Raw genomic sequence first — 121,896 nt, 5'->3', positions numbered from 1 at the left:
TCTCCCCTGTACATTTAACACTTCTTACCATAATAACTTTGTTGTTTGATAGTTTACATGTGTGTGTCCCCCACTAGACACGCTGGGAATTGTGGCCAGGACCAGTTCATTTTAGAATAACTGACACCAAGCAATATGCCAGACACCAGACACTAAGTTCATATTTAATTAATAAATGAGTGGAGGTATTTAGGTTTTGGTACATTTTGCCCAAGGTCTCCTTTTTCAAACAATTATGCTTAGGAAGGGGACAGAAATGAACCCATGCAGCACCTCCTCTTTGTGCTGTAAAAAGCACGATTTCCCAATGACTGTAAATACAGAAAAGGCTTTATGCACAAAAATATCCTTGACATTATAGCACAATCTGTGGCATAGCCTCGATGCGGACGCCGGTCCCGGGCAGCTTTCGCAACAATCGGGACGGGACCCCGACCCTCCAGAGCCCGACTGCGCAAACCGAGTCCGCGGAGCGCCGCCCAGCCCGCGGAGCCCGTGCGCACGCGCGCACGCGGGGCGCGCCTCGCCTCCATCTGCACCTCCGCCCGGCAGGTGGCGCTGCCGGCCCGCCGCCGGCGCCGCCGCCGCCTCTCGCCGGGTCAGACCCTGGCGGCGCCCGCCGCCTCGCGGGCCGCGGGTCCGCCTCCGCGCGCCGAGGGCGTGGGCTCCGGGCTCCCGGAAGCGGCGGCCGCGGCGCGGAGCCCAGCGGGCGTGGGGCCCCGGAGCGGCAATGCGCGGCAGCGGGAGGCCGTGAGCTGAGCGCGGCGGCCCGGCGGGGACCGCTGAATGGCGGCTCGTTGAGGCGCCGGGTCTGGCTCCTCCGGGCGTGGCGTGGCGTGGCGTGGCGGCGGCCGGGGTGATGCTGCTCAAGCTCCTCCAGAGACAGACCTATACCTGCCTGTCCCACAGGTATGGGCTCTACGTCTGTTTCGTGGGCGTGGTGGTCACCATCGTCTCCGCCTTCCAGTTCGGAGAGGTGAGTAGCCGCGCCGACCCCGGCCGGGGCGCCCTTCCCGGGACCCGACGACCCCCCGGCGCCGCGGCCCCTGCCCTCGCCGTGTCACGTCGCGCCCCCGGGCCGGCGCGCCTGCTCTTCGCCCCCGCGTCCTCCCGGCAGCCCCCGGGACACCTGTCCTTCACCCGGAGGCGCCAAGAACTCGAATCTCCTCCCAGGGCTCCGGTTTCGCCATCTGGGGGCGAGATCCCGTCCTCCCGACGGTTTGGGGAGATAGGCGCTGCTTCTCTCGCTTCCCCTGCAGTCCAGGTGCCTACTGCAAGGTCTCCCTGTCTTTTGAGTTTCCCCTAAGGCCTGTCCTTCCCCCACGAAGACCCCTCCCGGGACCTCGAGTTTGAGTCATTTCGTATTCTTCCTAAGCTCTCCTGAATTCTTATTTATTCTCTGCCCTTTCTGCAGTCTCTCTCTCTCCTGTCACCCTTTCAATTATCAAAGGCACCTTATCTCCTTAATCCCGTTTCGTCCCGGATCTCAAAACTTTCCTCCCAGGGGCCTGTGTGTTGTGCCTTTAAATTCGCGGTGGGGAGAGTTTACCGACTCCAAATTCAAAGGACTGAAAGTATGAAAGAGGATTTTTGCACTTTCGTTCTGTTTTGGGCACCGTACACCACTTAGTCCGGAGAGGGTCTACTGACAGCCAAGCACACACTCGTGGAAGATCTCCTCACAGCTCCAAACCCTTTCCCCATCCCGAGATCAGCTGAGGCCAAGCTGTGCACAAGGTAAATTGTCTTGAACTTGAGCACCGGACCTCCTGGGAGCCAGCTCAAGCCCTTGCCTTGGGTCATGGACTATGCTAATAATTTTGATTCCAGATCCCACAAGCCCCGCCTTTCTTGATGTTCTCTTAGTTAATGTGCAGTAAAGTAAACTCTTCTCGGCTCAGGCCACAGGTTTGGGAGGTGGAAATTCCCTGGATTAGTAGATTGCATGTTAATCTGGATATACACTGTTAAGCATTTTCTAGAATGAAACAACCCATTGGTTTAGGTTTAGCTACATTATAAATGTGTGTATAGAGAATACAACCAAATCAGAACTGAAGGACTAAATATATGTGACTTTAGGAGAAAACCACCTAAAAAAATGTGTCTGCAGCAATTAGGAGAAAAGCTGTGATACCAAGAGAAAAAAAAAAGAAGCTTAATTTTCAAGATGCTTGAAATTAGTCTGTTTTGTTTTATTTTATTTGGTAGGAGGTAACAAAGATTTTTAAATGAACAGAATGTTTATAGAAATTACGTAGTATACATTTGTCTGAAGGTTGTACCCATGCTGGATTGTAACCTCTATAAGGGAAGGTTGCTCTCTTGTTTAACTACTGCAACCCTGGCCCAAGCACAGTGCTGTGTGTAGAGTAGGCAGTCTTAAATTGTTGTTGTTTTTAAATGAATAAATGAATTATATGCTACGATTTTCAAGTATGCACTTTTAGAAACTCCTGGTTCTAGGGCTAGGGAAAAATGTCTTGTAGGTAAGGATGGGAAAGGGCCCCAAACATGGAAGTGTGCAGTATGTGCTTAATAGTATGTATACCACTTGCTGTTGTCTCTGTTTCATGAGTTGCAACTTGATACAATGAATGTATCTATGCATAGGTAAGTGCCTTATTACTGTTAGATTTTTTGACCCTGATTAATTTTAAGTTAACTGGTTGTTAACTCCCACACAATGTGAAGGTGACTTAAAGGCATCAGTTGTTAAAAGTTTTTCATTCTGTATCAGGGGTTCTTAACAGGGGGTCTGTGAGCTTGAATTGAAATTCAAAAGAACGTTCTTGTGGGGATGTGCTGGTCTGGGTGTGATATATTTATTAAATAATACACAGTATAGTGTGAACTTAGTAAGAGTTCCATGGTTTTCATGTGACTGGCAAACGGGTCTGTGGAACAAAAAAGGTTAAGAACCCCTCATCTATGTCATTTTTCCTTTCGTTGAATGCTTGGTTATTTATTTGCTGTAAGAAAAACATTTGTCACTATCTTGAAGTGGGCCACAGATCTTAAAGTTTGGGGCAAAAAATGCCAACAAGGCAGCATGAGAAATGGAGGCAGCTGGCTCAGTACTTGGTTGATTTGTATAGCAGATTGGAAAAGAGCAGGGGTGGAGGAGATGAGGGGATGCAGCATTAGGCAGATCTGGGTTTGAATGTTGGCTCTGGCCCCGGAAATAAGGATCATGACAATAGCTTACACTTACCTAGTGCTTACCATATGCTAGGCACGCCATTAATTAAGTGCTTTACATTTATTGACTCACTTAATCCTCACAACATTACCGCTGTGAGGTGAGTAATATTATACCCATTTTATTGGTGATGAAACTGAAGTACAGATGTTAGGTCACTTGCACAAGTTAATCCAGCTAGTTCACGGCAAATCTGACTCCAGAGCTGTGCACTCGAGCACACCTATTTATTAATATGTTCTCTCAGAGAGCCCAGGCTGTCGTGAGTTGGGTAAGGGAAGTTAGTTAACCTCTCTGAACCTCAGCTTCCTCATGTTTCAAATGGAGGCAAGAATACCTTCCTTGCAGAGTTGAATGAGGATTGAATGATACTGCTGTGTATAGCACCTAACAGTTCCTGGCACAAAATAGGCCTTTAGTAAATGATAGTGGCTACTGCTACTATTATTATCACCATCAACTAATTTATGTCCTTAATTTTTATTTTGTAATATCCCCTCAAAACAGAATACTCCCCCCATACAGTTAATATTACCAATTTAATAAGTTTATTAATTGCAATGGATAAGAAAGACTAAGAAGATCACTGTTACTGTGAATTATTAATGTCTTTTTTAAACAAATCAACTTTATTGACACATTAATAAAGTGTATAGTTCATCCAAAGTGTAAAATCAGTGGTATTTGGTATAATCACATTGTTGTAAATTTATTCTCTTTCTGTCTAGGAGATATTGGTTACTGCCTTTTCATAAGCCATTTGTACTGTCATCCAAACTTTGAGGAAGAAAAGTGGAATTGAGGGAGGGAAATATTAAAAATATGTATATATATTCTCTCAAGTTGATGGAAGTGCTTTTTGGAGAGCTTTGGGAATTCTGGCCACGCAAAAGCAGAGGTGGATCTAAACATGACACTCCCACAGGGCACTCAGGATGGAGATTAAAGGCCACAAAAGTGAATTGCCTCAGGGTGAAAGGATCTCAGTTTGTAGTAGTCTCTCATCTGATAACTTTTTCTATGTTTCTGCCTTTCCTCTATGTGGTTCCTACTTGTAATTCTGAGAATCTCTCCAATACCATGTTAAACGAAAAGGCTGAGTGTCTAAAACACCGTTGTGAACTGTGTTTGGCAATGATTTTATGTGGTGCCACATAATGAAACTTTTTTCCTGTATTTATATTTGGCTTTTATAAATAGGAGGTGATTATTTAATTTTTGTTAGACTTAGCATAGGACTTTCTTTCTAATAAAACATTTTTGGCTACTTTAAGTTTATTTAAAGATAACTTGCGAAACCAGAATAAATGGAAAATATCTTATTCTTTGTTCAGTTAACAATAGAATTAGGACATTATGTTGACTGAAGCAACCCAGACACAAAAGGACAAATACTATATGATTGCGTTACTATGAACCAAATATATTGTATAACATATTGTATGATTAAAAAAAAATTTATATGTATAAAGGAAAGCAGATTTGGCCCAATGGATAGGGCGTCCTCCTACCACATGGGAGGTCCAAGGTTCAAACCCAGGGCTTCCTGACCCATGTGATGAGCTGGCCCATGTGCTGTGCTGATGTGTGCAGGGAGTGCCATGCCACGCGGGGGTGTCCCCCACGTAGGAGAGCCCCACTTGCAAGGAGTGCGCCTCATAAGGAGAGCTGCCCAGCACAAAAAAGTGCAGCCTGCCCAGGAATGGTGCTATACACATGGAGAGCTGATGCAACAAAACGAGACACAGATTCAGGATGCCGCTGACAAGAATACAGGCAGACACAGAAGAACACACAGTGAATGGACACAGCAGACAACTCGTGGGGGGAGGGAAGAGAAAAAAAATTTATATGTATCCAGTACATTTAAATGAGAAATGTATGTTTTTATTCAACTATGTTTTCTTTTTAGTTTTTGTTTGTTTTAATTATTAAATGTGCAAAATAAAGTTAGAAAAAAAAATAGAATTGCATAATACAAGATAAGCATAGATTTTAAAAACATCTATGCACTACTTTTTAGTAAAATATGCCTACATATACATGCCTATAGTTAGCTTTTCTATATATGTATGTATGCTTCTGGTAAACTGCATTTGGGGGAAATTCTCAGAAATTAATTCTAATATAAAAGTAGACTTGATTTCCAGATTGCTTTAACAGGTTGTGAAGAGAGTGACTTTTTAGAGATTATCTACCAATTTTCAAGTATATTAAAGTAAATCTCAGATTTTGCTAGAGTTGTGGGAAAGGAGGGTGATTCTTAAGCTTTCCCCTTTTCTTTCTTCTTTAATTTAGCAAGTATTTGTTGAATGCCTATGGAATGCCAGGTACTGGGGTCATGATACAAAGATGAAAAGACATGGACTCTGCCCTCAAGAAGCTTATAGTTTAGAGAATCAGATGACCACTTTCAGGTTAATAAGATAAAAACGCAGTGGAGGCAGAGATGACAGGAAATGGTGTTAAGTGTTGGTAATTGGGTTAGATCTAGAGCCCTAGGTTTAAAACAGAGGTCTTGAGTCCCTGATCTTTATTATGGTATTGTCCCCATGATAGTCTATGGATCTCTTCTTAGAATAATATTTTTAAATGCATAAAGTACGCAAGATTACCAAGGACAGCATTTATATTGAAATACAAGTATCAAAATACTGAAAGACAAAGTTGGCAGTATGGTATGGCACTTCATTATTAATACAAGATATGATCAATAACTGTCTTAGTTTTGAAGTAGTAATAAATGCGATATTTCAAGAGATCTGCAATGGCAGTATTTGTCATAAAAATATCTGTGATTTCTATCGGTAACATAGTATCCACAGACATATATTTTTTTCCTATCTAAGTCCACAAACCTCCTGAATTCTATCAGGGACCTTATGGGGGGGGAAGCTGTGGACTCCAGGTTAAGAATGCTTGGGTATGCTATTGCAGAGTGGTGAGTTTTAGATTCCTCATCTTTAAAATAAGGTTTGGGTTTAGGTCTTTTGTAGTCCTCTCCTAGTGTTCCACTGTATCTCAGATTTTGGGGCTATATTTGTTGCACTGTGGTAACAGTTGCTACGTTTCTTAGCTTAAGAGTAACTGTTGTCTTTGAGGATTTTAAGAATAATATTAAGATTGGAATGTCCATGTAGAGCTCTGTTTTTCAGGCTCTGGCCAACCACATTGCCCCCTGGGGATTCTAGGAGCTTGGGAATGAGTTAGCAGCCACCTATGGGGCACAGTAACCTGATGACCCATAATTCCACTGGCTGTGAAGCTATGACCTTGCCTTGCTGCAGTGTTCCCCGTCTCAGAGTGATTTTATTGGTGTTAGACCTGGACTGTGTAACATTATTTACAAATAGATGTGTTATGCTTACAAGCCTACCTCAGCGATATTGCAGGTTTGGTTCCAGACCATCACAATGAAGTACATATTGCAATAAAATGAGTCCATGTGAATTTTTCGGTTTCTCAGTGCAAGTAAAAGTTATGTTTACACTATATTGTAGTCTTTTAAGTGTCTTTAAAGACAAAATGTGTACATACCTTAATTAAAATGTAAAGTGACCCCTCTATGGGAGAAAATATTTGGAAGCTACATATTTGATAAGGGTTTGATTTCCATGTTATATAAAGAGAGCATACAATTCATCAATAGAAGAGCAAACAATTCAGTTTAAAAATGGGCAAAAGACTTGCCACAAAATAGCTCTCAATAAATTTAAGAAGATAGAAATTACACCATGAACCTTCTCTGATTATAATAGAATGAAGCTGGAAATAGACATGTCTCCAAAGAGGAAATACAAATGGTCAAAGAGCACATGAAAAAATGTTCAATATCACTAGCTATTAGGGAAATGCCAATCAAAATGACAAGGAGTTATCATCTCACACTACAAAGAATGACCATTATTAAAAAAGAAACAAAATAATGAGTTCTAGAGAGAATGTGGAGAAATAGGAACTCCTTCACTGTTGGTTGGATTGTAAAATGGTGCATCCTCTGTGGAAGATAGTTTGGCAGTTCCACAGGAAGTTAAATGTAGAATTGCCATATGATCCAATAATTCCTCTACTAGGAATATATGCAAAAGAACTGAAAACTGTAACACAAACTGACATTTGCACACTCATATTCATAGTAGCATTATTCACAATTGCCAGAAGATGGAAACAACCCAAATATCCATCAACCAATTAATGGATAAACAAAATGTGGTATATACATACAATAGAATACTGTGCTGCTAGTAAGAAGAAATGAAATTGGCATACATAAGATAACATGGGTGAATCTTGAAGATACTATGCTAAGTGAAATAAGCCAGACACAAAAGGACAAATATTGCATGGTCTCACTAATATGAACTAATATGAAGGATAAACGCCTGGAGTTTAAACCTAGGGTATAGGTGTTTAGGAGATAAGAGGAAGGCTATGAAGGAGTACTGATTCTTAATGTATGTGGAAGTTTTAATTAACTCGACTGTAAAAAATGGAAATGGATAAAGTTGATGGTAACACCTTATAGTGAGTAGCAGCTGGTTTATAAATGGGATTGTGGCTGAAAAGGGTAGTCTAGGGGTGTAAATATCAATTGAAAGAAAGCTAGAGAATAATCTAGGAACTGAATAATACAGTAAACCCAAAGGTGATTGAGAATTGTGGTTAATAGTACAAATGCAAGAATGTCCTTCTGTGAACTAGATTGTATATACATCACTATTGCATGGTGATTGTATATATATCACTATTGCATGGTGGTGGAAATGTTGAGAAACATGGGGAAAATATAATTAATGTACTCTATGGACTGTAGTTAACAATACTGTGTCAGTGCCACAGATGTACTATGTTAACAGACGGTATGGAAAAAATATGCCAAATGTATGCTTTGGACCATAGTTAGTGGTAACAGTCTGATGATATTATCTAATAATCTCTAACAAATGTTCCAAAATGATGTGGTGTATTGGTGAAGGGGGGTTGTATGGGAATTCCACACATGTGCACGACTGTTTTGTAAGTTCACAACTTCTGTAATAATTTTTAAAAATGTAGTAGAGGCACAAAGTGAGCATATGCTATTGGAAACAGACAGGAAATGAGCACGTGTTGTTAGAAACAAGGTGCCAGTATACTTGCTGGGTTGCCACAGACCTTCAGTTTGCAAAGGATTGCAATATCTGCCAAGCCTAATAGAGCGAAGTGCAATAAAATGAGATATGCCTATATTAATTTCTCTTTGTAAGTTTCCGTTTGTTTCACATTAAAGAAGTGAACTGATTAAGACCACTGATGCTTTTTGTTTATTCCATTGTAATATTAAGCTTTATTTTTAAAGAAGTTTTAGATTTACATTTACAGAAAAATTATACCAAAAATATAGGGAATTCCCATTTTCATATCCCACCCCTATCCCCCACACGTTTCTTCTACTCCATAATTATTTGGGCTTGCCCTGAACAACTAACAAAATGATGATGATGGATAAGTCCCATACCATAATATAAGGAGTATCTCCAACTGCAGGCAAAATCATTCCTCCCATCTGCCCTATAATATCTAAGTCCACTCTCACCCCAAAGCAGCCAGAATGGACATTATCCCAAATCCCTCAAGACTGAGGAATGAACAGTCATAAGGGGCAAATGTAATTAACCACAGACTAAAGTAGATTTATTGTTATCATAGTTATTATCTTGTGTTAATAGAAGAATTTGGAACATTGATCATTTTTTTCCAATCAAATTTTTAATAATAAAGATCTATTTTTTAACGTGGCCGAATATTCTTGGCTACGTCCAGATTTAGGAAAAAATTCATCTAGCCCAACAGTACAACCATTCAGCTTTGTATAGACATTCCTTAGATAACAGAAAATACATTTGAGCACAAATTTAAAAAATATTTAGAGAAAATCTCTAAACATCATTTTATTTCTGCAAAACAGACACATCTTATACTGATTAAGTGAAGCTTTTTACAGAAATACTTTTCTAGGAAAATATTCACAACTTATACTTCCATCAGCATTGTATCGAAATGTTTGCTTACTATTCGTCTGCTGATAAAAGAGCTCTATGTATTAACAGTCTATCCTGATTATGTAGAAAATGGTATGTTATTTTGATAATTTGCATTTTTAAAATAATTGGTGAGGATTTTTTTTATTAACCAATTTGCCTTGTGTCTTAGAACATTTTTCTGTTTAGATATGATTGTTTTTCTCTTTATGTTAAGCTTTATGTATTAAATTATTTATGGAAGTGCTACTGTTTGTTTTCTTTAAATTTTTTTTAAATTTTTTAATGTATAGGAGTAAGCTGTTAAAATATTCCTACTCTGTAAAGTTTACATGGATAATTTAATAAACTCTACATTTATGTTTTATGAATTTTCTATATGCTATTTTTCAAAATTTAAAAATAGGCTAAAAAAAGGTAAATTAAGGGAAGTGGACTTGGCTTGGCTCAATAGATAGAGCGTCCGCCTGCCACATGGGAGGTTCATGATTCAAACCCAGGGCCTCCTTAACCTGTGTGGAGCTGGCCCATGCGCAGCGCTGATTGCACAAGGAGTGCTGTGCCATGCAGGAGTGTCCCCCATATAGGGGAGCCCCACGTTCAAGGAGTGTGCCCCTTAAGGAGAGCCGCACACCAGGCTGCCCAGGAGTGGAGCCGCACACATGGAGAGCTGACGCAGCAAGATGGCGCAACAAAAAGAGACACATATTCCCAGTGCTGCTGACAAGAATAGAAGCGGACACAGGAAAACACACAGCCCATGGACACAGAGACCAGACAACTAGGGTGGGGCGGGGGGGAGGGGAAGGGGAGAGAAATTAAAAAAGTAAATTAGGTTTGAATATTGCTCTTTCTAGTTCTTATAACTAAGCTTAAATTGTCACACGGAACTCACTTTCAACTCTTGGTCTCCATTCTCTATCTCAGCTCTTTTTCACATGGCCCTTATACCTGTTTTTTTTTAAAGTGTTTTTTGTTTTTTTTTTAAGTGGAGGAGGGTTGTAGGAAAGAAATGTTTCTACACTTTTATGTTTCTACTTACAGGCATTGACCTTGAGAAAATAAGTATTCACAGAAAGCACCCAATGGCCACTGTTCAAGGATGTTCATGGAGACAGTTATAGGGACGAAATAGAAATATGCATATATTTTTCACAGATTGGGATCAGATGGAGAGTTTTGATGCTTTTTTTTTTTACAGGTCATTAATTTTGTTAGAGTTTATTTCTTTCAGGCAATAGCCTACTTTTTTTTTTTTTAAGAAGCTTTAGATTACATAAATGTTACATCAGATTGATGTATTTTTAATTTTTTTCCCCACTTAATGTTTTATTAAGTACTTTATCCTTTGACTAGTTTGTATACTCCACAAAGAAAAAACTTTGACTTTGTCTGTTTGGCCAGTGCTGGGTCTTGACTATTTTTAATTTTTATTTTTTACTTATTTTTTTAATTTTTACTTTTAAAATTTCTCTCCCCTTTCCCCCTTCTCCCCCTCCCCCAGTTATCTGCTCTCTGTGCCCATTTGCTGTATGTTCTTCTGTGTCTACTTGCATCTCAGTGACACCGGTAAATCTGGTCTCTTTGTTGCGTCATCTTGCTGCATCAGCTGTCCGTGTGTGTGATGCCACTCATGGGCAGGCTGAGCATTTTTCTCACAGGGCGGCTCTCCTTGTGGGGCACACTCCTTGCATGTGGGGCTCCCCTGTGCAGGGGTACCCCTGCATGACACGGCGCTCCTTGCATGTGGCAGCATTGCACATGGGCCAGCTCACCACATGGGCCAGGAGACTCTGGGTTCGAACCCTGGACCTCGTATATGGTAGGTGGATGCTCTATCAGTTGAGACACGTCCACTTCCCAGATTCATTTTTTTAAAAAGCAGTTTTATTCATACACCATTTAGTCCATTCAAAGTATACAATCATTTGCTCTCAAGATAATCAGAGTTTTGCTTTCACCACCACAGTCAATTTTAGAACATTTAAATAGTATTAAAAAACATGACTTTTAATAGCTTCATAATGTTTCCTTCTATGAATGTACATATAATTGATTTACTCAATACCCTATTTTTAAAAATTTAAATCATTTCAGCTGTTATTTTCATAAATGGGCATTTCTGTAAGTCATATTATACAGAAGTCTTTGGATACTTCTTGATTGATTTTCTTGGTATATAGTTCTGGAAGTAGAATTACCTGGAGCACAGGACATGGACAGATTTTTAGCCCTTGATGCATATTGCTAATTGCCCCTCATGAAAGTTGTACTTTGTGGTAATTTTTAAAAAGATAATATTCTTTTCACCTAACTTAGGGCTTTACAGCATTTCAAACTCACATAAAAGAGGATGAGTCTTGGTGCATTTCAAGACTATGTAGGTAAATGTGCATAATAAAAGTCACTTTTTTGTTGAAGTAAGTGCAGTAAGGGTCGCCAGCAGACATTGTGTGCAACATTTAATTCTATTACACTCAACTTTTTATGGCAGTTGGGTTTTGTCAAAACAAAATAAAAGTAACCTTAATTTGAGTAGTTTTAGCTTCTGGTTTGCTAATTATAATAGAAATATATACCAGATTCATCCACCTTTTTGTCCTGTTTTAAAATATATATATTTTAAAGATTTATTTTTTATTTCCCTCTGCCCCCCCCGCCCCCAATTGTTTTGCACTGGCTATCTACTCTCTGTGTCCATTTGCTGTGTGTTCTTCTATGTCTGCTTGTCTTCTTTAGCCAGCACTGGGTGTACCACCTCAGCTCCCTGGTCTGCTGTGACTCTTATTGTTGCTTCTCTATGTCTCTTTTTGTTGCATCATCTTGCTGTGGCAGCTCTTTGCATGGGCCAGCACTCCTGCGTGGGCCAGCAGTCCACACAGGTCAGCTCTCTGCTTGGGCCAGCTCACGGTGCAGGCCAGCTCGCCACGCGGGCTAGCTTCCCTTCACCAGCAGGCCCCAGGAATCAAACCCTGGGTCTCCTATATGGTAGATGGGAGCCCAATCACTTGAGCCACATACACTTCCCCTACATGTTATATTTTAATTGTTATTTGTTTCATATCTGTAGCCCCAGTAGAAGAGACCCTGGAGGGACTGAATAAGTCCAATTTTATTTTATAATATTAGTACCTTATACTTCCTCTAGTACTTTGTCATAGAGTATTTGGATAAATACCAGCTCACTTGATTTTTTTTTGTAGCAACCCTATAGAATAAGGGTATTATTTTTATTTCAATTTTACAGTTGAAGCTGAGAGTTTTGTCATTTGCCTAAAATCACAGAACTAGGGTTTAGCTCTGGGTCTTTTGACTCATACTCAGTGTCTTTTGAATATTTACTTAATCATTGAGGTTTGAATGGCCCCAGCACTGTCCAATGGGATTTTCTGTAATGATGGAAATGTTGTATAATTCCATGCTGACCAATATGGTAGTCACTTACTAGATGTGACTTTTGAGTGTTTGAGCTAATGAGGTACTTAATTTTTTTTTCTTTTATTTGGTTTTAGCATGTCTAGTGGCTGCCATATTGGACAGTGCAGCTGTAAACTCACAGATAGCGTAACTGGCCAGGTATTATAGGAAGGACTCAAACAGTGGTTGCAGAGAAGGATGCTGATTTAAGAGTCTTCCTCTAGAATTCTGTGATTATAAACTCTGGACAGTAAAACAAGCAAGCCCAGGTATACCCAGAATGTCAGTTTGAATATATATATTTAAAATTCATTAATAATAGTTTACCAATATGAATATCTAAAATAATATTGAATTATTTAATACATACTATTACAATAGTTATACAGTTAATAGAGAAGGAGAAGTATGAATGCTGTGGAAAAACATTCTTTTGTTATACATTAACACCAATAGTAAATCTTTCTCAAATTATTTTTAAGAGAAAATACCAGACAAGTTAAAAGCTAAAACTTTTGCTTAAAAAACTTGCACGTACTGGACATTGTGTGTCCTGTCGTGACCCATCGGCTGGACTAGGGGAGAGTGGGACACTGTGGACCACTGTCCATGTGCTGCAGCAGTTCTCCAGAATGTATTCGCCGGGTGCAGTGGATGTGCCGCAATGATGGAAGAGTTTGTTGATGTGGGAGGGGTGGCGTGGGTGGGGTGGGGGTTATATGGGGACCTCATATTTTTTGAATGTAACATTTAAAAGAAAATAAAGAAAAAAATGAAAAAAAAACCCAACAACAAACCTGCATGTACAGGTTAAGCTTAGAATGTCACAAACCAAGTAAAAATCAGCAAAGTAAAATGAGGACAGGTTTTAAGCTTCTCAGGCTCAGGCATACTAATTATATAAAATAAACTATACCAAGGCATTTTATCAGAATAAAGCATTAAATTGTACTTAGTAGACATATTCATTAGCATTTATTTTAATTACTTCATTATAGGTTGATTGACTTTAATCTATTTGGATAATGAATAATCTGAATGTAATGCCAACTAAATGGAAAGTAAAGAAAGCAAACATTCCTAGCCATTTTTTGTATAAATATGGATTATACCATTTAATATATACCCAAGGCCGTACTTTTTTTTTTGGTAGGCTTCTATTACAGATTCTCTTCATGTAAGATCATAAAACACAATACATTGTGATGAACCAAATTTAAAAATTACATGCAGCAGCCCATGTAATCACAAACAGTTCCCAGTGAAGAAAAAAATAGCCAAATATGGTTTCTAGGGCTCACTATGTGAGTAGAATAATTGGGTACAAGCGACTCAAACAGATTGAAAATAGGAAAAAGTCATGCTCAGCAATCACTCAAGGTCATTTTGATAGTTTAGGCTGCCTAGTAACCCGGCAAAAATTCAAAGTGATTATGGAAGATTTCATTATCCAGTACTCACATGCAGTTCTGGAACTTTAATAATATCAAGTGTTTCTATAAGTTATAGAAAATACTGTTTTGAAAAGAACTACAGGAAAAATTGTATGCTTTATTCATATGTATCAGTAAAATTGATCTGTTATTTAAAAAGTACAGGTGAAAATCTCAACACCAAATACTTTTGTTGCAATGAAAATTTTATAGAAATTATGCATTTGAAAAAGTTAAAGTCAATTTATAATTGTTCACAGTGCTAAAATTATAGGTGGTTTTCCTCACATTTTATGCCATGTTTTCGTGTATATCAAAAGATGCATTCATATTATGAGACAGATCCTTTAACTTCAAAAATATTTGATACAAATGCCTCCGAATTTTTTTGTTGAATGTAAGACATATGGAAAGAATCTTGTTTTGCAATTCCTTTTATCCCTCTAAACACACTGCTTTACTAACAGGACATGTGCAGTAAGTATGTCCTGCATAGGGTAAGGAATTTCTAGTCAACTGAATGTTCCACATGCCCATTTGTTTCCATGCCAGGCAAAGCAGAGGAAAGAACAGTGAAGCCTTTTGCCCCTAATGGATTACTTATTTTTCCCCATAAAGTATGTATTCACTCACCCAATAGTGAAAAATAGATATATTAGGTGCTAGATCTTTGTACAAAGCAAAACTTCAGTCTGAAAACTAGAACTGCAAATAATTTAAAAATTTTCTAGTTTTAATTGTGTTACTCATAAAAACTCATGACTTTGGAGTATCTTCCTCATTTGAAACAGTTTTTCTTATCAAGTGAGTGGTTACTCCTAACATAAAGAACTAGTTATTTAAAATTGGATTTTGTCATTTTTATATCGTTCTTTGTTATTGCTCTTAGGGTTGAAAGCTAATTACATCTGATTTCAGTATTCTGTTGCAGAGTTTTGGAAGTAGCTCCTCAGAATGCTCTAACAGCTTGATGGCCTTGTCAGGATTTTTAGTATTTCTAAGTAGAGTTTCTAGTCTTAATTTCTTCTTATCTTCAAGAGGACTGCCAATTACGGTGAATTTAAATTTCTGATCAGCTGGCGCAGGTAGTACCTAATATGAACAGGCACTGTACAGCAACATTAAATGACTCTTGGCATTTCCCAGATCATCCAGAAACTTACTGACTACCTTATTGATAATCCTGGTGGCATGCTTCAGAGATTCTTGCTGCTGAGGGTTTGTTTCTATGGAAACTTCAACATGAGAGTCCTGGCAAATGATTTGCAGTTAGATTTAATTCTTCTCTCTCTGTGGCTCATCTGTCTGATGTCCTGGCCATTTTGGATACTGTGTATCATCTCCAAGAGGATTTCTTTCTCTTGCTCAGCAGCAGTTGCTGCTTTTCTCAAAGCTTCAGCCATGAGCTCCAGTTTGTCCAGGCTCTCTAGCAAGCGGCTGGAGCAGTAGTTCTCGGAGGAGGAGCTGCAGAAGCACCCTTGTAGGCTTTGCCTTGATCTGAGCCATCTGAGCCTCCAAGGGGGTATGGCCAAGGGGTCACTGGCCCCTGGCAGCTGTTGTTGCTGTTGTTGTTGCAGTCACCCAACAGAAACTTTTAAAGGAGGTGTTAACATTTACTTTGCAAGAGGGAAATTAAAAACTAAATGGTATAACCTGCTGAAAGATACACCTAAAATGAATGATAACCTTAACTTCCCATTGGTATTAAGACTGTTTTAATTTAAAAGTTCTTCAAGAAATTAAAAGCACCTTGAAGTTATGATACAAAAAAGCAATCCAAAAACTACTGTGGCCAAAAGGAGAACACTTATGATGTGGGAAGAACTCACTGCCCTGTGACCCTGACTTCCCCTTTGGCCCAACTGTCCAATGTCAATATTTTTTGAAGGTATCTTTGATGGTTCTTTCCCCCTCCCCCCTTCCCTTTTAGCTAAGTGTGATTTCTGGAAGGTTCTTTCCCCCCCCTTAGATATAATTTTCATATTGTAAAGGGTACTGTAAGGTTTAACATTTTAAATTCTGTCTTCTAGTACCATTTCTTTCTTTTTTGAGGATTGAACCCAGTACGTCACATGCGGGAGGCTGGTGCTCAACCCCTGAGCCACATTGGCTGCCCTGAGTTGGCTCCCTTGTCTGTTTTGCCAGTTGTTTGCTCATTGTCTGCTTGTTGTTTTTGCTTGTTTCCTCATTGTTTTTCACTCGTTGTCTGTTTTTGTGGTTTTTTTAAGGAGGCACCGGGAACCAAACCCGGGGCCTCCCACATGGGAGGCAGGTGCTCAACTGCTCGAGCAACATTCGTTCTCTATTTCATTATTGTATCCTCTATACCCCAAGTAGCAAACACATCCTTCCTTTCTCTACTCTTATTTCCTTAAAAATCTCATCTTCATAATCATTCTTTTTCCCTGGCAGTGTTTAATCTTTTTTTTTGACTGAGAGAATCCCTAATTATAAAAATAATCAGCAGAAGATGTCAACAGACATGTCACAAAAAAATATATAGCCAGTTAGTTCTTCTTTTTCTTAATTTTAAAAAATTTCCCCCCTCCCCGCCCCATTGTCTGCCCTCTGTGTCCATTTGCTATGTGTTCTTCTGTGTCTGCTTTGCATTCTTGTCAGCACCACTGGGTATCTGTGTCTTTTTTGTTATGTCATCTTGCTGCGTCAGCTCTCTGTGTGTATGGCCCCACTCCTGGGCAGGCTGTGCTTTTTTTGCGTGGGGTGGCTCTCCTTGCAGGGGCACTTCTTGCATGTGGGGCTCCCCTACGTGGGGGACACCTCTGCGTGGCACGGCATCCTTGCGCACATCAGCACTGCACGTGGGCCAGCTCACCACACGGGTCAGGAGGCCCTGGGTTTGAAGCCTGGACCCTCCATATGGTAGGTGGGCGCTCTATCCGTTGATGTAAAACCTCTTCCCTAGCCAGCAAGTTCTTGAAAACATTCACAACATGAACAGTCACCTGGGAAATGCAAATCAGAGTGCTGTGAGAAATTGCTATATATAGACTAAAATAGTTAAACTTTAAAATATAGTCCCAAGTATTGGCAAGGATATGGAACAAATAGAATGCTTCATCTATTTTAATCTGCACTCATTTAAAAGCTAGACAATAAGTATTCTTAAGTCATTACATAAAAAGAAATGATTAGTTCTTCACAGGGATGTCAGCTCCTTGAGGACAAAGCCCTGGTTTCCATTTTTTCTCCTTAGAAATATATTAAACAAATATAATGCCATGAAAGATTCAAAGAGGTTAGACACAGTAAAAAGAATACTTTTAGTTTAATTAGTGTTTGACCCAGTAATGGTAATGCTGGTTTGGATTGTTATCTTTATTTTATTTATTTATGTATTTATTTTTAATCCCCCACCTTGTGGCTTTTTGCTTGCTGTCTGCTTTCTGTATCCATTCGTTATGCGTTCTTCTGTGTCTGTATTTATTTTTATTTATCCCCCTCCCCCTTGCGGCCTGCTTGCTGTCTGGTCTCTGCGTCCATTCGCTGTGTATTCTGCGTTTTTGTTTTGTTTTTTTTCTCTTGTCTCCCTTTTTTTTGTTGTGTCACCTTGCTGAGTCAGCACTCCGTGGCACTTGCAGGCTGGGCGGCAATCCCCCAGTGCTTGCAGGCTGGGTACAGGTGAGCCTGCCTTCACAAGGTGGCAGATGGGAGCCCAACTGATTGAGCCATAGCTGCTTCCCCCATATTATCTTTAATTTATGTGAAGAGGGGGATTCAACCCAGTTTTAATATAATTTTTTGTTGGAGAAGTTGTAGGTTTACAGAAAGATCATGCAGAAAATACAGAGTTTCCTTATTATTAACATTTTGCATTGTGCGGTACAGTTATTGGAACTGATGGAAGACTTATAATTGTACTATTAACTATAGTTCATAATTTACATTAGGGTTCACTGTTTGTGTTGTATAGTCCTTTGCTGTATTTTTATTCTAGTAACATGTATACAACCTAGAATTACCCCCTTTGGGAAGCGGATGTGACTCAACAGATAGCGCTTCCGCCTACCATATAGGAAGGAGGTCTACGGGTTCGATACCCAGGGCCTCCTGGCTCGTGTGGTGAGCTGGGCCCACACACAGTGCTGCTGCGCCCAAGGAATGCCGGCCCACGCAGGGATGCCCCTGCGTAAGGGTGCCCCCCACGCAAGGAGTGGCCCCTGCACAAGGAGAGCCACCCTGCCCAAACCGCAGCCTGCCCAGGAGTGGTGCCACACACACACAGAGCTGACGCAGCAAGATAACGCAACAAAAAGAGACACAGATCTCCAGTGCTACCTGATGAGAATACAAGCAGATACAGAAGAACACAAAGCGAATGGACACAGCAGACAAGGGAGGGGGGGAGAAATAAATAAATCTTTAAAAAAAAATAAAATTACCCCCTTTAACCACATTCAAATATATAATTCAGTGCTGTTTATTACGTTCACAATGTTGACCATCTCCAAAATCCATTACGAAAAATTTTCCATCACCCCAAGTGGAGACCGTACAATTTAAGCCTTAGCTCCCCATTCCCTGCCCCAATCCTGGCCCCTGATAACCTGTATACTAGTTTCTGACTATGAATTTGCTTATCCTAAGTATTTCATAATGGTGAGATCATACTATTTTTTGTCCTTTGTGTCTGGCTTATTTCACACAACATGATGCCTTCAAGGTTCATGTTGTTAAATGGATCAGAACTTCATTTTTATAGCTGAATAGTATTCCATTGTATGTGTATACCACATTTTGTTTATCCACTCATTGGTTAATGGAACCTTTTCCACCTTTTGGCTATTGTGAGTAATGTCACTGTGAACATCAGTGTGCAAGTATCTGTTCTACTCCTGCTTTCACTTCTTTTGGGTATATGTAATACCTAGACGTGGGATTGCCAGATTGTCTGGTGAGTCTAGACTTAACATTTTGAGGAAGTATCTTCCATAGTGGCTGCATCATTTTATATTCTAACTACCAATGAACGAGTGTCCCTATTTCTCTACATCCTCTCCAACACTTGTTATTTTTCATTTTTTTAAGTAGTATCCATTCTAGTGGGTACGAAATGGTTTCTCATTGTGGTTTTGATTTGCATTTCCCTGATGGCTAATGATGTTGAGCATCTTTTCATGTGCTTTTGGGCCATTTGTATATCTTCTTTGGAGAAATGTCTATTCCTCAAGTCTTTGGCCCATTTTTAAAATTAGGTTATTTGTCTTTTTGTTGTTGAGTTAGGATTTCTTTTTCTTTTCTTTTTTTAATTTATTTAAAAGAAATAATTTGGTTGTACCTAAGATTGGCATTTATTCCCCCTTTGTCCCGCCACCAAATGGCTCCCGTGTCTGTTTGTCCTTTGTCTGCTCATTTTTCTGCTCGTCTGTCTGTATCTTCTTTAGGAGGCACTGGGAACTAAACCCGTGCATGTGGGAGGTGGGTGCCCAACTGCCTGAGCCACATCCACTCCCTAGGATTTCTTTTTGTATGTTCTAGATATTAAACCCTTATCAGATGTGTGGTTTTTTTTAAACAAATCAATTTTATTGATACATATCGATAAAACAAATTTATAACTCTAGATGGATTTATGGATATATGTTTTCCAAAGATTTTCTCCCATTCTGTAACATTTTTTTCTACTTTCATGATAATCTCTGATGCACATAATTTTAAAATTTTGATCAGGTCCCATTTATCAACCCAGTCTTAATAACCATTCACCTTCTAACGTGAAATGGGTTAATATTTTAATTTTTAAAACTCTGCTTTATTGCACTCATAAACCACTTTGTTTTGGGAAAACCAGCATCTTTAATCTGATATGATTAGAAAATGCTGCTAGTGATGAGCAGATTTGACATCCTGATTGTTATCAAAGGAAGAGTAGGGTTAGTAGAAAAGATAAAGCTTAGAATATCTTTTTATTAGCAAATTTTCACTGCTTGAAGATAGAATGTCTTGATAGCTTAAATTTTATAGGGCACTGTGCCACATTTCTGCTACACTGGAAAAACTGACAAGATCCAAGGGGACTTGTGCTTTTTATTGAGAGAGTGTTTTGTATGCTTATATGCCCAGGTCTGCTCTTGTCTTTTTATAACTCCATCCGTTAGACTTTCACTTGACCATCTGGGAATGAATCTGACAGCAGAAAGTTCTAGAGAGAAACTGTGGAGAGGCAAGCTGTTCCAAGGTGTTTACGTTGTAAAACTTGTAGCCTTATTTATTTACTCTGAAAAAGTTTATTGATTTTGTGGAAGGTACTATGCAAGGTTCTGGGAATGCAAATAAGAAAGTGAACAAATCCCTGGCCTTGACTGGCTCAAGAGGCGTATACAGACAGTTAAACAGGCAAATAATATTGCAGCCTTGTAAGTCTTATCTTTAGGAGACATATAAACAATTTGCAGGTAAGTATTCTTGTACAGCTGTATATGATTTGCATATCTCATTTACTCATCAAAAACAATCTTGTGGAACAGTGGTAATATCCTCATTCTGCAGAAGAAGAAATTGAGAATAGAGAAGTACCTTAGATTTATATTACTGTTAAGTGCCAGATTAAACGTATGTCTTCTGATTTTTAATCTTATGATCTTTCCACTGTATACCAGCTTTCTTTTTAATAATAATCTTCCCATCTTTCCTTAACTGGGAATTCCTCTGATATAAAGGATTATGGAGCTGCATCTCATTCACTGCCATTTTACCAAAGGCACACATTTGATCCTGTACTAGGATCTTAAAAAAATCTTAAAAGATTAAAAAAATATATATATCATCTGAAAATTTTACCATTTGTGTATACAAGCCATTTAAAGGATTACTAGACATTCTAAAAAATGCTGAGGAAAAATATATACAAAATAGGTGACCTGTCATCATTTATAAAACAGTTCTGAGGCATTGAATTAAGGGCATACACAAGATTCAGACTTGGCTGAATGACCGTATTCATAAATGTGTGCTTAACAAAGCTAGCTCTGTATAAATGTCAGCAGAGGCAGCCTAGTGAAACTGAGAACCTGGGCAAAGTTAAACAGGAACATAGGCTCTGGAGTCAGGCTGATTTCAAATCTCACCATGCCAATACTTGCATGTCCTGGGTTTTCTCTGTGTGAAATGAGCCATTGTATCATCTGCCTCACAGTTTGTACCTTGTCATGGGAATTCAATGTGATAAAGCTTGTCCATGCTAGGTGGAGCACCTTGTATGGCGGTGCTCAGTGATGTGTGTATGTCCCTTCTCCTTTGGGATCAACAATTTAAGACTGCCTTGGCTGCCATTTTGTAAAAATTGACCAACAATTGATCTCAATAATTAAAATGGATTCTTAGAAATGATAAACGTTTTAAAATAGAATAAACTTTCTTCAGATGATATTTATATTTGTTTATTAATAATACATTGTTTATGTGGTATTTCATACCTTGTTTAGTATTTTAGTAGTAATTTCATTGTATCTCACACTTTCCCACCAAGTACCCTTAATAACAGAAATTAGTAAATACTCTGAGAAGAATAGTGTAGAGAGGGGCACCTGGGGGGAATAGCTCAAAATGGCAAGTAGAAAATTCTTCTGAAGGCCAACATTGTATCAGTAAAAATCATGAATTCTGCATTTTTCTCTATAAGAATTTACATTTATATTTCTATCCATATGTTTTAAATGCCTTACTGTTATAAAAATGATAGTTCAGAGAGATATGCTTTGTTTATGTATGATTTCTAGTATCCCCAGCATGCTCTGTATACCCTTGATTCATCTACTTCATGTGAGAATCTCTGTCCTACTTTAGCAACATGACAAAGCAATGAGATACATATTTTACCCAATTTACAGATGAGGAAATTGAGGCCTGAATATTTGTAATCTGCCCAAAACTACACAGCTGTTACTTAGGAAAAATGGGAATTTCTCCCAGGAGGTGTCCCAAATTCCCAAATCCAGTCTTCCCTGATTTCACTCTTGCACCCAAATAATATTTATTAAAAAGATGGTGTTATAAGAAACCATGCTGGGTATGACTTAGATGATAAATAGAATTGTAATTAGTTATCTGCTGTCAGTCAGCTAAACTGGCTAACTTGGAGAGAAAGGAAATAAAAAGAAAGTTAAATGATGCAAGGCAAGAAGTGTCATGAGATGGGTAACTGATTTCCACGTAAGTGATAGAGATAAAAGTTACCCAGATTTCCGAGAAGAGAGCAGTTGCCTTGGACTGAAGAATGTGAAAGGCTTTGGAAAGGAGATTTGATTTTACAGTAATTAGTGTTTCTCTAATCTGTACCAGGGGTCTTTTGTTTATTGCTAATAATGGTTGTAAACAATATCTAATAGCAAGTGTATTACTTACCCAGGTTTGCTGGAACAAATGACTACAAACCTGGTAGCTTAAAACGAGAGAAGTTTATTTTTACCCTCTCGAGTCTGAAGTCAAGGTGATAGCAAGGCTAAGCTCTGGAAGCTCCAAGGGAAGACCTTTCCTTGCCTCTTCCTGATTTCTGGTGGCTCCTGGCAGTCCTTGGTGTTCTTGGCTGATAGCTGCCGTCATTCCAATCTTTGCCCCCATCTTCATATGGCCTTCTTCCCTCTCAGTCTGTGTGTCCTCTCCTGTTCTTTTAAGGATACCATTTAGGGCCCACCCTAATCCAATATAACTCCAGCTTAACTAATTACAACTGCAAAGACCTTATTTCCAAATAATGACCAAATAATGGACCCATTTTGGGGTTCCAGGTGGACATAAATTTTGGGGAACACTATTTTAACCCAACACAGCAAATCTCAATTTTTTTGTTTTTGACTTTTTTGATTTTTGAAAGGTATTTATATTTTTTATGGCTTACTTGTAATAAAAATTTTGATAATTGCTCATTCAGATTCTGTTCTTTATCATTTGCTAGTATTAAAAACATGATCTGACACTAACCCTTAGATGACTTTTGTTTTCACCAGGCTAAATTATATACTGATGTGATGGTCTAATTTTTTTCTTCCTATCAGTATACTCTCTCTGCTCCATTTTAATTGTTCATTCATTTTAAAAGAGTTTGGCAAGATTTTCATAGTGGGGTCTAGTTGGTGGTTGGATTAAGCAGAAAAGGATATGGTTATTACAGAAGAAACTCGAGTTCAAATGGTGATGGGATCAAAACAAGGGAGAAAATACCCGGAGGAAGGCTGGGAACAGGAAGATGCAGTTATCTTTGTGGTGTTGGCGTGTAGGCTTGGAGAGGAACTCCTCTAGTTGTGTAATTTTAGGAGGGGAAGGGATTTCAGAGGCCATTTGTTCAGACCCCTTCATTTTACAGATGATGAAATAGCCCAAACAGACTAAGTGACAGGGCTGGGATGAAAAATGTGTCCCCTGAAAAACGTGTCCAGCACTCTTAACCACCCCCTCAAGATCTAAGTGCGCATAATGTTAGACTAGTTAAAATGTTTCTAAGTATGCAGGAGAGGGATCCTTTGCTGTTGTTTTTGTTGTTTTGACTAATAGCATCTATTTTGGAAATGGTGAGATTAATTTGATGAAGAAAGGCACATTGTGTCAACATATAGCATGCCAGCATTTCTCAACCATTTATGAAGTGTGTTGCTTTCTCCCCATCTTTGGAATACTTCACCAGCCAGGAAGAATTTTATTGAGCTTTATTTTCTGTGGTTGGTTTTACAAAAATTATAGATGTGCTAATTGTCTTTTTTTGTCCTTTTGCAAACTACACAGGGTGTTGATGGCAAGTCACTTCTATACAGGCATCCCTTGTTTTATTGTGCTTTGTTTCATTGCACTTCACAGTTACTGCATTTTTTAAATAAACTGAAGGTCAAGCAAGTGTGTGGCGCCATGCTTCCAACAGCATGTGCTCAATTTGTGTCTCTGTCACATTTTGGTAATTCTTGGAATATTTCATCCTTTTTCATTATTGTATCACTGATCTGTGATCCGTGATCATTTTTTTTAAATCCCCCCCCCTCTCCCTGAGATGGCTCCCTTGTCTGTTTGCTCATTGTCTGCTTTTGGTCTGCTCTTGTTTTTTGCACATTGTCTGCTCATTGTTAGTTTTTTCTTTTAGGAGGCACCAAAACCTGAACCAGGGACCTCCCATGTGGTAGGCAGGTACCCAAGGGGTTGAGTCACATCTGCTTACCAATCAGTGATCTTTGATGTTACTATTGTAGTTGTTTTGGGGTGCCTCAATGCATCCAAATATGACAGTGAACTTAATTGATAAGTGTTGTGTGTGTTCTGACTGCTCTACCGACCAGCCGTTCCCCTGTCTCTCTCTCCTCGGGCTTCACTATTCCCTGAAACACAATAATATTGAAATTAAACCAATTAATAACCCTACAGTGGTCACTAAGTTTTCAAGTGACAGGAAAGTTCACACATTTCTCACTTTAAACCAAAAGCTAGAAATGATTCGGCTTAGTGAAGAAGTCATGTTGAAAGCTGAGATAGGCTGAAAACTAGGCGTCTTGCTCCAAAGTTAGTCAAGTTGTGAATGCAAATGCAATTAGAAGTGCTACTCCAGTGAACTCATGAATGATAGAAAAGTGAGGCAGCCTTATTTCTAATATGGAAAAAGTTTCATTGGTCTATATAGAAAATCAAACCAGCCATAATATTCCCTAAGCCAAAGCCTAATCCAGAGCAAGGCTCTGACATTCTTCAATTCTGTGAAGGCTGGGAGGTGAGGAAGCTGCAGAAGAAAAGTTTGAAGATAGCAGAGATTGTTGGTTCATGAGGTTTAAGGAAAGAATCTGTCTCCATTACATAAAAGTTCAAGAAGCAGCAGCAAGTGCTGATTTAGAAGCTGCAGCAGGCTATCCAGAAGATCTAACTAAGATCATTGATGAAGGTGGCTACATTAAACGACAAATTTTCAATGTAGATGAAACAGTCTTCTTTTGGAAGAAGATGCCATCTAGACTTTGATAGCTAGAAAGGAGAAGTGAATGCCTAGCTTCAAATCTTCAAAGGACAGACTGACGCTCTTATTAGGGGCTGATGTAACTGATGCCTTTCATTTACAGCCAAAACTTATTTACCATTCCAAAAATCCTAGAACCCTTAAAAATTGTGGTAAATCTACTCTACCCATTCTCTATAAATGGAACAGCAAAGCCTGGATAACAGCACACACTCTTGAGACCTGCTCAGGAAAAAGATTCCTTTCAAAATACTGCTGCTCATTGACAATACAACTGAGCACCTAAGAACTCTGATGGAGATGTATGATGAGATTTATGTTGTTTTCATGTCTGTTAAATAACATCCATTCTGCAGTCCATGGATCAAGGAGTCATTTCAATTTTCAAGTCTTATTATTTAAGAAATATATTTTATAAGGCTGTAACTGCCATAGATATTGATTCCTCTGATGTATCTGGGCAAAGTAGATTGAAAATCTTCTGGAAAGGTTTCACCACTCTAGATGCCATTAAGAACATTTGTGATTCATGGGAGGAGGTCAAAATATCAACGTGAACAGAACCTTGAAAGATTTGGAATCTAGCCATCATGGATGACTTTGAGGGGTTCAAGACTTCCATGGAGGAGGCAACATCAGATGTGTTGAAAATAGCAAGAGAACTGGAATTAGAAGTGGAGCCTGAAGGTGTGACTGAATTGCTATAATTTCACAATGAAACTCTAATGGAAGAGGAGTTGCTTGTTACAGATGAGGAAAGAAAGAGGTTTCTTGAGACAGAAGAAGATGATGATGATGATGATGTGCACATTGTTGAAATGACAAAGGATTTAGAGTATTATACTACCTTAGTCGTAAAAGCAGTGGCAGGGATTGAGAGGATTGATTCCAATTTTGAAAGACGTTCTATGGTAAAATGCTACCAAACAGCATCTTTTGCTACAGAGAAATCTTTCATGAAAATACAAGTCAATAGATGTGGCAAACTTAATTGTTTTCTTATTTTAAGAAATTGCCACAGTTGCCCCAGCTTTCAATAACTATCACCCTGATTATTTAGCAGCCACCAACATCAAGTCAAGACCCTTCACCAGAAAAAGATTATAACTCTATGGCTCAGATTATGGCTAGCATTTTCTTTTTTTAGCATTAAAGTATTTTTTTTAACAAATCAGTTTTATTGGTACATATTAATTCAGCATACAATTCATCCAGAGTGTACAGTCATTGGTATTTGGTATAATAACATAGTTGTGCATTTATCACTTCAATCATTATTAGAGCATTTTCATTATTTCAATAATAATAAAAAACAGGCAGACAAGTAAAGAAGAAAATTATTCATCTCTCAATCTCTGTTTCCCCTGAAGTATTTTTTAATTAAGGTATGCATGTCATTTTTTAAAGACCTAATGTGATTGTACACTTACTAGCCTACAGTATAGTGTAAACATAACTTTTATATGCATTGGGAAACCAAAATCTTTGTGTGACTCTCTTTATCTGGAACCACACTTGCAGTATCTCTGAGGTATGCCTGCATGTGTTCAGTAAATTGATACAATTACCCACTGATTTAAAGTTATTGAAAATAGGTATATATTCTACATATATCAGAGTTAATGGCATTTGATATATATGTACCTGCTATTGGTTTTGGTGCTATGGGTAATACTAAAGGTAGATGGAACTTGTTCCCTCTCCTCCAGGAATTTGTAGTCTCCTTGGAGAGGCCAGTTGAATTTAACTTTGAATTTACCATATCTAAAACAGAGCTCTTTAATCCCACCAGCTTTTACTCCTACTACTACTGTTCCTCCTGTGTCATTAAATGACTCCCACCATTCATTTAGTCACTTATTCTAAAACTGCTGAAAACCTAGCGATCACCCTTGATTTTCTTCTCCTTTACTTCCCTATCCAGTCCAGTAGCAAGTTCTTCTAATGCACCCCTTGCTATTTAGCTGCTCTGCTGACAGACACCTGTTTATCCTTTAAGACTCTGTTCAAACATTGCTTCTTCAAGGAAGTCTTTCCTGGTGCCTTACTGGAAAGGTTAGGTACTCTTCCTTCAGTGTGGCTGTAGCAGGCAGTAAACTTCTATTAAAATAATTGGTTATATAGTTCCTTGAAGTTAAAGAATTTAGCTTATTCCTATTTGTAAAGCTAGTACCAGCCAGGTACATTAATCTGTCAGTAAATGTTTTTTAAATAAATACATTGATTGAGAGAATTATATAATTTGTGATGTTTATGAAGCTTCCCAGTGAAATGAAGTTGTAAAGGTAGGCAGAGGCTGGATCATGAAGAACCTGATGTGATGAAAAGAAATGAGCAATAATAGAGCACAGGGTCCTCATGGCCTTCCTTGTATTTAGTCTTGTGACTACCTTCTGACCAATGAAAATAGCAGTGGTAGGTGCAACTTCCAACAAGTCTCCTTAAAGGAGGGGCACACCTTCTCCCTCTCTCCCCTTTCCCCTGGCCAGAATACACACCAAGTGACTGGAATCACTTGTACAGAATACAAACCAAGTAACATGCAGCCACCTGTGTGTAGAAGGGCCACTTCCTAGGGGTGGTAAAATAGAATGCTGGAAGAAGCCTAGGTATTGACCAGGGAGAGGGACATTCCAGGAAGAGGGATAGAATAAAGGAAAACACTTAGGGTCAGGTCAAAGTGGTAGAGCTGACAAAGGAGACTGAAAAGGAACCACCAGAGTCGTAGGAGGAAAACTGAGTGTTTCAAGAAGGAAACCAGAAATTCTTTCAAGAGGGAGAGATTGAGCAACTGCTGTGAATTGAGTAAGATGGATTTGACAACATGAGGGCCTTGATAAGGCCATTGAAGTGGTCAGGGTAGGAGTGATATTGGAGTGGGCTGAAGGGTGAATAGGAGAGTAGGAAATAGTTCCTTAAAGATATTTGGTCTTGAAAGGGACAACGAGTTAGGAGGAGAGGCACTGACTGGAAGGGCTGTGGAGTAAAGGGAAGGTTTACTGGAATGCATTTGTATACTGGGGAAAGAAAGGTGGCAAGGACTTGAGAAGATGACATTGATGAGATGAGATCCAGAGCAGATGGTCAGAGATTGGATGTTTGCAAGGAAGATTGATACTTCCTTTGTGGTAAATGGAGTAAAGAAGGTGGGGCAGATGGGTGTGCAGCTTTTTAGATTTAGGATGTGGGCATGAGCGTACTCCTTTCTAAAGCCTTCCATTTTCTCGTAAAATATTTAGCAAAGCATCAGCTGAAACCTCATACGTAGTAAGGTCGTCAACCCCCATATCTTGCCAGTATCTTCTGTTCACACTCCTATATGTTATGAGAAGAGTCCTTCCCAAACTTTAGACAGATTGTATAGCTGCCTTTTGAAAATCCTTCCATATATCTGTTTCCCTTGGCATGCAAGGCACCTCACAGTCAGGGCCCAGTTTCCTTTCCCGGCCTTACTTCTCCCCAGTTATCTACCTGTTTTCTAGTCAGAGCCATTTGCCCAGTTGCATTCAAACATCTTGTCCTTGCTGCTTCTCTGCCTTTGAATATGCTCTTCCTACTGGCTGGCATTGTCCCTGTCTCTCTGCCTGGTGGACTGCTGCTCATTCTTCAAGATCTAATTCCAATATCTCATCCTTTTAAACCTCTTTGATCTCCCTACCCTATCCCTAGCACAGTGAGATACTAGGTCTTTTCATTCTGTCAAGATCAGGAACTAGAGCTTATTCATCTGGATCTAGCACTGTATCTGGTTTATGGTAGGCACTAAGTGAATGAATGAAGTTTGATTAACTTACCTGTTCCTTTATCAATTCCTGATGAAATTAAAATGAAATGAAAGTTATATACCCCTAGTTTTTTATGCAAACTAAACATTTTGTTTCTTTGTTTTTCATTTTCTTTTCTTTTTTTTTTTTGTAGGTGGTTCTGGAATGGAGCCGGGATCAATACCACGTTTTATTTGATTCCTATAGAGACAATGTTGCTGGAAAGTCTTTTCAGAATCGGTGAGAAGAGATCTATTTTGGAGAGTATCTGTTATTTGGACCTAAATAATGAGTTATGAAATCACCTATGTTTCAGATATAATGGTTGAAGGTGTCTTTCCTGGTCATAGATATAATTTAACTTAGGATTATATGCATCTGAAGAAACCGTGTAGTTCTATCCCACATTCATTTTATGTATGAAAAAAAAAGGAGTGCCAGAGAATCATCTGCCTTGCAATAGATTGAGCATTTTGTTATATGGTCACATTTTATCCTCACCCCAGTTCTGTGAGGTAAAAATGTGATTTCATGCCCCTGTAGGGTGAGAAAACTTTTGTTGATTTTGTTGATCTTCTCAAAGAACCAACTTTTAGTTTTGTTGATTTAATTGTTTTTTTTGTTCTTAGTTCATTTATTTCTGCTCTGATCTTTACTATTTCTTTCCTTTGGCTGGGTTTAGGATTAGTTTACTGTTATTTTGTAGTTCCTCCAGGTGTGCAGTTATATCTACAATTTTAACTCTTTCTTCTTTTTTCTTATTTTTTTTTTAAGATTTTTTTCCTTTTAATTCTCTCCCCTTCCCCCCATTGTCTTCTCTTTGTGTCTATTTGCTGTGTGTTCTGTGTCCGCTTGCATTGTCAGGTAGCACTGGGAAACTGCATCTCTTTTTTGTTGCGTCTTGCTGCATCAGCTCTCCGTGATTGCGGCGCCACTCCTGGGTGGGCTGCACTTCTTTCATGTAGGGTGGCTCTCCTGGGGTGCACGCCTTGTGTGTGGGGCATGCCTATGGGGGTGCCCCTGCATGTCATGGCACTCCTTGCATGCATCACCACTGCGCGTGGGCCAGCTCACCACACAGGTTGGGAGGCCCTGAGTATCGAACCATGGACACTCCATATGGTAGGCAGATGCTCTGTCAGTTGAGTCAAGTCTGCGTCCCTCTTCTTTTTTAATGTATGCATTGAGTGCTATACATTTACCTCTCAGCACTGCCTTTGCAGTGTCCCATAGGTTTTGGTATGTTGTGTTCTCATTTTCATTCATCTCAAGATATTTACTGATTTCTCTTGTAATTTCTTCGACCCACTGATTATTTAAGAGTGTATTGTTTGATCTGTAGATTAAACAATAAATTAATCTATGAATTTTCCCTTTTTCTGTCCATTATTTATTTTCAGCTTTATTTTGTTATGATCAGAGAAAGTATATTATGTAATTTCAATCTTTTAAAATTTATTGAGACCTGTCTTATGCCTCAACATATTGTCTATGCTGGAGAAGGATTGATGAGTGCTTGAAAAGAATGTATATCCTGCTGTTTTGGGCTGCAATGCTGTATAGATATCTGTTAGGTCTACTTCATTTACCATATTATTCAAACTTTCTGTTTCCTTATTTATCTTCTGTCTAGATGTTCTATCCAATACTGAGAGTGGTGTACTGAAGTCTCCAACTATTATTGTAGAGACATCTATTTTCTCCCTTTAGTTTTTCCAGTGTGTGCCTCATGTATCTTGGGGCACCAGGTTAATGTATATCTATTATAGTTATTTCTTCTTGGTGAATTGCCCCTTTTATTAATACAATGACCTCCTCCATCTCTTATAACAGGTTTGCATTTAAATTCTATTTTGTCTGATATTAGTTATTGCTACTCCACATCTTTTTTGGTTACTATTTGTATGGAATATCTTTTCTAACCTTTTACTTTCAGCCTGGTTGTATCCTTATATCTGAGGTGAGTTTCTTATAGATAACATGTATTTGGCTTATATTTTTTTAATCCATCTCTTAGTGTATGTCTTCTGACTGGAGAGTTCAAGCTGTTAACATTCAGTGTTATTACTGTAAAGGCATTACTTCATCCATTTTATTCTTTGGCTTTCTGTTGTTATATCTTCCTGTCTTTTTACCCTTAAATTTACTCTTTCGAATATACTTCATTTCTACATTCTTCTCCAAGTCTCTTGCCTTGTTTTTTTCTTTCAGGCTTCAACACTCCCTTCAGTATCTCTTGTGATAACATACTCTCTCCTCTTTTTCTTTAATTTTTTATTGAAGTATATCATGTATACATGAACACACATAAACAATAAGTATATAGTAAAGATTGTGAACTTACAAAATAAACATACATAACATCACACAGGCGTCTCATACATCACCCCTCCACCAACTCTGTATTGTTGTGAAACATTTGTTTCACAACTATGCAAGAGCATTGACAAAATATTACTACCAACTATAGTCTTTATCTTACATTTGATGTATTTTTCCCCCAACCCATACTATTTTTTTAAAATGTATTTTTGTTACAGATACTGTGAACTTGCAAAACAATCATGCAGATGTTTAGATTTCCCATACAACTCCACACCCTGGTGGAACATTTGTTACAGATCATGAGATAGTTTCATCATCACTATTACTACCAATCATGGTCCATAGCATACATTTGGCACACTTCACCCTTTTTTTTTTTTGAGGTATGGGGGCCAGGGATTGAACCCTGAACCTCACATATGAGAAGCCAGCGCTGACCACATTGGCTCCCCTGAGTTGGTTCTTTTTCATTTGTGTGCTTGCTCATTGTTTGTTTTTTTAGGAGACACCAGGGACTGAACCAGGGACCTCCCATGTGGGAAGAGGTGCTCAGCAACTTGAGCCACATCCACTCCCCATACCCTCGTTTTTAAAGGACAGTTTTGCTGAGTATAGAATAGACAGCTGGCAGTTTTTCTCTTTTATTTTATTTTTTTTATTTTTTGTTTTTTATTTTTTTTTTAAAGATTTATTTATTTATTTAATTTCTCCCCCTCCCCTGGTTGTCTGTTCTCTGTGTCTGTTTGTTGCGTCGTGTTTCTTTGTCCGCTTCTGTTGTCGTCAGCGGCACGGGAAGTGTGGGCGGCGCCATTCCTGGGCAGGCTGCACTTTCTTTTCACGCTGGGCGGCTTTCCTCACGGGCGCACTCCTTGCGCGTGGGGCTCCTCTACACGGGGGACACCCTTGCGTGGCACGGCACTCCTTGCGCACATCAGCACTGCGCATGGCCAGCTCCACACGGGTCAAGGAGGCCCGGGGTTTGAACCGCGGACCTCCCATATGGTAGACGGACGCCCTAACCACTGGGCCAAAGTCCGTTTCCCAGTTTTTCTCTTTTAGTTCCATAAATACATCACACTACTTTCTCGCCTCTGTGGTTTCTTTTTATTTATTTATTTTACTTATTTTTTAAATTTTTTACCATGGTTTCTGAGGAGAGGTCAGCACTTATCACATACACCCTTGTATGTGATATATTGCTTTTCTCCTGCTGCTTTCAGAATCCTTTTTTTTTCCCTCTTTATTTTTTTAAAATGTTACATTCAAAAAAGATAAGAGTGAAGTGGCCTTGGCCCAGTGGCTAGGGCATCTATCACATGGGAGGTCCACGGTTCAAAACCCCGGGCCTCCTTGACCCGTGTGGAGCTGGCCCACGTGCAGTGCTGATACGCGCAAGGAGTGCCGTGCCACATAGGGGTGTCGCCGCATAGGGGAGCCCCACACACAAGGACTGCGCCCCATAAGGAGAGCCACCCAGCACGAAAGAAAGTTCAGCTTGCCCAGGAATGGCGCCACACACACGGAGAGCTGACACAACAAGATGATGCAACAAAAAGAAACACAGATTCCTGTGCTGCTGACAACAACAGAAGCAGACAAAGAAGAATATGCAGCAAATAAACACAGAGAACAGACAACTGGGGTGGGGGGGAAGGGGAGAGAGAAAAAAAAAGATAAGAGATCCCCATATACCCCCCACCCCCTCACCTCACTCCTCCCACATCAACCACCTCTTTCATCATCATGGGACATTGATTGTATTTGGTAAATACATTTTGGAGCACTGCTGCACAATATGGATAGTGGTTTACATAGTAGTTTACACTCTCCCCCAGTCCACCCAGTGGGCCATGGCAGGACATACAATGTCCAGCATCTGTCCCTGCAGTACCACCCAGGACAACTACTGAAATCCTGAAAATGCCCCCACATCATATCTCTTCTTTCCTGTCCCTACTCTCAGTAGCTACATGGCTACTTTCTGTACATCAATGTTACAATTTCTTCCATTACTAATCACAATAGTTCCATAGTAGAATATCAGTAAGCCCACTCTAGTCCATACTGTATTCCTCCATCCTGAGGACCCTGGGATGGTTATGTCCACTCCTTCTCTTTATTGAGAGGGGACTTAGATTCCACATGGATGATGGATGCAATTCTCCTTCTTGCATTTGTAGGCACTCTTGGCTCCGTGGTGTGGTGGTTGACCTTCTTCACCTCCCTGTTAGCTGGCTGGAGTAAGTCTGATTAACCAGAGGGTAGGAGTTGCAAGTATGCTGAGGCTCCAGAATCCTTTCTTTATCTCTGACATTTGTCATTCTGAATAGTAGGTGTCTATTCAGATTTATTCTAGGTCTGTTCAGATTTATTCTGTTTAGGGTGCATTGTCCTTGGATATTGATGTTTATGTCTTTCGAAAGGGTTTGGAAATTTTGGATCATTATTTTCTCGAAAATTCTTTCTGCCCCTTTTCCATTCTCTTCTCTTTCTGGGATGCTGATAATGCGTATGTTTGTCTGTTTAGCATTGCAATTCAATTTCCTGAGACCCTGTTCCATTTTTTTTCATCTTTTCTTCTTCTGTTCTCCAGTCTTCCAGTTCAGATGTTCTGTCCTCAGAATCACTAATTCTGTCTTTGAGCTATTCAAATCATCTGTTTTTTGTTTTTTCTTTTTTTTAGGAGGCACTAGGGATTGAACTTGAGACCTCATACATGGGAAGCAGGTGCTTGACTACTGAGCTACACCTCTTCCCTCTAATGTATTTTTAATCTCATCTGTCATGTCTTTCGTTCCCTTAAGCTCTATTACGTTTCTTTGCAGGGTTTCAAATTGTTCTTTATGCTCACCTTGTGTCTTCTTAATATCTTTTGTCTCTTTAGTTATATTTTCCTTCAACTCTTTGAATTGATTTAGTAGATTTGTCTGATTATCATTGATTAGTTGTCTTAAATCCTGTATCTTATCAGGATATTTGGTTAATTCCTTTGGTTGGACTGTCTCTTCCTGTTTCCTAGTATGACTTGTAATGTTTTCCTGATGTCTAGGCAAATGAATATGTTGATGGTTAATTTCTCTCTCTTGCTAGTGTTTCCCCCCTCCCTCCCCCCCCCCCCCCCCCCGCCCCGCCAGCTTTTCTTTGATTTTTGGTTCAACTAATTCTAAGTCTTTAAAGTTGCCCAGCTTAAGTTATCAAAATCAGGCCAGGGACACACTAATGGGGTACAGATTTTCTCCCAGGACTGGAGCTAAAGAGTGACCCAAAAGCAGTTTTTCTCTTTGCAATTTCCTAGCTGGCCAGCAGATGTCCAGAGGTGTTTCTTTGAATTTCTGCTTTCCATTTTTTTCTGGTCTGGCCAGAGCCAATATGAGATTCAAAGTAGGCTCTGCTGGGAGAATTCACTAAAGAGAAGCCCTCCAACTCACCTTCCCTCTTCCCTTGTACAGCTGACGGGGGAAGACATCTCTTCCCCTCTCAGTCAGCTGCAGTGAGCCAGGATTTTTATCCAGGCTTAATGTCTTGAGGGTGGGGCATGGGAGCCCTTCCTGGCCACTGTAGGGCTTTAGTAACTCATGTTTGTTGTTTCAGGTTCTTTGTTTCTCTGTCCCTTGCTCTCCTGAGAGTTGCACATGACTGTCCTGGTCTGTTAACCCCCAAAGCAGGGCCCTTCTCCATTGTTTTTGTGAGAAAGTTAAGCCCTGCCTGCCCACTCCAGCGCCATCTTCCTAGAATTCTCCTCACCCCCCTTTTTTGACTTTTTGTTAAACACTTCGCCTCCTAATTTTAGATTACACTAAAATATAGTTTTATTTTTCTTTAGGGATATTAAATATTACCTGATTTTCATGATGACAAATAAATGGATCATATATAATAGGATTTAATATATTTTAAGTACCATAATGATTATAGGAAGCTTTGCTAATATCACTACAAATTGTCAGGTTATTTGTGCTCCCCCCCCAAAAAAAAATCTCATTCTTTATGTCAGTAGCAGGTGAATATGGAAGTTATCTACTGCTACTTATTGTGAGGCATTGTCTTGGAGGTTCAGTTTTGTCATCTGTGAAATGTGGAAATTAGATTAAGTGTAAAATCTCTTCCATTTCTGTTCTGAGATACAACTATTTTGGTTATAAATTTTGTTACCTACTTTATAGAATGTAAAACTAAGGGATTATTAAGTGACTTTATTATTTACTTAAACTAAACAGCGATTAAAATAAAAGTTGTGTCAGAGTCACCACTACTTTAGATCTGAGTCATGGGTGACATATTTAGTCTTCAGCCCTGAGATAAAGGTTTCCTTTTCATCTGCTTGCCAAGATAGTGGTCTTGTGGTAAGAACGAAAAACTCAGATCGGTGTGACCATGTCTAATACTAGAAAAACAACTGACTCACTGACCTTGAGAGATCACATGATCACTTATTTATTTATTTTACACACTCTCTTTAGGATTGTTAGTTTGTACCAGAATATTAAATCGATCATGTTACATAGCCTTTTTAGGAAAGCTAGTACAAAGATGAATTAAATGCTTATGTTGTTTTCTTCAATTAAACATGTGTGGCTCTCTCTTGGTTTGATTAAAAAAAACCTAATAGCAGATAACTACATTTACAGGAAAGCTTTGAATTGTGCAAATCTTTTTTTCTTTTTTTTTAAACTTTTTTTTTTTTTTAAATAGATCACCTAAGCAGTTTTTAAAATTAGTTTTTAATCTGAGCATAGACCACCTGGGAAGTTGGAGGTGAGATTACCTTGGATAGTTTGTGTAGATATTGTAAGGCAGATAGATTTTTCTTAATGGGAAAGACTGATATATATGCTACTGGAATGAACTAATAGTTATTTACCCAGAAAATATTTATTAAACCCTATCCATGTACCAGGCACTATTCTAGATCTTAGGAAAATAGTGGTAAACAAGAACAACTTACTGAATTGACATTTTAGTGGGGGAAGCTTTTTTTTATTTCTTAAGACTTTTTACAAGCCCTCTAGGTAATCCTGATGCCTAATAAAGTTTGTGAACCATTCATGTAGAGAAAGTCCGAAAAACCTAGATGGGGAAACTTTTACAAAATATAAGAGAGAGAGAGAAAGCCTGGCATTATAGAAAAGAGAGCAAATGATTAATGAAGCAGAGCGCAGAAGGCTTGGTACCATTCTTTCCCAAGAGATTCTCCATCTAGCTGAAGATATATGTGCATTAAAAATAGTGCAACACAATGTGCTAAAGCTCCCTGAGAGTAGAAAGTAGTATGGAAGCTGTATGTTAGGCAATAAATTATCTTGGGTGGGTGGGGGAGGGGTTAGGAGGAAAGGAGGTTTAGGGAAGGAAAAGGTGGTTAAAGGAGGCATGAAAGAAACATTCTAGACAGGTGTATCAGAGTTATCTGTTAGAAAGGTGATAAGTACTATGGAAAAAAAAAGTAGCAGGCCAAGGCAGATTGGGGACAGCAGGGCATGAGAAGGCTACAGTATTATATGGGGCAAGGTCTTCATTGTGGGCTGTTCTGATAACTTCTTTCTTTTGATAACTTTATTCTTTAAACTTCTATATTTCTTTTCTTTCTTTTTTTTTTTTTTTTAAGATTTATTTATTATTTATTTAATTCCCCCCCTCCCCCGGTTGTCTGTTCTCTGTACCTTTTTGCTGCGTCTTGTTTCTTTGTCTGCTTCTGTTGTCGTCAGCGGCACAGGAAGTGTGGGCGGCGCCATTCCTGGGCAGGCTGTACTTTCTTTCGGCGCTGGGCGGCTCTCCTTATGGGGCACACTCCTTGCACGTGGGGCTCCCCTACGCAGGGGACAGCCCTGCATGGCAGGGCACTCCTTGGGCGCATCAGCACTGCACATGGGCCAGCTCCATACGGGTCAAGGAGGCCCGGGGTTTGAACCGTGGACCTCCCATGTGGTAGACGGACGCCCTAACCACTGGGCCAAGTCCCGTTTCCCTGTATTTCTTTTCAATGTTGGTCTATAAAGTATGAGACCACATAGTTTATTTAATCTAACCGAGCTTCTAACACCATACCTCCACCCCCACCCCACCAATCTTTAAGTAGGGGGTGACATCAACCTCCTTACAGAGGCATAGATACATAGCACAGAGAAGATACTCAATGAATATTAGCTGCCCTTCAACCTCACTGCCCCCTTCCTGGTTCCAGTTTGAAAACAGTTCTGAGATATACACCATGGTTGGATTACCTTTTCATTGATTTTTTATAACTTCTAAATTTATGCACTGTGGGATATCCTTATTCCCAAATGAATTGGAAAAATGCATTTAAGCTGGAGGACTTGTGGGTTTATCCTAGGCTCTGTCTTCCCATGCCCATCGATGTGGTCTACACCTGGGTGAACGGCACAGACCTTGAACTACTCAAGGAACTGCAGCAGGTCAGAGACCAAATGGAGGAGGAACAGAAAGCCATGAGGTAAAACTGACTTTTTTTTTTTTAAAGATTTATTTATTTATTTCTCTCCCCTTCCCCCCCCACCCTGGTTGTCTGTTCTCTGTGTCTATTTGCTGCGTCGTCTTTGTCTGCTGCTGTTGTTGTCAGTGGCAGGAGAATCTGTGTTTCTTTTTGTTGCGTCATCTTGTTGTGTCAGTTCTCCATGTGTGTGGCACCATTCCTGAGCAGGCTGCACTTTCTTTTGTGCTGGGTGGCTCTCCTTATGGGGTGCATTCCTTGCGCATGGGGCTCCCCTATGCGGGGGACACCCCTGCGTGGCAAGGGACTCCTTGCGCGCATCAGCACTGCGCATGGGCCAGCTTCCACACGGGTCAAGTAGACCCGGAGTTTGAACCATGGACCTCCCATATGGTAGACGGACGCCCTAACCACTGGGCCAAGTCCGCCACCAAAACTGACTTTTAAAAAACAAAATGCAAAAAGTCCTACCTGTACGAGGAACAGTACATTTGAGAAGGATGAGATGATGATCAAACAAAATTCTATCTCAAATTCATGCCATTCTGAGATTTTGGCCATCATCCAATGCTGGTTTCTTGGAGCCTCAGGAGTTCTTGGCCTCTTTTGCCATGTTCACCTTTGTTTGAGAGCTGTCTTATGAATCTGGTGCTTGAGTGATGGTCTCCGAGGGGCCTAAAGGTAGGGAGGGGGTCCTCCTGGAGGAGTCCTGTGCATCCTGCTCACTGAGTCTCAGTCCGAGGTAATATCTTCATGAAATAAATTCTCATTCAAAATAGTTTCCCAGTAAGACAAAGTTATTCACTTGAAAAATAAACCTACACTTAAATTTTTTTTCTCATTTGAAAGGGCAGTGGAAAAGTATATTCTCTTTTCTCCTTTTAGTATCAAATAGTATAGCATGAAATTAGAAATTTGAGTATTTTTTTAAACTATGTCATCTTGTTCATTTAATTTACTTTATCTAGGGAAGACAGAATGGGGCCTGTGGAGACCCATTAGAGCTAGTGGCCTGGCTGATGAACTTCCCCTCTTGATTCTTCAGAAGTATTTGCTGAGAATGTCCCCATCTAACCCTTTATAAATGTTATGGGTACACCCCAGTTGTAGGTCATTGGCCACAATATTCTGCCACAAATTATCTCCACTTCTTTGTTAGAGGCTATACGAGCTTCCCAGTGTATGAAAATGACTTTGACAGCTTGGTAACACGTTTTCCTAGGAAAATGTAAAAATTCCTTATCTTTATTTTTTATTTTTATTTTTGGAGTAAAAAGGGCATTTGCTGTTTACAAGTTTATTTCTGAGTTACAAAGATTATTTCCCTTTCCTCATGGTTTTTGAATTTCCTATATTCCCCCATTCAATCTTCGCTGCCACAACCAGACAGACAGAAACTGCGAGGACCTTCTTTTTCTTGAATCTGTAGTGGAAACCTTAGCAAAAGACATTAACTGCTCCAGATCTGTCAGAGATGCATAAAAGCCTTTATTTTAGGTAAACTGCCTTGGTTACTGTGGGAACTACAATGTGGTTGGTAATATTTCATCAAAATATGCATTTTAAAAATGATCTGCATTATAGTACCTCCTACCAATATGTTAGTTTGAGTGGAGTAACCAAGAAAATCAATATTGTAAGCCACCTCTTATTCATATTTAAGGCAAGCACTTGCCTACACATAGTAAATGAACTATTTTTGCTTTTCATTAGAGAAATCCTTGGGAAGAACACAACGGAACCAACTAAGAAAAGGTATGCATTTTGATTTTCCTCTTATGAATACAAATTGAAGGGTTGAAATGGAATTTCCAAATTATTACTTGTTTTTGTTAGGTACAGAGTATTTTGTATTTACTCTGTTGCTCATATTTGACCCTTCTGCCAGTTTTTGACTCCCAAATTAAATGCAAGCATTACAGATAGAATTTTGCATTAGGGGAGGCATGGCTGATTGAAGACTCTAGTTATTCAGGTTCTAGCTAAAAAGAGTTTTAGCATTTTTGGAAGGGTTTGGGTATCAAGGTTTTTCTTCTCTAAAGAGCTCCTATTAATCTTTCTTGGTGCTCTGTTCTTTTACTCCACTTAAACTCTACCTTATACCCAGTGTTTTGATATACAGAATTTATATCCACACTTAATTATGTGTTCAATATATAGCTCTTTATCTTTAAAAGCTGTCACAGTTTAATATCTTACATTTAAGGACCCAGGAAGGGGATTTAGTTCAATGACAAGAATTATATATATATATATCTTGATTTGAGTCATATTCAACCCTGGTAGGTTCTTAAAACCAGACTGTCTCACTGCCAAGTAGAAATCTCTATTAATTGCTACTTCCTCATTTAACCATTAGACTTTAAAAAAAGGAGAAACCAAACCAAACCACAGTTCTTTATAGAGATGATCCTGAGGAATTTCAAAATTCAAAATTGCCTTCTGAATCATCCCTTTATATTAACTGAGTAGCTTTATTTATAAAACAATACCATTATTTTTAAATGATTTAATTAAAATTAATAATGCAACATTACAGAAAGATTGAGGGGAAAGTGAAAAGAAAACACTTCACATAACTCTACTACCTTAATATAATAACTATTGTCATTTTTATTCCCTTTTCATGCATTTTTTTAGTGATATACACAATTCTGGATCCTACTTTTCACTTTACATTACCGTATATATTTCCATGTTGGGTTATACTTTCCATATTCCATATTTTTCTTTTCTCATTTTTAATAGATGCATAATATTCCATAAGGTGACTATATTACAATTTATTAAATATTTGACATTTACATATTTTTATTATTGGAAATAATATATTTATATTTGGGTCTGTGGCATTTTCTGTTTGTGGGTGCTTCTTTGTTTTCTTGTTTTGTTTTATTCCTTCCACTTGGACTAGATACCTGGAAGTAAGATTATAGAGTCAGAGCTATGTCTTTGTGGGCCTGGGTATTACCAGATTGCTTTCCCAAATGGTTTTACTAACTTGGAATGATACCAGCAGTATTTGGGAGCAATAGGTTTATTGTACCTACAATAACATTTTTTTGAGCGTGCTGATTTAGTAAATAAAAGGTAATACCTCATTGTTTTAATCTGCATTTCTTTGTTTATTACTAAAGTTGAATGATTTTATGTATGTTTATTTGTAGTTCTTGTTTTGTGAGTTATCTAGCCATGTTCTTTGTCAGTTTGTTTATTGCTATTTCTTATATTTATATAGAAGTATCTCATGTAAATTTGTATGGCACATTGTCACATTTGCTTTATGTTTGCTTTTGTTTGTTTCTGTGTAATTTCAAGTCCAATGTATTTAATTGTATTTTAAATGAAATTAGTAAATTATCTTGTAAATGACACTGTTAACCTGAATTTTTATACTCCATAATCTGCATGATAATGGGATTCACTGGAATTAGGAACAATATTAAAAGTGATGGTAATGAAGAACTTAATTGTGTACCTTTGAGTTAGTATGTTTTGTTGGCAATTTTATTTTATTAATAGAGACATAGATGACTGGAAGCTCCATCTTTAGAAATGCCATTGCTTATTAATTTTTTATCATACTTTCTAACTTAAGCTTTTATGTTCTTGGGATGCAATTCCCTGTTTATTATAACTTTTTAGGTATAGGATACAGGAAAAACTCTGGAAAGTTTGGAAGCACCAACAGCTTTTCAGTGTTGATTGAATTGTCGAGAATGTGGTTGTAAGCCTGTTGACATTTCTTTCTAGTGAGAAGCAGCTAGAATGTTTGCTGACACACTGCATTAAGGTGCCAATGCTTGTCCTGGACCCAGCCCTATCGACCAACATCACACTAAAGGACCTGCCATCTCTTTATCCTTCTTTTCATTCTGCCAGTGACATATTCAATGTTGCAAAACCAAAAAACCCTTCTACTAATGTCTCAGTTGTCGTTTTCGACAGTGCTAAGGATGGTAAGATCGTTTTTATTGATATTTTGAAATCACATTATCATTGGATGTTTGAATTACAAAATTCTGAATGGAACAGAAATTATTTAACTTTAAAGAACTGCCAGTGAAGCTAATAAACTAAAAATGTATAGAGAGAAGCAAAAGAGCTGCCCTCTTCTCATAAAGAGAATGCATATATTTGACTCTGTAATACACAAATCTTTCTGTGCTCGGGAGAGAACCTTAAATCTGGCTCTGAGTTATTCTGGAGACTTATTTTTTCTGCCATTTATCTCCTCTGAAATGTTGTTTTCTGCACTTTAAATGGCAGTTACCTAAAGCTTTACACTTTATATCCAAGTGTACAGTTGATTTGGCTAGATAATGGAATTAATATTGTAATTCTTTTTTTTCCCCTTCCCCTTCTCTGCCCCCCCAGTTGCCTGCTCTCTGTCCATTTGCTGTGTGTTCTTCTGTGTCTGCTTGTATTCTTTTTTTTTTTTTATTGACTTTGTAATAATATTACATTAAAAATATATATATATGTGAGGTCCCATTCAACCCCACCCCCCCACTCCCCCTCTCCCCCCCCAACAACACTCGTTCCCATCATCATGACACATCCATTGGATTTGGTAATTACATCTTTGGGCACCTCTGCACCTCATAGACAATGGTCCACATCATGGCCCATACTCTCCTCCATTCCATCCAGTGGGCCCTGTGAGGATTTACAATGTCCGGTGATTACCTCTGAGGCACCATCCAGGGCAGCTCCATGTCCCAAAGATGCCTCCACCTCTCATCTCTTCCTGCCTTTCCCCATACCCATCGTCCACCATGTCCACTTTTCCCAATCCAATGCCACCTCTTCTATGTGGACATTGGATTGGTTGTATTCTTGTCAGCGGCACCTGGAGTCTGTGTCTCGTTTCATTGCGCCATCTTGCTGCGTCAGCTCTCCGTGTGAATGGCACCATTCCTAGACAAGCTGCACTTTTTTTCGCACTGGGCGGCTCTCCTTATGGGGTGCTCCTTGTGCGTGGGGCTCCCCTATATGGGGGACACCCCTGCGTTGGCACAGCACTCCTTACGCGCATCAGCACTGCGCATGGGCCAGCTCAACACACAGGTCAGGAGGCCCTGAGTTTGAACCTTGGACTTCTCATGTGGTAGGCGGAAGCCCTATCTGTTGGGCCAAATCCACTTCCCTAATATTGTAATTCTTGGCAGAACTGCACCCACCCCATTAGAGATTTCATCTTCTCTCTTGGCTGCTCAGCTGCCCATACCTGCTGCTTCTGCTGCTCTAGCTTCTGAGTCTCATTCATTCATCTCTATGTTGAATGTCTCTACACCTGGGGCCTCTAAGTCTTTTAGTTGTATAAAATGAAAATAGTTGTGTTCCTTTTACAACACTAAGTCCTTTTCTCAGTTTCACAGTTTGTCAATACCTTAACTTCTCCCCCGGCTTAAATCATTAGACCTGTCTTTGTTCCATTCTAATTTTTCAATTGTAGAACTAAAAATAATCTAATCCTATCATCACTTGCTTTTGTTTTTGCAAACGATTCTTAGCTTCTTGTCTCTCTTACTCATTTCCTCTTCACCAGTTGAATTCCCTCATACAAGTTCCAATAATAAGCTCCTCACTGCTCCTTCTGCCTATAAAGTTCTTCTCCAGTCTAACATAAATCTGAAAACTCTGATTTTATCGGTATTCTCCCTTTCTAAAGAGAATAATATACTAGTATATTAGATAGATACTCTTTCCCGTTTTCGGAATTCAGCTTTAATGGCCTTGGTTTTGCTGGTTGATCTTTACATCCCCGCCCACCCTCCCATCTCCTCAAAGCTACTGGTGTCTTCACATGTAGACAGTGCTGGGCCTTCACTTATGCTTTTGTCTCTCACTGGATCTCCCATTCCTCCCCCTTTCCCCACTGACTCCTAGTCTTCCCAGGCTCATCTCAATTTCTGTCTTCTTCATGAAGACTGAAGACTGAACTAGCACATCCACAGTGATCTTAATTTTATTTTTACTTTTCTATATTCCTATACTATTTGTAACCTAACTCATAACTTAGTTTTTGATAGTACAACAATTTATGGTGTCCTCATGTAATTTCTTTATTGAGCAGAAACCTTATTCTCCATTTAATGTCCTGAAAATGTCTTAACATAGTCTTTACTCCCTGGTACTTGAGAAGGTCATTTAAAAGGAAATTGTAACCTTTCCACGTACAGTTATTTCCCCCTTCATACTATAGATCTGTTCCTGAACTATTTTGTGTGTGTGTGTATATATATATATACACACATATACATATAAAACGCTTATGTTTTTCTAACATAATTTGTATTTTTAATATATTAGGGAAATTGTTCCATAAAGGAGTAATCTTTGACAAACTATCGAATTTATTTGACTAAATATAGTTGTTTTTTTTAAATTAGGGGTTCCTTAAAATAAGGTACCATGATGACATTTCTCCAGGAAAAAAAAAAGGAATGGCCTTATGTAACAATTATAGTTTAGTTATAACTTTGATAGAGAGAATCTTAGGTTTTCCTCTACTACTTTCATAGCATAGTAAAGGCTTAAAAGATTGTCAGTTTTGTGTGATCTATATATATCTTTTTTAAAAAAAGATAATAAAAGATAAAAAAAATTTTAAGGGGAGACTGAGAAGCAGAAAAAAAGTTTGTCAATTTTGACATAAAATCTGCATTAAACTACAGTTTTCTAAAACACTCTTTTTGGATTCCACTGGGGTTTCTCTTTGACTTTCCTTAATTTATTAAATTCATTCATTCAACTGTTGAGCCATTGCTCTGAGGTGGTTGTTGTTCCCAGGACAAGAGAAACAGTAGAGAACAAAAAAGAAAAAAGCCTCATAAGGTTTAAATTTCTTGTGGGTTACAAATTCACTCTATCATCCTTAATTGTCTAGATCAGGAACTGGGAGACTCTTTCTTAAATGACCATATAGTGTATACATTTTAGGTTTGTGGGCCAAGAGGCAAAATGGTGGACATTACTTAAGTGCTTATATAACCACTTAAAATTAAACCATTTAAAACTGTAAACACTGTTCTTTGCTTGGGGCCAAATAAAAACAGGCAGTAGCAGAAAAACATGTAATCATATTTCACGCTTCATTTATCTCATTTAACCTCTATCCAGGTAATTGTTGCAATCTGTTGTTTTGTTTTGTTTTTTCTTTTGAAATGTGTCCTTTCTACCTCATTTAATTGTACTGCCACTTTTCTTACATCATAAATTTTAATGACTGGATGGTGCTTCAGCAATTAGCAGTCCAACCCTGCAGCCCAGCATAGTTCTTCTCAGGAACATCCCCACAAAGTAGTTTTTCTGTTGAAGCGTATCCCTTTGATTTATAGAAAATGAGTTTTCTCCTGAGGAAATTCATTTTGACTACACTGACTTTTAGAAGGAACTAAAGCTACTTCCTTATAACTTTCTCACGGTAGTTCAAGTTGTACCTCCTGGGGTCTCCCCCATGTGCTGTTTCTTTTTATTCTTGTCCACTTAGCTCACCAGCATCCTGGTTTATTGTTCTCAGAATGAGAACTTTAGTTTCTGTTACTTTTAAAGTGTTTCACCTGGAAGTGAACATTCCATTTCAGCGTGGTTCAGTCTGCAGGTAGAGCAGGACTGTCATTTAACAAGTGTTTGTTAAGTACCTACTATGTGCCAGGTTTCAGTACTGAAGATACAGCAGTGAATAGATAGACAAAAACCTCTGACTTATGGAATTTACATCTTTGTCAAGGGACACAGACAACAAACACCAGAGACAAGTAAATTACATAGTTTGTAGATAAGTGCTGTGGAGAGAAATTGAGCAAGGGAAACAGAAGAGGAAATGTCAGTGAGATGGAGGTGCAATTCTAGATAGAATGGTAAGGGCAGGCTTCACTGAGCAGGTGATTTTTGAGGAGAAAATTTGAAGAAGATGAGGGAGCTATGGAAATGAATATCTGAAGAAAGTGATCCCTATAGGTGGAGCAGTCAGTGCAAAGACTCTGAGGCAGGTACAAATGTGGGCAAGGAGGCCAGAATGACTAGAAGAGAGTAAGCAAGAAAGAGGGTGGCAGAGATGAGCCCAGAAGAGTAACCATGGTAGCCATGACCAGGACTTTGGCTTTACGTTGGAGCAAGATGAGGAGTCATTGGAGGATTTTGAGTAGAGACCTGATTTAGTTCTAAAAGGATTGGGATAACTATGAAGGTACAAGTTGTCATGATTCAGGTAAGAGGAAAGGTGGCTTAGACCAGGGTGATGCCGTGAAGGTGCTGAGAAGTGGTTGGATTTTGAATGTAGGGGAAGATCACAACTTTTAGCATTTTTGTTCTTAGTACTTTGATTCTGCTCAAAAACACAAGAATACCATGCACATACAGTATGGCCACAGCATGTGGTTAACTCATACTGAATTCAGTGTCAACTAAAACTCTGTCATTTTTTAAAATTTATATGTGCTAAACCTCTTTTTTAAATTTCTTTTTTAAAAAATAATTTATTTAATCCAAAGTGTATAATATTTGGCTTTTAGAATAATCACAATGTTGTGTTTTCATCACCACTAAAAATTTTAGAACAATTTCATTACTCCAAAAAGAAAAACTCCACACCTTTTAGCAGTCCTTCCCCAGCCCTACATAACTATTAATCTAATTTTATCTTTATAAATTGATTTATATTTACATTTTATATAAATGGAATCATATACAATGTAGTACTTTGTGTCTGATTTCTTTCAGACACCTCTTTTAATTTTTATGCTTATGTAATTGGTTTTGGTGACAAGTTAAAGATCTTACCTTTAAGATTTTTTTTTTTCTTCTAGATTTTATATTGCTAGATTTGACTCATCCAAATAGTCAAAAATTGAGGGAATTCTTAGTCTGTTATACAGGGTAATAGCTTCTCTGTTCAGCTTTGTGTAAATCTAAAAATTTCATCAGCATGCCTTCTGTAGGTTCCAAATCTTTGATTAGGAGGTTTCAACAAGACAGAACCTATGGCAGACCTCAAAAATCTCCCTCTAGGTTGATTTTGTCTTCATAATTCAACACTCTCCAGGCTGAATTGGTTAAATTATAATTTACCTATCTGAACTTCCAGCCCATGTGTCTCTGTTATATCCATAACATGGTATATGATGACATGAGAGTTTGTTAGCTTCCTTGCTGAGATCACATATAAATACATATACCATATCTATTACATTTTCTCTGATCTACTAGTCTAGACCTACCATAGCAAAAGAAAAAAGAGAGAGAGGTGTATCTAATAAATTATTTGCAATGAACTCATAGTCTGAATGCTTAGTGCTTTTACTTAAATTAAACACTATATTGCAAAGACTTTCTTTTCTACGATGCTTACCAACTATAATTTTATGAAACATTTGAGACTTGTGCCCAGGATTGACGTCCATGTTGCCAGACTGTAATTTGCAGAATCTGTCCTCTTTGCCCATTTTGAAGATCAAACCTGCAACCTTCTGACCTGTCTTCTATTTCCCACAATTCCTGAATGTCAGCAAGTTTGGTGATCTCGCTTGTCCCCATCACTTTAGAACTCTCTCCAAAATGGGCTGCATGTCCCCACTCTTCCCTCATCTCATCTGCTGTATTCCACATTACCTTATGAATCCTAGGACACCATTGTCATTGTGACTTTGAAGGAACTATACAATCTACAGTGGCACCCTGCTAACTTAAGTCCTCTGCCTGGCTTTCCAGGGTCCCTTTGCCGGGCTACCTTTTTTTAATCACTACTCGCAAATGTTTCGCCCTAGTTAAATCATTCTTTTAAAATTTTCTCATCTCAGACTTGTCCATGTTTGAGCCTTTACCTTAAATTTCCATCATTGATGGAAACTGTGATCCGGCTCATTTAATTTAATTAATTAATTTATCTTTTTAAGATTTATTTTATTTCTTTCTCTCCCCCACCCTTACCACTCATTTCCGCTCACTGGCTGCTAGTCTTCTTTTTAGGAGGCACCAGGAACTGAACCTGGGGCCTGGCATGTGGGAGGGAGATGCTTAATAGCTTAAGCCACCTCTGCTCCCTGTGATCCAGCTGAAATGCTTCTGCTTCCGTGAAGCATTCCACATTTCTGCTGCCTACATTCTCTTCTCTCCTTTGGTATTATAAAATTTAACATTTAATTATACACTGATTTACATAATTTCCCTTTTTTTGAATGTGTTAATTTTGTCTTCTCCCACTACCTGTTTTTGAGATCATGCATTATATTACTTTAATATCTCAAAATGCTTTGCCCAATGTCCTGCCAGACATCATAGTTAAGTATTCATTAAACATGTGTATTATTTATTTTATTGTTATTGTAGTTGAAGATGCCCATGCTGGAATATTTAAAGGATACAACAAACAGACAGTTTGGAGAGGCTATTTGGTATGTTATTTTAAATTTAATTGTATTTTTTTTCAAGAGATTAAAATAAAAATGTTGGTAGTAAAGCTCGTTTACTTTGAGAGGCTTTTTAATGTTTTTTTTTTTTACGGTTAGCTTAGTGATATTAATGAGTACTGAGTAACATTCTTACTTTAAAGCTTATAATAATGCAATAGCTCTTTATTTCTTTACTTGTTTTATCGGCCATATGATGCAAATAGTGAATTGTGTTTTCTTTCCCTTCTTTTATTTTAGACAACAGATAAAGAAGTACCTGGGTTAGTGCTAATGCAAGATCTAGCTTTTCTGAGTGGATTTCCACCAACATTCAAGGAAACAAATCAACTGAAAGCAAAATTACCAGAAAATCTTTCTTCTAAAATAAAATTGGTAAGAGCATAGAAAATAAAGCAATCATTATGACATGTCTCATTTAATGTCTCTCATTTTGTTCAAAGTATAGCCAACACTCATAATCAAAGAGAGTTTCTATTCTGCTATAATATGTTGTTGTATAGGCAGTTCTTTATTTATGGAGGTCCTCACTCGAACTTATTTACTCTTATTTTGGGCAAAATTCTGAGAGGTGGTTTTCTGGTTTCTCCAATAGAAGCAGGATTTATTTGTTTAACAAATGAGCTCATACTATGTGTCAGGTGCTGTTATAGCTGCTGGACATACAGAAGTGAAAAAAACAAAAACCCTTTTAGGACTTACAGTGTAAGGACGTAAAAGCATGGAAGAAGGAGGTGAGGGAAATCATATACGTAGTAAGGATAGCATATTCCAACATGCCTATTTACTTCAAAAGGGACTATGCTGCAGATATTTGGAAAGTTTGATGTGACACCCTTATTCATTAATAGCTAGTTGAGGCTTTAAACGTATTCAAAATGCATGCTGTTAAACTCTCCAAGCAAGGGAAACGGACTTGGCCCAGTGGTTAGGGTGTCCGTCTACCACATGAGAGGTCCGCGGTTCAAACCCTGGGCCTCCTTGACCCGTGTGGAGCTGGCCCATGTGCAGTGCTGATGCGCGCAAGGAGTGCCCTACCATGCAGGGCTGTCCCCTGCGTAGGAGAGCCCCACGCGCTAGGAGTGACCCGGTAAGGAGAGCCGCCCAGTGCGAAAGAAAATGCAGCCTGCCCAGGAATGGCGCCGCCCACACTTCCCGTGCCGCTGACAACAACAGAAGCGGACAAAGAAACAAGACGCAGCAAATAGACACAGAGAACAGACAACGGGGGAGGGGGGAGGGAATTAAATAAACAAATCTTTAAAAAAATAAATAAATTCTCCAAGCTTGACCATCAATGCCATTTGTCACTGTTGACCTTGGAGACTGACCTGTGACCTGCTTTTTCCTTAACATTTATTGTTTTCAGAGCCATTTGCCTGATTGACTTATGGCCCAATTCATGTGAATGTGCTTTCTATTTGACATTATGTCAAGATGGCTTTTTTTTTTTGTCAGAAATTTCCAGGTCATAAGATATGACTCTCTTTTCTCTTAGAGTAGAAGGCATAAAGTTCTTGGTTCAGAATCTCTTAGGCTCTGGTATTGATTCTACAAAGAAATGCACTTTAAGTCTACCACTTAACTTATTTGAAACCCAACCAATTGTGTTTATTTTTAAGCCTTACCTGATTCTTCCTTCTTCTGTTGTATATTATTTAATAATTAGAGGTATGAAAGAGTGGGATGGAGAGCAGTGATTGGGGAGTTCTTATTTAGTTTATATCTTGATCATATTTTTTATATACCTCTCTGCCCCAAGTTATCCTTTTTTTTTTTTTAAGATTTATTTATTAATTTCTCTCTTCCTTAGTCGTCCCCCCTTCCCCCCCAGTTGTCTGCTCTCTGTGGCCATTCGCTGTGTGTTCTTCTGTGACCACTTCTATCCTTATCAGCGGCACCAGGAATCTGCGCTTCTTTTCGTTGTGTCATCCTGTTGTGTCAGCTCTCCGTCCGTGTGGCGCCATTCTTGGGCAGGCTGCACTTTCTTTCATGCTGGGCGGCTCTCCTTATGGGGCACACTCCTTGAGCATGGGGCTCCCCTACGCAGCGGACACCCCTGGGTGGCATGTCACTCCTTGAGTGCATCAGCGCTGCGCACGGGCCAGCTGCACACAGGTCAAGGAGGCCCGGGGTTTGAACCACGAACCTCCCATATGGTAGGCGGATGCCCCATCTATTGGGCCAAGTCCGCTTCCCTCAAATTATCTTTAACTTGTGTTTTTTCCCATAGGTGTTTCAGTATTTTAAGATGCATTGTACAGTAATATAATGGTAATATGAGTGATACTTATTCTTTTAAAAGAATTTTTTTTTCATACTTATTCTCTTTTTTTCATGTTTTCCCCCATAGCTTTTGTTATGGTACCTGAAAATTGACCGTGCTTATATAGATTAGGGTTGAATTTGTTATCCTGTTGTTGTTTTTTTAAGAGAAGTAGGTTTACAGAAAAATCATGCAGAAAATACAGAGTTCCCATATACCACTCTATTATTAATACCTTGTGTTGGTGTAATATATTTGTTAAAATTGATGAAAGAACATTTAAAAAATTGTATTATTGACTATGAATTTGTTCTTAACCTACAGTTATTTTAAAAATAGATATCATATCCCTCCTTCCCCTTAGTTATTTTCAGTACTGATTTGGACAGATAAAATCATTTGCATTTTATTTGCATTCATTTCAGCCTGCATTTATTTGGCTTCTTGGCTTCCAGGCTTTTAGTTCCAGAATTATTATTATTTTTTAAGACTTATTTTTATTTATTTCACTCCCCTTCCCTCCCCCCCAGTTGTCTGTTCTCTGTGTCCATTTGCTGCATGTTCTTTTTTGTCTGCTTCTATTGTTATCAGCAGCATGGGAATCTGTGTCTTTTTGTTGCATCATCTTGTTGTGTTAGCTCTCCGTGTGTGTGGCACCATTCCTGGGCAGGCTGCACTTTCTTTCACGCTGGGCGGCTCTCCTTACGGGGTGCACTCCTTGCGTGTGGGGCTCCCCTACGCAGGGACACCCCTGCGTGGCAGGGCACTCCTTGCGCGCATCAGCACTGCGCATGGGCCAGCTCCACACGGGTCAAGGAGGCCCGGGGTTTGAACCTTGGACCTCCCATGTGGCAGGCAGTCACCCTAACCACTGGCCAAGTCCGCCACCATAGTTCCAGAATTAAAAACACATGTGTATCTATACTTTTTGACTAGCAGCTCAAATTCTTTATCCAGAAAGAATGACATTCTTGATTCTATTTATATAATTCCAACTATAATAAATTTTTAAATGAAAGAAAGTTTATTATACTTCTCCATTCTCCACTCAATTTTGACTATCCCAGATCTCTTTGCCTGCTGCAGTCCCTCACCAGTGCTGATGGCTTTCAGTGTATCTACTGGTACATGGGTACATGCTGCCAAAGAATACCAATCCCAAGTAGTGGTTGACCATTCAGCAAACTATTTTTGGGTAGCATGGTAGGAGCACAGACAGGTTCTGCATGTGATAATCCCCCCTGCACTATCCAACCAGTTGGAGATCTATTTGGATTCCCAGGCATGTCTTTATGAAGGCCATCATCTCTTCCGAGGAAGGGTCAAGCTCATTATCCATAACATTTATTGTCATTTGTTTTCATGATTTCAATACCTATAATTGACTTGGGGGCTGGGGCTTCTAATTTTTTGAGGCCAAAGAGAAAATGAGAATGAGGAGTACATCAGCATTTGAGTCAAGTTCATTAAGTGGCTTTCTTTTCTTGGCTCTACTTTCTGGTTTGCTATGAGTACTCTGAGAAGAAAGTTTCATGTAATTGGGTTCCCAATCCATTTAGATCGTAAGCATTTATTATTTTTTTAAAAAGATTTATTTATTTGTTTATTTCTCTCCCCTTCCCCTCTCCACCCCAGTTGTCTGTTCTCTGTGTTTATTTGCTGTGTCTTCTTTGTTCGCTTCTGTTGTTGTCAGCAGCATGGGAATCTGTGTTTCTTTTTGTTGCATCATCTTGTGTCAGTTCTCAGTGTGTGCGGCACCATTCCTGGGCAGGCTGCACTTTCTTTCACGCTGGGCGGCTCTCCTTACGGGGCGCACTCCCTGCGTGCCCTACGCGGGGAACCCCCTGCATGGCACGGCACTCCTTGCACACATCAGCGCTGCGCAAGGGCCAGCTCCACACGGGTCAAGGAGGCCTGGGGTTTGAACCGCGGACCTCCCATGTGGTAGACAGACGCCCTAACCACTGGGCCAAGTCTACCGCCCCCAGTAAGCAAAGCATTTATTAAATGCCTACTGTGTGCTGGGGTTGTTCTAGGGACAGCCCAGTGAATGAAAGTACTTAAATAATGTGTGTTTTCCAAAGGAATTTTTCAGAGTGCCATGAGAGCCCTTGGGCTTTCAGTGTATTGTATACAAGGAAGACCTTGCTGAGAACTGAGTGGGAAGTCAGAGGGAATATCCTGAGCAAAGGACTGGAGGCTTGAAAGTAAATGGTCTTTTCAGGGAATCAAGGGACCTGTTCCTGGAAGTCAGAGAATAGGCTTGGATTTTGCTGATAAAGAAATTGGGAAAATAGGCTGAAATCAGATTGAGAAAGGTCTTTATCTGGGAGGCAGGGAGAGTCCTGAGGTGGAGGAGGGCAAGATCTGATCTCTTTCTAAAGCTCATGGTAGGGGAAGGTGTGTTAGGTAGACCAAGGTTAGATAAGGAGGCTGGAGGCAGGAAAACCAGTTTAGCAGCTGCTACCTTAGCCCAGCCAGACATTAGGATTTCGACAGATGCTTGGCAGTGGGATGCAAATGATGGAAATGGTTCCAGAAACAAGAGAGACATTCAGCCCAACTCTGACTTACTAGCTGTTGGACGAAGGAGAAGGAAGAGTGAAAGGGGAGGTAGACATTTTCACTAGAGTGAAGATGGGTAGTGATGGCATTAACCATGTGCAGAGCTTCAGTGGGAGAAGCAAGTGTTGTGGGAAGGAAACCCAGAGCTTGGTTTGGGTTGTGTTTGTTTGAGATGCTTGGTGACATGTAGGAGGAAAGGGTCGTTGAGTTCAGGAACTGAACAGCTATGTCACTGCCTGCCCTTTTCCACTTCCTCCTCCTTTTCTAAGACCTGTGACCCCAGAGCCACCAGGGCCCACTTGAGAGTGACACTTGACACACCCTGTTCCCCTTTGTGCCTTTCATGAGTACCTTGCTGCCTGGCACTTATGGGGTGAAAATGCTTGTTGAAGGAATGAGGAAGAAGAAAGGCAGTAACTATAATAAGCACGTTCCCCCTATACATTGTCTTGGAATATAAAAGGAAACTTTTTCTTGAGTCCAATTATTTATGTTAGTGTCTGATTGCTTCGCTTTAGTTCTTTGGCACCTGCCTTTATACAAAGTTGTATACATTCAATAAATTTGTCTTTATTCTGTTTAGAGCAAAACTGATCCCCACCCCTGCCCCAGGTGAAGTGAGATTTGAAAAAGATTTCATTTGCAATAGCTGTGAAGTCATAAAGTGTTTTCTGGGTTGTTGTTTTTTTAATAGTCTTATAAATTAATGTTTCCTGTTAGAGGCTGTATAATTTTGAGATACCTTGAGGTGATTCCTTATATAACCTGATTAATCATGCTCTAATTATATCTGTTTTATAAAGTAGAAATTTTATATATGGTAGACACAGAATTTTCACCTTTGGAGAAATCAGATTATTCTTTAGTCTGTTTTCAACTCATTATAAATCAGTCTTTGGTTTTAGACATTTTCATTCATAATTTATTTTTTTGTGATTTAACTTTTTTATTGTTAATTTTTTCAGTATGTTTTAGAGCATATAGTAGTTGCAGAGAAGGCATGGAGAAGAAATAGAGGACATGAACCCTGACCTAAATCTTTTTATAATCGCATATTGGAGGCAGAATATATACATAATAAAGTGTTCTGTTAGCAAAACAAGATAGTGTAAAATGAGATGTTGAAAGTAGTACAAAGTTGTTGGATTGGCATAAAGAGACAAGAAAGGTTTGTGTGAGTTAGAGGAGAGGGGAAAAGTTCCAAAGACAGCTGCTGCAGATAAGTGTTGTTTAGACAACTTGGCATAGCCTTTCTTCTTGGCTTTTAAAAATTACCAGTTTGATATTGTGCTTTTTAATTAAGGTTTACCTTAAAATGAGACTATTTGTCTGCCTAGAGAGGGTCACTTCTCTTCTGAGTTCTGTAAACTCCTTACTTTTATTTGACTTAATAATATGCATTCATTCTTACTTGTATTCTCTTGACTACCAAACCATTTTTTAAAAATTTAAGATACTATAATGCAAACAGTAGAATTTTTAAAATTAGAATAGTCTGGTGATAAGCAGCATTTTCTCCCCCAGGAAGTCTCCCTTGTCTGTTTGCATGTTGTTTTTTTTGCTCATGAGTTTGTTTCTTCCTTTAAGAGGCACTGGGGGGAAACGGACTTTGGCCCAGTGGTTAGGGCGTCCGTCTACCATATGGGAGGTCCGCGGTTCAAACCCCGGGCCTCCTTGACCCGTGTGGAGCTGGCCATGCGCAGTGCTGATGCGCGCAACGAGTGCCGTGCCATGCAAGGGTGTCCCCTGCGTGGGGGAGCCCCACGCACAAGGAGTGCGCCTGTGAGGAAAGTCGCCCAGCGTGAAAAGAAAGTGCAGCCTGCCCAGGAATGGTGCTGCCCACACTTCCCGTGCTGCTGACAACAACAGAAGCGGACAAAGAAACAAGACGCAGCAAATAGACACCAAGAACAGACAACCAGGGGAGGGGGGGAAATTAAATAAATTAATTAATTAAAAAAAAGAGGCACTGGGAACTGAACTCAGGACCTCTCATGTACGAGGTGGGCATCCAACTGTCTGAGCTACATCCACTCCTCCAATGAGCAGTATTTTTAGCTTTAGGTGTTCCTATGAATTTTATATTTATATACTCTTAATTTTGCCCTGATAGTTAATGATCACTTTTAGACTTGAAAAATGAAAATTATTTATACTGCTTTTTAAATCCTTATATGTTATGACTTCATCAGTATAATTCTGAGTTTACATTCATGAAAGAGTACAATACAACTGACTTATTTCGTACAGCATACAAAATGTAGAGTATTATTTTGGTTCCAATTTATACATGCAGTATCTAGAAGTTTAGCTGTTAAATGTGAAGAATAAAGGCCTTGGGGAGCCAATGTGAATCAGTAGTTGAGCACTGGCTTCCCATGTGTAAGGTACAGGGTTTAATCCCTGGCCCCTAGTACCAAAAAAAAAAGAAGAAGAAGAAGAAGAAAGAGCTTGAAATCTGATTTCCATTTCACTGAAATAGCTCTCACTAAGGTCTGTAGTGATGAAACCACAGTGGTTTCTTGTCCCTTAACTTTTTTTTTACAGATAGATTTATTTTTTAGTTTACACTTGAGAAGTTGTACGTTTACAGAACAATTTGTCCCTTAATTTTAATGCCTGCTATTTTTAGTATTTCACAGAATTAGTATTTTTCTTCTTAAAACTCTTTTTCCCTTGGTTTCTGCAAGATTGCCACTCCTGATCTATCACCTATATTGTTTTCCACTGACTCAGATGTAGTCATCTGTTGCTCAGTTATTACTTACCCAAGTCCTGTCCATGACCACCATTTTTTCTTTCTCTCTGTCTTCCCTGGCCTCCTACTACTGGTCAGGCTATTCTAGATAATGCCGCAGTAACATTATCTAAGTCTCAGTGGATTAAACTTACCAAAGGTTTATTTCTACAGCTCTGAGTAATAAAGAAACCAAGAAAGAAAAAAGAAATGTGGGTTTGTAGGAGATGAGTTCAGAGGTTGTTCTCTCTTTGAGAGAATTATAATTTAAACAAACTTATTTGAAGTAGAAGCTATATATAGAGGCAGTTGCCCACAGTTGCCCAAGCTAAGAACTCTAGCCTTGAGTATGTACTGTAGTCCCTCTTCCTCACCACCTCTGGTCTCTCTTCTGGCAAAAATAATTGAGTAATTGTTTGGCGTTGTTTTAAAAGTGACATATCCTGTATTGGTGGTGCCACCTAGTGGTTAGCATGGGGCTACTTCCCTATCTTTTTTACTACTAACAGTTTGCTTGATTATGGCAGCATAAAATTTCTTGTACACACAAGTATTCCCTCAAACTTCTTACTTTTCATCTCTCTTCCAATTATTGTATAGTTATCTTAGGAAAACTCTCCCTGATCTTTATTCCATTCATAATTAGAAACCACACCTAGAAAGGGCTGTTTGTGTAAGAATAGTTTCAGTGACACCTCTTCGTAAAATAAAAGGCCAATATAAGTTATGAAATGACAAAAGATACAATTTTTAAAATAATACTAAGAATATCCACTTCTTTTGTTAGGACTCTGAAATACCCTTCACAATTTCTAAAACCTTTTCATCTACTTCCTCCTTCGTAAATTAAACTTTGTTTTCCTTAAGAATCAGGAGGTAAAAGGTTATATATATATTTTTTGTAATTTATACCTTATTTAGGTTGATGTAAAAATATATAATTTCAATTTAATTATCCTTTTGTAATCTTATGTATTTTTTTTTTTTTGGCTATTAAAAACATGATTCTGAGAAGGAGTTATGACCCAAAAAAAGTTAATCCTTGTTACAAGTGTATGTTGCAGCTTTGTCTGTCCTCTTTTTTTAAAAAATAAGATTCATTTTATTTATTTCTCCCCCCACCCCCACCCCTGTTTCCCCCGTTGTCTGCTCTCTGTGTCCATTTGCTGTGTGGTCTTATGTGTCTGCTTGTATTCTCATTAGATGGCTCCAGGAACCGATCCTGGGATCTTCCAGAATGGGAGCGGGCGATCACTCTCTTGCACCACCTCAACTCCCTGTTCTGCTGTGTCTTCTTATTTTCTCTCCTCTGTATCTCTTGTTGTGTCATCTTGCTGCACCAGCTCTCCACGTCAGCTGGCACTCACACAAGGCGACATTCCTGTGTGGGCCGGCGCTCCGTGTGGGCCAGCTTGCCCTCACCAGGAGGCTCTGGGCATCGAACCCTGGACCTTCTATATGATTGACAGGAGACCAATTAGTTGGGCCACATCCAGTTCCCTCTTTGTCTTTTAATATCAACGTCTCTTACCTTCTCATATTTTCCACATCCGTTTCCCTCTTTGTCTTTTAATGTCAACGTCTCTTACCATCTCATATTTTCCATCTCTCTATAATGCATTCTTTTTTTTCTCTCTCTCTCCCCTTCCCCCTCCACCACCCCAGTTGTCTGCTCTCTGTGTCCATTTCCTGTGTGTTCTTCTGTGCCTGCTTGTATTCTTGTCAGTGGCACCGGGAATCTGTGTCTCTCTTGGTTGTGTCATCTTGCTGCATCATCTTTCTATGTGTGCAGTGCCACCCTGGGCAGGCTGCACTTTTTTCACAGTGGGCGGCTCTCTGTACAGGCACACTCCTTGTGCATGGGGCTCCCCTACACGGGGGACACCCCTGCATAGCACGGCACTCCTTGTACGCATCAGTGCTGCCCTGGGCCAGCTCATCACATGGTTCAGGAGGCCCTGGGTTTGAACCCTGTGGTAGGCTGATGCTCTATCCATTGAGCCAAATCCACTTCCTGCATTCTTCATTATAGAGAGAAGAGGGATACTTTCCTCACATTTATCCTCTAGTTCACTGAACTGTCTCTTCAGCTATTTCTTTCTTTCTTAAACAGTTTTATTGAGATATATTCATAAACCATACAATTCATCACAGTGTACACTCAGTGACTTTTAGTATAATCACAGTTATATACATTCATCATGAAAGGTTATATTTAAATTTTTTTCCTTAATATCCTCATTACTTTATTGGAACAGAATTGGGTGTTTTGTTTTGCTTCATTTTAAAATGGAAATCCATAATATTTCACTTGTAATTTAATAGACTTTTATGTGATAGACTGGGAACCTGTCACTAAAAAGTAGCACCCAAGACCCATTGAAGGTCAGGCCTCTGCTTTGCTCTCCAACCAATTTTTGTAATTTCTTTGGTTAAATCCTGTTTTTAGATATCCTCAGCTATTTACTGTTCCAAAAATGCTGGGGCCTCTCTTGCCTTTATCTTTGCAAATATCATGCAGCTGCTGAAGTCATTTCCCTCAGTGTTAGCATAGCTAGGTTCTTACTCTAGAGCTCAGCTCAGCTGGCCCTTCTTCCAGCAAGTCCTCCCAGATCACCCTCCCAGCTAGTGCACTGCCTGCCTCTGTCATAGCACCCAGCAAGCTGCATTGGTAATTGTCTCTTTACTTGTCTGCCAACTGGGGGTAGGTACAGAGTAGTTATCATCCATCTCACCACTTGTGACAAACTAGCCCTCTGTTATCAACAAATAAATAAATGAATGAGCATGCCCAGGTTTGGGGGTCATATAAATCTGCATTTGAATCTCTAGTTCTTGTACTTACTAACTACTTAGGGCAGTGCCTGGTGCATAGTATGTACCCAGTAAGTGGTAGAAATTGAAGTGAATATGTCACTCAATTTAAAACATGAAGTTAAAACGTAAGTGTGTTAAGGCAGCTCAGCTTTGCTGATTTCAACTGTAATATGTTGTATCTTTAGCATTTTTTAAACTCATATAGCATGTATGAAATTGGTTCTCCTTAATGAACAGGGCCTAGGGAACAAAACAAAACAAGCAAATACTCTATCATAAATCAATTTCCAACCATAAATGATGTAGCAATTTGATATGGTTATGAATTCCAAAAATAGATATTGCTTTTTGTTTCTAATCTGATCTATACCTGGGCGTAACTAAGTTATGATTAGGGCTTTGGGCACATCATTAGGGTGTTACCAAGGGGTGGGGACTCACAGGTAAAAGGCGTGGCAAAGGACAGAGTTGAGGGTTTTTGATGTTGGAGTTTGATGCTGAAGCCTTAAGCTGGAGCCCCGGGAAGTAAGCTTACAGAGGAAAGAGAAGCAAGCCCCAGGAAAAAGAACCCTGAGCCCAGGAAGAGGCAAGCCTTGGGAAGAGAGAAACCCTGAACCCAGAGAGAAGCCTGAGGAAAAGAAGAACCCAGGAAGCCTGAACCCTGCAGAGGTCAGCAGCCATCTTGCTCCAACACATGAAAATAGACTTTGGTGAGGGAAGTAACTTATGCTTTATGGCCTGGTATCTGTAAGCTTCTAACCCAAATAAATACCCTTTATAAAAACGAACCAATTTCTGGTATTTTGTATCCGCACCCCTTTGGCTGACTAATACAAATGACTTTAGCCATGAGTTGGAAATCAAGGATTAAGAGTCTTGAGATTCTGTCCCCTCGGGGGGTCTGTCAGTCTGGGTCAAGCATTCTGGCCTGACAGCCCTTGGCAGCTGTGAGATTTCCCGTTTGCCACAGCCCCCACACTCCTTTTTGTTTTCTTATACCTGGTCTGTTCCATTCTTTTGAGGAATGTGTTTATTTTTCAAAAGATTAAAGGTAAAACAGGAAATTAAAGGGGATCCTTCCTCAAGGCTCAATGTTAATGCATGTAACCCTCTTGTTTTCTCACAGTTGCAGTTGTATTCAGAGGCCAGTGTAGCGCTTCTGAAATTGAATAACCCCAAGGATTTCCAAGAACTGACTAAACAAACTAAGAAGAACATGACCATTGATGGAAAGGAATTGTCCATAAGTCCTGCCTATTTATTATGGGATCTGAGTGCCATCAGCCAGGTGAGTGATGCAGATTCTTTTAAAATCTGAATCGAGGGTTTAGAATGTTAAAGATCATAAGTCACTGAGAAGGAAAAGGACTTACAGAAAGGTGTGCTCATTGGAACTTTTCTAATTTCCAGGTAACTGCCTTTGGTTTAGTATTAATTAATCCAAGTATTAATATTAATATTAATAACTCACGGTAAAGAAATGCAGTGTCTTTGAGGTGGTTTTTAAAGTGTGTGTATGTGTGTGTGTATATATATATGCTGAGTCTTCTGCATTTTTGGTAACATTTAAAAGTAGGACTCAAGCTGTAAAACTCTGCCAGAACACCCTGAGAGCAAATAGAGCAGAGGAAAGGGTGAGGGGGAGGTGTGATGTAAGGGGTGTTTACATCTTTTTTTTTTTTTTTCCATTTTTTAAAAATATTACATTCAAAAAATATGAGGTCCCCATTCACCCCCACCGCCCCCAGCCCACCGCTCCCCCCACAGTAACACTCTTCCCCATCATCATGACACATCCATTGCATCTGGTGAGTACATCTCTGGGCATCGCTGCACCCCATGGCCTGTGGTCCACACCATAGCCCACACCCTCCCACGTTCCATCCAGTGGGCCATGGGAGGACATACAATGTCCAGCAATTGTCCCTGCAGCACCACTCAGGACAACTCTAAGTCCTGAAAACGCATCCACATCTCATCTCTTCCTCCCATTCCCCTTACCCAGCAGCCACCATGGCCACTTTTTCCATACCAATGCCACATTTTCTCGATTATTAACCACAATAGTTCATGAATAGAATATCATTAAGTCCACTCTAAGGTGTTTACATCTTAAGGCGCCAAATGTTTTCTCAGTCTAAGCAGGATGAGGACGTGTCTGCCAGCCGTTTTGAGGATAACGAAGAGCTGAGATACTCATTGCGATCTATTGAGAGGCATGCACCATGGGTTCGGAATATTTTCATTGTCACCAATGGGCAGATTCCATCCTGGCTAAACCTTGACAATCCTCGAGTAACGATAGTAACACACCAGGTACATGACTTCACAGATAGGGTTTCCTTTTCTGTTCTTTTATGTGGTACTGGGCTATCCATAAATTCATTTTTTAAACCCTTCTTTTCTCTTCCCTTCCTTCTAAAAACAAAACTAAAACAAAACAAAACAAAACCCAAATCTCTCTTCATTCACTCTTTTTTTTTTCTGTCAAAAGGATGTTTTTCAGAATTTGAGCCACTTGCCTACCTTTAGTTCACCTGCTATTGAAAGTCATATTCATCGCATTGAAGGGCTGTCTCAGAAGTTTATTTACCTGAATGATGATGTCATGTTTGGGAAGGATGTCTGGCCAGATGATTTTTACAGTCACTCCAAAGGTCAGAAGGTGAGAACCTAAGAAGTATTTCTAGCTTGGAACTCACTTAGAAGTTATAAAAGGTAAATCATGGTATCAGTATATTTATAACTATATTCAAATTTGATCAGAACAAGCATTTTTGAGTGCTAAGTTCAGGAGAGTTAAAAATTAGTAAGCTAAGTTGCAGTAGGAAAGTTGCTTCCCTCCATCTCAGACATCCAGAACCTACTCTCCTTCTCCAACTCTTTACATTTCTGCCATCACAGGAGGAGAAGCAGAATCACTATGAAATGCAAAATTGTCTTGGGAAACGGACTTGGCCCAGTGGTTAGGGCGTCCATGTACCACATGGGAGGTCCGTGCTTCAAACCCTGGGCCTCCTTGACCCGTGTAGAGCTGGCCCATGCACAGTGCTGATGCGCGCAAGGAGTGCCATGCCACGCAGGGGTGTCCCCGCGTAGGGAAGCCCCACGTGCAAGGAGTGCGCCCTGTAAGGAGAGCCGCCCAGCGCGAAAGAAAGTTCAGCCTGCCCAGGATTGGCGCCGCCCACACTTCCCATGCCGCTGACGACAACAGAATTGGACAAAGAAACAAGACGCAGCAAATAGACACAGAGAACAGACAACCAGGGGAGGGGGGGGGGGAATTAAATAAATAAATAAATAAATCTTAAAAAAAAAAAAAAGAAATGCAAAATTGTGGCTAGAATATCAGAAAATGGCCAACGAAGAAAGGTATAATAACTCAATTTAGCATTTAAAGAGATGAATGAAATTTCACTGAAAGCGGCCAGTATCACTCAGGCTTTGAGAGGCTGGGTGGCAAAGTAGGTAATAGCACAGACACAGAGGCCTCCTGGCTCTACCACTTCCCAGGTCTGGGCAAGTGACAACCTCTCGTACCCATGTTTCCTATCTGTACAAAGGGGGAAAAATGTATACAACCATAGCATAGTTAGAAGGACTAAGTGATGACTTGTAGAACTCTCTAAGTGCTAGTAGCCCAGAGTTATTTTTTCTGTCATTTATGCCACTCCAGTATGTTTATTCTCCTATTTCCCTATTCAGTTGCCTCCTCTGTACTAGACTGTGTGACTTCAAATTTGAGTTGTGGCTTAACAGGAGAGACAGACCAACTAGTGACTTTGTACATTGTCAGGGCTGACAGAGGTATACCTGTGGGGCTAAGGAGTGGGAGCCCAGGAAGTTTAAATCACACAAGGTTAGGGGAGAATTCACACTAGAATTGAAATGAATTTTGAAGAACAAGTTGGAGTTCATTAGAGGAAGACGTATTCCACATAGATGGAATTTGCAAAGACGTGGAGGCTTTTAAAGTGTGCGTGTGTGTTTAAATAAAATTAGAAAGTAATCATGTACCATACTCATTTTGAAAGCAGGTGAGATCACAACTCTGAATGCTTTAAATGGCTGTATTGATTAATTCACCACAGGACCTTACTCTTGGAGATAAAGGGTATTGAGAGGTCATCTGCTTCTTTTCTCAGCCTTAGGATGAACTTATGCATAAATGTGCTCGGGGTGACTAGTGGTACACTTCCCACTTGCTTTGACATGCTTTTGTACTTAAAGTCTGACATTTTATTATTTTTATTTCAAAATAGATTATAAGACCATGTTCTAAGAAACTAACCCATGAGTTGAGTTCTTGTCTGCTTTCCTCAAAATGATCTTTGCTCAGCTCTCCCCTGCTGCGCCCTTAGCTCTGCAAAGAGCTTGTCTTTAGAACCAAGATCCAACTAAGCTGAGCCTGCTTTTCAGATTTCTCTTAAGTATGCATGCCCTAAATGTCTGGATTTCAGAAAGCCGCTCTGCTTTGCTGAGATTTAAGCTGAGCAATAAAAAGAGTAGATATGCTCATTAAGAACTGTGAACACAGCAGAACTTAGGAAACGACTGCAGGTATAGGCAGAGTTCAAGCCAGAAATGCAGGTGAATGTAGATCATCGCCCTTGGAAAATTTTACCAATTTTTTTTTATCCCAGGAATGGTAATTTGAGAGTAAAATGTATCAGAAATCATTTTATTGTCTCTTTTGTTCTATCATAGGTTTATTTAACATGGCCTGTGCCGAACTGTGCAGAGGGTTGCCCGGGATCCTGGATTAAGGATGGCTATTGTGACAAGGCTTGCAACAATTCGGCCTGTGATTGGGATGGTGGTGATTGCTCTGGTAAGAATGTGTTAACTTGTTCATGTTCAGTGTAACTTGTTCATGTTCAGTGAATTTTTTCATTCTTATTCATCATTGATCATATATGGTAGACTCAATTAAACATTCTTCATATATTGGAATGATCAGTAACCCATAGATTTTTTTTTTTTTTTAAGATTTATTTATTTAATTCCCCACTCTCCCAGTTGTCTGTTCTCTGTGTCTATTTGCTGCGTCTTGTTTCTTTGTCCGCTTCTGTTGTCGTCATCGGCACGGGAAGTGTGGGCAGCGCCATTCCTGGGCAGGCTGCACGTTCTTTCGCGCTGGGCGGCTCTCCTTACGGGTGCACTCCTTGCGCCTGGGGCTCCCCTACGCCGGGGACACCCCTGCATGGCAGGGCACTCCTTGTGCGCATCAGCACTGCGCATGGGCCAGCTCCACATGGGTCAAGGAGGCCCAGGGTTTGAAGCGCAGACCTCCCATGTGGTAGACGGACGCCCTAACCACTGGGCCAAGTCCGTTTCCCAACCCATAGATTCTTTGGAAGTGATAATGAGTGTTCCCATGTGACCCAGTTTTTTATATCATCCATTTTTGAGCGTGTTTTCTCAAGTTGGCCCTGCACTTAAAAATGCCTTTTCTTATTATTTAAAATAGAAAATCTGGACCACCTCTATTTATGGAAGGTCATGAGCAAGACTGGTTATCTTAGGAGCCAGTGGCTAGTGGCTTTCAGTGGCAGATTGCGGCAGGCCATTGAATATCTGGAGATGAAAAGAATCTCCTCAGCATTTCTTTTCCCTTTCTCATGTGCTTATATTTGGACTTGTTGATAGTAACTTTTTTTTTTTTTGCATTTATTTATTGCCTTTCAATTTATAAAGCATTTTCATATGTATTATCCATTATCTACTTGAATTTATTAGTTACCTAAGAGAGAGAGGGGATGTACACATATTATGATCCTCAGAGTACATGTGTGGGAAAGGGTTTAGAAAAATGTTGAATATTGGAGTAGACAAAGCTCTGAGTTTTGTTTCAGTCAGATCTTTCAGATGCTTTTTTGAGAAACACAAACAGCTGCATGGAGAGGATGCAGGTGTGCAGAGTGGCTTTGTGCAGTTCAGAGAATTCAGCCGCTAATAGAACATTCCCATTTGATAACAAATGGGAGGTAGTTGATCAAGAGGTTAGCAACCATATTAGGACATGTTTTTCCACAGCCTGACAGTTGTAGTCTTTGAAATAATCTGTTTCCTATTTCCCTTCTCTCCCATTCCTACCCACACATGCTCCCCTTGAACAAATTTGAGGCCTATATATCTAGTAAGTGCCAGGGCCTGGTCATCCCATGCCTTGTCCACTATCAAGTGATGCCCCCTTTTCAGTTTTTCATCTTAAGATAAAGGAAACCTACTAAAGAATGAGGATGAGGGAAGCTGATGTGGCTCAAGCAGTTGGGCTCCCATCTACCATATAGGAGGTCCAGGGTTCGATGCTCAGAGCCTCCTGGTGAAGGTAAGCTGGCCCTTGTGGCAAGCTGGCCTATGCATAGTGCTGGCCTGCTCAGAGTATTGCCCCATGCAGGAGTACTGGCCCTTGCAGAAAGCTGGTACAGCAAAAATGATGCAACAAAAAGAGACAGAGACCTACACTCTGATTTATTGGACTTACCCCACTCAGCTAACATGGAGTTGAAGAATGTCAACCACTACACCATGGAGCCTAGAGTGCCTACAACTGAAAGCAGGAGGATTGCATCCAGTATCCATGTGGAATCTAAGCCCCTTCTTGACATAGATGTGCAAATGACACAACCAATCCAATGTCCAGAGAAAATGTGGCATTGGTGTGGGAAGGGTGGCCATGGTGGCTGCTGGGTGTGGGGAATGGGAGGAAGAGATGAGATGTGGAGGCGTTTTCGGGAATTGGAGTTGTCCTGGGTGGGGCTTCATGGACAATTACGGGACATTGTAGATCCCCCCAGGGCCCACTGGATGGAACATGGTAGAGTGTGGGCTATGATGTGGACCATTGACCATGAGGTGCAGCGATGCCCAGAGATATACTTACCAAATGCAATGGAAGTGTCATGATGATGGGAGACAGTGTTGCTGTGGGGGGAGTGGGGGGTGGGGGTGGTTGGGTTGAATGGGACTTCATATTTTTTTAATGTAATATTTTTTAAAAAATGAATAAAAATAAATAAATAAATAAATATAAAAAAAAAAGAGAGAGAGACAGAGAGAAGAGATATTAAGAGACACAGCAGACCAGGTAGCTGAGGTGGCGCAAGAGAATTATCACCTCTTTCCCTTTCTGTAAGGTCCCGGGATCAGTTCCTGGAACCGCCTAATGAGAATACAAGCAGACACAGAAGAACACACAGTGAATGGACACAGACAGCAGAGAGTGGGGGGGGGGAGGGGTAATGAATAAGTAAATCTTTAAAAGAAAAAAAGAGTGTGGATGAACCTTTTCTCACTGAAATACATTCATCAAACTTGAAAACATTATTTAGAAATAAGGAACTGCTTTTTTTCAAAATCATAATGGTGAGAATCTGGCTTTTTTCTTTCTCTCCACAGGTAACAGTGGAGGTAGTCGCTATGTTGCAGGAGGTGGGGGCACCGGGAGTGTTGGTGTTGGACAGCCCTGGCAGTTTGGTGGAGGAATGAGCAGTGTCTCTTATTGTAATCAAGGATGTGCGAATTCCTGGCTTGCTGATAAATTCTGTGACCAAGCCTGCAATGTCTTGTCCTGTGGGTTTGATGCTGGTGACTGTGGGCAAGGTATATTTATGGCCATCAAAATACACTAAAGATAAGGGGATACACATTCTTGACAAATAGAGGAGGGTTGGAGTAGTAGTTGTTATTTAAAATAATTATTCTCTGTGTATCTCTTCTTGAGCCCCATGTCCAGACTTACTGTAGGTTAAAAATAAGGGGAGACACAGATCTTTAGTAAACGGTAGGCATTAATGCAGTATCTTTTCCAGTTAATGTTACAGTCTGATTTTTTTTGATGACGCAGAGTTACCTTAGTGGAAAATACATGGTGAAGATTTAATGGAAACAACAGAAGGAGAACAATAATTCAGTAAATAGGGATGGTTCAAATACCGGGTCTTATTAATAACTTAGTATTAATAGATGGAGGTCATTTGGCAGAAAATTTATCTTCTATTGGACAAAAAGATGGAAATTGATCATTGAAATTTACTGTCGAGAATCTTGTCACATCTCGATAATGAGTCAAAGTTAGCATTCTATGTTAATGATGATATTGCCTCAGATAGTAAAATGTAGCTATTGTATTAGAATTCCTGACTATTTTGAAATCAATTGAAAGTTACTCTTACAAAGTGAAATCTCAAACTCGGAGTCGAAGAAAAAGGAGGAAAATGCTTAGTTCTTTAAAAAATCATGTTTGTGTTTTTTCCTCCAGATCATTTTCATGAATTATATAAAATAACTCTTCTCCCAAACCAGACTCACTATATTATTCCAAAAGGTGAATGCCTACCTTATTTCAGCTTTGCAGAAATAGCCAAAAAAGGAATTGAAGGTGCCTATAGTGACAATCCAATCATTCGACATGCTTCTATTGCCAATAAGTGGAAAACCATCCACCTCGTTATGTACAGTGGAATGAATGCAACCACCATACAATTTAATATCACCTTTCAAAATAAAAATGATGAGGAGTTTAAAATCCAGATAACAGTAGATGTTGACACAAGAGAGATACCAAAACTAAACTCAACGACTCAGAAGACTGACGAAAATTTGATTAGCCCCGTAACACTTCCTCCACAGGCAGAAATCATGTTTGAGGATATTCCCGAAGAAAAACGTTTTCCAAAGTTCAAGAGACATGATGGTAACACAACAGAGAGATTCCAAGAGGAGCTGAAAATTCCCCCAGTAAATATTTCATTCCTTCCAAAAGAGGCACAATTGAGTCTCAGTAACTTGGACTTGCAACTGAAACAAGGAGACATTACTGTGAAAGGGTACAATCTGTCCAAGTCTGCCTTGCTGAGATCATTTCTGATGAATGTGCAGGATGCTAATGTAAATATAAATCAAGGCATAAGAACGGATGAAAGAAATGGCAGTTTGGAGGCCACACTGGAAAAACAGGTTCACAAAAATGTCTCGACAAACAGCTTAGAAGCACCTGAAAAATCACAGAGGTCAACTTTTCCTGCTGTAACGGTAAGAGTGGATGGGCACCACCAAGGTCAGAATCTACCCCAGGACCTGGACAGCAAACGAGGGTTTAGATCTGAAAATAGGACCCAAAAAATAGAAGGCAGAAGTGTGTCAAAAGAAAAGCTCTCATCTCTGATAAACCACATGAAGAAAGAAAAGAAAATTACAGGGGAAGAAGAGGAAAATGCTAAAAATAACGTAGTGGTTAATGAAGTATTGCCTGGAAGAAGATTGCAACATTACACAGAAAGTTATCTGGGCTTTTTGCCATGGGAGAAAAAAAAGTATTTCCAAGACCTTCTTGATGTAAGTAATTTCCAGCTTTATTTTTTCCCAAGCTCAGGAAAAATAAATAACCATGTAAGTGATAACAACATAATAATAACTACCATGGTTTCTTTCATACCTTTCTTACATGGTTTCATTTAATTTTCCCAATCAGTCCAATAGTAAAAATACCTTACAAGGCTATTTATTATTGTTGATCCCATTTTACAGTTCCAGAAATAGACATAGTGTGAATGAGTAAGGATTTAGCCAGGACCAAACTCCAAGTAAGTGGTAGCTTGGGGATGGTATCTTTACCATCCTGTTGTGCTTTTTAAAATTTATTTATTTATTTATTTATTTAACATCACTCACTCACCCACCCCCACCTCCATTGTCTGCTTTCCATGTCCATTTGTTGTGCATTCTTCCATGTCTGCTTGTTTTGTCTTTGGGCAGTACCGGGAACCAATCTCAAGACCTTCCGGAGTGGGGGAGAGGTGCTCAATCTCTTGCGCCACTTCAGCTCCCTGGTCTACTCATCTCTTATAGTCTCTCCTCTCTGCCTCTTTTTGTTGCATCATTTTGCTGCACCAGCTCTCTGCACAGGCCAGTACTCTGCACAGGCTCGGGCCAGCTCTCTACTTGGGCCAGTACTCCATATGTTCCAGTTCTCCACTCAGGCCAGCTCGCTGCATGGGCCAGCTTGCCTTCACCAGGAGGCCCCGAGAATCAAACCCTGCACCTCCCATATGGTAGATGGGAGCCCAATCATTTGAGCCACATCCGCTTCCCCTGTTTTGCTTTTGAAAATGCTTTTGTGTTTTGTGCCTGTCAGATCTGATATTTTTTGTAGTTTCACTAATGAGAAAACAGGTTCAGATGATTCATTAGCTTCCCCAACATCACAGCAGCTCATCAGCCTCAAACTTGAGAGAGTGCTGTTCTCCTATACCACGGCCTCCGCTGTGCTGTCGCTGTGCTAATGCTGGGGGATGCAAGCTGATTAGAACACAGTTGCTATTCTTGGAGACTCAGAGACTAGTTGGGAAGACAGATTTGTGGGCAATTAATTGTAGCAATATTATAAGTGCTTCTCTTGAGTTTTGGTCAAGGAGTCCAAAGGAAGAATAGCTTAACTCCCTAGAGATAGTGGGGAAGTCATCCCTGAGGGAGTGCCGTAGGAGTTGACAGGTCAAGAAAATCAAGGGGTCTAGGCTGGACTGGGAAGAGCACAGCCAGAAGTCGGTGTTAGGCTGGGAGAAAAGCCAGTGAACGGGGGACTATGGGTTATTGCTCTATGTCCTTGGTACCTTGTGCCTAGCACATTAGCCATTTATTCATTGTTGAGTGAAGGAGTGCAGGGTTCTCACCCACGTTTGTTTCCCCAAATTTTCCTCCTTTTTCCCCTTGCCCCCAAATTGTAGTAAGAGTACCATAGGCTAGTAGTAAAGATTGGAACAATGCAGAAATACATGTTTAAAAAAGGCAAAGATTCTCTCTACTTCCTCAGTCTCCCTCTTTAAGATAACTGAGGAGTTTGGTGGGTATTCTTCCAGTATCTTTCTATAGAATTGTAAACATGTAAGCTATATAGTTTTTGTTTTGCAAAATTGAAATTATACTATACATATATTATTCTGCATTTGCCTTTGACCTTACTAAGGTATGTGGGCAAACCAGCCACATCAGTGCCTTTGTTCTTTTTAACAGCTGCAAGTTATTTAGAATTTTTTGTGATTATAAATAGTTGCAATAAACCTTCTTATATATATGTCTTACATTTGTTTAAGTTCTTATTTCTGTAGGTAGAATAACTAGATTAAAGGATCTAGTGCATGTAAGATTTAAATGTCATTCTAAAATGGTGTACCAGTTCATATTTCCACAAACTTTGTACAAGAGTGCTTGTTCCTCCATAGGCTAACCAGGATTTTTATCAGTTTCAGAAGCGAAAATATTTTTGTATAGATTTCATCTTCTGTAAAGTATATTCATATTCCTTGCTATTAGTTTTCTTTGCCCATTTAGTTTTGCCTCTTACTGGTTTTCAGTGGTTCTTTACATTTTACAGTACCAACACTATTATATGGTAAAACCAAATTTGTTTGTAGTCCTTGTGTTCAAAGCACAAGTACTTACTGCTTTGATGTCAGCAGTAGAAGTAACTTGATATTATTAAAACTTCCATCAAATTTATTTGTAAGTAAATTTTTTAAATGTTGTCTTGAATCGGTTATGAAATTTTCAGTCAGTGGCCAGAGTTCAAGAATACCCTGTGTTTTATAACTGTTGTTTTCCATCCAGTGTTGATGGTACAGACTTCCACTGAAAACTAGCCTGGCTCTGGGGATCCTTAAAGTTACCCGTTAGTAACTTTTGCCCCTTGTGAACAGTTAGTAACTAATTAATTGCCACATTATATAAAATAGTACCTTTACTCTTGTTAACAAAGTACTTCACTAAATGTAGTCCTGGGTATATGTGGAATTCTCTTTTCAGGAAGAAGAATCACTGAAGACACAATTGGCCTACTTTACTGATAGCAAACATATTGGGAGGCAACTAAAAGACACATTTGCAGATTCCCTGCGATATGTAAATAAAATTCTAAATAGCAAGTTTGGATTCACATCCCGGAAAGTCCCTGCACACATGCCTCACATGATTGACCGAATTGTTATGCAAGAACTGCAAGATATGTAAGTCTTGCTTGTGTTTGAAAAACAGTTGCCTGTATGTTTTCAGAGCTAAGTCTGCTTGAAATTTGCATCTTTGCTGTGCTAAATTTATGGCTTTCATATTTGATGACTCATATGTTAAAGGTTTCATCTAAATAAGTGAGATAGGAAAAAATTCTCTCTCCATAAATGTTAGGTACCATATTTTTAACAAACCAGTTTTATCAATAAATATTAATAAAGGATAAATCCATCCAAAGTGAACAATCTGTGGTCTTCAGTGTAATCACGTAGTTGTACATTTATTATTTCACTCATTTTAGAGCATTTTCCAGTAATAATAATACTATTCCAGTAATAATAGTAATGAAAACAAAACCGACCAACCAATCAAACAAAACTTATCAGTTAGGTACCATTTTTATTTTGATTATCCAGAACTCTTTGTGTATTATATTTGGACAGGTTCCCGGAAGAGTTTGATAAGACGTCGTTCCACAAAGTGCGCCATTCTGAGGACATGCAGTTTGCCTTCTCTTATTTTTATTATCTCATGAGTGCAGTTCAGCCATTGAATATATCTCAAGTTTTTGATGAAGTTGATACAGACCAATCTGGTATCCTATCTGACAGAGAAATCCGAACACTGGCTACCAGAATTCATGACCTGCCTTTAAGTTTGCAGGTATTTTATATATATGTATATTTTTTTCTAAATGTTAAGGGCATTTTAAAATGAAAAAAATTTTTCAGTTTTTCTTTTACTCCTTCAGATTGTAGTTTAATGCAAGTATGAGTAATTCTTTGTGTTTATTGAGGGTGTTCATAACTAGTCTGTTTTTAGTGCCAGAATTAAAACCAAATTTGAAGTTAATATTTTAGAGATTATTTTTAGGCTGTTGAATAGGAATTGCTAGTGTATAATCTGGAGAAGAGCTAGACTTTACTTGCATATAAGAGCACTCAGCGCTCCTCAGGGATGAGTGACTGGAGATCGCAGCCAGGCTGTGGGCTGCACAGTCCACTCCATGTTGGCTTCTTCTACTCCCAGGAGTAGGAAACTCACTAGCAGAGAGGCTCTGGAGTGACCCCTGGATCACCTGTTGAAAATGGTTGCACACGGCAGGGTGTTCTACTTTGAGACAAGGATGAAATATTTGTATTGTCTCATTCTGCTCTTTTTAGGGCATCTTAATGTTTACCTTAAGAATCACATAGTCACACTCTCTTTGAAGATAGTAAAATTTAAGCCATTTTGGAGACATTTACATATTTTTTATTTTTAAAACCACGGTCATCACTTAAAATGCAAATAATAGGCTTATCCTTTTATTTTTGCTTTTTTAGGATTTGACAGGTCTGGAGCACATGTTAATAAATTGCTCAAAAAGACTTCCTGCTAATATCACTCGGCTAAACAGCATTCCACCAACTCAGGAAGTATACTATGATCCCAATCTGGTAAGTGGCAGGAAAAACATGTATGGATGATAAAAGTATATCCTTATCACATGCTATTTGTATCATTTCTGCATAGCACTTCACAAACTACAGCCAAGTTCTGTATTTATATGTCTCTGGTGGAGAGTAGTAGCACAGATAATCCAGAATCATTTCTATTTTGCTCTGGAATATCCCCCCCGCCCAAGGGATAGTTAAGGTAATATGCAGATTAGTTGCTTATCTTCCATAGCATTCTGTCCACTAAGGGTAATAGAAGACAGCCCCAAAGTATTCTTCATGGCCTGGGAGAATACTTCCTGGGGTGAAACATTAACCAAGGAAATAGTCATACAATGGAACACCATCTTTTATCAAAGCGAAATTCCTTTGATGCAGGCACTTTCTTGATCTTACCAAGGGGTCAGTAGATGACCTGATACAGCTCCATTGGGTATGCCATCTGGCTGAAGTGATTGGAAGACTGTAGATTGAAAGATGCAGCCCAATTTCAAAAAACTTAAGATGTGAAAAAAATATGCATCTTAAAATAGATGAAATGGAGATACACTATAGCCATTAGTATGATGTTTACAGTCAGTTTTTATTGATATATAGAAAATGGCTTATAAAATGAAATTAGGCGAGGATAAAAATGTTTTGTAGTACCATAAACAGCATGGTTTAAACTTTGGAAAACTCCCAAACACCTTTCTCTCTCTTTCTCTTTTCTATCTCTCTCTCTCTATCACCCGTACGAACACACACATACAAAAAGATAATAGAAATGATGACAGGTTAAATCACAGCTAGTATTTACTTTTCCTTTTTATACTACTATTTTCCATATTTTCTATAGTGAATAGCTATTGCTTTCATAACCAGAGTGAAATAAGGTATTTTAAAAATTTACCATCCAACAAATCTTGAAGCTATATATAAATGCTTTATAATTGGCTAGATAAGACACTTGAAAATTAATGTAGAGAAGAGTAGATAACAATCTGATTTCTGGGAGAAAAAAGTCTTTCATTTGGCATTCATTGCTGCCCTTCAGGGGCTGTCTTGTCGTTACAAGACACAGACTCTGCCTTCAGAGAGCCCAGTGCAGGCTCCCTTGAGAGGAGACTTTAGAGCATGATAATCAGCTGCCATTGGTGATGGAGGCCGGCACAGAAGCTGTTGGAACACATGGGCCACGTATAAGTATTGCTGATCACATGTGTTGGTTCCTTTAGCACCTGGCATGGGTGGTATACAGATTGGTACCATTTACAAGTATTCTCTAAACATTCTGCAACTTAAAACTACCAAGTCAGTAAAGTTGAGATAAAATAGAGAAGTAGGACCTCATGTTAGCCTTGGGTTCACTCTGTGGCTTAGGCAGATATGAACTGGCAGGTCAAGGAATAAGACTCCTTCTGGGTGTGGGTTCAGGGGACATCCTGGTATTAAACAGCAGCTCATCTTGTGCATTTAAGTAGTTTCTTCTATATCTTTAAACACAGTCTGGTAGGATAAAGTAATTTAGGTTTGTGAAAAATATTTTGTAAACTATTATATAAATTGTTCACTAGAATCTTCTTAATGATTACAAAGGTATATGTAAATTTATGGTAGGCAAAGAAAGAATCAGTTTTTTTAAAAATTAGAAATTAGATTACATAGACTGAAGAACGTTCTGTTATGACTTTTCAAACAATGATAACACACCGATTTTCCCCAATTTGGACTTAACAGACTAGTATAACAACACTAATACAGTCAACTCTAATTCATCTAGAGGTAGATGACCTGGTTTACATATATACAATATTAAAAAAAAGCCTAAGTATTTGTCAAGAAGATTAACACTTCTATCATTTACCAGGGATCTGGGCATACCCTTTCTCCGTGAAGAGGAAAAACAGGTATCTGTGAGCCCCAGGCCTTCCTTATCTATCTTTTCTGATATCTTCCCGCTGTACAATTCCAGAATATGGCTAGGACAGAGAAAAACACAGGCGAAGGGGTGCTGGGCTCCTAAACTGTATCCCCCTCAACTTCTCTTCTGAACCACATCCTCTTTGGTCTTATCTTTCCTTGAGATGATATAGGAATTATGCTTAAAGAGTGCTTGGAGGCTACTGACTTCATTTCAAGGTCCAAGAAGCTTTATCATTGGCAGAAGTTTTCTTTAGCTCACTCACCAGACTTGTCTTTCACACGCTCTAATTTCCACTTCTGTCCTTTCACTTGTCTCTCTTTCCTCTAGTTTACTTTCTCTTGTAAACATTGGGTTCATAGTAAGGCTTTAGTTATCAAAACTCTGCACTTATATAGAACTTGTGCAAGTGAGTTATTTTCTAACAAAAAGTGATACATACATATAAAATAGTTAATCATCTTACCCTGCTGTAGGAATATTAAGAGATTTTGATTTTCTTTTGAAATGTGTCCATCTTCATTCATTAGCCAGATTTCCAGCAAGAGATTTAGAATAAGCAAATATCCTTACAAAACCAGGCAGCTACCCTTTGGCCCATAATATGCCAATTTGATTTTTAAATATTGCATTAAAATTTCACTAACCTTGATTACTGAGTTTCTTTTGGTGCCCTTTAAATTTTGCACCTGAGTTGAGTGAGGCACTCACCTCTCCCTAGTGGTAGCCGTGATAGAACTTCTGATCTGCTTGTATTTTCCCACAGCCACCAGTCACCAAAAGTCTAGTTACCAACTGTAAACCAATAACTGATAAAATCCACAAGGCATATAAGGACAAAAACAAATATAGGTAAGTAATATATACATTTTCTTTTGTTTGGTTTAGGAATAATTAACAAGGGTCTGGCATTTTCATAATTTTGCAACATTTTATCTATTAAGCATTCTTTTAAAAAATTACGTGAGATTATTTTCTCTAGTTATATTGAAAGATTAAGTAATTTTGTGGATGTTGAGTCCTTGAAGTTAGTTTTCCATGTTAATATACATATTTAACCTCTTTTAATTGGTTTTGTTAATTAGGTTTGAAATCATGGGAGAAGAAGAAATAGCTTTTAAAATGATTCGTACCAATGTTTCTCATGTAGTTGGCCAATTGGATGATATAAGAAAAAACCCAAGGTATTGATTTTTTAAAATTATGTTTAATTATGCAAATAAGTACAAATGAAGGACAGTAGCAGCAGAGAAAGGGGCCTGGCTTATTTCTGTTTGGAGTAGACAGAAGACCTAACCGTGGAGGTAATGTTTGAGCTCGGGCCAGACCAAGAGGCAGGTGCATGCGAGTGGAGGGGAGGATTCTGTATGTACAGGAACTAGTGCAGGCTCTAAGAGTCAGGGGACATGATCTGTGCAGTGAGGCTAAGTGGTACACTGCATCTGGGGGAGATGAGGCCAGAGAACTGGGGCTCTGATAGCATTTCTAAAATGACGTGGCTGCCAGAGCCACTGTTCAGGTGTTTATTTTAGCAATTCAATGTAAAGTTTAGATTAGCTTTCACGAAAAGAAATGCTACCATGAAAGTGAAAATTAATCCAGTAAACTCTAGCCATTCTTTTGGGGATGAATACATTTTCAGGTTAGATAAGCCTTGAAAATTGCCAGCCTGCCCCCTAACAATTGCCTTAGCTAGTCTGATAAAATTGTTAAAATCTGTATTTTGGAAATTTTTTAACTTTTAGTGAGAAATAGGTGTTATTTCATCAGTTTCCAGGGGAAAAAAGACCTTGTACATAAAATTGAATATTTTTCATCTCTGAGTCTTTCAAATGGTTTGGGAAATCTTTGATTTCACCTCATTTAAATTAAGATTTTTATTACAAATGATCAGAGACGTAAAATGCCTAGACATTTTAATGCTGTGATAATTTTTTTAAATATCCTCTTGTTTGGGAGGGAAAATTGGAATTTTGAGAGAAGTGGAAATATCTTTAATATATATAAAGTAATATATACTTTAATATATACTTAGTAATTGAGTAAAGTACTTTATTTTCTACAAAATAATACTCTGCATAAGCCAAGCAAGAATAAGGCACAGTAATTAGTTACCCAACTTGCAGCTCTCTTTACATATGCTATTCCCTCTGCCTGGGCTGTCCCATTCTGTCTAGTTTTTTAAATAACTTTAGCTATTAAGAAACAATTTTGGCATCAACTGTCCATTCTAGGTGTCTTTTTTGCTACTTGCTATTGCTCTCCCCATTCTATTGAGATACTCTCTATCATTAGTGACCTGTTACAATAATGTTGGGGAGTTTCCAGCTTTTAGTTGTAGCCTATACTTTTATGTTTCCTTGCCAGTTTGATTAAGCTAAGAGAATTCAGACACCTTGGTGATACTTAAAGGGACAAGTTTCTATTAAATGACCCATGCAGTCAGGCCTCTCCAGTGTCTGCCAGGCCCAGTCATCTCCCGTGTACTTGAACAGATTTTATCATTTTTAAACCTGTCTTGCGTGCTTCTTTTGCCTTGCTTTACCCTTTTTTTTTTCTAGGAGATACCAAGGATTGAACCCAGGACCTCATACATGGGAACCAGGCACTCAACCACTAAGCAACATGCACTCCCAATGACAGCTGATTTGTTTGTTTTTAGGAGGTACTGGGAATTGAACCCAGGACCTCGTACCTGGGAAGCAGGCGCTCTACCACTTGAGATACATCTGCTCCCTTGCTTTGCTTTTAAAGGCTTATAACATTGAAGCAGAAAACCAACCTCCTAACTGGCTTAAACTTTAAAAAGATGCTTATCTCATGTAACAAGGAGTCTAGGGCTGACAGCACCCAGGTTTTGATTTTCTCTGGCCCTCTCAGCTCTGTGCTCCCGTGTGTTTTGACTTTATCCTCAGGCTAGTGGCAGGAGGCTGCAGCAGTTCTAGATATCACTTGGAGGCAGAGGTATGTTCCCAGGCAGAAAGGGGCTGCATTTTCCTCCTTTCTCCAGGAGACATATCCATTCCTAAGCCAGTCACTGGATAAGGGAGGGATTTTTTTAGACTAAGCAGGGGTTACCTCTGAGGTTGCAAAGAGTTGCCTTCCTCTGAGTCAGGCCAGAGAAGGAAAAATACTGAACAAAATGGAAGTTCTCTTAGAAAGGAAGGAGAGGGAAATACAATGAGTGTTTGGCAGATGCTAGGAGATAGCTGCTTTAGCTACTCTGTGTCCACACATAACCTTCATCTCTATACACACACTTTTTATTTAATTTTTCCCAACTTTTTATTTTGGAAAATTTTGAAGCTACAGAAAAATGGAAAAATAGTGCAATAAATTCCATAAATCCTTAGCTCAGATTTTCCAATTGTCAACATTTTGCTGTGTTTGCTTCATCTATCTTTGCATGTGCACGTGTACACACAGTTGCACAGATATTTTATTTCTGGCTGATCCATTGAGAATAAGTTCCAAGTACTTTACCCCTAATTGTTTCAGCATATATCTTCCAAAACAAAGACATTCTCCTTTATACCACAAAACCATTATCACATATAACAAGAAGTTTAACACTGATAACATAATATCATGTATTATATAGTCCCGATATAAATTTTCCAAGTTGCCGCCTGTTGGCACCTTGCTCACTGTGCCATCTTATCAGTCTGGAGTCTCACCACATGGAGGGTGGCAAGAACATAGCTCTGCCTGCCACCAGGAGCACAGTGCTAGAGTTCCAGCCCACTCCATGGTTTGTAGATGGAATGTTTACTCCCTTAAGGAACAGACAGAGCAAGGTCAGTTTCAATAGTGGGGGTCTGTTCCACATGGCCAGTGAGTCTTGATCTGCTGGCCAACACAGGGAGATGTCATTTGTGCATACCCCTCTTATCCCACAAAATGAAAAAACTGCCCCCTCCCTCCTGGGAACAGACATAACAGGGCAGTGGGCCAGATGCTGTAAAACTTACATACTTAGTCTGAGGATGTTATGTGTACTCAGGGTAAAAAGAGGAAGGAATATGCAGGCAGATCACGCTCTGAGTAGAACCAGGAAAGGAGAAAGCTCACGTTTATCATCCAGTCCTGTGAGTCAGGGCAACACATCTGGTCCTGAGCACAGGGTTTCTTTGTGAGTCCCAGGGAAAGACGGCAGGCTGTACTTGGCTTCCACACCCTTAAATGCCCTTTATGGCTGCCTGGCTGTTGGTTTTTTGTTTTTGATCCAAGAAAGAATCCAGGCTTATGTGTTGTATTTCGTTGTCATATCTCTTTAGTATCCTTTAATATAAGGCAGCCCCCAAGTTGAGAGTATATGACACATACCCACTGCTCACATTTAGCAAGAATCAATTCATTGTCGCTCTTATTTCACTTAAACTCACCCACTCCCTCACAGTTACCTCCCAATTATTTTTAAATAAATCTGAAATTTATCATTTTATCTGTAAATTTTTCAGAATCTCTTAAGGTTAAGAACTCTTAAAAACGTAGCCATAATGCCATTAGCATGCCTAAAACAATCAGTAATTCCTAAACATAATCAACTAACTGATCAATGTATACATTTGTCCCCATTGTGTTTTGGTTTTTTTTTAAGGTACCAGGGTCAGAGATTGAACCCAGGACCTCATATGTGGGAAGGTGGCACTCAACAACTAAGCCACATCAGCTTCCTCTCCCATTGTCTTGTATAAGAATGTGTGTTTATTTATAAATATATATATATTTTAAGTTTTATTGGCTTGAATTGGTATCAAATGAAGTCTGTTCATTTCAGTTAACAGCTTTCTCCCATCTCTCTTCCTCTTAGCAATATAATTTCTGTGTGTATGTGAAGAAATTTGATCATATGTTCTGTGACTTTCCTATACTCTGGATTTCTCTGATTGTATTCTAGTTGTTTAACATGTTCTTCTGTCCCTTGTATTTCCTGTAAATTGGTAGTTGAATCTAAGTGCTTCATCACTTTTAAGGTTTCTTTTCTGTTTGTTTGTTTTAGCCAGGGAGCAGATGTGGCTCAAGCAGTTGAGCTCCTGCTTCCCACATGGAAGTTTCTGGGTTCAGTTTAGGTGGCTCCTGAAAAAACAAAAACAACAAGCAAAACAAACAGAAAACCAACTCGGGAGCTGATGTGGCTCAGTGATTGAGTGCCGGCTTCCCACACATGAGGTTCTGGGTTCAATCCCTGGTCCCTGGTACCCCCCCAAAAAAGGAAAAATCTATAGCTATAAGGCACCATCCCTATTTCAAGTCTCCGTGTGACCATTCTTTGCACTATAACTGTCAGTTCAAAGAACTGAGTTTTAGGTACTGGTATTTTTTTTTCCTTGCTAGTCCAGTGGGTTAACTCCATATATAGCACACTTAATTGGGGACATGCTGAATGGAAATAATTAAATTAATTTACTCACATAGCTCGAAGGCATTTTCAAAATCACCTAATCAAGTTCTTTCTTATTAGGAATGAGGAATATCTAAAGAACAATTTTACAGAACACTTCCCCCAGAGAATCACATTAATAAATACCCCATCTTGGTATATAGGTCCATTTAACATGCATTTGGAATATATATTCCTTGGTTTGTTGTGTTAGGATCATCGTTATGATAACCAGTAACTCTGAGTCTCTTTTACTTCAGGAAATTTGTTTGCCTGAATGATAACATTGACCACAGTCATAAAGACGCCCAGACAGTGAAGGCTGTTCTCAGGGACTTCTATGAATCCATGTTTCCCATGCCATCCCAGTTTGAGCTGCCAAGAGAATATCGAAACCGTTTCCTTCATATGCATGAGCTGCAGGAATGGTAAGTATATACAATATATTTATATACATAAAAATTAGAGTGGTGAAATTCCTTTGGTGTATTAATATTTGCTGTTTGCAAAAATACAGTGAGCATTTTTATCAAGCTTAATATGTAAAAGACACTGGAATTTTAAGAGATTTGAAAAAATTTGTAACTGGGGATCGCTCAGGTTAATTGGAACTTTATTCATTTAGTCATCTCTTTGTTGACCAGTGTATTGGTGAAGGGGAGCACCAGTACAGAGGAGCATGTGTTTAGGACAGAATGAGAGGTGAGAAGTCAGTATGGATGGACTGGTAGTCAAGGGCTTTGGGGAAAATGAAATCAAACTGAGTTCTGAAAGCTGAATTTCAGAAAGTGGTGAGACATGAACGTTGAGCAGAGGTTTGATGGTGAGAATGATCAGGGTGAGTTCTAGGGGCTAGCCTGGCTCAGTTGGACACTTTACATACTGAAATAGTATGAGATAAGCCTGGAGAGGGATTGGGAGCCATTGACAACCAGATAACTACACTGTTGAGTTTTCTTTTATAGCCACTGAGAACCTTTATAGATAATGAGTAAAGGATCGACAGTTTGTTTTGTATGCAAATTATCTTGTTGGAGTTGTGAAGGATGAACACAAGCAAAGACTAGAGGCAGGGATGGCTTTTTTGATGTTGGAATAATGTGGACATGCCATAGTAAGGCCTGTTTTAAATTAGAGTTATGAGAATGGAAAATACGAGCAAGCCATTACAAAGAAACCACACTTGGAGTTGGCACCTTACTAAATGCCAGATAATGAGGGAGAGGAGTGCCTAAAGTTGACTAAGGTTTTAAGTCTGATTAGCTTAGAAAACATGGTGCTTCTACCATATCAGCCAGGGAAGCTGGTTGCAGTAGTGTTATGATAACAGCAATATATCTCCTGAATCCTGTTCATTGTCATCACTGCCATCAGGGTAGTTACCTTGTTTCTTGAGTACTTGCTGTGTGCCAGATATTGCTGGGCAGTATATTTCCTCTGCTCTGCTTTTTATAGCTAAAGGTTTTGTTAGCACCATTTTACAGCCAAGAACATGGTCATAGAAATTCTGTGATTTTCACAGGGTAAAATAACTGGCAAGCAGCAGATGTGCCCTGATTCCAGCCCTCTGCATATGCTACTATATTCCAAAGCTGCTTAATAATTTTTCTTCATATTTTGTTCAACTGCCATTGCAAATGTATAATTATAAAAATAATTTTCCTTTAGTTTAGAAAGCTTTTTGACACCTTACCCCTTCCCCAGTGTCAGGTGCTAGGAATACAAAGATGAAAGATATGATGCCAGGACTTGAGGCACTTATCATCTGTCCAGCGGAAAAAAACCCTAATCAACTGACTGACTTGGTATATGAATGCTGTGGTAGGGTTCAATGTTATTGGAACACTGTGGCGGAAGCTTCCAGTTCCATTAGCAGGAGTGATTTCTTTACTTTCCATGACATTGTGCTCTTCAGTTCTCCTGTGGCCTTGCTGTGGCTTCCCACATTGGCTTTCCTCCAGTCACCAAACCCTGTTCCTTCCTTGGGCACAGCACTTACAACAATGTATCTGGTTCTGTCTCTCCTGGTAGACAAAAGATGGTGTCTTATCTGACTCTGAGCCCATAGTGCCTCCTTAGCACATAGCACATAGTAGGTACCCACTGGATGGGTGGCTGAGAGAAACTCAGCTCATCTCCAGGTATTACAGGGTTCTCTGATTGCAGGGGCAACACGTTAGTTGTGTTATAACCTGGAGCTCACTGGCTCTTTAAATTACTTGTAGATTCTGAATGCCATTGTAAATGGTAGAACTGGCAGAGCTGTTTGTGGCCATATTAACAGACATGGGAAATGTAGGAAGAATAGTGTGTGGGAGAGCACCATTTTGAACATATGACTTGAGGTAGAGAAATCCACCACACAGTTGTAAATGAGAATCTGGGCTTCAGAACAGAGGTCCAAATTTGGTAGTTATTAGCATCTCTTCCAGGTCTTATGCTAAGTATTGTTATTTAATCTTCATAACAATTTATCTTCCAATTACAAATGAGGAAACTGTGCAGTACTGCCTCTGTTTATCTCCAATGTCCTGTAGTCTCCAAATCTAGTTAATTCTACCCCAAGAAAGCCACTTTGGTTACTTGCTTCTTTTCATTCTCATTGCCCTAGGCCAGCCCCTCAATTTTCCTCGTGCCTGGATTAACTGGCCGCTTGCTTCCCCGTCTGTCTTTAAGAGTGGCCACTGTTTTTATCCTGATTGTGTCACCATCATCACCTCTCCATTCTCCTGCCACCCTGCCACCCTGCCACCCCTGCCACTCCACCCTTTCCCCACTAGAGGATTAAGTTCAAACTCATTGCAGTCTTCCAGAACAACCGCAGTTCCTGCCCAACCACTTTTCCATTTTCTTCACACCCACCTGACACCTGCAGGCTGAACTTGCTTCAGTTCTGCAGGACTCAGCTTGTGACTCCAACTCTCTACTGATGATGATGCTCATTCTCATTCTCAGCGGAACACTTGCCTCTCCCTTTTAATGCTTAAATGAAACATTGCAGTCTCTGTGGTGCTTTCCTCATTTCCCTAAGCTTTTCATAAGGCTTTGCTTTTTGTAATCCATATTTCTGCACCATGTTTAGTTGTCTGCATGTCACTGACTCCCCAGGTCTGTAAACCCTTTAGAGCAGGGACCTTACCTTGTTCATCTCTCTGTACATAGTGTTTACTGAGTGACTGTGTGAGGCAGTAAAGGAATATGACTGAAAAAATAAAAATGAATGAAAGAGGGTTTCGTTTCCATGCCAGCAGTGATTTTCTTTTGAGATCCTCTCTGCTCCCTGTTTAACATTTACTAACTGAAGTATGAAATTTACTGATAACAATAAAACTTCTGAATTTATGTTGCAAGTAAATATTGTGTTTCCATTTTAGAATTGCCTCCAAACAACGTTTTAATCATTCACAACATTGTTTTTACAAAACCTAGTATATAAACAACTATAAGTAATGACAGTAAAACCATACATAGAGGTACATGTTTACTTTCTTCTCTCCTTGAACAGGAGGGCATATCGAGATAAACTGAAATTTTGGACCCATTGTGTACTAGTAACATTGATTATGTTTACTGTATTCTCATTTTTTGCTGAACAGGTAAGTTCATATATTTTATGTAGATATTAAACAGTATTTCTTAGTACATTAATATCTTATTCTTCTACAAAAGGATACACATTCACAATGTTTTTCTTTTTGACTCTTATCTCATGTCAGTATGTCAAAATATTTCATAATGTTCAGACAATGGACGCAGAGCCTTTTATTAACTTATCTTCAAATTCCGTTACCATAATTATTTTTACCAGGAGCTCATTAGATTACATTTCAGGCTTGAAGCTAAACTAAAAAGTTCTAGTGGGAAAAAAGTTCTAAGTATTTTTCACAAAATACCTGACTAGAATCCTCTTTTTTTTTTAAAGATTTATTTTTTTATTTTTTTCTCTCCCCTTCACCCCCTACCCCCCCAGTTGTCTGCTGTCTGTGTCCATTCACTGTGTGTTCTTCTGTGACTGCTTCTATCCTTATCAGCGGCACCAGGAATCTGTGTTTTTTTTTTGTTGCATCATCTTTTGATATCAATTTTTTATGGGTCACCAGTTTTACTTCTTTCTTTTAACCTTTCTAAAAGTGACTGCTGTTTTGCCACCAGCCCTCGCACCATTCTGTGGATGTAGCATGTAGGGCAAACAGATAGTCTCCCACTTACATTTCCTATGAATTGCTGGGGATTCTCCTTCCTGCTCACCATGTCAGCCCTTCTACACCTCGGCTCACCTCCATGCACAACACACCACCTTCTTGAAGTGAAGGTCCAAAAGCAGGGGGAGGGTTTGAGTTTCTAGGAGGAAGATTGGTGAGGTAAAAAGGAAGGAATAAGAGAATCTCTACAGGGATGAAATGATCTGAAGAAAAAGATGGAAGGAAGAGGGGAACAAGGAGGGTCTAGGCTGACCCAACTTTTACAGGGTAGCAAACTTTGTCTCCACCACCAATTGAGGTATCTGTTGAGTGGAGCTTTTTAGCTGTCACTGAGAGGAGTCTTAAACTTACACCAAGAAGGAGGAGGGGGCTCAAGTACTAGGAGTTTTAGGATAAACAGAGACTGGGCTTCCTGCTGCAGGTGGGAGGAAATTCAGGAAATGGAGATGGACAATGAGAAGACTGCAACTTAACTTTCAATTTTCACCTTCCCGGGAACTCTTAAGTCTTGCATGTGGTATTTGTTGCCATTGTTCTTGGCAGGTAAAACTCTTAGGAAAAATCTCAAAAAAAACTGTGTGTACTTTTAGCACAGGAGCCCAGTGAGGAACCTGTGAGTCTGCTGTACTGGCCTGGGATGGGAAGGAGAGGGGCCCTGGCTAGAAGGAGCAGCTGGTGGCACTGTAAAGGGAGAGGAGGGCTAATTGTGTACCTTTTTCATTTCTACCAGCAAAGAACAGGGAACCCAAGAGACAGGAGGACAGGAAAAGGAACAAAGAGTATTTTTCCCCTCCTCTCCAGCACCCTGCCTTTCAAATTCCTTATTCCTGCCACCTGGGCAAGATGAGAAATAGGGATCCCACATCCACACCACAAAGAAAAGAATTTTTTTTTTCCTCATTAAAACTTTATTATAATGGTGGTTAGGTTTTCTATTTCAGGTGTTTCTATGAGATGAAAATACCCAAGTTCTAAGCTACTAATTCACAAATGAGCTTTTGCCTTAAACCCATTCATATATTGGATATTGCCTATATTTTTAAATGATTGCCAACAAGGTTATGTATAGGGAAAATGTTGATGGGATTTTTAATATAGTTTTTTAAAAAGGATTTTATTTTATGTATGTGGTCATTTTCAAGTCCAAAGACAGTGTCTTCTTGATGACTAAACAGAGGCAGTTTACTTTGATAGAAGGAATTGACCGACTACTTGAAAATAAATATGCTTGATAATGACTTTGTAAAAATCTGTAGTTAAATGTCTTAGCAGAAATGAAGCTTGGGCCAAAATAATTTTAAATCTCTTAGTTTTTCATGGACATGTATCTAGGCATATTGACCCTAAAAAAACAGACAAAATTAGTGTTGGGGCTGGGGATGATGGAGACTTTTGTACATGTTTTACATAAGGCTACAGAAATGGTTAAGGTATTATCACTCTCAGAGAGAAAGTTTAATGTACTTGTACACTTTTGTCTCATATGGAGAATTAAAATGTGTTTCCTGTCTTTCATCATTTAGTTAATTGCACTTAAGCGGAAGATATTTCCCAGAAGGAGGATACTCAAAGAAGCTAGTCCTGATCGAATCGGGGTATAGAAGATCTTCATTTGGAAATCATCTACCTCAGCATTTACTGAGCATTTGAAACCTTGGTGTCACAAAGGTGTCCTCATGATGCAATGCTTAGCCATCTGGGCCTGAGGAAGAAAACTGTGTGGTACAATACTTGTTTTATAGCATAAACATAGACCTCCGACCAGGAATCGTGTAACTCATACTGAAAATTTATGTGCTGAGCAACCCTGAACTGATTTTACTTTTAAAGCATTTGCTCATGGACCTGATCTCCTTTTTTATCAAAAGGCTCACTGAAGAGAAGCAGCTCTTAGTTTCCCATAGCAATCCTTGCAAACTAACTTTAATAGGAGAAACTGAGACCAGCTTGGAAGCAACTGCTAAGATGCCCCAGTCTTCGCATTCCAAAGCTGATGCTCTGCTTTTCCATTTTTTTTTTTCCATTTTAAAAATAAGTCGCTACTAATTTAACTAGTTATTCTTCTAAAAAGAATGAATTGGGAAGTCTAAACAGGTTTTTATAGATGTTATTTAAATTATCACCTTCTATTGGCAATATCCAAATTAATGGATTTTAAGATGGTAGGTGGTACCTAACTGCTGAAGAATTCATTGACTGACATCTGAAATACGTTATGCTTGTTTGTTTCAGCTCCTGAGAATGCTGTGATTTCATTTGTAGTCCTAACCACTAAGGGCTAGAGTTAAGTAGCTGTGCTGCTTATCAGATGTAATTATGTTTTGGAAATGTATATGTTGAAATAGAAGTGCCTCATTTTAGAAATGAGTAGTGCTGATGGTACTGGCACAATACAGTGGTGTCTTGTTTAATACTCATCATAAATTGCAATAGCTATTGTACAGAGTAGGGATTGTCATACATTTCCTCTAAAAGACCAGATAGTAATTTTTTTTTTTTACAACCCTTTAAAAGTGTAAAAACTTTAGCTTCCAGCTGTACAAAAACAGGCCACCAGCGAGATTTGGTGCACTGGCCATGGTTTTTGCTGACCACTCGTATAGAGAATTAGTATTTTTATGTATGGATAATCCCTGCCTTTCACCCATATTTTGTTTATGTCAGTATACAGTGGATTTGTGGAGACCAGAGTCCATGAGTCCTTTTTGAACTCTCCAACAAGTATTTCAGATCATGATCTCAACAGGATTCTGTTTCAAAATGGCATAAATATTTTGTAAAAAAAACTTGAAATGTAAATATTGTGGATGTGCTGTAAGAGTTCTGAATTTCAAAAACTGAAGTCTCATAAAAAGCTACATTTTGTTTGATGCTTTGATTTTTAAACCTTTGAGTAGTTAGCTTAATGTTACCAGTTTCAGCAGTCACTTGAGTGCCTATAAAAGGTTTAAGATTCTGTACAAAAGAACTAAGACTTTAGTAGTCTGTACTGAACACCACTAAAATAAGTAGAAAGCAGTGCAAGGGGAGAATGGTATTATACAATGCTGGAGAATGTTGTTTTATAGGTGAAAATATGGATTTATATGTGGTAAAAATTTTGTTATATATTTATGAACGTTTGAATATGATGGAAATTTATGTAGTTAGATGAACATGGTCCTTACCTAATTTAGAGCTTATGGGATGAATAATGGAATTCATAGAAATTTAGAACAGTTGATGAGCCTAATGTCTTTAAAATTTTTAAAGCCTTGGAACGATTAGTTTGAATGAAATCTGCGAGTATGTAATATAGAAGTAGGAAAACCACACAGCCTGCCTGACTCTCAAGGCAGTACCCCCAAACTCCGAGGGCTCACAGGCATGTTTTGAAAACTACTGTCTGGGTAAGCCTTGCGTTTTTTAAAAATGAGGAAACCAAGGCCAGAACGATTTATGTGACTAGTCCAAGATCTACAGGCAGTTAGGGCCAGAGGTGAGATTGAAGCCCAGTTTGCCTATCTCTTTTCCCCCTCTCCACCAGACAGAGTTGCTTCCGCTGACACAGTGACACATTTGGGTAAAGAGCATGCTGCCTGCAGTTAATGCTGGACTTCAAGTCCTGAATTCTGGATATTCTTGTTATGCTTCAGGCTCTCTTCTGAAATGTGGGTATCATACTATAGCTATCTCACAGGCTCATTTTTATGAGTAAAGGAAATAACATATGTAATACACCTGGCTCAGTGCCTGGCAAATATTGATGATGACGATCGTGCTGGTTCATATAAATGATACTGACTACTCTAAGAGATAAACCGCAAAGTCTCAGTGGCTTAACACAATAAAGACTTTCTTGTTCACATCACAGTCCAGTGCCAGAGTTCCTGTGAGGTGATCTTCCACACGGTCATTCAGGGTTTCAGGCTTTTTCCATGTTGTGCCTCTTTACCCTCAGTAAGTGTTTGGGGAAAGAGAACAGGCCTGGCATGGCACAGGTCACTTCTGCCTGCTTGCTGGTAGCTAAAGGTCACTCCAGGAGTGGGGGAAGGAGAGAGCAGGGAAATATTGCCAAATGAATATGAGTTTTGGTTTGGGCTGATGAAAATAGTCTAGAAATAGTGGTAACAGTTACATAGTATTGTCAATGCATTTATTGTCAAAGAAATTTCTATTTAAAATAGTTAAAATGATTTTTGTTATGCAATTAAAAATTAATTAATTAATAAAATGATTTTGGGGAAATACACACACAGAAAAAGGGATGAAGGAAATAATACCCTAAATTTAAAACTGTGTATTATCTCTGGGTACTGGGATTATGGGTGAATTTCATTTCCTTAGAACTTAGCTATATTTTTTAAAAAGTGTTTTACATTTAAGATTTATTAATTTTATAATTTGAACAAAAATTTAAAAGTAAAATTTAGGTACACTCACAATGACCATATTATTAATGGGTGTATCAGTCAGCCAAAGGGGTACTGATTTAAAATACCAGAAATTGGTTGGTTTTTATAAAAGATATTTATTTGGGGGTAGGAGCTTACAGATACCAGGCCATAAAGCATAAGTTACTTCCCTCACCAAAGTTTATTTTCATGTATTGGAGCAAGATGGCTGCCAATGGCTGTGAGGGTTCAGGCTTCCTGGGTTCCCCCCTTCCAGGGTCTTGCTTCTCTCTGGATTCAAGATTCCTTTTTTCCCAGGGTTTGCTTCTTTCTGGGGCTGACTTCTCTTTCCTCTGTGAGCTTACTTCCCGGGGCTCCAGCCTAAGGCTTCAGAATCAAACTCTAACATCGAAACCCTCAGCTCTGTCCTTTGCCATGCCTTGTATCTGTGAGTCCCCACCCACCAAAGGTGGGGGCTTAATGCACTAATGACATGACCCAGTCAAAGCCCTAATCATAACTCAATCATGCCCAGGTACAGACTGGATTACAAGCATATCCAATATCTTTTTTTGGAATTCATAACCATATCAAACTGCTACAGTGGGTAATTACACTGAATTATATATTTGAATATGGATAAAAGGAAATTTTAGATGATATATATACATTACTAGAATAAAAATTAAAACATCAACATAGGACTGAACAACACAAATGTTAGCCGTAATGTAAATCATGAACTATACTTAATAGAACAATTATAAAGATGTTCTTTCATCAATTGTAACAAGAGTACTGCCACACTAATGCAAGGTATTAATAATATGGTGGAACTCTATATTTATGCATGATTTTTTTGGTAAACTCAAACCTTTTCTAATTTCTCTCTTTCTCTCCCTCTCTCTGTATGTGTGTGTGTGTATGTATGGCAGGAGAATGCTCTTTATTAATTAACATCTGGAAGGATAACTGAAAATCCATAAACTGGCCCTTGGTACCATTGTAAGAAAATCAGAAACCTGGTGTAATGAACTAGAGATATGGGTCATCTAAATGTTGTTATATAATTGATTTACACTTACAATTTTAATGTAGACAAGTTTTAATTTAGAGCTAGAAAAGTTAAAAGATGACATTAGCCAATCTTGATTATTTCCTAAACTAGATAATCTGTTCTTAACCTTGTTCCTTATTTCTTTCCTGTTTTTCACATTTCTAATAGTTTCCTTACCTCCATAGATCTTTGAGAAAAGAAAGCCATGGTGTTAGTAAGCCACCAGATGGAGATGTTGAGGTGCAAATATTAGATGGGCAGTCCTTGACAGAGTGGTTCCAGACTTCAGAGGGCATTAGAGGAACCTGGCGAACTTATTTATAATGTGGTTTCTCGGTTTCCACCCATAGAGCTAATTTGGTAAGCCTGGGAGAGGGCTAAGGCATCTGCATTTTAAAATTTCCGTCCACTATGATCCTGATACAGGCTGGTTCATATTTTGAAAAACTCCAATGTAAATGGAAAGTGAAGCCATGTGCATACATGAAAGCATTTAGAAAAACAATATAAATTGGGAAGAGAACTGAGTAAAACCTAGTCCTGGGGAACTTTAACATGTAAGGGTCCATTGAAGAAGGAAGAACTAGGAAAGATATTGAGAAGTTGCCAGATGATAAGAAGATAACAGGAGAATGTGTAGTCATGGAAGCCACAGGGAGACGGAAGGGGAAGAACAAGAAAGAGTGGTCAACAGTGATGAACGTTGCTGAGAACCAAGTGGGGTAAGGACAGGAGAATGTCTACTTGTTTTAACAAAATAGACGTCACTAGTATCTTTAGAGCAAGAGACATTTTAGAAGAGAGGTAGGAGCCAAAGTTAGTTTAAAATGGGTTAAAGAGGGAAGTGGATGTGGCTCAACTGATAGAGCATCCGTCTACCATATGGAGGGTCCAGGGTTCGATCCCTAGGGCCTCCTAATCCATGTGGTAAGCTGGCCCACGCACAGTGCTGCCACATGCAAGGAGTGCCGTGCCATGTTCGGGTGCCCCACGTAGGGGTGCCCTGTATACAAGGAGTGCACCCCGTAAGTAGAGCTGCCCCACGTGGAAAAAGCACAGCCCGCCCAGGAATGGCACCGCACACATGGAGAACTGACGTGGCAAGATGATGCAATAAAAAAGAGATGCCGTTTCCCAGTGCCGCTGGATTATGTAAGAGGACGCAGAAGAACACACAGTGAATGGACACAGAGAGCAGACAGTGGGGTAAGGGCAGAGAAATAAATAAAAATAAATCTTTAAAAAAAATAAAAAGATAAAATGGGTTAAAGAATCCATAGGAGGTGTGAAAATTGAGGCAAAAAGCACAGATAATTCTTTGAAGAACTTTGACTACTGGGGGTGGGGGGGAATAAGAGGGAAGTGGTTTAGTTGGAAATAAGGCCCAGAATTAAAAAAACAAATTTTTTTTAATTGTGAGAGATTTGAGGACTTATAAATTTTATTGGGAGGGACAGAGCAGAGAAAGAGTGGTAAAGATATAGGAAGAGAGAAATAATGGGTAGTGCAGTGTTCCTGGAAGTTTGGAGGCCATTGAGCCCACCCAGCACAGAGAAAGAAGGACATCTTCCCTAGTCTAACAGGAGGAAAGGATGGCACAAACGGGTAGGTTGTCAGTTTAATGGCAAAAGTTACGGGGGTTTCATTCTGAACTATTTTCTCAAAACAATAGGAAGAAGATCCAATGCTGAGTATGAGGAAGAAGTTGGGAGGGCAAAAGCAGGGTTGAAAGTTGTGAAAGGCTTAAAATAGCAGTTGGGGAGAATGAGTTGACCAGAGGGTAATGGAAAAATGTAGGGCAGTGTTGTGGCCCAATTGATGCTGATAATCATACACTTAAAGTATTGCAAAATTGCTCCGTTCTTAGTTTTCTCCAGAGGCACAGGAGCAGGCAGGCATAGAGGAAGATAGTTGTTTTTTTTGTTTTTTGTGGGTTTTTTTAGAAATAGGACTTTGCCAGACAGATGCAGTAAAAACACAGGATTGTTTTTGGCAAGATACTGACTGACTGAATGGTGGACTTTGAATCTAAGAAGACAGGAGGGGGCTGATGGATAGAGAAAAACTAAAAAGTCAATTGAGAGAGTGCATGTGGCTCAAGCAGTGCAATACCCGCCTCCCACATGGGAGTTTCTGGTGCTTCCTAAATTTCCTCCCCCCCCCATTTCAGTACTCAGGTTGGGGATTGAACCCAGGACTTCTATATGGGAAGTCAGTTCTCAGCCACTGAGCCACATCGGTTCCCTGGTGCTTCCTAAAGTAAAAGCAGACAGACAACTAGCAGACAATGAGCAAAAATCGAGCAAACATGAGGGAGCCATCTGGGGTGGGGGAGGGAGGAGGGTGTGCTCAACGGATTAGAAGCCCTGACGAGGTTGGCAAACATTATAGTGGGAACGGATGACTAAGCAAGCTGAAAGGAAGTAGTGCTTCTAGAGAAGGGTGTTTGAAGGGGTGATTTTGGAGGTGGAGCAGCTTAAAGTGTGGCCACAGGAGTTGGGAGGCTTTGAATGCAGGGGGGCAGGTCACTTTAGATGAGGACCTTGAAGAATTGAGAGGCCAGAGGATGAGGGCAAGAATTAGAGTAAGAGACCCACACCAGATGTCAAAGTGTTCTGTGAATCAAAGAGTAAATCGTAGGTAATAAGGCTGTTTGAGACATCTTCCTGGAGGATTAGCTTTGCAAATTATACTTTGATTCCTTCTAAATGTGATGGCAAAAAATGTCAATGATATGTATAATCTTGTCCCTTTCACAACTTCTAGGGGGGCTCCTTTTGACTTGGTGAGTGGGATTTGGATGGGGATGCAACACAGAATGATACTTACCTAAGAAAGTATGGTGAGACCCAAAAGGGAAGATCCATGTAATGGCAAGGAGAGAAAATAAAGGGAAGGAGGGAAGCGGATGTGGCTCAACTGATAAGAGCGTCCGCCTACCATATGGGGGGACCAGGGTTCAAACCCAGGACCTCCTGACCCATGTGATGAACTGGCCCACGTGCAGTGCTGCTGTGTGCAAGGCGTGCCATGCCACACAGGGGTGCCTCTGCATAGGGCTGCCCCACGCGTAAGGTGTGTGCCCAGCAAGGAGAGCCGCCCCGCACGAAAAAAGCGCAACCTGCCGAGGAGTGGCACCGCACACATGAAGAGCTGACACAGCAAGATGACACAACAAAAAAGAGATGCAGATTCAGTGTTGCCTGATAATACAAGCAGATACAGAAGAACACACAGTGAATGGACAGAGAGAGCAGACAATGGGGGAGGGCGGAGGGAGGGAAGAGAAATAAAATAAATCTTAAAAATAAATAAATAAAGGGAAGGTAAGCAAGTAAAAGAGAGTAGGAGAGAGCTGGCAGCTGTCATGAGCCTCTCCCTTGAAGCCTTGGGAGGAAAGGGTGCTGATTAAAGGGGATGTCTAGGCTGTTTTTTCAGTTGATGTGCAGTGTGTCACCCCACAAAACTTAATAAAACCAACGTCATTTGCCAGTTGTAGGCAGAATTGGACAGGCTAACACATGCAAGACTTGTCTCAAGTACAGTGTGAGAAAAGTGACTACGACAGAGTCCTACAATTAGACTGCAAATAGTTTTCTTTTGTTTAAATAGCTGACAACTTCTTCAGAGCTTTCTCGAGAAATACTTCATTAACGACCGAGACATACCCGGTGGCATTTCATATATTGTAAATTATTATATGTAAAAGAACTTAAATTTTCCATTTAAAATTCACTTTTGATAATAAAATATTCTAATTATTAAGAATAAAATTTTAACTTTCATGAGACGCAAATGTGGCATGAGCAATTGAGCTCCTGTCTACCATATAGGAGGTCCAGGGTTTGAAGCCCGGGGCCTGCTGGTGAAGGCATGCTGGCCCATGTGGTGAGCTGGCCCCCATGGAGTGCCATCCCACGCAGGAGTGCTGACCCACGCAGAGAGCTGGCACAGGAAGATGACACAACAAAAAGAGACACAGAGGAGAGAGAATGAGAGACTAAGCAGAACAGGTAGCTGGGATGGCGCAAAAGAATGATCGCCTCTCTCCCACTCCGGAAGGTCCCAGGATCAGTTCCTGGAGCCGCCTAATGAGAATACAAGCAGACACAGAAGAACACACAGCGAATGGACATAGAGAGCAGACAATGGAGGGAGGGGGGAGAAATAAATCTTAAAAAAAAAATGTTTAACTTTTAAATGCTATTAAATATTTTTAGAATGGGTAGGCTTGATATTCAGGAGATAGTATACCAGTGATGCAACAAGAACACATTAGAGTGTTATTAATATCAATAGCTTATATTTATTGAGTACTTGCAATATGCTACTGAGTGTGTATTTTTTTTGTCTTTTTTTTTAAATATTACATTCAAAAAATATGAGGTCCCCATATACCTCCCACCCCCTTCACCCCACTCCTCCCCCCATAACAACAATCTCCTCCATCATCATGAGACAGTCATTGCATTTGGTGAATACATCTCTGAGCACCGCTGCACCTCATGGTCAATGGTCTACATCATAGCCCACACTCTCCCACATTCCACCCAGTGGGCCATGGGAGGACATACAATGTCCAGTAACTGTCCCTGCAGCACCACCCAGGACAACTCCAAGTCCCAAAAACGCTCCCACATCTTATTACTGAGTGCCTATTGAGAGTGTTTAAGAATCATTTCACTTAATCCAAAATACTATGAGATGAATGCAATTATTTTGGCCATTGTTAATGAAGAAAGAAACTAAGGTTTAGAGAAGTTAGGTAATTTGCCCAAGATGTCACACTTAATAATTGGCAGAACCTTTTTTTTTTATTGTTTTTACAGATAGTTCAATTACATAAATGTTACATAAAAAATATAGGGGATTCCCTTATGCCTCACTCCCCACACCTCCCACATTTTTCCCCATTAACAACATCCGTCCTTAGTGTGGTGCATCCATGGCAATTGATGAATTCATTTTGGAGCATTGCCATTAAACATGGATTGAAGTTTACAGTGTAGTTTACACTCTCCCACCCAATTCTGTAGGTTATGGCTAGATATATAATGGCCCATATCTGTCGTTGCAGTGTCATTCAGGACAATTCCCAAGATCCAAAAATGTCCCTGTATTACACCTGTTTTCCCCCTCTCCCTGCCCTCAGAACTCCCAGTGGCCACTGCATCCATATCAATGATATAATTTGTTCTACCTGTTTTAATTTCATGCTTTAGACCACTTTTATGAGAATCTCCTTGAATAACAGACTTCAAAAATTGCTTAAATTTTTTTTTAATTAGAGAAGTTGTAGGTTTATAGAAAAATCATAAAAAACACAGCATTCCCCTATACCACTCTAGCAGTGCTGTTATATGTGTGATGGTGGAATGTATACCACTCCTCCCCCCTCATTATTTACACTTTGCATTAGTGTGGTACTCTTGTTAAAACTGATGAAAGAATATTATAATTGTACTATTAACTATGGTCCAAAGTTTACACTAGGATGATTTCTTTTCCCAATATACCACCTTATTATTAACACCTTTTATTAGAGTGATACATGGGTTTCACTATGTTATACAGTTCCATGTTTCATTTTTTAACTTTCCTTCTAGTGATACCTGTGTGTCCCTAGACTTTCCCTTTCAACCACTGTCATACCAGTATAATAGTACTGCTAATTACAAACACTGTGATGTGCCTTCACTTTTTCTATTCATTTCCAATGATTTACGAACAAACTCTACCAATTCTGCACAGATTAACCCTCAGCTTTCCATTCTCTATGCTCATTCTGTCTTCTGGTGACCTATTTTCTGATTATTAACTCTATGAGTTTACATAATATATTTAGTTCATAATAGTACAATCATACAATAGTTGTCCTTTTGTGTCTAGCTTGTGTCCCTCAACATAATGTCCTCCAGGTTCATCCATGTTGTCTTATGCTTTTTTACTTCATTTCTTCTTACTGCTGCATAATATTCCATCATGTGTATACACCACAATTTGTTTATCCATTCATTGGTTGATATACATCTTTTGGCAATCATGATTAACACCACAATGAGCATCCATGTATTGGTATATGGACGTCTATTCATGTCACTGCTCTAAGTTCTTCAGGGTATATATCTAGTAGTGGTATTGCCAGGTCATGCAGCAAATCTATATTCAGCTTAGGAACTGCTGAACAGTCCTTTACCGTGGCTTACCATTCCACATTCCCACCAAAAGTGAAAAAGTGTTTCTATCTCTCCACATCCTCTCCAACACTTACAGTTTTCTATCTTTTTGTAGTGGCCATTCTAGTAGGTATGAAATGATAGCTCATTGTAGCTTTCGTATGCACTTTCCTAATCATTACTAATGTTGAACATTTTTTCATGTGATTTTTGCCATTTGTATTTCTTTTTTGGACAAAGTTCTGTTCAAGTTTTTTGCCCATTTTTCAATCAGGTTATTTGTCTTTTTTATGGATGAGTTGTAACATCTCTTTACATTAATATATCCTGGATAGTAAACCTTTACAGGTATGTGATTTCCAAGCATTTTTCTCCTGTTGAGTCAACTGCCTTTTCACCCTTTTGGCAAAGTCCTTTGAGGTGCAAAAGTGTTTAATTTTGAGGAGGTTCCATTTATCTATTTGTACTTTTGTTGCATGTGCTTTGGGTGTAAGATCTAAGAAACCACCACCTACTGCATTCTCTTCTCATAGTTTTATGGTCCTGGCTTTTATATTTAGATCTTTAACCCATTTTGAGCTGATTCTTGTATAGAGAATAAAATAGGGTTTCTCTTTCATTTTTGGTTGTGGATATCCAGTTCTCCTAGCACCATTTTTTGAAGAGACTATCTTTGTTTTTCGGTATGTTTTTACAATTTTACATGATTTTTATTTCATAAAACCACATATTTAAAATTCAGGAAGTCCTAGGTTTGATACACTTTACTAAATAAAATTAGAGGTTAATTATACAAACAATTCGAACTTGATATGTAGCAAGTGTTATCAGGAGTCTTCTATCAGCAAACTATTTAAAATAGTAAGAAGCTGAGCAGCTAAAAACTTCCTTTTAAAGTCAACATTGTTTCTAAATGACATTCCAGTGGCGGGTGGAAGACACAGCTCTCTGCTATTAAGTGCAAGTTGCACAAAGGTCTCCAATCTGAAGCCTTAGTTCTGAAAAATCAATGGCGTGTGAAGTGGAAAATGCAGGCTTCCGTCTCTGTTTCGTTTACCTAACCCATAGTGAGAAGAGGAGAAGCCTGCCTGTGCTCTTGAGCAGCCGACTGTGGAAAGGGGTCACGGACCCTGGGCTCAGGCCTGTAACTCCCTCGCCCCGAAGTGAACAGGTCACACCAACAAGCCCTCATGCAGTCCCTGAAGACACCGTGAAAACATTTTTCTGAACTAAAGCCTTGTAACTATTCCAGTTTGGCCTGGAATCCTGTTTCAAAAGTCAATGAATAAATGGTGCTATCAACGAGATTTATGTCAACTCTTTGACTAAAGCCCTTGAGACCCGAGTTTTGAATACACATGAAATCCCACAAATCATTCTGAACAAACTGCAAAAGCCCCTCGTTGCATCACTTTCTGTCATGACTTAAGGAACATCTTTATGTGCAGTAAGAAAATGAATACCTCTTTCAAGAACAGAAAGCCTACCTCACAGAACAAAAATCAGCACGCCCAGGGGGATCGCAGCACCCGCGGACTGTGCCGTCCCTGCCCCACCACGCCCACGCCAGCTTGGCTCACAGCACCATCTCGACCTCAGGGAGGGTAAAGCTGGAGGCCTCCAAGACCTCCAGGGAAAGCTGAAAGCCTGCTCAAAGGTCAGAAGAGCCAAGAATTTAAGGACCGAGGCAGGAGGTGTAGCCATTAAGCTCTGCACCTCCCTGGAGAATTTGGGACAGGAAGGAAAAGGCTGCTTCCGGGAAACTCCACAGGGGCCAGGGTTGGGGCATGAGGGTGCACCCTGATTGCGACTTGCTATTGCACCTAGAGGCATCATTTAGGGCATGGCAGATACAGAAAATCTAGAAAAGGAACACCACAGTCAGACCCTCTATCCCAGCCCTGGTCCCAGCCCAGTGAAGAGACTGTTTTGTCCTGGTAACATGGACTTGGTAGGCTTGTCAAAAACCAGTTGGCCCTAGAGGTGAGGACTCTCAGTTCTATTCCACTGCTCAATGTGTCCCTCTTTAAGCCAATACCTTACTGTTTTGACCACTATAGTTTAGTAATACGTTTCAAGGTCATGCAGTGAAAGTCCTCACATTGATTTTCTTTTTTAGGATACTTTTGGCTATCTGCACTTTCCCTTTCCAAATAAATGTGGTAACTGCCTTTTCTCTTACTGTTAAGTAGACTGTTGAAATTTTGATCGGTATTACGTTGAATCTATAAATCATTTTGGGTGGGATGGACATCTTCATGATATTCAGTCTTCCAATCCATGAACACAAATGTCTTTCCACTTATTTAGGTCTTCTTTGGTTTCTTTTAGCATTGTTTTTTAGTTTTCTGCATAAAGGTCCTGTACTACTTTGGTTAAATTGATTGATTCCTAGGTATTTGAGTCTTTTTGTTGCTACTGTAAATGGGATTTTTTTTCCTGATTTCCTCCTCAGATTGTTCAATACTAATGTACAGAAACTTATTTTTGCATGTTGATCATGTATCCTGCCACTTTGCTGATCTTCTTTATTAGCTCAAGTTGCTCTGTTTTAGACATTTCAGAATTTTCTAAATATAGGATTGTGTCATCCATGAATAGTGAGACTTTTACTTCCTCTTTCTAATTTGAATGTCTTTTCTGTTTTTCCCTTGTCTAATTGCTCTGGCTAGAACTTCTAGCACAAAGTTGAATAACTGGTGACAGTGGGCATCCTTGTCTTGATCCTAGGAGAAAGCTTCCATTCGTTCACTATTGAGTATGATGTTAGCAGTCAGTTTTTCATAAGCCTTCTATTGTGTTGAGGAAGTTTCCTTCTATGTCTATTTTTCTAAGTGTTTTTATTGAGAGAGTATGCTAGATTTTGTCAAATGCTTTTTCTGCATCAATGGAGACAACCATGTGGTTTTGTTCCTTTGATTTGTTAATATGATATATTAATTTATTTTCTTATGTTGTATCACTATTGTAAACTTGGGATGAATCCCACTTGATCATGGTTTATAATTTTTTTTTAATGTGCTCTGGCTTCAATTTGCAAGTATTTTCTTAAGGATTTTGCATCTGTTTTTATTAGTTAATTCTCTAAAATTCTTTTTGGACAGGGGTAAGAAGCAGAGACTACCGTCTATTCATCTAAGTCCTTATCTCCTCTTCTTCCTGGACCCTCAACTAGGCAACATTTCCTAGGTTTCATTGCTGTTAGGGGTAACCATGTGACTGAGTTCAAGTCACTGGAATGTGAGTAGAAATACTGTGTGCTACTTCCAGTTGTAACCCATAAAAATCTGCTGCCTGGTACTACTGTGTTCTTTTCTCCTTGGAAAGGCACATGTTGAAGATGGCAGTTCCATTAGCCTGAGGTGCTGAATGACTGCTTGGATGAAGGCTGTGCTGAGTACCTGTTCACTTGTCCATTACTGTAAAAGGGGAAATAAATGATCTTTTTATTTTGATTCATTATACATTCTTGGGTTTGTTACAAAAATAATGTACCTTACCTAATGCCTGTTCAGTATAAAATATACATTACAATGCACTACTATATTATTCAGAATTGCATTTGGCTGCATTTCAAATAGTGACTTAAACAAAGATGGAGTTTACTTTTTTTCAGATAAAAAGCAGTAGCAATAGGCAATCCAGGGCTGGTACCACAAGTCAAGGAACCAGATGCTCTTCTCTTATACTAAGTATGTGGCTTTTGTCCCCAGGTCACAAGCATCACATTTATGCTCCAGGCTGGACAAAGGGACATGTCAAAAATAGGTTGCCAGTAGAGTCTGTCCAATTCAAGAAGCTTTCCCACAAATGTCACCTGTGACTACTCTTGGGTCACATTGCAGCACCAGCTGCCAATCTAGTTCCCATGGCCACCTCTGTCTGCAAGGGAGCCAAGGTTCTGTTCGTAAGGGTGAAGGGATGAAGGCTAAAAGGGTTAAGCACATACAGGACCTGCCAAACATTTACCTCAGATTATTTTTAGTATTTATGCCCACTGACCACCTGTATCAGAATCTCCTGTGGTTGCATTTCTGTTCTTATGCCAGAACTAAAGAATCAGAATCTTCCTGAAAATTTCAGTGCACACTATTGTTTGGGTTTTGCTATATAGAGGATGGGTTCTATTTTCTTTTCATCTGTTCTGGTCTACATGAACTCTTCAATGGATTTATTGTTTCAGGCCCTTTAGTTGCATTCCCAAATGTAAAGGGCAGTGAAACATTCACAAATTTTATTTGTTTTCAGGAGATGCCAGACATCAAATCCTGGAACTCATACATGGGAAACAAGCACTCAACCACTTGAGCAACATCCCCTCCACTCACAAATGTTTTTATTTGCGTGTAAACAGTGATCAACTGAATTCTAAATTTTAAATCTACTTGGTTAGATTTAGTTTTCCAGCATAGTCAAAGTGAGGGAGAATAGTAAATTATTTGACGAACAGATGATTTTAAAACAGTGTATGGTGAATAGAGAAAGGCTACACAAGACAGAGTGGTAGACAAAGACAAGGAGGGTTAACCAAAACTCTACAAAGTTGGGCTGGGCAAAATTCCTGGGGCACGAAATAGCTTTGGCACGATTGGGTAAACTGTAAAAGCCCCAACTGGAGAGGAGATCTTTATATGCCACACTAATAGATTGAACATTTTGTGACGGCTCTGAGGAAACACATATTTTAAATGTATTTCTGGGCTTCCAGAAAGTAAGGGGGCTCTCTAAGCTCCCTTAGATAAAAGCTACAACAAGAACAGTAAGCAGTAGGCAAACATGAAAGCAAATATTGCTAATACCAATGCTGGGCTCAGAGAATAAACTTTTAGGCTCACTGTAGAATAGAGGAGATTTATATGAGATTCCCACGCTAAAATTGGATCCGTGAAAAGTGTCCCTGATCTGCAGTACACCTTAATGCCTACCTGAAGGAAACAGAAATCTCTTTGGAAGAAATTATCACAATTTAGGGCCTCAGGACTAAGTTAGATGAAGGGCATTATGAGAAGTATTAAGTAGAAACTTTAGACATATAAGGAGAATTCGAAAAACAATAATAATAGGAGACTTTAAACTCTTTCTCAGTACAAGAGAAGTGTTCAGTTATCTATTGCTCCACGACAAATTTAGTGACTTAAAGTAATAATCAGCATTTGTTTTGTTTAGGGTTTGGTGTCACATGGGATTGCTCAACCTGGGGATGGAGGAATTCCAAAATGGCTCACTCCCATGTCTGAGAAGTTGTGCTGATTTTTGGCTGAATGTTTAAATGGGGCTTTGGGATGGGTCCCTCTCTTTTCCTCAATAGTCCCACCCTGGGCTATTTTAGTTTCTTCAGAGCATGGTGGATGAATTCTAAGAGTAAGCATCTCAAAAGAGCAAGGCAGATTTCATGGCATTTTTATAACTAAGCCTCGGAAGACCCAAAGCATCAGCTGCTGAACTCTGTTGGCTGATGTGGTTTCACAAGCCTGCCTATTGCTACACTCACTAGAATGGAAACAATGAAGAAATCTGACTATACCATGATTGTGAGTAAATGTAACAATGGGAACTCACTCTGCTGGTGGCAGTACAAATTAGACAAGTTTAGCATTACTGAATATCACCTCGCTTATGAGCTAGCATGTTCCACTCCTAGACACTCGGAAAACTTTAGACCATATGCAAGAGATGGGAATATTCATAGAATTGTTTATAAAGGCTCTAGCTGGAAAGAGCTTAGCTGTCCATGAGCAAGAAAAATGGATAAATTTTCTCACAATGAAATATTATACAGCAGTGAAAATGAAAGAGCTGTGGTTACATGTAATAAAATAACATAGATCCTCTCAGTGAAGACGTCGAGTAAAAGAGTGAGTGGTAGGATACTACATAGAATATGGTGCAATTTTTCTAAAGCTTCAAAGTAAATAACTAAGATGCGTTCCTTAAGGATACGTACGTATTTGGTAACAAAAACTTAGAAAATGGAGGGCCGAATGATTTTACATAAAATTCAGGGTGATGTTTATAATCTCTGAGGAGAGGGGGCGTACGGAAAGGACTCTGAGGAGATGCAGTGGGTAGTGTTCAAGTTCTACCTCACAAATTAGGTGGTAGGTTCATCGTGTTTCATAACAGATTCTTCTGTAATTTTTAAGTATAAAAATATTTGGCTTTAATTTAAAAAGAAAAGGAAAGCAACAAGGCCCGGGTCAGCCACCAGCGCGCGGCACCCCTCAAGGGTTCTTGGGTAGCCAGTTCGCAAGCCTGGTCTCTCCGTAGGGGCGGAGCGCCGGGGGTCACAGCACGCATGCGCGCTCCTCCCACCAATCAGCGACGTGCGAGGCTGGCTTTATTGCCGCGCGAATCCCACCGCGCCTCAGCTCAGCGTCGCGGCAGCCAAGGCGGTCGCGTGGGGTGAGAGACGCGGTTAAGGGAGGCTGCACTTGTGGGGCTTATCTCGGGAGACCTGTAACTGTTGCCCATGGCCTTTGGGGTTTCTTTCAGGCCTGAGGAGCGGGAGCAGTTTGTCCAGCTGGGCATTTGGGGCCATTGGAGACTTGTGACCGGTGAGGTAAATCTTCCCCGTGGCGTTGACCTAGGGCCTCTGACAGGAAAATGGAGGCGACGAACGCCACTGAGGGCAGGGCCTCGAGTGGAGAGGAGCGGGTGGAAAGGAGGCCGCTGAGGTGGGTGTAGGCCTGTGGGGATGCCGTTAGAAGGTTTACCTCCCTGAGGGCCTGCGTGGTGTGTGTCTCCCTCCTCCTGGCCCCAGCCCGTCAGAAACTATTGAAATGAACTAGGAGCGCCTCTTTTTCCTCAGTGTATATGTTGTGGAAATCTTAGGTGGACTTTAATTTGCTAAGGCACACAGGTTGCAGAACGTTTTTCTTTTGTGTTTGTATGGCTTGAAGCTCATTTTTCGCATGTTCGTGATCAGTTCTCCCAACAAGCACGTTTCTATTTTCTGACTGAAACGAGGTCTCCCCACATTTAGCCAGCACGAGTCTGGCAGAGGCCGGACCAAAATTAGGATCACCCTGTCGGCCGATTCAGTCTGCATCAGAGCTCACAGCAGACCTGGAGCCAGGGCTGCTGCTGGCTTTATCTGTTACCTTTTTCGTCTACCAAAAGAAATGAGGAGACTGCAGACTACTGTTTAACTGAGAGAATCCTTACTCAATATCTCTAATTTTAAAAGTCAGAAAATATCTAATTATGGCACCCTTTGGAAGAAAGCATACCGAGAAATCTGTGAAGCCAGCAATGGAGGATCAGGTTATACGAGTTTATGACTTTGGAAAAGTCGTCAAGAAAGATCTGGATGGCTCAGAGGAGGGTATTGTAGAAGGTACAGTATATCTAATATCTTTGGGTAGTACAGTTGTTTGTTTTGAAACCACCAAATTTTAGACTATAATAAAGCTTTGTAAAGCATATTCACATTCTCATTTGATCCACCTACTCCTATATGAGTTATATATAAAAGCTTATATAGCATCACTAACCTTTTGTAGCCATTATTTCCAAATTGTCTAATAAATAGTTACTGTGTCATTAACCCAGAAAGGCTTGTAAAACTGTCCCTGTAAAATGGTTCTGGATCGTAATTTAATTTTATCTGACCTGCAGAGAAAGTATTTCATTTATATGTTTGCTTTAACCCTTTTGTTGGCAAATAGCCCAAGAAAGACTACACAATGAAGCAATTATTCCATTAAAAATCACCAAAAGCATACTTAATTTAAAAAATGTTCTTTTTTTTTTTTAACTTGTCTGTGCAGAAAAGTTTCCAGTAATTGATAAGCATGGAAAGAAAAGGCCTTGCACTGAAATGATTGAGACAGATATGGGGTAATGTATTCGAACTAATTTTTGTCTGTTAGATAAAGTACTGTAAGAATAGTCTACTTCAGTGTCTAACAAGTATTGTACATAAAATATTTAGCATGTGCTGTTTCTTCCAGAAAGAGTATGTTTTTAATGTACCTTTAATAAAACGTTTTTTTAATATACTTTCTTCACAGGGGTGAAGTACACAATATGTTGGAAAGATTTGGAGGTATGTTTCAGGAGATAATTGTCTTTAAATAAAATTTATTTACTCCATCTGACTTGTATAGTAGGAAATGTTAATCAGTGAACTACAAGAATGTTTTGTGTCTCATAGATAGGATTTTGCTTAAGTATTTAGTGTGAATTCAGCTTGGTAGATTCCCTTACTCATTGTTTCCAGTTGAAGAGTGAGAATGACACAATGAAGAGGTAAGAATAGTTCTTTTATTTTATACACATGTGAATTTATTAGACTGGGATATTAGAAGAAGAAACATGAAGGGACAAATTTCTGTCCCTCTTTGTGTTCACAGAGTATGTGATATATGCATTTATGTACATGAATATACACGTATATATATATAGCAGTTTTTCATTTACTAAATTTAGTCATTTTCTATAACTTCCTAATTTTACAGACTATATATAAAAAGAGGTGGATAATCATGATATATGTATTATTTTTTTGGAAAGATTTATTTTTATTTATTTTTCTTTCCCTCCCCCCCCCATAGTTGTCTGCTGTGTCCATTCACTGTGTCATCTTCTGTGTCCGCTTGTGTTCTTGTCAACAGCACCTGGAATCTGTGTCGCGTTTTGTTGCGTCATCTCGCTGCGTCAGCTCTCCGTGTGTGTAGCGCCACTCCTGGGCAGGCTGCACTTTCTTTCGCGCTGGGCAGTTCTCCTTACAGGTCACACTCCTTGCACATGGGGCTTGCCTACGCAGGGGACACCCCTGTGTGGCACGGCACTCCTTGCGCACATCAGCACTGGGCATGGGCCAGCTCCACACGGGTCAAGGAGGCCCTGGGTTTGAACCTTGGACCTCCCATGTGGTAGGCGAATACCCTATCCATTGGACCAAATCCGCTTCCCTATTTTCTGTAACTCTTGATGCTTTTTTACCTTCGTGGGTGCTCGACAGTGTAATTTAAAGCCTCTGAAATAATTTTTATTATTTTTACATTAACAAACTATTGAAGTTGAGACCTAAAGACAACCTTTGTAGTTAGTGAGAAATGTTTAATAAAATCCAAAAATATGTAAGTTTAAATGCTATGTCAATTACAATTACATTAACTGTGTTAGAGGATAATACTCTTCAAAAAGAGCTGGTATTTGGTTTCTCTATATAGATAATTTATACGACCAAGTTTTTTTTTCTGTTGGTCTTTTTTTTTAAAGGAGTTACTGGGGATTGAACCTGGAACCTCATCTATATGAAGCAAAATGTGTGTTTTGTGAGCTGTCATATACGTTTATTATAGATGGATATGGGAAGCATAAAATATTTGCATAGAAGTGCAGTCCCATCACCGTTACTAAAAAATTGTTGATGATAGATCTATAACATTAAAGCATACATTTAGTGATATAGTATTTGAAGTGCTAACAGTTTTTTACAAAATACAGTGTTTATAGGTAAAAATTATATAGAAAGCTCCACAAGTATTTGTGTTCTTGTGTGAATTTATTTAGATATATGCTTAAACTAGAATTGATCTTTGTATTAGTAAAAAATATATTTAAAAGTATTGCTGACTATATTAAAAATAGTCACCTTAGTCTTTATTTTTATGTTTTTCAGACTATGCTTTTTAATAGAATACTTTTGTGAGTTTTATGTAATAGTTTTAACAATAATTCATTTAGAAGTGTCCTTTAATTAGAGGGTATTTGATAAACTTAGAAAAATTTACCCCTTTACAAAATGTGTTTTCTCAAGAGGATATTGAAGTCTGTTTTTGAGACTCTTGTTTTGGAAAATAGAAACTGTTTTATTATGTCTTTTCTAGCACCCCTATATTTAAAAAATTATCTGCAGTTAGGAAGATTAGAATTGAGATATTAGTAACTTAAGTTTTCTCAGGAAAAAAAAGTCAGCAAATATTCTTGCTTTTTGAAATGATGTCCCTGTTTTTTACTTTTTAGAAAAAAATTTTTAAATTGTAGTAAAACATACATAACTCATTTTAACCATTTTAAGTGAACAATTCTGTGATATTAAGTATATTGACAATATTGTGTGACTCACCATTATTTGCAGAACAGTCTCAAAAAGAAACTCATTCCTCACTCCTCCACCTTTGGTAACTACTGTTCTTTCTGTTTCTGTGAATTTGCTTATGCTAAGACTTTCATGTATGAGAAATCATACAGTATTTGTCCTTTTGTGTCTGGATTGCTTTCTTTAATGTGATGTCTTCAAGGTTCATTCTTGTATCACTGTAGTTTTAACAGTATTGTTTAACTTTCCCATACTGATTTAAATATTTAAGAACAAAATATTTTCTTCAGCATTAAATTTTAATGAATATTTTCAACATAGCTAACATTAACAAGACTCTTCTTGCAAAGAGAAAAAGATTGGAAATGTATACCAAAGCTTCACGCAAAACCAGTAACCAGAAAATTGAACATTTTTGGAAAGCACAACAAGAACAGAGGTAAATTTATTGTTTTTTTTTTCAGAGCCACAACATTTTTATCATTTCTTCATACTCCTGAGTGTAAATGACTACTTAAGCAAAATCCTGTTGTATTCTATTTATTGGCATCTCTATTGTGAAAAATATATTTGGCCTGATTTTTCTCTTAAGCAAGTAAGTCCCTTAATCCTTTAATCTCACCCTGTAGAATTGAGATATATTTCCTAGAAGTCTAAAAAGATGGCCTTTTCCCCTCTTTCAAATAACAATTTAGGTTTTTTACTATAAAGGTAATGTATATTCATTCTAGAAATAACACTTGCTGAATTGTGATAATTAACATATTCAACAATGTAGATAAAAAGGTCAATTTATACATTGTAAATAAGTTGTATATTTTAGTTGAATTGTATTGATTATTCTTTTGTATAAAGTCTTCATTGTGCCAAAATGGGGAACAAGTGAAATAATCCATTTGGAAAACTTATTATAATAAATATGATTACCTCATTAAACTACTTATCATATCAGAACTTATATTCAGTAGGAGAAAATGAAAAAAACTGCTTGGAGATTAAAAAATGAATTTTTTTTAAAAATTTATAAACAGTAAAATTCCTTGGTTTTCAAGAGCTAAAGCATGTGAGAGAGCTCCTCTGTTAGCTTGATAGGAAAAAAATATTTCAGGAATCAGCATAAATCTTACATTTTACTTGTTTTCCCATCAGAAGGTGTAAATGTTGCTATTATTCCCTCTTTTTAATAGTATAATTCTGTCAAATCAATTTTGTTTTTAATATAGGTATGTGTATTTTTTTCATGTTGTTATGGAAAATGACAGCATTCATTATTATTTTTTACAGGCAGAAACTTACCCACGAATATTCTCAGCAGTTTTTGACCCTGTTCCAGCAGTGGGAGATAGATGTGCAGAAAGCTGAGAAACAAGAAGAAAAATTAGCTGTAGGTATCATGCTTAGCTTAATAATTAATCTCTTGCAACCAAGGTTCAAGCAGGAATGGAGAACCTAGCCATATAGTATATATAGTAAACACATTGCTTGCTCTATGTTTTGGTGCTGCTGACTGTAAACTAGAGAAGTTCAGACACATACCATACTCGTACAAGCTCTTGGTCTTTGCTTCCTATGATATTTGTATTTCCAAGAGACAGAAAATTTGCCAGAGTAGAAAAAGAGGAGTTACTGGTTTGTATAAAAGATGTCCAGGGGTGGTTTAGCTTCAGGCAAAGCTGGATGGAGGTGGGGAAGGGTCAGACATGCAGTGCCAGCTATACTCCTTCTCCAGTTCTTATTAGGGTCTCAGTGTGATCAACAAGATTGCTTTTTGCAGTCTTAGACTTAACCACCACTTTAGTAATCACAGGGAATGGAGACAGTCTCTCTAGAGCTCTGTCAGAAAAGTCCTCTTGCTCATTTGCTCATTCCTGAACCAGTCATTTGGTCAGAACATGGTTTATAGACAATGCCTATAGGGGGTAGAAGTCAGCCCCACACATGTACTGCATAACTACACTACTTTCTTATTCCATCCTTGCATTGTTTGTAAATTTATCACACATTCCTTATCCAGGAAGAAAGGTAATTTCATATCAAACAATTTGGGGGTTTGGTTGATCATTTCCATTTTGGAAATGTTAAAATCTGCCATGCATATGAAACATTCAAGGGGAGATGTTGTGTAGATCACTGGATATATGAGTGTGGTGTTTAGGAGAGAGATAGGGGCTGGAGGTATAATACTGGGGAGTGATCAGCATAAATACAGCCATAAGTGTAGGTAAGAAGACCAGGGGAATGATTGTAAATGTAAAAAAGGAGTCTAAGTATCCAGCAGCCTTAGAGTACGTCACTCATGAGTGCTCTAGGAGATGACAATTAATGGATTGAGAATGAGTGGCCTAATAGGTAGAAAAACAACTAGGTGAAACCAAATGAAAGCCTTTTCGAGGAGAGAAGATCAACTCTGTCATATGTTGCTTATAGGTTGAATAAGGTGAATTTGGCAACATAGAAATCACTGGTGTCCCTGATAAGAGTAATTTTGGTGGAATAATAAGTGAAAAAGGCTGACTGGAATAATACAAGAGAGAACAGGAAAGAAGGAAATGGGTTGGTAGTCTAAGGAGAAAAGGAATAGTTTGTTGTTTTTTAACTTGGAGAAATCACAGCATCTTTTTTGTATGGTGATGAATTAATCTAAGAGAAAACTTTTATTGTTGGAAAGAGGGAAAAATGCTGAATAATGTTGAGAATAGATGGGATTTAGTGGACATGTGAAATTGTTGACCTTAGCAAGGAGCAAGGCCATCCTTAAAAACAGGAGAAAAGGTAGAGTACATGATGGATATAGGTGGGTGGTAATACAATGAAAGATTGGAAGTTCTCCTTGGATACTTCTATTTATTTATAAAGATGGTGACAGTGCTACTTTTTGAGGACAGAGGAGAAAGTGTGAAATGATTTCTTCAGAGTGGGTAAGTGAAGTGGACTAGGGAAAGATAATTGCCAAGCGCCATTAGGGTCCAATTTAGGTTAGTGAAAATGGTCATAATGTTGTGAATTTAAAGTAGAACTGGTTTTTCTCCAGTCATGACCAGCTGCAGGGATGTAGGCAGAGAGTTGGGTTTTCCAGGGTATGAGTTTAGCCAAGAATTACAAGTGAGAATTGGCAAGATACATATGCAGGGAAGTGGTTATAATGATTGACCATGGAATTTAAGCTGGGATAAAGTGATGGGATAGGGGACAGTGAAAGTAAAGGATAAATGGATTTTAAGTCCTGGTAGATTTTTTGATCTGTAGTACTAAAGAGAGTGAGCTAGAAAAGTAGAGAGGTACTGGTTTTGAATAATGAGCTATATGGAGAATCAGTACATATAATGGTTAGAGCCTAAACTGTGGAACCAAACAGGAAACCAAATTCTGGTTTTACCAATTGCCAACTGAAACCATAGAGAAATGAGCTCTGTGCCTCAGTTTGCTAATCTATGAAAGGGGTGCCTATGTCATAGAGTTGTTTTGGAACTAAATAAATTCATATATATCAAGTTTTTTTAAAAAAGGATTCAGAACAGTATCTGATATGTACCCTGTTTGCTATTTAACACTATGTAGAGGTTCGTTATTGGTAATGACAAAATCTAGGATATGATTAAGTAAATGAAGGGCTCAACAGTGTGGAAGAGAAAATCATCAGCAGATCATATTTTAAAGAATTGAAGGCCAGTATTACAGGGAGGATCATCTGTGTGGATATTGAAATCATCAATAATTAAGATATGTTCTGAATATTGCTAAGAAAATATTTTCTGCGTAATGATTAGTAGGATTATATTGTTTTTATATTAATAGTGAACATAGATTACCTCAATTTGGTCATAATAGTTAAAATGTTAAAAGTATTGATTTTTAAAATATTCCTTTTAAGCATACCATAGCATTGTTTTTTTGTTACCTTTAAAATTTTACTCAAATTGTCACAACTTTTTTCTTTTATATTTGTAGAACATTTTTCGACAGCAACAAAAGATTTTTCAACAATCTAGAATTGTTCAGGACCAGAGACTGAAAGCAATTAAACAGCTGTATGAGCAGTTTGTAAAGGTCTGTTGTATTTGGTAACACAATACATTCTTATGAAATATATGGAGGTAGAAGTTGTTTTTTACTTACGGAAATAGTCAATAGGATTTTACCTAAAAGTGAAATTGATACTTTGGTAATACTTTCATCATAGTTCTCTGTTCAACAATCACGCTTTTTTGGGAGTAGCAATAAATATGTAATTGAAAATATAGAGCCTATAAATCATTTTCAGGTAGTTTTTTACTTGTCTTTCTGTCTTCAGTGTTTGTTAAAGAGGAAGTGCCCATTGGAAATAATCTTTTATTTTCAAATGTATTATATAAGTGTCTTATGGCATTTTAGCTTTGAAAATTATTACAGTGACTCAGATCATAAGAGATGGCTGAGATGTACGATAGAATGAAAACCTAGCTGAGGCGTAAACATTTGTGGATTGAGTTATCTCCTTCCACATGTGTACATTAGCAAATTGTGGTCTGACATTGACCTCTTGGTTCATGCAGGTATGTACTTATTTAGTAACTATTCATAGGAGTTTAATGGAATCCTGAATATACCCCTTTTATTTTGTTGGTAGCTTCTTTTAGATAATCTAGTTCAATACATGTTAAAATGTCATTCTTCTGAAGTGGTTGGGATGCTTTGAGTAAATCAGCAAATAATTTTAAAGTAAATATTTTTAAGGTAACTGTCAAATAAGAGATACGTGAACACAGAGTTGGTTTTATAGCGTTTTCAACCAGATAACTTATTGGATTGCTCTCTTGCTCCCTGAGAACCATTTATTAATTATTGTTATTAATTGGTTTGATAAAGTACTGGGAAAAACCTTTAGTATTATCTGACTCTTCTATCTCCATTATCCTTCATATCTAGTATAATTTTTACCTCTTGTTGTTCTTTATTTCCTTCAATTCCCATTGCTAATGGTATGGTTCAGAATAAAACTCGAATTCTCTGTTCTGCTGTCCATCCTTCATAGATCCTGCCTAAAACAAATCTCTTCCTTCCTCAAAAACTACCAGTCATTTTCCATTCTGAATTCTTAGGTATTCAAGATCCCTTCTCCCCATAACATGACTTCTTTTTTTTTTTTTTTTTTTTTTTTTAAGATTTATTTATTTATTTAATTTCCCCCCCTCCCCTGGTTGTCTGTACTTGGTGTCTTTTTGCTGCGTCTTGTTTCTTTGTCCGCTTCTGTTGTCGTCAGTGGCACGGGAAGTGTGGGCGGCGCCATTTCTGGGCAGGCTGCTCTTTCTTTTCACGCTGGGCGGCTTTCCTCACGGGCGCACTCCTTGCGCGTGGGGCTTCCCTACGCGGGGGTCACCCTTGCGTGGCACGGCACTCCTTGCACGCATCAGCACTGCGCATGGCCAGCTCCACACGGGTCAAGGAGGCCCGGGGTTTGAACCGCGGACCTCCCATATGGTAGAGGATGCCCTAACCACTGGGCCAAAGTCCGTTTCCCAACATGACTTCTTTTTAAAGCCTCTTTTACTGCATTCTTCATTTATTCTGACTTCTCCAGATTGCTTTCTCTAAACTAACTCATCATATACTTCCATGCTTTTGGTTATGCTCTTCCCCTAGAATACTTTTAACTCCTTTATCTATTGACATCTTACTCTCTTGCCAACTAAATTAGAATTAACACCATTTTCCACTGCATAGCTACTTACAGTAAGTTGCATTTCCATACCTATCATAAAATGTGTTATTTTTATGTTTCTTCTCATTGGAATAAGGGATAGATCATGTATTATTAATTTTTTATTCTTTGACAGCACTTAACACTTAACTAGATCACTACTTACTGAATGGGTAGTAAAGATTTAAGCAAATGTTTTTTTCATAAACTTGAAGAATGAGGCCATAGTACAGATCATTTTATTTCCTTCTAATGAAAGCATGTCACAATGACTGTTATTACTCATAAGTGGTTTATTACTTAGTGTTTAGAAAGCTTATTAGAAATTTTCAAAATTATAATATTTATTGATATGGCACTTGGCAGTCTTGTCTATTTTTTCCTCCATCTTGATCTTACCAGTTTATTATCCTGTTATTTTGGGCAAAGTATACTACTGTTGTACTTCCAATAATAATAATTGACTGAAATCTGACATTTTTTATTCATTTTTGAGTATTTTGATCTTCCTGTGTTACTTAGAATATTTTTTATTCGGAATAAATAATGAACATTATTTGCTTAAAGTTTTTACTTTGAGAATTAATCATATAAGCTTAGAACTTGATATGAAAAGTAGTGTGTTTTGTAACTAAAAGTAGACCTTTTGTTTCAGAGTGTGGAGGACTTAGAGAAGAATCAGGAAAATGATTTTTCTGGTGCACAAAATGAACTTAGAAGAGAAATGGCTGTACTGCAAAAAAAAATTATGAAGGACACTGTAAGTAGTTTATAGTTAAAATTTAAAAACTAAGGATTAAAGTAAGCACTGAAATATTTTATTTGCTAAATATTCCTAAATATTAAACAAATATTTAATATCTCCTTTCATGTAACAGCAGGAACAAGAGATGGCAAGCATTCGAAAGTCTCTTCAGTCCATATTATTCTGATGATTCTCTGAAGCAAGAACTTGAACCTACGTAATATAATACATTTAGAATATTAGTTAAGGGACATGTAAGTCTTTACAGTGGTTTAAAAATTCTAGTTTAAATTACTCTGTCTTGTTAACCATTAGCTTTTTGGTAAGTGCAAGAAATTTTCTGTTAACCCCCCCCAATAAAATCTAAACAGTTATGTGAGTAGCCACAAGTTCAGTTTTATATTTATCAAGCTTTCAGTTCTTTGGTAGTAACAGTAATATTTTCTCCCCAACACTGTCAATTAACTTTTAGCAGTAAAGATTGTTAAATTTTAGATTATTTAATTTGAGTTTTTGGTTTCATTGGATCTGTATCAGTCCTAAAAGGTAGAAAGCACAAGTATGCAAAGTTACATTGTTCTTCCGTAAAAAGAAAAATTAAAGAATGCAAAATCTATATTATATGTACATCCTTTTTCATATACTTACTAGATTATAGAGCCAAGTCTAATAAAAAATGAGATTTCAAAAGAAAATCTATTGTATTGCCTTTTAAAATTTATTAAAGGTAACTCATTTGTATTCTAGAATAAATTAAACTGCTAAAAATCGCTAAGATAACTGAACAAAATATATGTCAGTTTCTAAGACATGGATTTCTGAAATGTCATTTCCGTAAAGACATCAAAATGCTGTTTAATTTGGTTTGGCTCATATGTAAATGACACATGCCCTTAGCATTGATTAAGGGCATTTTATTAACATACTTGGTTCCCTATGGTTTAAATATAATCATTTCTGTCTTTAAAGATAAATTAACTACAATGTTTTGTTTTTCAAGTTTAATACTCAGTGAATATAAGGAAGTTTAATTTTACATTCATTTCCAAACTTGAACAGTTCTTATCCTTGTCTTTTAAAACTTGCGTTTTAACAGAGCAACATTTAATATATTCAGTTGGAAACATCTGGTTTAAAAAGCATTGTCTCATCATTTGTTTGAAACAAATCAGTTAAACTTAGTATTTTTTACTAAATTGCCTTCAGTGAATCATTCAAAACAAAAAAAAAATGCCCATTAGGAGGAGAGGAGTGACATTCTCCTGTTCGAGATGCTTTAAATTCTAATTCTTGTCCCTAGAACCCATACAGATTCTCTTTTTCTAACTGATAGCTTATACAGGGAATGAATTAGTTCTCTACCATTAATTTGACATTAAGGGGATAATTTACTTCCTATGTGTTTTCATTTTAAAGGAGTTTCCTTTTAAACCAAAGCATGTGTTGGTATATAAATCTTAAGTATTAATACTATTCAGACCTTTAAAAAGGTCCATATTTGAGAAGTTTTTGGTTTTTTTTAACAGGCAAAATAAGTACTTCAGATTGTTCACTGTGTACTTAGGTCACGTAGTGTGTTATTTTCCTTTTAAGGGCTTTCACCTTTCATTGTTCTTTTTTTCAGTATATCTTTTTCTTTTGCTTAAAAGAGATATAGTACATGTTCATAATAGAAAACATGGTGCATAGAACTGTTGGATGAAATTAAAAATAGGATTAGATGGGAGTCTGAAGATTTGGATTACCAAAGACTCTTGTGACACTCCAGTGTTCATAATGAACAATCTTAATTTTAAGTGAGAGTAGAAAGATAAGAATCAGCAGTATTTGAATAAGTGCTCATTATATTTTTCCTTTTTCAACTCAAGTCAATGGATATTTGAATTACCTTTGATTAATATTCTAAAGGGAATATTTTTGCCATGTTTTTAAGTTGTTAATTTTCTCATATGTTAGTTGTGGTCTGGCATACTACTGTTTTATTTTTCCTAGAAGGGAACATTTAATGTCCACTTTTTTGTGGCAATAAAATTTTAACTCAGAATATCAAGGAACAGTTACCTAAAACAAATGTACAGATTCATTTGGTTTTCTGAATAGGTAAAACAAATTTCTTTTAACTAAATACAAATTTTTTTTTTAAGATTTATTTCTCTGCCCTTCCCTCCCACCCTAGTTGTCTGTTCTCTGTGTCTATTTGCTGCGTCGTCATCTTTGTCCGCTTCTGTTGTTGTCAGTGGCACGGTACTCTGTGTTTCTTTTTGTTGTGTCATCTTGTTGTGTCAGCTTTCCGTGTGTGTGGCACCATTCCTGGGCAGGCTGTACTTTCTTTCACGCTGGGCAGCTCTCCTTATGGGGCGCACTCCTTGCACTTGGGGCTCCCCTATGCAGGGAATACCTCTGCATGGCACGGTACTCCTTGCGTGCATCAGCACTGCGCATGGGCCAGCACTGCGCATTGGTCAAGGGGTCCCGGGGTTTGAACCGTGCACCTCCCATGTGGTAGACGGACGCCCTAACCACTGGGCCAAGTCCACCACCTCCTAAATACAAATTATAGAAAATTCCACTTAGTCCCTGTAAATACTTATTGTTACAAGAGCAAACATTTCCTTTTATACCATAATAATTGACATACCTCTTGAAAAATTTCTAGTATCAAATAAATACCTATAATATTACTTGACTCAACTGCATATTATAAGCCATATACCATGAAGGATTATGATCTCATTTTCTAATTTTTAATAAAGTGAGTATCACCCTCAAGATGACTATATATCCTCTAAGTCCTGAAGTTTTACGTAATTCTTTGGTGATGAAAACTTCAAGTGCCCTTCCTAAGGATTTCTGAGACAAAAGAGATTGCTGTTCAGAAATCACCTTTCTCTGGTCTTGTTTCTAATCAATTTATAGATTTTTATTCTTTTATTCTGATCAGAAATGAAGGCTTCTTAACTGAAATAGACAATGGAATCTGCAGGACTTATGTTTTATATTCAAATATAACCTTATTTGATATACTAGCCTCCGGCAAAAGAGGGATATCCTTCACTCATAGGTTCCCCTAACTGCTTCTCCTCTTCTCCTTGGGCTATTGGTCAGTCATATGCTTGTGAACCTATTCAGGTGCTTGATGACATGAAGTCTTGAGGATATTCATATGAAGGTGTCTTGAAATTTGCAACACGAAGCACTAAAGCATGCTGTCATATCAAATGAAGCAATGACCTTTAGAAACAAAAACAATACAGAATGGGTTATAATCTCTCTTTTCTTAAGTAGCAGCTGGTTTTTGTTTCCCCCTAAATCTCAATCTTAACATAAAATGCTGAAAATAATACATTTTAAAGTACTTTCATTTATTTCTGTTAGAACGTCACTGTAGTCCTCTGGAATATGCAGAGTATTTAACAATTACAGAAACTGATGCTTGAGAGGTAAAAGAACAAGAACAAAGCTATGAAGTAACAGAACCCAGGCATTCTGAGTTGACATTTTGTCAACATTCTGTTGTGCAGTAAAGCCTAAAATTTTCTTCTAGATGGGGCTATCAGTCATTATCTTATCATGAACTCATTTATCAGATATATCTTCTTTTGAGATTAGTTTTAAGGCGGTAAAAGGTCTGGACAAGACACTGGAGTTGAAGAGAGGCATATACAAAATTGTGTATACAAAATTAAGGGTTCAAGTGCACTATTTAGAAATTTTGCTCAAACCAGGGGCAAGGGGCCTGCCTTCAGAAAATGAAGCCCAGGAGAAAAAGAAGCCTCAGAACTCTACCCTAAAATAGGGGCTTTTCCTCACTTGAGGTGGAAATCTCTGTATCTTCTCCTTGACTTTACCTGAAAAGCTCCATCTGGTCCTTTTCATCTTTGAAGTGGGGAACTTTGCCTTGGCAGAGGTAATAAGGATGTTTAAGGGCACATCTGTTTTGTTTGGCCCATGTAGTGTTTTAAAGAAAAACTGAGTTTGACTCCTGTAAATAGGGCTTGTATTCTCAGTTCACCATAGTCTCTACTGGTATAAACCAGTCTACTCACTACATTATAAAATAGGTGTTTGACTATTTAACACTTGATAGTTATGTTATACAGTTCAATTTGTAATATCTAAGTGCACTAAAGAAACCCTACATTGAATATTCAGATAACATGAAAAATAACTCACTGTGTGTGTGTGTATGTTTTTTTAAAAGGAAGTATGAGGATTAAACCCAGGACCTTGTACATGGGAAGAGGTATGTACTGAGCTACATCTGCTCCCCAACTCACCGTATCTTAAATTTGGATTTTTTAGGAACCCTAAAAATATTTATAGTAAATAGCAAACCAAAGGAAACATTCTAACTTTCAAATACTTTTTAAAGTTTTGCCTGAAATATTCTTTCATTAGCCACATCAAAGGATAAAAAATTACATTTCACTACCACAGGATGAATGGAGGACTTGATTAATGGATATTAAGGTATTAACTTCTCCCAAAAATACATACAATACTACAAATCCTAGTAAAGGACCACCAACTGTACCTAATGGTCCATGGATTTAGCACAGAACAGATAGAGATTTTTTAATATCTAAACTTACCAAATGGGGTAAGAAAAATTATGAAGAGATTTACTACATGATTTCTTTCAGTGCACTTTAATTCATGTTTAAATTTGAAGGCCAGGGAAGTGCAGAGGTAGGGAAAAATTGTGCAGAAACTCCACCAATAGAAGATCAATCATAAAGATAATATATCCTAACAATATGAAAAGTTTAATAATGCTCTATTTATCCAATATTATGATTGAGGTATTATCAAAATGATTTTTTTCCTTAGATGGCTAATGTCTCAAGCACCGTAATTCTGTATTTTAGGCTATTTTGAACGGAGGTTAACATATATTATCTACATCACTATCTTAAGTAGGATGTAATCAGTGACAGTTTCATTTTTGCTTGATGAATCACAGTCCCCACTATGAATACAAATTATCCTCAAGAGCCGTATAGGTATCTACAGGGTTACTTGCTTGTAGTTCCAATCTCAGAATCCTGCACTTGGGTGGTACTACCTTGTCTGTTTTATTTCCTCAATTAGCTGACAATTCTTGCTGCAATAAGTGCCTACCTTTGCTAGCAGTAACACTGTCTAAATTTGCCAGTTATCTGCTGTAAACTGGAAATACTTTTATAATTTTAACAAGCATGATTAAGTAAAAGTCAGACACTAATGAACATTTGTACTTTCTTTGAGCAGAGTAAATGATTTTTACATCTTTGCACTGGTTTTTTGGAGAGAAAGGTATAGTTATTTTTAAGGTAAGCAGTTTTGTCCTCAAGGATTTAGGTTGGATGCCTGTCCTCCATATATGAGAGCCATTTCTACATGCAAGAATGACTGACAGCTTAAAAGAAGTAATTTTGAATACAATTTAGATTGAAATGACTCTTAAGTATAGTGTAACCCGACACCTGTTAACAAAAAAAAAAGAGGAGCAGATGTGACTCAAGCAGTTGAGCACCTGCCTCCCACTAGGAGGTCCCAGGTTCGATTCCCGGTTTGTCTGAAAGAAAAATCGAGCAGACAATGAACAAAAACAATGAACAAATAGACAATGGAGCCATCCGGGCCTGGGGGAGATCTTGGCATAGTAGTGCTTACTTACCATTGCTATCCAGGGAACAATATATTCATCTGCAAAGTTATTAAAGTACTGATCTAAAAATAAAAGAGCTGGCCCAATGAACACAGTGTCTTGAAGGTACAGTTCACTTTTTGGTCATGTGAGCTACCTATAAAAGAAATAAAGCATAATTTCATAAAGTTTTAGCTTTTATTTTCAGGTCTGATTATTATAACTTTAAATCATATTAAGACAGATAAGGATAAAAAAGCCACTTAATCTCACATTTCATATGTGAATATCAATTCTAAAATTTCCCAACTTCAGGATTGGATAGTCTGTGTCTAATATCTAAACTCCTTGATATTAGAAAGTTGTTAAGGATAATTACAGCTAAACAAATAATGAAAAGAACTTACTATATAGGTAGGAGTTTTTCTCCCTGAATATAACATTAACTCTTATCACAATTTTTCAGTTTTACTTGGAGCACAAATAATAGCCATATAGTGATGATGACAGCACAAAAGAAAATCAGCCCATTGTATGAAATGGTTCCCAGTCTTGTGTTTAATGACCAAATCCGTTATTTATACACATTTATAAATAATACATATTATTTATACATTAGAAGGATATTATATAGTTATAAATCATAAATTTTAAAAGTTTCTTGCCACCAGTGTTTGTGCAACTTTAGCAAAGACACATCCAAACATTAGGGTATAAAGACAAGGGTGTTTTTCAAACACATTAGTTGCTGCTTTTTATAGATCATTATTGCCAGTATGATAATTAATCCAATGTGGAGTCCAGGTGACAAGACACTGGTGCCCTAAGAGGTAAAGTAGAATATGAACATCACATTTTGACATTACATCTATTACACTGCAAACAGTTTTTGAGCATCTTTTTTATGCTAGGAGGTAGAGACCTAAAGAAGAGTAGGGGACATTGTGTGGCCTAAAGGAGTATACACACGAGAGCTGTGCTTTTCAAACTTCCACAGAACCCTAGGGAAACACGGAGGTAATACAGTGCCACAGATGTCCGACTCCAATTTTATAGACGCAAGTGTTTTAAACTGATAATCAGCTAACAAGTAACAATGTGATTTATTCTATTCCAAATTTTACTGTTGCAACCATCAACACTTGGACTGCCAAGGTAACGTATTTTGTGCAGATAGTGAAATAAAGCTTATTTGTCTAAATCTGCAAAATACCTGAATCACAGATTACAGAGAGTTTAAATCTGGCCTGAGCTCTCTCTGCTCTTCCCCCACCCCTTTCTTTTTTTCTCCATTCAGTCGGCAAATGGTCTCTTGGGTAAAAGGGTACAATTCATTTCATTACTTTTGCTTTTTTGAGGTACCGGGGGCCAGGGATTCAACCTGGGACCTTGTATGTGAGAAAACGGCACTAAATCACTCAGCCACATCAGCTTCCCTGAGTTGGTTTTTTTTGTCTTGTTGTTTATTTTGTATTTTTTTAGGAGTCATTGGGAACTGAACCTCCCATGTGAGAGGCAGGCACTCAACTTTTAGAAGCACATCAGCTCCCAGTTGTTTCTAACTTTTGTGTATTAGGATTCCTTCAGCACTATTTATCTAATGTACTGAAATAAACTAGGTATTAAGGCTTACTAAATCTGTAACCACCAATTAAATTTGTGTTCATTAAAAAGCCTTATTCGTGGTTTTATTAAGTTTACATAAATTTTATAAATTGGAATTTATAAAAATTTTTACTGATAATGTGTTTTATCCGTTTTGTATTACGGTTCTATAAATTTCATTCAAGAAAGAAGTTTTCTGCTAAAAAGTTGGAAGTTCACTAGTTTAAAAGTTTGAAATAAAGTGCTTTCCTAACCATAGTATTTGATTTCTTAAAGCTTTCCTTCAAATAACTAATAATTAGTGCCCATTAAGTCTTTGTGGGGTTTTTTGTTGTTGTTTTTTTGTTGTTTCAGCTAGCGCTCTATATATCCATGGTCAGGCAACAAGTATTCCTGTACATCTTAAAGTGCACAGTACTGTACTGAGGTGAAATGATAAACACCTCAGGAAGTGAATTAATTTTTCCAAATATATTAGAACTTATATCTAAATGAGTTTTATTCTTTACTTTTGAATTACATATAAATGCAATAATAAATATCATAACTTATAAATTATGGGGGCTCTTTTAGAGCCAGTTTACAAGTCATTTAACAAGATGGGACTTTAAAAAAAAAACAAAAATGGCATATCTCATATTTATTACTCTTATTTATTAAACCTGTCTCCAAATGACTTTGGCTGTTTCCCCAAAGTCAAATTCACCCTTAAAGGACAGAAATTTTGTACTACAGAATGCAAAACTCAAGAGTATGTGGTATGGCTTAAGTTCACTAGTTTAAAAGTCTGAAACTGCTTTCCTAACCATAGTATATTCAACAAAGGAATATAAGTACTTACTCCAGCAATGCCATCTTAAATCAAAATATTGTATTCCCTTCTTGTGTGCTGGTTCTTTCCCAGTTAAAAGTATTAAAAAACAAAATGAATTTGTTTAAAAAACAAAATGAATTAATGCAAAAGTATTTATACCTTGAACAAGGTGTATTAAAAGTATTAAAGGGAAACGGACTTTGGCCCAGTGGTTAGGGCGTCCGTCTACCACATGGGAGGTCCGCGGTTCAAGCCCCGGGCCTCCTTGACCCGTGTTGAGCTGGCCCATGCGCAGTGCTGATGCGCGCAAGGAGTGCCCTGCTACACAGGGGTGTCCCCCGCGTAGGGGAGCCCCACGCGCAAGGAGTGCACCCATAAGGAGAGCCGCCCAGCGCGAAGGAGGGAGCAGCCTGCCGAGGAATGGCGCCGCCCACACTTCCCGTGCCGCTGACGACAAGAGAAGCGGAAAAAGAAACAAGATGCAGCAAAAAGACACAGAAAACAGACAACCGGGGGAGGGGAGGGGAATTAAATAAATAAAAAATAAATCTTTAAAAGAAAAAAAGTATTAAAAAACAAAATGAATTTGTTTATAAAACAAAAATGAATTAATGCAAAAGTATAGCTTGAACAAGTACACAAACATAAGGTGTACCCACTCAACTTAAGAATTAAGGTTAAAACTTTTACCTTTTAAAATATAAAAGTTCTTTGAAATATATTACAGTGGTTTTTCAATAAAATATATTTGGTGAGTAATAAATTGCTCCATGTATAAAATCACTGACTTCTTAGCAGCTTTCCTGCTATTGAGTCAGGATCTCATTCCCTACTACTACTAATACTAAACCCTCCTGTCTTACATTCAAGGCACAAAATGCAAAAAAAAAAAGCAAATAAATTGAATATCAGAAAAGTCTATTCCAAGCAAGGCTGTAAGAAGAAAGAGAAGAATGCTCTACCAGTCCAAACTCCTGAAAATTCTTTTCTCCTATGTGACTAAAATTAATTCTTTAAGATATTTAGTTCACTTCCTCATTCCCTGGCATATATTTAGTTATCTATAGCTGATGATAAAATAATTATCATAAAATTAATACTGAAAGATGAAATAAATTTCTTACTGCTATAGTAGATCCATTCTTGCCAACGCCACCATGAAGGATAACATGGAAATAATTTGAACGGGAAAAAATTGCTCCAACTTCTACTCCAAGAACTGGAACAATCTTCCATTTTATTTCTAGAACGGGTATCTTTAGGGATAGAGGGTAAAAAGCATTAAGAAAACAATCTATTTAATAAACATGATGTGGTTCTGTGCAATGAGCTACACTTTTTTGTGCAACTAATCTTTTAACCTCAGGAATACAGCCTAAAGTGTTAATTTGTATTGAACATTTTTTTAAAGATTTATTTATCCCCCACACATACACAACTGCTCTCTGTGTTCATTTGCTGTGTGTTCTTCTGTGTCTGCTTCTCTTCTCATTAGACGGAACTGGGAACCAATCCTGGGACATTCTGAAGTGGGAGAGAGGTGCTTAATCTGTTGTGCCACCTCAGCTCCCTCGTCTGCTCTGTCTCTTATTGTTTTTCCTGTGTGTCTCTTTTTGTTGCAGCATCTTGCTGCACCACCCGGCCAGCACTCTTGTGCAGGCCAGCACTCCACTGGGTCCAGCTCGCCACATGGGCCAGCTCTCTGCTTGGGCAGGGTCACTGTGTGGGCCCAGTTGCCTTCATCAGGAGGCCTCAGAAATCGCACCTTGGACCCTCCATATGGTAGATGGGAGCCCAGTTGCTTGAACCACATCTGCTTCCCTGAAATGGTTTTATTTATTAAGTGATTAAAGAATCCACCAAAATCAGCAAAGTCTGTTTAAACTTTAATTTCACAAGTTTTCGTTTTCACTTAAAAGAATCATGAAAAAGGAAAGTTCACTTGAATTTAGTATCCTCTAAAAGACAGTATCGGGAAACGGTCTTTGGCCCAGTGGTGAGGGCGTCCGTCTACCACATGGGAGGTCCGCGGTTCAAACCCCAGGCCTCCTTGACCCGTATGGAGCTGGCCCATGCGCAGTGCTGATGCGTGCAAGGAGTGCCGCGCCACCCAGGGGTGTCCCCCGCATAGGGGAGCCCCACGCGCAAGGAGTGCACCCCGTAAGGAGAGCCGCCCAGCGCGAAAGAAAGTGCAGCCTGCCGAGGAATGGCGCCGCCCACACTTCCTGTGCCACTGACAACAACAGAAGCGGACAAAGAAACAAGACGCAGCAAAAAGACACAGAAAACAGACAACCGGGGGAGGGGAGGGGAATTAAATAAATAAAATAAAAAAATAAAAAAAATAAAAGACAGTATCACAGGAAAGTAGATACCATGATCTGCATCATAAATATGAATAATATCACAATTTGTGTACATGCAAGAATTTTGTGTAGTTAATACATAAGTTAAAATTTTTTTTTCTTTGTAGAAAAGGTTTCTTTTTATTATTTAT

General features: G+C 38.7%; 2 protein-coding genes and 1 pseudogene across 8 annotated transcripts; 2 read left to right on the top strand and 1 right to left on the bottom strand.

Moving 5' to 3' along the window:
* The first annotated feature begins 601 nt into the window (after positions 1–601).
* GNPTAB (N-acetylglucosamine-1-phosphate transferase subunits alpha and beta) lies at positions 602–87,127 on the top strand. Of its 2 annotated transcripts, XM_004446821.5 has the most exons (21): positions 602–976; positions 28,933–29,018; positions 37,432–37,551; positions 39,262–39,303; positions 41,302–41,507; positions 47,881–47,945; positions 48,201–48,335; positions 59,472–59,633; positions 60,482–60,661; positions 60,840–61,010; positions 63,053–63,176; positions 65,747–65,950; positions 66,609–67,684; positions 70,148–70,347; positions 70,792–71,011; positions 71,674–71,787; positions 74,457–74,542; positions 74,776–74,874; positions 79,334–79,501; positions 82,579–82,669; positions 84,799–87,127. In XM_004446821.5, exons 1-21 carry the CDS (start codon positions 860–862, stop codon positions 84,874–84,876), a joined length of 3,744 nt encoding a protein of 1,247 aa, XP_004446878.2. In that variant the 5' UTR covers positions 602–859; the 3' UTR covers positions 84,877–87,127. The 2 variants fall into 2 exon arrangements, with proteins under 2 accessions (XP_004446878.2, XP_023441659.2); XM_023585891.2 differs by lacking the exon at positions 82,579–82,669 and having other exon boundaries at positions 636–976.
* Positions 14,971–22,649, bottom strand: LOC139440207 (BAG family molecular chaperone regulator 2 pseudogene; annotated as a pseudogene).
* A 2,832-nt stretch (positions 87,128–89,959) lies between the features above and the next one.
* Positions 89,960–111,967, top strand: LOC101421611 (synaptonemal complex protein 3). Of its 6 annotated transcripts, none has more exons than XM_058308622.1 (10): positions 89,960–101,283; positions 101,374–101,435; positions 102,068–102,217; positions 102,651–102,720; positions 102,894–102,928; positions 105,251–105,368; positions 106,214–106,313; positions 108,878–108,976; positions 111,262–111,366; positions 111,485–111,967. In XM_058308622.1, the coding sequence occupies exons 1-10, from the start codon at positions 101,177–101,179 to the stop codon at positions 111,536–111,538; spliced, it is 900 nt and encodes a 299-aa protein (XP_058164605.1). In that variant the 5' UTR covers positions 89,960–101,176; the 3' UTR covers positions 111,539–111,967. The 6 variants fall into 6 exon arrangements, with proteins under 6 accessions (XP_058164605.1, XP_058164606.1, XP_058164608.1 ...); XM_058308625.1 differs by having other exon boundaries at positions 101,266–101,283; positions 101,374–101,440; XM_058308623.1 differs by lacking the exon at positions 102,068–102,217.
* Positions 111,968–121,896: the final 9,929 nt, after the last annotated feature.

The sequence above is a fragment of the Dasypus novemcinctus genome, chromosome 12 (genome assembly GCF_030445035.2).
Source record: "Dasypus novemcinctus isolate mDasNov1 chromosome 12, mDasNov1.1.hap2, whole genome shotgun sequence".
NCBI classification, from domain to species: domain Eukaryota; kingdom Metazoa; phylum Chordata; class Mammalia; order Cingulata; family Dasypodidae; genus Dasypus; species Dasypus novemcinctus.
The sequence above is the reverse complement of the archived record's forward strand: the minus strand, read 5'-3'. Positions and strand labels throughout refer to the sequence as shown.

What these genes read in the sequence shown, in the direction of transcription:
- GNPTAB (XM_004446821.5), top strand. Translation starts at nt 860, where the DNA reads ATGCTGCTCAAGCTCCTCCAGAGACAGACCTATACCTGCCTGTCCCAC. An exon ending in ATCTGAGTGCCATCAGCCAG is followed by an intron (nt 59,634 to 60,481) that starts GTGAGTGATGCA and finishes ATGTTTTCTCAG; the next exon opens with TCTAAGCAGGATGAGGACGT. An exon ending in GATATAAGAAAAAACCCAAG is followed by an intron (nt 74,875 to 79,333) that starts GTATTGATTTTT and finishes CTTTTACTTCAG; the next exon opens with GAAATTTGTTTGCCTGAATG.
- LOC101421611 (XM_058308622.1), top strand. Translation starts at nt 101,177, where the DNA reads ATGCGCGCTCCTCCCACCAATCAGCGACGTGCGAGGCTGGCTTTATTG. An exon ending in AGAGGAGGGTATTGTAGAAG is followed by an intron (nt 102,218 to 102,650) that starts GTACAGTATATC and finishes TTGTCTGTGCAG; the next exon opens with AAAAGTTTCCAGTAATTGAT. An exon ending in TGTATGAGCAGTTTGTAAAG is followed by an intron (nt 108,977 to 111,261) that starts GTCTGTTGTATT and finishes CTTTTGTTTCAG; the next exon opens with AGTGTGGAGGACTTAGAGAA.